This window comes from Paroedura picta, chromosome 2 (assembly GCF_049243985.1).
Source record: "Paroedura picta isolate Pp20150507F chromosome 2, Ppicta_v3.0, whole genome shotgun sequence".
Classification (NCBI taxonomy): domain Eukaryota; kingdom Metazoa; phylum Chordata; class Lepidosauria; order Squamata; family Gekkonidae; genus Paroedura; species Paroedura picta.
In genome coordinates, this window is record NC_135370.1 from 78,197,348 (window position 1) to 78,339,279 (window position 141,932).

The 141,932-nt window shown below is 43.9% G+C and overlaps 7 protein-coding genes across 12 annotated transcripts in view; 4 read left to right on the forward strand and 3 right to left on the reverse strand.

Moving 5' to 3' along the window:
* Positions 1-7,695: 7,695 nt before the first annotated feature.
* LOC143828912 (olfactory receptor 10V1-like) lies at positions 7,696-8,643 on the forward strand. Its single transcript, XM_077319074.1, has one exon. It carries the CDS (start codon positions 7,696-7,698, stop codon positions 8,641-8,643), a length of 948 nt encoding a protein of 315 aa, XP_077175189.1.
* A 7,730-nt stretch (positions 8,644-16,373) lies between these two features.
* On the forward strand, positions 16,374-71,650 carry STX3 (syntaxin 3). 5 transcript variants are annotated; one of them, XM_077321053.1, is made up of 11 exons: positions 16,374-16,681; positions 51,141-51,221; positions 52,225-52,324; positions 52,816-52,890; positions 54,360-54,427; positions 55,646-55,754; positions 58,656-58,729; positions 58,996-59,130; positions 61,419-61,529; positions 69,777-69,889; positions 70,366-71,650. In XM_077321053.1, the coding sequence occupies exons 1-10, from the start codon at positions 16,652-16,654 to the stop codon at positions 69,852-69,854; spliced, it is 861 nt and encodes a 286-aa protein (XP_077177168.1). In that variant the 5' UTR covers positions 16,374-16,651; the 3' UTR covers positions 69,855-69,889; positions 70,366-71,650. The 5 variants fall into 5 exon arrangements, with proteins under 5 accessions (XP_077177168.1, XP_077177167.1, XP_077177170.1 ...); XM_077321050.1 differs by lacking the exon at positions 61,419-61,529 and adding exons at positions 61,198-61,308; positions 63,853-63,967 and having other exon boundaries at positions 16,379-16,681; positions 66,616-71,163; XM_077321054.1 differs by lacking the exons at positions 16,374-16,681; positions 61,419-61,529 and adding exons at positions 51,039-51,061; positions 61,198-61,308; positions 63,853-63,967 and having other exon boundaries at positions 66,616-71,163.
* A 431-nt stretch (positions 71,651-72,081) lies between these two features.
* On the reverse strand, positions 72,082-76,791 carry MRPL16 (mitochondrial ribosomal protein L16). Its single transcript, XM_077321057.1, has 4 exons — positions 76,617-76,791; positions 75,743-75,802; positions 72,921-73,069; positions 72,082-72,763 (listed from the first exon to the last, which is right to left on the reverse strand). The coding sequence occupies exons 1-4, from the start codon at positions 76,669-76,671 to the stop codon at positions 72,278-72,280; spliced, it is 750 nt and encodes a 249-aa protein (XP_077177172.1). The 5' UTR covers positions 76,672-76,791; the 3' UTR covers positions 72,082-72,277.
* A 3,592-nt stretch (positions 76,792-80,383) lies between these two features.
* On the reverse strand, positions 80,384-104,455 carry CBLIF (cobalamin binding intrinsic factor). The gene is made up of 9 exons (XM_077321056.1): positions 104,276-104,455; positions 100,090-100,278; positions 98,473-98,616; positions 94,886-95,041; positions 92,814-92,995; positions 88,441-88,612; positions 83,820-83,964; positions 82,066-82,184; positions 80,384-80,632 (listed from the first exon to the last, which is right to left on the reverse strand). Exons 1-9 carry the CDS (start codon positions 104,352-104,354, stop codon positions 80,571-80,573), a joined length of 1,248 nt encoding a protein of 415 aa, XP_077177171.1. The 5' UTR covers positions 104,355-104,455; the 3' UTR covers positions 80,384-80,570.
* A 3,881-nt stretch (positions 104,456-108,336) lies between these two features.
* On the reverse strand, positions 108,337-119,895 carry LOC143829727 (transcobalamin-1-like). The gene is made up of 9 exons (XM_077321061.1): positions 119,692-119,895; positions 118,328-118,519; positions 116,701-116,850; positions 116,290-116,442; positions 114,586-114,764; positions 113,198-113,384; positions 111,793-111,991; positions 110,758-110,876; positions 108,337-110,025 (listed from the first exon to the last, which is right to left on the reverse strand). The coding sequence occupies exons 1-9, from the start codon at positions 119,756-119,758 to the stop codon at positions 109,964-109,966; spliced, it is 1,308 nt and encodes a 435-aa protein (XP_077177176.1). The 5' UTR covers positions 119,759-119,895; the 3' UTR covers positions 108,337-109,963.
* Positions 119,896-124,106: 4,211 nt separating this feature from the next.
* Positions 124,107-134,283, forward strand: OOSP3 (oocyte secreted protein family member 3). 2 transcript variants are annotated; one of them, XM_077321059.1, is made up of 9 exons: positions 124,107-124,254; positions 125,343-125,521; positions 127,399-127,511; positions 128,830-128,933; positions 130,046-130,217; positions 130,897-131,005; positions 132,577-132,760; positions 133,072-133,281; positions 133,996-134,283. In XM_077321059.1, exons 1-9 carry the CDS (start codon positions 124,185-124,187, stop codon positions 134,238-134,240), a joined length of 1,386 nt encoding a protein of 461 aa, XP_077177174.1. In that variant the 5' UTR covers positions 124,107-124,184; the 3' UTR covers positions 134,241-134,283. The 2 variants fall into 2 exon arrangements, with proteins under 2 accessions (XP_077177174.1, XP_077177173.1); XM_077321058.1 differs by lacking the exon at positions 124,107-124,254 and adding an exon at positions 124,613-124,809.
* A 2,725-nt stretch (positions 134,284-137,008) lies between these two features.
* Positions 137,009-141,932, forward strand: part of LOC143828732 (membrane-spanning 4-domains subfamily A member 4A-like) — a 5,973-nt gene continuing 1,049 nt past the window's right edge. The window contains exons 1-5 of the mRNA XM_077318982.1: positions 137,009-137,112; positions 137,987-138,097; positions 138,883-138,939; positions 139,026-139,175; positions 140,891-141,013. Of these exons, the coding sequence (XP_077175097.1) occupies positions 137,053-137,112; positions 137,987-138,097; positions 138,883-138,939; positions 139,026-139,175; positions 140,891-141,013 (501 nt within the window). The 5' untranslated portion in view covers positions 137,009-137,052. The remainder of the gene's footprint in view (positions 137,113-137,986; positions 138,098-138,882; positions 138,940-139,025; positions 139,176-140,890; positions 141,014-141,932) is intronic.

Below are 141,932 nucleotides of genomic sequence, written 5' to 3' on the forward strand. Positions count from 1 at the left end.
GTTTTATACTTTCTTTAAAAGATAATTGTAAGAAGCCATTTCATTTCATTCTTTAAATTTTAAAAGAAATATTGGTGAACCTTCTGAATAGGATCCACAGGTTAGATGTACCTTTCCTAGAAGTATTAATGGAAATATATTAAGAAAAGTCATAAATAATTCCAGATATTATATTATGGTAACAGTACCTTTTAAAATGCATTTATGGTTTTGCCTCCCTTTCATACAGTATTGCTGTCCACACAGTATGTTTTTTTCATCACTTTTTCATGAGTGCAATTTATTGTTGCAGACAGGGTAAGAATGAAATGCATTTTGGCTAATACTATGTACAATAGTATATATGTGTGTATATACTTCACACACAGAACTGAATGTAGAGGCCTGTTAAAAACATCTTCAAATGTCTTTGAAATTAAAAGGAAATTATATTAACACATAACATATGTTAACTTCAACACAGCTGAGGTGGTTCAGGAACAGATGCAAACAGGATGTTGATTAAAGAAATACTGCTTCAATTCAATAAGAATTGAAATTAAACTGTGAATTCAGAAAGCACCTAAGATACTTTTATGGACTCCTGTATTTACTCTCCTTTAAACATCTATGCAACAGTAATTGATGGTACAATTTTATTTTGAGTTAATCAGTGTTAAAGATACATACAGTTGAGTTGTAATAGAAAGGTAAAAAAGATGCCAAGATTCTCTAATAGGATTACCTGTGTGCTATACTCATAATGAACCAGAAAGGTTGCCAGGAATTAAATGACCTATGAAAGCTAAGTAGATGCCTAGGCTTTCTTCAGTGGAAGTCTTTTATTATGAAATTGTAGAGAATTTAAACCAAAGCAAAGGGGATCATTAATGCTGTTGATAATCATTTTGACATATAAAACAACATATTTTATGAAACGTGAGATGGGCCAACTTATAAATCAGATGGATAGATTAATTAATAACATTATAATGGAAAATTCTCTGCAATTTTTTGAAAGTGAAATACAAACAAATGTTTACAATTTTTATTAATAAGTAACAAAGTATTATAGTAAAGTAATAGCTGTAATAGCTTGTAATAGCTGGCCGGCAGGCAGGACTGCAGAGACTTGGGGAAAGGAATACAGACACTGGTTTGACTTTGCCTGTTCTATGATAGACAGCTTCATTTGTCTTATGGACATGAGAGAGGTATAGCAATACAGACAGTAAAAACACACACATCAGGTGAGATGTGAGAGATTAGTGATGAGATGTGAGAGATTAGTGATGAGGAAGGATCAGAACATTTTTTTGTTCAAAAGAACTTCAGATTCAGAATCTGTGATCTCTCAAAATATTTAATTTCATATAAAATCACTGTGCAGTGAGCTACCACACCTTTCCTCTGTTAAAATATTCCTCCTATTCACATAAAGTAGAGTATGGTTGGGGTCTTTTTAAAAACAAAGCTGGAATATACATGTTAAGGGAATTAAACCATAAGCCCTGCTATAAAGGTAAAGGTATCCCCTGTGCAAGCACCGAGTCATGTCTGACCCTTGGGGTGACACCCTCTAGCGTTTTATTGGCAGACTCAATACAAGGTGGTTTGCCATTCCCTTCCCCAGTCATTACCGTTTACCCCCCAGCAAGCTGGATACTCATTTTACCAACCTCGAAAGGATGGAAGACTGATTTGACTTTGAGCCAGCTGCTGAGATCAAACTCCCAGCCTCATGGTTAGAGCTTCAGACAGCATGTTGACTGCCTTACCACCCTGCGCCACAAGAGGCTCATGCCCTGGTATATCTAAGGCTAAATCAGCCATGATTGTTTCTTTTAAAAAGCAAATATAAAGGACACCGATTCATTCCAGGACCATGGTACTTAAAGGGAAATGTTTAAGCCTTTCTTCTCACATAATTTTCAAATGGTCCTGCAGAACTGCTCTTTGTCCCACTGGGGAAATGCAAAGGTCCTTATATGTTGCTACGGTTCTAGATAGCATCTTTCAGTACTATTCTAGCTGCCTAGGAGACTTGGGACTGGGATGGGAGACAACAAACTATCATAGGGGATAATAAACCCTTCTGTTTCTGTAGCTCAGTGATTATTGAAATGTTATCTGGTGTGGGAGATTTGTTGTCTGTTCCTCCTGCAACCATCCTTTTCCTGCTAAGGGTATTGGTGGTAGGAGACTAAAAATGGTTTTGCCTGGTAGAATTGATCTTGAACCCACTTCTCCTGTTTTCATTGCAGCCCTCTTCCTCACTGAAGGACTAACCATCATGGCATGTAAGCTAATTGCTTGCAGTTGCAAAGCTCATTCTTCTTTCTTCAGAACTGTCGGCGTTCTGCAGGGCTTGCAAGACAGAGCTCTTCCTCTAGGTCTACAGTTAAGGCCGGGAACTGGAAGACCAGATGGGCACTCTAGAAGAGATCAGCACTGTGCCAGATTATCGCCGTTGGTGAACCACCAGCATGCGTAGTCCCCTATGGCGCACCGAGAGGCAGCCCATAATGGCTTTGGGAGCGGGAGATAGTTCTGCCGCTGAGGTATATATTTTAATGAGGGTATTATATTGTGTTTTATATGGGGTTTTATTCTGTAACTCACCATGAGACGGCTTGCCAAGAGCGGTGGAAAATAAATCAAATAATAATAATGATAATGACGATGAAGATAGATTCAAATGAGTAGCTGTGTTGGTCTGAAGTAGCACAATAAAATCAGAGTCCAGTAGCACCTTTAAGACCAACAAAGATTTATTCAAGACGTGAGCTTTCGAGTGCAAGCACCTTTCATCAGACTATGATCTTCTTACATGACAGGATATTTCCTGATATCTAGCCTATATCGTGGTACTTGTAGTTTAAACCCATTACTGCCTGTCCTTTCCCCTGCAGCCAACGGAAACAGCATCCTGCCCTCCTCCAAGTGACAAACTTTCAAATACTTAAAGAGGGCTATCATGTCCCCTCTCAACCTCCTTTTCTCCAGGCTGAACATTCCCAAGTCCCTCAACCTATCTTCATAGGGCTTGGTCCCTTGGCCCCAGATCATCCTCGTCACTCTCCTCTGTACCCTTTCAATTTTATCTACATCCTTCTTGAAGTGAGGCCTCCAGAACTGCACACAGTACTCCAGGTGTGGTCTGACAAGTGCCGTAAACAATGGGACTATGACATCTTGTGATTTTGATGTGATACCCCTGTTGATACAGCCCAAAATGGCATTTGCCTTTTTTACCACTGTATCACACTGCCTGCTCATGTTTAGCTAACAATACACAAGTACCCCAAGGTCTCGTTCACACACAGTGTTACTTAGAAGCGTATCCCACATCCAGTAGGCATGCTTTTCATTTTTCTGACCCAGATGCAGAACTTTACACTTATCTTTATTAAACTGCATCATGTTCTCATTTGCCCATTTTTCCATTGTGTTCAGATCTCGTTGAACTCTGTCTCTATCTTCTGGAGTATTTGCCAGTCCTCCCAATTTGGTGTCATCTGCAAACTTGATGAGTAGTCCCTCCACCCCCTCATCTAGATCATTAATAAATACGTTAAAAAGTACCGGACCGAGCCCCGAGCCCTGAGGTACCTCGCTACTCACCTCCCTCTAATCTGATGAAACACCATTGACAACAACTCTTTAAGTGTGGTTCTCTAACCAATTCCATATCCACCTAACTATCTGAAAATCCAGATTGCAGTCCTTCATTTTATCCATCAGAACATCATGGGGAACCTTATAAAAAGCTTTACTAAAATCCAAGTAAACGACATCAACCGAATTTCCACGATCCAGCAAACCTGTTACTTGGTCAAAAAAGGAAACCAGGTTGGTCTGACAGGACCTGTTGGAGACAAATCCATGCTGACTTCCTTGGATCACCAAATTGTCCTCCAGATGTTTGCAGATAGCTCCCTTTAATATCTGCTCCATTATCTTCCCCACAACAGAGGTCTGATTCACTGGTCTGTAGTTTCCTGGGTCATCCTTCCTCCCTTTTTTGAAGATCGGAATAACGTTTGCTCTCTTCCAGTCCTCTGGGACATCTCCAGTCCTTAAAGATGTCCTGAAGATGATGAACAAGGGTTCTGCAAGTTCTCCGGAAAGTTCTTTGAGCACTCTCAGGTGCATTTCATCCAGCCCAGGGGATTTGAACTCATCCAGTGCAGCTAAACAGCTCTCGACAACCTCTCTATTCATGTCAACCTGCCATCCAGACACTATCCCTTGGCTACTGCCATCTCTAGATGTGCCTAAACCCTTTGACCTGTGGGGAAAAAACAGATGTAAAATAGGCGCTGAGCTTTTCTGCTTTCTCTGCATCCTCCGTTAGAGTTTGTCCATCTGCACCCAACAGTGGGCCTATTGCCTCCTTTACTTTACATTTGCTCCTCACATAACTGAAAAATCTTTTCTTGTTACAATGGGCTTCCATGGCCAATCTTAGCTCACTCTCAGCTTTGGCCTTTCTGATGATTGATCTACAGTGCCTAGTAATCTGTAGGTACTCTTTACAGCTCTGTCCTTCCCTCCATTTCCTGAACATTTCCCTTTTCTTTCTTAGTTCCTCTTGAAGTTTTCTGTTCATCCAAATAGGCTTCTTAGAGTTCCTGCAATGTTTTCGTCTTTCTGGGATAGTCATGGATTGAGCATGCAATAGCTCTTGTTTGAGTAGCGCCCAACCTTCACATGCTCCCTTCCCTTCCAGCATTCTCATCCATGGTATAACACTCATCATGTCTCTGAGTTTATTAAAGTTTGCCATACGAAAATCCAACATCCGCGTCTGGCTACAAGCTTCCTTGGCTCCCCATCTGAAAAGGAATTCTATGAGGACATCGTCACTTCACCCTAGGGTCCCCACCTCCTTCACCTCATCCACCAACTTTTGTCTGTTGGTCAGTATTAAGTCCAGTATGGCTGAACCTCTTGTGGGTTCATCTACCATTTGATAAATGAAATTGTCAGCCAGGTAGGTCAGAAAGTTGCATGACTGAGGATGCTTTGCAGAGTTTGTTTCCCAGCACACATCTGGGAAATTGAAGTCACCCATGATGACAATGTCCTGCCGCTTGGATATTCTCCCAAGATGCTCACAAAGTGCAGCATCCACATCCTCTCATTGGTCAGGCGGTCGGTAACAGACACCAACCACCACACTGTTTGTTTGATAATGATGTTGTTGTTGTTGACAGAATTCTTGTTCCCACCACAGGAACATCAATAGAAATGTGTTGCATAGACTTTTATTAGCTGTGGAATTACCAAAGCAGAACTCAAACCATTATCCTAGCAACCCTGTCACCTATATGTTCTACATGGAAGCCTACTAACCACTGAGCTATGGAGGTCTGTAGTATAGGAGGCACTGTGGTCTTTTCTTGGTCAGCTGCTCAAGCATCAAATGTGAGAAAGAGTTTGAGATGGGTATCATGAGATCATATAAATATTTCTATCATCACTCTTAGGGGTGTTTTATATATATTGATAAAAGCACCATGGTCCATGAGTGACATGATCAGTAGGCATGACATGATCAGTTACAAGGTTGCTAGGGATGTCCTGGGAATAGCTCTTTTTCCAGCTGAATTTTTTGTGCTGCTGATCTGGGTTAGAGAACATATGATCTGATATAGTGATGGTTGGTTCTGAAGGAACAAAAATTTGACCAGCTAAAAGACATATTACGTAGGATAATTGTACAAATACAAACCTAAGGACAACTTGATAGCAACCAAGACATATTTATATTTTTAAAATCATAACTTGATTTTACTATCACTGCATTTCTATTCCAGAACAAAGCACACTTGTTAAATACCTGTTCAATTATAGCGATGGCCATAGTCTTTCTTCTATGCCTACTCAACATGCATGAGCAACTAATGTTTGATACCTTTCTGAATGAGGCATTGGGAATAGCTCACTCCCTACGGACCCTGCAAGATATTTAAAGTCTTCACAGCTACAGCTCTGACATTTATTTTTGCCCACAGCTAAGGAGGATTGCCTCAGCTCTATTTAGGTAAAAATACCATTGGCCCAAACTAATGTTTGTTGCATGGTAGATATTTGAACATGGATCAGAATTTTGATATTTGTGTTTTGAGCTTTGACAATGTAGCAACTACTGTCAGTGAATTTGCTGTAGTTAAGAAAAAAGTCCACAAACTTGAAAAATGTTCAGAATAAATACCTTAACCTGGTTGATGAGGGCTGGGAGGAGGTGATATTTTTTAGGAGTGGTGAACAGGAACATCAGTAATACCTTTCTACATAAATTCTTAGATGTCCATCATAGAACTGAATCTCTGGGTAACAAGAGGCATAGACATACATTTAATTGATTTTTGTCACTTGAATTAGAATATCTGTAGAACATAAATAAATGTAGCATAATGTAATAGTACTTCTGTGTTCATGCAACTGTTACTATCATTTTCATTGTTTCCAACTGCAGAAAAGGGACAACACTGAAATTATGGATAATGCTCTATCATGAGTTTTTCATGTCATTATAAAGAATAGGCTGACAGCTTCAAACTATTAAATATATGGTGATTCTGTGGGAAGTTTTATTAATTTACATTTTAATATTCTAACAATGACTTAAATATAACAAGAATAGGCACAATGCAGGAAAAGTTAGTCTCTACTAAAGCCCAATGAAAACAGTGGAATGAAACTGGTTGAAATGCCCGATGGATAGGATGCTGACAGGTGACAAAAGCTTCCTTGCATGAATACTGATAGCCTTTCATTGATGGTATACATCAAAATATAGTTTTTATAACTGGTCTGCATTTTAATGAAAAAATGGGACTGTTTAGTCATATAAAAAGAGTGTTATAGATTGTGCATATATGTATGAATGTATATGTATTTATGTGTATATATATATAATGTCAGGATGATCTTTATAAACTTAAGTCTACTCTGGGAATTCTGCAACTTTAATGCTTGCATTTAAAATAATAATAATAATAATAATAATAATAATAATAATAATAATAATAATAATAATAATAATAATAATAATAATGAAAACTGAAACGCAGTCCTTAATTCAGTCTAATATACTGTGCTAGTATTATGTACTGTGCTAATATTATGACTATTTAACATTTACTTCATATCACTGGGGCACTAGATGCTGTACAGAACACAAAAGTGACACAGCTTAGAAACTGATCTCTCACACACAGTTTTGTAGAAGTAACCCCCTTTGATCTTAATGGAGCTTTATTCCAAACAATTGTGGTCTCAGGGTGGACTGGTCAAAGATGTAGGAAGAGTCTTTGGTCCAGTAAAGGGACTAGTAAGGCTAATATTAGTAAAGTTAAACTGGCAACAGAAAGGAGTTAGGGAAAGTAATGACAGAGTGAAATGAATGATTTAGCACAAGAAATCCTTCTAGGAATAATTTGCTGACATATATGTTCGGTCTGAGAAGCATGAACTGAAATTTATGGATTATAGTTGTACAGTTCAATTCCATGTTTGTTAGAAATAGGAATACCTTTTTAGGAGAGCAAGATTTTCATTTGCAAACAGGGTGAATTCTGCCCTCCTGTGGCCTTGAGTCATTTTATAAATTTGTCTACTTAACTGGTTCAGGGAGTGACATCGGCTTCTCTATGACTAATCTTCTCTTTCTTTTTATCCTGTGCCAGATCACATATCCCAGTTTACATGGCACTGAGGAATGAAAACCAAACTGGAATGACCCTGTTTCACTTCCATCCTTTCTCAACTGTGCCAGAGATGCAGCTGCTGCTTTTCTGGACTTTTTTGATTTTATTCCTCCTCAGCCTCCTTGGGAACTCTGCTGTTGTGTTCATTGTCCATACTGAAAAGTCTCTCCATACCCCCATGTATTTCTTCTTAGCTAATTTAGCAGTTCTGGAAATTGCATACTCTTTTGTCATCGCTCCGCTCACTCTAGCCAGTCTTGCCTCTGTGAAAAAAGCCTCCATCTCTTTGGTTGGATGTGGCATACAGATGTTCTTCTTTATCTTCTTGGGAGGTGCTGACTGTGTCCTGTTGTCAGTTATGGCATATGACAGATACGTGGCAATCTGTTACCCACTGCGCTACACTGTCATTATGAACTGGACAGTTTGTGTGAGTCTTGTATCTGGGACATTGACACTGAGTTTCTTGTTCGGCATTCAGCTCTCCATCTTGATATTGCAACTTCCATTCTGCGGCAACAATGAGATCAATCATTTTTTCTGTGACTTTCCTGCTGTCTTGAGGCTAGTCTGTAGTGATACCCAAACCTATCAGGTTACCCTCTTTATTATCAGTGTTGTAATACTGACCATCCCTTTCCTCCTAATCTGCATATCGTATGCCTTCATAGTGGCAGCCATCTTGCACATCCGCTCTGTTGCAGGCCGGAAACAAGCCTTTTCCACTTGTTCTTCGCACTTAATGGTTGTCCTTTTACAGTATGGCTGTGGCAGTTTAATATACTTACGCCCCAGCTCTAGCTACTCACCAGTGGAAGGTCGGGTGGTTTCTGTGGTCTACACTTTTATCACTCCTGTATTGAACCCCCTGATCTATAGCATGAGAAATAAGGAGTTAAAAAATGCGTTGATGAGAACCTTGAGGAGAAAAGTGTTTTTCCAATGATAGCTCTGGACAAATCAACTAGTGTTACAGCATGGTGGGAGCACAATAGGACACGTCGAGCACTGATCAGTTTTTGTCTGATTACTGACTCATTCACACACATGCAAAAATTGTTTTGGAGTATGAACATATCAAGCTGTGCTACACTATCAAGACATTGGTCCAGTTAGATCAGTGTTATCTCCCGGTCTGCAACAGCTCTTCACAGATAGAGAAAGATATTTTTCAACACCTTCTAAATAAGATCCTTTATCTGGACCAGGGATTGAATTTTGGGCTTTCTACACATAGGATATGTGCTCTTCCACTGAGCCACAGTCTTCCATGATTTGAATGTCAGGATTACCTTGGATGAAAATATGAATTTGAGATTATATGAAAGCTCTGCCAGTAATGGTTGATGTCTGATCGGCACAAACAAATATAAATTAGCATTTTATGCTGTAGTCATCAAATGAGGAATACAGTTTGCATATTAGCAAACTTAATCCTGATAAAACAGAGGTTCTTAGGATTACTAGTGAAGTTGACCAAATACTTTGATAGGGTTGCCAGATCTGTCAGACCATCCAGCAGGGGATGTGGAGCAACTTAGTGACACTGGGGAGGGATAAAGCCTGGGAAAAAAAGGAACATTTCTACGTCTCCCATAAGTGACATAGGGATGTTGGTTAGGATACTCTGGTTTGGGGGCAAAATTCTATGGTAGAATTAGCTTCTTACCATAGAGTTTTGCTCAAAAACCAGAACATTGCCCCCTGATGTCACCAAAGTCCCCATATAACTTCCAGGTGATGTAGAAACATCATTTTGTTAAAGGCTTCTTGCCTGCTGGGAGGTATTTTCCCTAGTTTCTTAAACCCCTGATATAGGAGGAAAGGTGCCAAACTAGAGGATCTCCCATCCCCATTCCTCTAATCTTGGATAGGATTACCAGGTATGCAGCTTGGGAATGTTGCTTGATACAGCAGTCACATCAGAAAATCAAGTGGTTGTTGTAATTTTTTTCCCCAACCAGTTTAGGTTGGTGCACTATCTGTGCCCCTTCCTGGTACAGTCAGATCTAGCCAGAGCGATCCATCCCTGTTCAAATCTCAACTGAACTGCAATGTACTCTACTTATGACTACTCTTGAAGAGTGTTCAGAAGCTGCAGCTAGTACTGTTTTAGATAGACTACTGGTTTAGGCCAGTTACAATGTGCACATGACCCCAACACTACAACAATTACACTGGCTACTGATCCACTCCTGATCAGTATTCAAGATATTGACTTTGCCCTTTAAAGTCTTACATGGCTTGGGACCTAGGTATATGAACCATGGCTTGGGACCTAGGTATCTTCTCCCATATGTGCCTGCCTGGAGATCACAGGAAAAAGCCCTCCTGGCTGTCCCATCAGTTTGGAGGGTACATGGGAGAGGGGATTTTGAGTAGCAGGTAGGTGTTTCTGGTCTCCTCAGTTCCAGTCTTTAGGAAGATTGTTTTTGAGGACCACATTTGATTAAGTCACTAGCAGTCCTAAATTGTGATTTTAATTTCCAGTTTTTATATATTTTCTCTGATCTATTTTCTGTATTTGATTTATATAGTAAGCTACTTTGAGTAATAAACATTTAAATAAATAAATAAAATTAGCAGACATTGGATCAACTTGTCTACCATGTCTGTCCCATTTATGGAACTGAAACACAAATACTGATAAAGAAATGGACCTAATGCTTGAAGATCGCCCATCTGAGAGTGGAAGAGATGATGTGACATATTGATGGACATGAGGAACGATGCACATCTCCATTCACTGACGTATACTGTATGCAGCAATCAGTGGAGTTTAAGAGCATATATTGTCTTTTTGGTTTCAATGGTCTTAAGGCTAATTTATATTGTTTCTGCTGTCATTTAAACTCAGGTTTCTATGCTTTTCAAGTACAGAATAAAAAAATGGTACATATTTATTTTTCTATGTGCTATTTACTGCTGGAGAACAGTCTCCTTTCAGAGAAATTTTGGAGCTAGTGAACCAGGGGTCCACAACATCCTCACTGCGAAGGAAATCATACCAGCCAGAAATCTAATTCACTGTTTATTTATCCTCATAAGCTCTATCTACAAAATACTAGTGGAACACAGCAAAACCACATGAAACTGTCTGTGCATCTTTAAGAGCGCTATTAGAATTCCCCCTACCCTTCCCAAGTACAGTAAAGGAACACTAATTAGTTCCTGGATGAGATCAATTGTTACCCAAATAGGCAGTCTGCTAATTAGTTGGGGGAATTAGCTTTAATGGAGGCAAAGTGAGAGGAGTGACTTGGGGTCTCCACCAATGTATATGGGGACTGTTCCCTTAGAACAGGGGTAGTCAACCTGTGGTCCTCCAGATGTTCATGGACTATGCTGGCAGGGGCAAACACTGGCAGGGGCTCATGGGAATTGTAGTCCATGAACATCTGGAGGGCCACAGGTTGACTACCCCTGCATTAGAACATTAGTTCCCAAACATTTTGGGGCTGCTGCCTCCTTGGCTCCCACGTCACATCTCTAGTGTCCTACCCAAAAATACAAACATCCACCACTTTCCTGGTTAGGTCTACTGAAAATTCAAAGCACACCATGTTGCTTATACTTCTTTTTTTGTTTGTGGTGCAGCAGCCATATTTCAGTCTGGAAACAATATATATGTTCTTTCTAAAAGTAATTATGTCATGAAAATCAGTTTTGCATCACAAACACTTGGGGCCATTTCGCACGGCTTCAAAATAGCACAATGGTTACTAATTGGAAACGCTACTAATTTGCCATAACCCACGACGTCGTAGACAATCTGCAACAATCCTGAAACCGACCCGCAAAAAGCGCTTCGTTGTAGCGCTTTCAGGGGAATCCAGAAAAGTGGATTCACCCTCCGGATAGCGATACACTCCTGCAACCAATCTGCAACAGTAGCGCTAAAGACCTGTGCGTTACCATTGTTGCTGGTTCTTCGAAGTCCCTCCTCCTGAGCCTGTCCTCCAAACTTCCGGCGAAGCGATCGCCATTTTTTTTTCTCCGAGCGAGCGGGGATAAACGCACCAGCGAGCCTCTTTCTGTTTAGAGGCTTCCCTGGCTTCAGTCCTTCACCTTTAGTCACTAAGCACAAACCACATAAAAGCCCGTTTGCTGAAATAAAGTCCCTTTATTTTTTACACATAAATTCAGCCGAAAATCGGGCCCGTGAGAGGGGGGGGGATTTTTTTTTATCACTCGAGGCAGCGTGCCAACGATCATACAATCAAACGACGGCTCACATTAGGCAGCTGGATGGGTCTCTCCGTTGCAACGAATCTACCTAGATTCGTTGCTATGGGTCTGTTTTTTTTTTTTTAAACCTTTCTTAAAGGGAAAGGGGCTGTTTGGGAGCATGCTAACGGCTGCCCATTGGCTGCTTGACGGCCAGGGGCGGGACGAGCTTGGCAATAGCGCTTCCTTTCTAGTGATTTCTGCCGAGACCGGAAGCCTGTGGGAAACGCTAAAAAACGCAACTGATTCCACTACAAAGGCAGGTATGCATAACGACGAATTCCACTATTTTAAATGGCGATTTTTCATTCCGCAAACAATTTGCAACAAAGATCCCCGTGCGAAAAGGCCCTTGGTTTAAGCATCATAAACATTGCCTTTACACTTGTACTACACAGCAACCAAATCGACTCTATGCAAACCAAGAAGCCATTGTACATACCATTTGGTGATACTGACTGGTTCAAAATAGAGAAAGTGGTGCACCAAGGTTCTATTCTTTTCCCTTTCTATTTAACGTCTATGCTGAGATCATTATGAGAGAGGCTGAACTCAAAGAATCAAACACTGGAATTAAGATTGAAGGAATATAAATAATTTTCAGTATGCTGATGACACTACCCTCTGGTCAGAAACTAAGGAAGGCCTAGAACAGCTGAACCCATACGTTAGAGAAACTCAGAATAAACCAATCAGATGTTAGACTGGAAAGGCTTTTATTAAAGGGCATTAGGGGAACAGCAAATACACTGAAAAACACACAAGGCTTACTAGGAAAAGGGGGGGGGGAAAGGGGAGAGGGTATTTTTGGAAAAGGCAATATTACCAGTCATGACATGCTAGCCCTTAAAACAGTGACCTGATAGAACCTCTGGAGTTGGACAATGATCCGTGAGAAACAAAATGGGTTTCCCAGGACTGGTACTATAGGCACTAATGGTTCTTGATGTCCTTGAGAACATTAGAATATTCTCACTTGGCTAATTCCATTAAAAATGTTCTCTATAAACATTGGATCTAGTACAACATTTACAAGACTGTCAAAAAGTTTGCAGGTGGCATGGTGGCATGCCGCATCTTGCTGTTCTTATTGATCTATTTTTGTCTGTGGTTTTAAGGGGTATTTTATTGGGGATTTTATATAGACATTTGTAACCCGCCACGAGCCATCAGGGAGCAGTGGGTAAGAAGTCCAATTAATAAATAATAAATAATAAATAAATAAATGGAGGTGAAGTCACAATATAGGGGAATTAACAAGTTGTAGCTGGTTATTGGAGGAGGTTCCTTTAAGATTGTTGCCAAAAGGTAATCACAGTTGCTGCTCATGCCTATGTGCTAACCTGTTACCAATCAAGGACTTTACACATCCTATCAACAGCTTTATTATCAAAGTAACTAGTTATATTAATTGTTCCACAAAAAATTGTGTGTACTGTCCCTGTGACAAATGTTACATTGGAATCAGCTCTAGATCTATAAAAATTAGATTCCAGGAACATCAATCCAAAGTAAGACATTCAAACCTTGAAGCTCCAATCCTCAGCCACTCTGTAGAATTTTAGCATACAGCAAATTAATTACGATTCTTTGGCATTGAACACCTTACCACCTACAGATATCAGAAGACTGATGTACAGAAGAAACTTTTACAACAGGAATCCTTCTACATTTTTTCCATGGATGCCCTGCAGCCACTGGGCTTAAATACATCACTAGAACTGTCATGTTTCTTATAGTACTTGCAGGATGATTGCCCAATAGATTTGCGGTTATTATGACCCACACCTGGGATAATTTAGTCTATATAAATCATGGTAGGAACTTAGTTAGTTGGGAACATGTCAACACAGACTGGGATCTCCATATTTACGTGACCCTGTGGCCATTATTATACTTTTACTATGTAAAAGGTAAAGTATTACAGGGATTAACATGATAAAATATTTTATGCTTTAGGGTAGTAATGATTAACATACAATTTATATTATGTTTGCAGGTTAACATACAATTTATATTATGTTTGCAGGTTTATATTTCTGATACCTTTAAAAGTGTTACAAATATTGAAGAATCAGAGGTAGGGGGCTTTCTTTACTTATCAGACTTATTGTAATAATTTATTTGATATTGTAACAATAATTTTTACTTAATGTACAGCTCTTACCACTGAGCAAAGAATTTCACTGAAAACAGACATTACCTGGATGCCGTTTTAACAGAAGTCCCACAAAATAAAGATAAGGAAAACTACAAAAAGGACACTTTTCTTTCTCTTTTGATATTTTATTGTATTGCCATTTGATAGGTCTTTCTGTTTTGGTTCTGTAATTAGACCGTCCTTCATTACTCTTGTATTGTCCTTGAGAACCAGACAGAAAAGCTATCAAATTTGAGAAAGGTGTTAAATATTGCTTAATTATGGTAAACTAGATTTAAAGCCCATTTTATTCCATCAATAAAATGGGCGTTAGACGTCCCCCCCCCCCCCCGGCGAGAGGGAAAGTCTGCAGAGTGGGTGGGGATGGCTTGGAGCGGCTGAGAGAGGCAGGCCAGGGCGTGGATGGGGCCGCAGAAGAATGTTGGGCTCCCGATGCCGGTAGGCTTCAGCGGGGCCGGGGTTGAGGCAGGGTCTTACCTCGCGGCTCCAGAAGGGGCAGTTTAAAGATAGACGCCATAAACACCCTTTCTATAATACCATGTTAAAGATTAATTTGCAGCACACTGCCTGGCCAAAAATGACACTAAAATAAATGTCAACCAGATCACGTGTGAAAATGCTGTCTGTCCAAAATGGGACACAAACATGGATGCCAGTCTTCAAGGCAAGCTTGTACTTATGATTTACAGCTTATGGCGACAGAGTGTCAGGCCCACTGGCGACCTTCTCCACCTCAGGGAGGTGCATAATTTAGGAAAATAAGTCTCCTAAGACATTACCAATCTTTTTTCTCCTGCAGAATGTTTTCTGGGATGGTGTCTGAGCATGCAGCCTCCTTCCCTCTCCCCTTGAGATCAGTCTTGAGAACAGGATGCCTGGCCTTCTTTGCTCTCAAAAGCCACCTTCACAAGACACAAAAAGCCAGTGATGGCTAGCTTCCAGGCAGGGGCTGCAGAAGCCACACAACCAAGGCATCAGTTCCTGCCCAGCCAAAGAAAACTCCCCTCACCTGGGCAGGTCCTTCATAAAGCTCAGAAGGATCATTTCAAAGTTGACCCTGCTCAACCTGGTCCAAATCCAGGAGAGCATCCTTAAAACAGGGGTGGGGTGGGGTCTCAGACCCAAACACCGGAACTTTTATCCAGGGAATTCCAGGCTGCTCACCTTGTTTGCCTGTTAAATATTAGGAAACGATATTTCCTTCCTCTCCAGAGCGACACTGCTTAGCTTTTCAGATGTCTCCTCCTCTCCCCCAGGGCGGAGTGCTCAGGCCTTGGAGAAGTGCCCGTGTCTCAGCTCTGCTTTCTCTCCAAGAGAGAGAAACACCTATTTGTTGCTCCAGGCTGTTGGCTTAAAAAAAATCATCCCCAAGAGAAGGGAAATGGACCAGAGGGTGGGAAGTGGAGGCAGAGATAGCGGTTCTTCAGCTCCACACATTTCCTTACCGTGTGGCTTGCTGTTTGCTCTCCTCTAGCTGGTGCTTTTTAGCTGCGGGAATCCACTTTATGTGATTCCCCAGCTAGTGCTTTAAAATGGAGACTGTAGCTACCAGTTTGCTGCTTGGATACTGGATGTTGGCAACGTCATGAAAAACACCAAAAAAAATGGCATCTGTAGAAGGTAAGCATTTTGCTATATTTATCAGGTGCAGAATAGCCCTAAGCCACTTTAAGACTTCTTCGGGTAGAGAAAGGAGCATATAAGAACCAACTCTTCTTCGTTGTCTGGAGCTCAGCTCAAATTCTGGGAAATCTCCAGGTACCACCTGGAAGTTGGCAGCCCTTCCCCAAAACCCAGACTTTGCTCCTTGAGAAGGGCTGTTCCCTCTCTGTGTCTTCCCCACTTGAGAGGCCAAAGGGATTCCCGAGATTTTCTGCCTGCAGTAGAGGTCGCCCTTCCCTCCATCAGTTTCCTATCCCCACTTCGAGCTAGAGCATGGCAGCTGCAGTGGCCTTGGCAGAAAACTCCAGCTACGCCTGGCCACGTGCCGTCATGACGTTCCCACATAGATTATATGCGAGAACGAGGTCCTCGCAACTTTTATTTGTTTCAAGCAACTACCTCCACCAAAAGGCCCCTTTCGCAGTGCTCTCCGGGTCCCAACGTCCGCTGTTTCCCGTAAGGTGAAACGCGGGTTATGTTGAAGCGCTCGCTAACAGGCAGGACCGACACCCGCCCCACGTCGCGGCCAGGCGATATCCCTTTAAGCTCGCTCTGTGCTCAGGTAAAGGAGGCGGCGCCTGCTGTTCCCCCTCCTCCCCTCCTCGTATGTCACTGTGGATTAGCGGCTGTGGGCGGCTCAGCGCTGGAGGATCAGACACACGCCGAGCGAGACAGATTTAGCTTTAGCAGGCGGGGGCGGGATGTATGGGGAGTTTTTTCCTCCCGTCCTGATGAAACTCAAGCGCTCCTCCTAGCGAGCGCCAAAAGGAGGAGGAGGAGGGACCTTCCTATTTTTGCTCTGCGTTGGGACTCCACTTCCTGGAGGAGCCCTCCCCTTGGGGAGTTTCTCCTGGGATCCCTGGTCCCCTGCAGACAGGAAGAACAATAGCCACACCTGCCCGAAATGAAGGACCGGCTGGAGCAGCTGAAAGCGGTGAGTGCCGCTGGCCCCATTCATTCCCCCGGCTTGGGTGGGATCGTCCCCTCAGCACGCCCTGTTCGCGGGGGAGAAGCAGGACCGGGCACTGTAAAGCTTTCGTGCTCAACATTGTTACTTGTAAGGGGGGGCAGAAGAGAGCCTTCACTTCTGATCTGTTATGCCATAAGGCAGGGCTTCTGGACGGATCCGATTGGGAATTATGAGTGGTATAATAATATCAGAAAAAGGGAAACGTGAAGTCTTGCCATGATGGCTTTAACAGCCTCGTGCAGGGGTTCTCGTCTGTGGGAGGGGTCATATTCAGTAAGGGGTCATTCGGTTCATGCTTAATTTCCCCTTATTGGAGAAGGTGGGGTGGACATTTTGCCTATGGTAGAGATCGGAGTGGTTAAATTAGTGAAAAGAATGGAAGAAGGGAGTACTGGGACAGCCATAGTCCACTGGGATTCAAAGTTTCTGTGCCACAAGGGCTGGAGAAATGTAGATCTGCATTATCTAATTGTTTCAAAGAAGGGGAATCTGAGAGTCTTTCTCAAGCTTACACAATGGCAAATGTATATCTGTGATAATGTGCCCTTCTGGGAACTAATGTCAGCTAAGCATCAAATGGGGTGGTTAATGTACATTCAGATTGTGCACACACCAATGTATGTGTTAGAACAGCACAGATCTAGTGTGGAAGCAGAGGAGAAAGACGGTGGCTGTAGGCTTGGGGAGGAAGTTTGGCAAGGCTTAGGTGAGGAGTGGGTTTTATAGGATGTTCTTGGAAGAGGCTAATTGGTCTCTTTTCTGTTTTCACCCACTTCCCACCAAATGTTTTATGAAGATCAGTAGGCTTGTAACTTCCTCCTTCTGGTTTCTTTCCTTGTGACACTCCTCTCCTTCCCCACCCCTATTGCTTACTAAAACATATGCCCCAGGATACAGTTATGTAAAATGTCTTTGAAAGAGTTTAGCTAATCACTACTTTTTTGATATAGAACTCCAGTTTAATGGTTTTTGTTTTACTTCATGCCCTGGAATAGTATAGTACCTGTAGGTAATCCTTGTTGGAAAGTTCTGTTCCTTATTTCAAGCTCTTTGTGTCACTGACAAGCATGATAGATATCCCTTGTCTTAGGACTTGACAGTCTGAGATGTAGCATTTCAATTCTGCATATGTTCTTAGTTTTCAAATATAGTCTTGACAGATTAGTATAAACTATGCGAGCAGGTAAAGCAAGTTTGCCTGCAGGTCTCCCAAGGAATATTGTTACTGTGGAGCTGTTTGTACATATATTCTTATAGTGCCACAAAGTTGGTCATTCTTTGTCGGTCTACTGCATGTCTCAGGTTTTGTTGCCAGAAAGTGCTACTTATTCAACATGTGTTAGTCTAAGCTTCTCCACTGTAGCTTCTTCATTTTTTTGCTCATCTTAAACTTTTCAGAGGACTGTCTTCTACTTAAACAGATAGGCTGTCATTATGTTCACAAGTTAGTTAGTTCTATTTCATCTTCCATGTTCTGTCACAATGAGCCCCCCCACCCCCAGTTGGCACTAGTCTGTTGCCTAATAGTAAGGAAGGATGCTGTGGAAACTGACTTGGCTGTGCCATCATGAAATGAGGGTCTGTCTTTTGTTCTTGCAGATCAAACGTAACATCTGGGTTTGCCAAAGTGACAAATGGGAAAATACAGGAAGTGGCCTAAAGCCACAGGAATAACTTAACTTAATTTATGAAGGGAGATGTGTTTAATTGTGTCTGAAAACACTGCCTCACTAAGGCAGCATGATAGTGGTGGGCATACCCAGGTGCCCCCTTCAAATTTAGGTTATTTTTTCCAAATGTTGCTGAAATAGGTCATTAGTTTATGTACCTTCTAAACAGAGGATGAGCTTGACTTTAAGAGAAAATTTAGATAGGATGTATTTGTCCTAAATTATGCAACATTTATTTATTTGTTTAGTTGCCAATACCTGAAAGGTCTTGTGGAATCTTAAAACATTGAAATCAAAAATGTAAAAACAACATAAGGTAAAAGGTAAAGGTTTCCCCTGTGCAAGCACCGGGTCATGTCTGACCCTTGGGGTGACGCCCTCCAGCGTTTTCATGGCTGACTCAATACGGGGTGGTTTGCCAGTGCCTTCCCCAGTCATTACCGTTTACCCCCCAGCAAGCTGGGTACTCATTTTAGCGACCTCGGAAGGATGGAAGGCTGAGTCAACCTTGAGCCGGCTGCTGGGATCGAACTCCCATCCTCATGGGCAGAGCTTTCAGACTGCATATAAAATATTAATACTGAAATATTTAAAAACTTGGTTATCACCATACTACTATTAAAACAGCCCAAACATATGGTTACCCCCAAAAGCCAACCTAATTAATTCAGCTTTGCATGCCCTGAAGAAGAGTTGCTTTTGTACCCTGCTTTTTACTACCTGAAGGAAGTGGCTCACAATCACCTTCCCTTCCTTTCCCCTCAACAGATACCATGTGTGACAGGGTGGGGTGTAAGAGAGCTTTGAGAGAACTGTGAGTGGCCCAAGGTCACCCAGTGGGGAATCAAACCTGGGCTGAAGCTGCACGGAGCTTTTATTCCAATCCCAGGTTGATTCAGTCCTTGCCTTCCACACTAAGTGCAATTTCCATTTTGATTTTGGGCAATTTAAATTTTCCCTCTGCAGCAAGCAGGACTGATCCAGAGTGACCCTACCTTTTCCCTGCAATGTCCTTGAGTGGATATAACCCTCAGTATTTGAAAAACTGGCATTAGTAAAGCTGCAGCTCACTGCTTGTCCCAAACCAACTAGCTGCCTCAAGCCTCTACCGCTGTAGAAAAGCCCTGATTGGCTAGGGCATCAGTTCAAAAGGCTTCCTCGTTCCCAGGTTGCAAGGTTTCCCTCAAAGGGAAGCCCTAACTTTTCTCGGCAGAGATTTTCCTCTTGGATTTACTCCCCTTCCTCTGCGTTCTCCAGTCATCCCCCCTTCAAGAAAAGAAAGAGGTTCCTGCTGAGCTTGGCTCCCCCCTCCCTTCTGAGCTTCCTTAATCATGTGCAGCACACTTTTCTGTTTCAATGGGGAAGGGGGGACTAGATGAAGACTCAAGTTCAAATCGATCTGAATTCAGCAGGAACCACAACGGCATAAATAAAGTAGGTGCAGAATCAGCCCTGGTTCTCCAGATTAGAGGCCACCACTCTTAACCACTACATCAAGTCCATCAGGGCACAGGTGTTATCCAAGAATGCATTCCACAGGCTAGGGGCCATAACTGAGAAGGCCCCTGGTAACAGGTACCTGAGCCATCCTGGAGTAAGGTACCTGCAAGAGGGCCTAGACGATGACTCAGTGGCTAAGAAGGCAAATGGGATTTTGGGCTATATCAAACGGAGTATCGTGTCCAGATCACGGGAGGTGATGCTACTGTTGTACTCTGCTCTGGTTTGGCCTCACTTGGAGTACTGTGTTCAGTTTTGGGCACCCCAGTTGAAGAGGGATGTTGACAAACTGGAACGTGTCCAGAGGAGGGCAATAAAGATGGTGAGGGGTTTGGAGACCAAGACATATGAAGAAAGGTTGGGGGAGTTTGGAGCAGAATTGTTCTCTCTAGCCCCAGAGGGACAGACCAGAATGACTGGAATTAAATTAATTCAAAAGAAATTCCATCTAAACATCTGGAAGAATTTCTTGACAGCGGTTTCTCACTGGAACACGCTTCCTCGGGAGGTGGTGGGTTCTTCATCTTTGGAAATTTTTAAACAGAGGCTAGATAGCCATCTGACGGAGAGGCTGATTCTGTGAAGGCAAAGGGGTGGCAGATTACAGTAGGTGAGCAATTGGGATGTGAGTGTCCTGCATAGTACAGGGGATTGGACTAAATGACCCATGAGGTCCCATCCAACTGTACTATTCTATGATTCTATGATCTGTGATTCTATGACTGAAGGGAATGAAGGCCCTGAAGGGAGAGGCATTCCTATAGGTTTGAGGGTTCCAGACTTTGTTGAAGGCTTTGAAGATTAACACCAACACCTTGAATTGGTTATGGAAACTAACTGAAACATGTAGTGCAGGTAAAGAGCACTTCAGCAGATACCATCAACATTAATACACAAATAATCATCCAGTTCATATGATATTTATCATTTATTTATTAATTGGATTTATAGCCCACCCCTCTTGAAAATCAGCTTGTGATGGGTTACATCAAAGGAAAATCCAGACAATAAAATCCCATTAAAACCCAATTACTACAACAAAATCTAACAACACAATCTAACATAGTCTTAACAGATGGCAAAATAAAACAAAACCCATGGCCCTCCTTAAAGCAGGAAGGCCCTTACAAGGGCAGCATGGGAGGGAAACAGATGTTTGTCACTGAATTTATCAGGTGCCATTGCCAAGGGGGACCACAGAACTGTTGCCATCACCATTGCAAGTTGTTTGCAGCAGAAAAAAAAGAGAAAGATGCTTGACAAGCTAGTAACAGGCCAGAGTACTACTGAGCCTGCTTTCTCGTTGAAACTTCCTTGATAAGAGCTCTGTATTCTCTTGTATCTGGCTTTATTTTTCCAGTTCAACTGATATGAGCTAAACAGAAGTGTCAAACAGTTGAGGTCAAACTTCAGGTTTCCCAGGCGTATCTTGCTCCTCACCGCCACCTCCCAACACTTCTGTGGTAGAGCACTTGCACGTCCTGTTGATCTAAAACAACTGAGCTAGACTGAAACTTAAGTAGAAGTTGTGTGATACTAAACCTTATGCCAGACTTCAGCTGGGTGGATGGAAGAGGCTATGGTCCAAAGCAGGACTCTGTAATGTTTCAAGTAAGTCTTTTTTTCCCCTTTGTCATTCCAGGGAAGCTTCCGTGTTACCAGTTGCAAAAAAATCACCAGCATACAACTGGCAATTTGAAGATTAACAAATTTATTTTGACTCAGAGTTCAAAAGATTTCAGTCTCACATTGTCAGATGTGTGAATTATTAGCCCCAGATACGTACATACACACATGTGTACAGAGACAGTTGTAAATTGTAGAGGTCCAAAGAGCATGAAATGAGAGAGGTACAAAAAGCCTGTGACATTCCTGTAGAAAGCTCAGATGTATGTAATGTGAGCACAAGTTACTGTTCATTACAGGATGAGGCCATTGCTGGGAGTAGATCAATTGGGCCACCCATAAGGAAGACATGCCACCTGATTTTGGAATGCCATTGGTGGTGGCTGACTGATGTAGTCTCTTTGATGCCCCTTCCAGCAGGCATGCTACTGTAGGGGGATTTATTTTTACTGCCATGTGATGATTTTTAATGTCAATTTTAATGGGTCTTATAGGGTTTTAGAGCCTCTTGTGGCACAGAGTGGTAAGCGGCAGAAATGCTGTCTGAAGCTGTCTGCCCATGAGGTTGGGAGTTCGATCCCAGCAGCTGGCTCAAGGTTGACTCAGCCGTCCATCCTTCCGAGGTTGGTAAAATGAGTACCCAGCTTGCTGGGGGGTAAGCGGTAATGACTGGGGAAGGCACTGGCAAACCACCCCGTACTGAGTCTGCCATGAAAATGCTAGAGCAGTGGTCCCCAACCCGTGGGTTGCGGCCCTGGCGTCGGGCCGCGGCTCCTTCTTCCCTCCCTCCCCGAAGCGAGAAGCTCGCCAGGCCGCGAGCAAATCGGCTGCCAAAGCGGCCGATTAGCTCGCAGCCCGGCAAGTTTCTCGCTTCGGGAGGGGAGGGAAGAGAAGCTTGCCGAACTGCAAGCTAATCGGCCGCTTTAGTGGCCGATTTGCTCGCGGCCGGGAGGGGGAGCTGCGGCCGCCGGGATGGCGGTGGCGCAAACGGACTGCCGCGCACGCGCATTTGCGCCCCTGCTGGGCGCAAACGCGTGGCTGTCCGCACATGCACGTTTGCACTGGGGCTGCCGCTCGTGTGCGGCCCCCGGGCCGCCCTCTCCACCCACTATGCCGCAGCGGTCTGCAGCAAGCGAAAGCTTGCGGACCGCTGCGCTAGAGGGCATCACCCCAAGGGTCAGATATGACTCGGTGCTTGCACAGCGGGATACCTTTACCTTTATGGGGTTTTATTGTGTTTTGGGCTTTTCTTGTGTAACCCCCCACGAGCCAGGTTGCAGAGAGAAGCGGAGAATAAGTCTAGTAAACAAATAAATAATTTCTCACTGCTTTGATTCTGTTGATTCTCGCATATCAAACTTTTGTTCATTTATTTTTTGGACATAGACTTTTTATGGTTTACACACTGAAGAAACACTGTTGGCAGGTGCTACCGTATGAGCGCTACAAATGCCCTGCTGCTGTCTATGGATTAAGGAAAGTCAGTCTTTATGGAAAGGATAAATAGAGCACAAATCAAATGTTGGATGTATAAATATTCAGAAAATTGGCTCTAGTCCACAAAAAGCTTATGCTACAATAAATGTGTTGGTCTTTAAAGGAGATAGTAATCTGTATTAGGAATAATTTGGGCAATGTGTATAAAGCCTTTTTGCTTTCAGAATAGCCCAAATTCAGTGCCCAGGGAAGTTGAGTTCTGCAACTCTTGTATCAACGATGCAAATTCACACTGTGCATCCTTTGTTCTGCTTCTGGCATTTGTGGAAAGGGTAAACGAGCCATGTGGAGCCCTGAGCACTGGGAACTGAAGCATTCTCAGGACACTGCAAAACTTACCCCTGCACTTACTTCAGTGCCTGTGTCCTGCCAAAGGGACAGGTCCTTAAAAAAATGAAAACTATTAATTTCTCAGTTGCTATGTTATTCTGTTTTATGAGCCTCTTGTGGCGCAGGGTGGTAAGGCAGTCAACATGCTGTCTGAAGTGATGTCCATGAGGCTGGGAGTTCGATCCCAGCAGCCGGCTCAAGGTTGACTCAGCCTTCCATCCTTCCGAGGTCGCTAAAATGAGTACCCAGCTTGCTGGGGGGTAAACGGTAATGACTGGGGAAGGCACTGGCAAACCACCCCGTATTGAGTCTGCGATGAAAACGCTAGAGGGCGTCACCCCAAGGGTCAGACATGACTCAGTGCTTGCACAGGGGATACCTTTACCTTTACCTTTATCATAGAGAACACACAACCATAACAGTGACTGGTTCAATTTAGAGCAAGTTGGATTGCTTATCTCAGTTTGAAGACTATGCCTTCCCCCTCAAGTAGCAGATTGGGAAATGGCAACAGTCTGCACCATGGAAGACTAGGAGGGGGAGATTACTTTTTCCCATGGGTACTCCTTGCTGCAGCTGAGACATACATAATAATAATGAGCTTTAAGGTTTTCTGTTTAATTTCTTGGGGAAACAAAATTGATTCTACAAGTCACGTAGAGGAGGATACAAGTTTCTCTAAGGTGAACTTAATTTAAGGGCATTTTCTCCTGGGCATACGAAAGAGATATGGCAGGAACCAAAGCTATGTTAAAGAAAAGCTAAGTATCCAGTAAACCAGATTCTAAGGCAGAAATTCCTTGGACATTGATGATGTTATAGCTTCTTGAAAAAAATGTAGACTGGCTGGAAAATTGCTCCAGAATGATATTTCTGATAAGAATAGTATCAAGTCTGTATTATTATTCCCTTTCCCATTGTAAATGTATATATTGGAAATCCAGATCTTTTAAAAAAGGTCTTCAGTTCTGTAGATGGTGACAAATGTGGGAGATTATTAGGCTGTTGAAGCAAAATCAGGTTTCATTTACATGATTCAGTTGAGGTTCCTGAAGTGATCAAAGTGACATAAGGCTTCTCAACATATATGTTTAACTTTTCAGGTGCCTGTTGACGCCTGGCAAATTTGACATATATTAGTAATAATGTAAGAGAAGCAAGATTTCGGACCACAGAACTTGCAGGATCACCCTAGTGCCTTTCCAGAACAGAGTAGGGATTTGAATCTGGTTGTTCTAGTCTGACCCCCTAGCTTCACCATGCTTGTTCTTAAGATCTTCCTTTCCCTTGAAGAATGTTATGTGACTATGCCATATTTTTCAGCTGTACTGTGACCGGAAACATAAATTAGTTTTGTTTTTTGCTTTGTTCAAGAGAGGAGGCTTGCTTTATATGGGTCTTGACTTTGCAAAGTCTGGAGCTGCCTATCTGTCCTGCCCTATTCTCTGGAAATGACCACTCTACTCAGGAAAATGTTGTAAGAGCTGGTTGGTTTTTCTGTCTGTACTGAAAAATCACTGGGGGCAGGGCAAAGAGAAGGAAGGAGTGACAGGGGTTTAGTCAGGATTATAAAGCCATCAGGCCAGAGAAGAGGAGATAAAACGCTTGGGAGAGAGAAGGGGATTAATTTTATTTTTATTCCTCTGTGGACTCAAGTCCCAAACAGACAGGAAAAGTGGAAGGATATGCAAGCAGGAGAGATCTTAAAGGGAAGGATGAGAGGGGGAGCTTTCTGAAGAGCAGTTCCTGGACACACTTCCTGAGCTCTGGCCAAGATATAATAGGTTTGCGGGGAGGGGCCGTATCCTGTTTTGGATATAGATCGCTTTCATTCTGATCTTTGAATGAAACAACTGCCTTTGGAACAGATGCCCATTAACTGTATGGGTGCCACATGCAAACCGCCCCCCCCTTCACATTCTTTAGTACTATAGCCAAGTAACAGTTATACCAACTTCTGTTTGTATAGACCAGGCTTATTCTGAGGATTCCTGGCAAATAGATGGGGAAGAAATGGAGATAGTGACAGATAGTGACAGACAGACAAATACATTTCCTGGGCTCCAAGATCACTGCAGATGGGGACTGCAGCAAAGAAATTAAAAGACGCTTGTTCCTGGGGTGGAAAGCTGTGGCAAATCTAGACAGCATCCTAAAAAGCAGAGACATCACCCTGCCAACAAAAGTGCATTTAGTCAAGGCTATGGTCTTCCCAGTTGCAATGTATGGCTGCGAAAGTTGGACCATAAGGAAGGCCGAGCATCAAAGAATTGAGGCTTTTGAACTCTGGTGCTGGAGAAGACTCTTGCGAGTCCCTTGGACCTCAAGGCAAACAAACCGGTCAGTCCTAGAGGAGATCAGCCCTGCCTGCTCCTTAGAAGGCCAGATCCTGAAGATGAAACTCAAATACTTTGGCCACCTCATGAGAAGGAAGGACTCCCTGGAGAAGAGCCTAATGCTGGGAGCGATCGAGGGCAAAAGAAGAAGGGGACGACAGAGCATGAGGTGGCTGGATGGAGTCACTGAAGCAGTAGGTGCAAACTTAAATGGACTCCGGGGAATGGTAGAGGACAGGAAGGCTTGGAGGATCATTGTCCATGGGGTCGCGATGGGTCGGACACGATTTTGCACCTAACAACAACAAATTGTGAAGATTTCACCAGAAAACTCTTGACTATCCCCACTTATTTCCTGGATTTTCATTTTATTTCAGAACTTTCAGCTAACCAACTCCATAAGTGGTCAGAATTACTGCAAAGGGAAATTTATATGGTTAACCCTCTAAATATTGCAGGATTCCCCCCCCCCCGCCATGAAGAGTCAGTGTCCTTTAAAATAAAAAGCTCTCTAAAGGTAAAGGTATCCCCTGTGCAAGCACCGAGTCATGTCTGACCCTTGGGGTGACGCCCTCCAGCGTTTTCATGGCAGACTCAGTATGGGGTTGTTTGCCAGTGCCTTCCCCAGTCATTACCGTTTACCCCCCCAGCAAGCTGGGTACTCATTTTACCAACCTCAGAAAGATGGAAGGCTGAGTCAACCTTGAGCCGGCTGCTGGGATTGAACTCCCAGCCTCATGGTCAAAGCTTTCAGACTGCATGTCTGCTGCCTTACCACTCTGCGCCACAAGGGGCTCTTCAAAAAGCTCTCTACCTTTAAAATATTTGATTGGTCTTAATACTTCTTCTTTAGAAGTGTTCTAAATCTCAGTAAAATAAAGTAAAATCCTCAGTCCATATGTTAGATGCAGGAAACAGTAAGCGGCAATCATGTGTGCTGTGTCAAGATGTGGTTAGGCCCTGTGTGAGAGTTGACTGTTTTTGTTCTCTGATAGCAACCCAAACGCATCCAAATGGCTGGCTGTGCCTTGTTGCATTCACTGTCAGTTTGCGCACGTGGAGGTAGGGAGTGTCCCAAAAGGTCATGGGACCACAGAGTCAAAAGGTCGAGGTATATATTTAGGATTGCCAACCTCCAGGTAGCAACTGGAGATCTGCTATTATGATTGATTTTCAAATAATCAAGATCACTTCCCCTGGAAGAAATAACTGTTTTGGGGAGTGGACTCTTGTGGCATTATCCCCTGCTGTTGTTAATGAATGAATTCTGGAGAAGGATATATATAAATTGCCCACCATTGCTGACTTTGCTCAGTCATTAGGAAAAAAGCTTGGATACATTTTGAGAAATATAAACAGAAAGATTGCCAGCAATAAAGCATAAAAGTAAACTAGTATGCCACCTATTGACATATTGCTTAGAAAAATAAAGGCTAAATAGATCCTAATACAACAGAACAGTAATTACATCACACTGCATATAATATCCTAAATTACTTCTTTGGGCAAGTTTCAGTTATGTCTTCCCTCTAAAAAACCATTGAGCTGCCTAATCAAGATGCACAGTTGTTGCTATGAATAAGTTACACAGTTAAACAGGCTCCAAAGTGTGCAACATTTTTAAAATACTTGATGAAACAATATTTTAGACCATTTATCTTCTGACTTTGTGGCACCAGTGTAGGAGTTGGAGACAAAGATGTTTCTGATGACACAAACTAAAGATGATATAGAGGCAGTGAGGAAGGGAACAGAACAGAAGCCACTGGTGATATTGGTGGCTCACGGCATTCTTCATGAGATATAAACCCAAACCCCAAAGGAGGTGGAAGCAGAGATACTCAGCTGGACAGTGAAAGTAAAGGGCAGAGGAACTGTCTGGACCCCTCAGGAGAAACAAATACCAGGCTACATAGGACAGGTTGGAACAGTTTTCCGGAAGCTGATTTTTGTTGATATAGTTTCTCCCCATCCCTGATAAAGCTAGTATAACCTAAAAGCATAATATGAACATATCAAGGCCACAATGCCTGGCTAAAAATCTGCCATGGTGCTCCCCACATTGGAATCAAATAGAGAGAATTTCCAAGAGCTATCAACTCCACAGATTTAAGAGTTGTGAGCTGTCATGTATGCCTATAAATGTTACAGCAAAAAGCAAGCACCCCCTCATCTCTTTTGCGCTAATTATAATCTGTCTGTTAGGGTTTCTAGCCTCCATATTTCCTGGAATTACAACTGATCTCCAGGCTATAGAGATCAGTTCCCCAGAAAGGAAATGCTGCTTTGGAAGGTGGACTCAATGGCATTATACTCTGAGGTCCCTCTCCTCCCCAAATGCCGCCTTCCCTGGGAACTACCCCTAAAATCTCAAAGAATTTCCCAGCCAAACGTCAGCAATTCTGCTGGTTCCTCCGAGGGAAAGTGTTTTTTTTCAGTTTATTTAAAACTAGCAAGAAAGCCTATTGCAAGCAGGAATAAAATGGGCGCTAGGACCCAGGGGACACCGGGAGGTGCATATCTCTCTGTGTCTCTCTCCCTCTTCCTGTGTGTCTCTTGGTGTGCCTCACAGTAGAGGGCATAGCAGGTAATTAGTAGGGAAGGAGGGCTGGTGTCCTGTTTAGGGCAGCTCTCTCTGTCTGTCTCTCACTCCGGCGCAGCAGGGGCGGCTCTCTCTGTGTTTCTGTCAGCAGCTTGGGGCAGCTCTCTCTGCCTCCCTCGCAGCAGGAGTGATAGGAGAGAATGAGGGCATGTGTTCGGTCTGGCAGAGCTCTGTGTGTCTCTGTCTGTGGTGTGACTGAGAAGAATGTGGCTAGCATCCAGGGAGGGAGGGTGGGAGCTGTAGGGGCAGGGCCAATCAGGGTTCAGCATTGCTGGCTGCACTCTGATTGGGCCTATTCCAACTTGGACAGCCGGACACATTTTTCTTTAAAACAATTTTATTCACATATAGGTTTAACAAAGTCAGGTAACACAAAATTATGTGACTAAGGCTTTTTAAAAATCGAGTAATACCCCTAAGTTTACCAGATGTACATGGATAATGTTTTTATTTTGCAAGCTGCTTTAAAAGCAAAGGGTAGAACTGCATATTGTCGGTGGTTCCAGGGTTTGTTTTCCTGGAACTGTTTCTTTTAAAAGAATGCATCTGTGGGGGCTGCGATTTAAACGGGGTGCTTGATATGATCAGTAATGACATCAAGTTGCTTCTCGTTTATGACAACCCTAGGAATTAATGTTCTCCAAAACGTCCTATTGTTAACTGTCATGTTCAAATCTTGCAAACTGAAGGCCGTGGCATCCTTTATAAAGCCAACCCATCTCTTTTCCTGCTTTTCCTTCAACTTTCCCTAGATTATCTTCTTTTCCAGTTTGTCTTCCCACAATGTAACCAAAATATGATAGTCTCAGTTTAGTCATTTTAGCTTCTAGAGAGAATTCAGACTTTATTTGATCTAGAACCCACTTATTTGTTTTTATGGTATCTGTAAAACTGTCCACCAAAACTGCATTTCAAATGAATCAACTTCCTATCAGCTTTCTTCATTGTTCAACTTTCACAGTCATACATACTAATGAGAAATACTATAGCCTAAATTACCTTGATCTCGATCATGACACATATTTACACTTAAGAATCTTTTCAAGGTTCTTCATTGCTGCCCTTCCCAAGTCTCAATTTCCTTTGGATTTCTTGGTTGCAGGGTCCCTTTTGGTTGATGATGGAGCTAAGGAATGGAAAGTCTTTAACAATTTCAATTTGTTCATTGTCAGCTTCAACGTTTTATAATTCCCCAGTACTCATTACTTTTGCCTTCTTAATTTTCAGTTGTAACACTGCTTTGGCATTTTCTGCCTCATTCTTCAACAATAGTCATCTCAAGTCCTCACTAGCTTCCACCAATAAAGTGGTGACATCTGTAAATCTCAGACTGTTAACATTCCTTACACCAATTTTTACTCCACTTAAATCTAATCCAGTTTTCCATATGTTATGTTCTGCTTTCAGACTAAATAGACAGGAAGATAAGATGCATCCTTATCCATCATCTTTTCCAACTGGAAACTATTCTGTTTCTCGATATTATGTCCTAACAGTAGCCTCTTGTTGAAAGTACAGGTTACAGGTTGCATATCAAAACTATCAGATGGTGTGGCACACCCCTTATTTTAAAATGAATCATAGCTTTTCATGATCCATATTGCAACCTATGAAACACAAGCTGCATTTCTTCTGAAATTCTCTCATGTGCATTAGTAACCAACAGAAATTTGCAGTATGATCTCTAGTGCCTATTTATACATACATACATACATACATACATACATACATACATACATACATACATACATACAATTTCTATGCCGCCCTTCCCCGTCAGCTTAGGGCAGCTTACATTTGTAATAGAACAAGGTAAACATTTCACATCCTTATCCATGGTTCCTCTATACATTTGTGAAACAGTCTGGGGGGTGGAATATGTCCAGCTGTCCAAGTTGGAATAGGGCCAGTCAGGGTGCAACCAGCATTGCTAGCTGCACCCTGATTGGACCTGCCCCTACAGTTCCCGCTCTCCCACCCTGGATGCTAGCCACGTCCCTTTCAGATGCACCAGAGACAGAGAGAGAGACACAGAGCCCTCCCTCCCTCCTATCGCTCCTGCTGAGGGAGGCAGAGAGAGAGCTTCCCCAAGCTGCTGACAGAGACAGAGAGCTGTCCCTGCTATGACGGAGGGAGAGACAGACAGAGAGAGCTGCCCCAAACTGCACACCAGCCCTCCTTCACATATTCCTATGTTTCTTTGTTTTATTTTGTAGGGAAGCAAGCAGGTGCGAAGGTCCCAGAACATGTCATCAAGTGCTGGTACTGGCCTCAACCATATGCCTGGTGGAAGAGTACAGGCCTTTTGGAACTTAGATAGCTCCATAAGGGCCGGATCTGTTGGTAGCTCATTTCCCCAGGCTGGAGCCAGGGCCAAAAAAGTCCTGGATCTGGTTGAGGCCAGCTGTATTTCTTTGGGCCTGGGGACCAGTCACTATTTGCTGAGTGGAGAGCTCTTTGTGGGACATCCTCGGAGATGCAGTCCCTTAGATATATGGGTCCCAGGCCATGTAAAGTCTTAAAAGTTAAAACCAGTTTCTTAAATCTGATCTGGAAGCCCACTGGCAACCAATACAGCCGCTGGAGGACTGATTGAATTTGATCTGCATTTTGCATTACCTGTAATTTCTGGATCAATAGGGGAAGGCCTGTGTAGAGTTACAGTAGCTTAGCCTGGAGGTGACCATTGACAGTTGAAGCTGTGACAGACAGGTTAGGTTCTCACTCTCCCACAGAATGACCAATGAGAACTGTTAGAATGTTGGGTGAGTCAGTTGAGAGTCAGTTGAAAAAACGACAGTTAAGAATAACAGAAGTGGGCAACTTGGGAGCAAGGGAGGGGAGGATGTCTAACAGAATGGAACTATACAGAAGACCTGTTTACAGCAGGCTGAAAATAGTCAATTTGTAACTGAAGAAGCCCAGATCTTAGTGCAAGAGTTCAAGGAAAGCGAAACGTTGTTACTCGTACCTTACTTTCCTGTGCGTTGTGTTCATGACATAAATAAAAGTTAACTTCTTGTTTTGGTCTAACCTTGCGTGCCGTGTGCCTAAAGGTAAAAAGCACACACAAACAAAATTTAATATCTTGGTCTATACCTATATTACAGGATATGAATAAGTTACCGACGTGAGTGACTAGAACAGTGTTTGAGCCCCAGTAACTCTGTAACCTCTTGTGGCGCACAGTGGTAAGGCAGCAGATATGCAGTTTGAAAGCTCTGCCCATGAGGCTGGGAGTTCGATCCCAGCAGCCGGCTCAAGGTTGACTCAGGTCGGTAAAATGAGTACCCAGCTTGCTGGGGGGTAAACGGTAATGACTGGGGAAGGCACTGGCAAACCACCCCGTACTGAGTCTGCCATGAAAACGCTGGAGGGCGTCACCCCAAGGGTCAGACATGACCCAGTGCTTGCACAGGGGATACCTTTGCCTAACTCTGTGTGTATGCAGGCTAGGTTTAAAGATTTGTGGGGCCGGTAGCACCAGAACAGGGCCCTTGTTAACGGTTGTTGTTAGGTTCCATCAAGTCATTTCTGAATGGTGATTTTATGAACAAAGGCCCACCATCCAGCTCTGTCAGCAATTTTTTAATTTTTTTGTAAGGTCAATCCACTTATGTCTTTAATACCAGCCACTCTATTGATGGGGTGGTGATAACAAGTTTCTGAAATGATTGAGTATCAGTTGCTTATTGGAAATTGACTATGATTTTGCATATTAGTTTGCTTTTAACTCTTCCTTAGATATTCTGTTATTCACTGAAGAATAAAGATGCATCTATATGCCTGATTGTGACCTTTAGCCACCAGTCCATGGGAAGAACAGCCAGTACTAGATTGTTCCTCTAGAACAGTCGTCTCCAACCTTTTTATTACCGGGGACTGGTCAACGCTTGACAATTTTACTGAGGCCTGGGGTGGGGTAGTCTTTTGCCAAGGGACGTCGCCACTGCCTGAGCCCCTGCTCTGTTTGCTTTCCCACCGGTGCCCCTGACTTCCCACCACCCACTGGGGGGTGCTGCCAACAGCAGCTGCACAGTGCCACTCCGAGGGGGAGCCCCAGCCATGGCAGCCGCTGGAGAGCGCCAAAGGTGAGCCGGTGGCAGAGTGGCAGGGCAGCCCCCGAGGCAGCAGCCAGGGAGGAGGACGAAGAGGAGCCGCGGCCCAGTACCAACTGATCCACGGACCAGTACAAGTCCTCGGTCCGGGGGTTGGGAACAACTGCTCTAGAATGTGGTTCAGATAAGTTTTAACATCGAACCAAAGAAACCATGTAGATAACGTGAAATGTAGGGGTTGCCCTGACAAAACATTCTGGATACCTTCAGTGCCTTGGGAAGGAGGGAGGTGGAAGAATGTGCTCTGTATAATGTAAACCGGGGGGGGGGTGCTCACCCAGTGACCCCATCAGGGGCTCCAAGGCAAGCCTGGAGACTTTGGGGGTAGTCCTGGAGATGACAGTGAAGGAGTTGAATTATTGTATTTGTCCAGATATCTGAGCCAGCTCTATGAGGTAAATGTATAAAACCTATGTAACCCTTTATTCTTCACACAGGAGGTTTGGACACTTAGTCACCCAGTGACTTTTTCTTTTTGCTGTAGCTAAAATAAAAACTCAGAAAATGTTTTTCAGTCTGGTGTGTTTTTGGATAATATGCTAGGCATAAATGGACCCTGTCTGAGCCGCAGGGCCATCACTTTCCTCAGGACCATCACACTAACTTGGCTGGTAAACATGCTTAGGATCAAAGTGCATCCTTCAACAAAGAGCCATGGAGCAGAACAGGCTAGGTCAAAGGAACACTCAGTCCACTAACACCTTTAAGTCCAAAATGTTTTTATTTAGGGTAGAAGCTTTCATGTGCATGCACATTTATCAGATACAGAAAAAAAATATTCACTTTGAAATTTGCCAACAAAGGGCATTTCTCTCAAAGCCAAATAACTAAAGTCCTTTCAACCCAAGAGAAGCTATACCTTTCCATTCTTTGGCTGAATCAAATGGAAACAATGGACAAAAACACCCTTGAACGAAATTCTTCAACACAAACAGTGGTCCTTCAAACAGATGTCTGGGGGGAGGACATTTGTCCTGCCCCTCAACCCCCAGCACTTGAGCATGCCATTTTTGTTCAGTTCCTACTCCCTAGATGCAACGTAGCCATTAGTTACTGCTGGAATAAAGAGCAGAGCCCTGAGGGAAGCAAGATGAGACAGTAGCACCCCAAGGAAGATGCTTGCTCATGAGGAGACCTCTGGACCTGCTTGCTTCTCAAGCCAGAACAGAGGCTTCTAACAGCAAGGAAGGCATCTGGCATGTGGATGGCCAACTTGTAGCTCATGTTATTGCTCCTCAGTACAGTGCAAATCATAAATGTGTGTGTGTGCATGCTGTACTGTCTCCAAGCAGGCAGGAGTAAGGGAGGCAAAGGGTGTGCTTTGGAGGAGAGTGCTGATGCCAGTCTGAAATCTCCCCCACACAGCAACAAGGAAACCAAGAATCCCCACCCTCCACCTATCACATCCAGTCAGAAGCCAACAGTAGTAAGGCAGAGCAGGCTGTCTGTATTGTTGCCTATCGGCCATCAGAGAAATTAGGTTGTTGAGGGCTGCAGCCCAGCTGGCTTCTTTTATCTTCCTTGCCCTTACCATTGGGAAGTAAATGTCCCTGGTGGGCAGAGGCACCATGCAGGAGCCCTGAAAGTGTAGGACCCATAGTATGTGCTACATGTGCTATGTTGTTAAACTGGCTGTGTGTGTGTGAAGGCTTGCTATTAAAGGGGTCTGGGCTATCCTGTGTCTGTGAATGTCTCTGAGCATGAGAGAGAGGACCTGAAGTGTGAAGTGGTTATGGCTTTCTGTATATTTTAAAAGAGACAAAGGGAGTGGTGGATGTGACATCCTGCCCCTGAACCTGAGAGAGAGGGAAGTTGCTGAGAGTGGTAGGCATTCTGTGTGAGTAGAAAGGGACATCACAGAAGCTTTTCATGGTATGGAGCTAAATAATTTTTTATTCATTTTATTTAGTGTTTGGACTTTTATTCTGCCCTGTCTTAACCTTTCTAAGAAACTTTCAGTCTACTTTCAATGCACTTCACTGATCGTTTGCAAGTGGATTTTGTCATTTCTCATGGTATAATCCAGTTTTTAAGTGCATTATTAAGCCAGCATGAATTCACAGGCCTCTATTTAAACAGACAGGGCATTTTTTTCCCAGGCTGCTAGCAACCTACATATGAAAGTGATCTACAAATTGCTTTCCATGTACCAAGTGTGTTGTAAGTATTTCTTCTATCTGTCTAGTGGTTACTTGCCCTAGGCTTTACAGTGTGGTTCAAGGATTTTAAATCTTGGTGTTTCACTTGAAATGTTGTTCTTGGTTTAGTACAGTCTCTTTCTCTGTGATACAAATATAAAACTGGTTGTCTGACTGTCAAGATCACATCAGAGCTGTTTCGCCTATTCTGTCAAAATATCAGTGAAGGGTATTGGCTAACAATCAATACACAAATCAAAACTTTGTCTAAAAGAATAAGATCTACATTTATTTGTTTGGCTTATGAATCCCTACCAGGTGACCAATGAGCATTTTGTTCTCAGGTGGTTTTTGCGTGCTGAGTAATAGTCAGACAGAAAAATCTGGACTGTGTCTGTTAGTAAACATCTGGAAGTAGGAGCCAGAAGGCAGTTGTTACAGTGGCTGCTTGGCTGATGAGAACATGTGAAGTTCAGCTGTTTGCCAAGGAGGATGGAATGCAGTTGTAGAAGCCCCCCCCCCCCCCCCCGCTTCCAACTTCTGACTTCATCTCAGTTGATGGGTGGAAGTATCCGCTGTGTCATGCAGTTCATGCCATCATATTGACAGGTTATGAGTTATCCCTATTTTCTTGCATTTTATTGACAATCAGTTATCTTTTCTCATTATGGAGCCCCTTTGGTTTCTGTTGATATCTTTGTTATTAAAAATGATTATTAGGTTTGTTTGGATTGTGGCATAAACATTCATCTTCTGCAATGTCCCAGGTATCATTAAAGACACATGAACTATCATCTTTGGGCTCTCCATTATCTTTCTAAGTGAGTTAAAACTTCTCTCTTGTCCGAGAGTTACCAAAAAGCCACTAGGTAGAGCAGGGCATCGCCTAGGGAAAGCAGGGGTGTAGTCACTTGTCGGTCAGGCTTACATAAGGGTTGTGGCTTGGGGTGTCTGTTCAAAACAGCAGTTTTGGGCAGCTACTTCAGCTCTGTGTATGACTGTGTTGTGGAAAGTTAACTAATGATTGACTGGCTTGGGCGGATTTGCTGTCTTTTGCACACCAACTCTCTTATAAGTTGGAGGATGTGCAGTAGGAAGATTGATCATAGAAATATAAAGCTCAGGTACAAACTGTCTTGGTGTACAGTACATTAACAATATTTTATAATTATGCTGATGTCGTATTGAAGGAGAAATCCTATGTGTAACCCAGGTGTGCACGCAGTATTTTCAAGTATTTTTTCAAGTGTTTTTATGCCATCTCCCAACCAAAGAAAAGCTCTTCCCTAGCTCTACTTTCTCCTGATTTTTTCTACATTTCTCCTGGGAAGAGACCATGGTACCACACTCCTCAGTGGTGGAGTCAGAGGTATGGACAATCCCCCCCCCCAATGTTTAATTTCCTCTTATTCATTGTTTAAAGGGGACAGGAAAAACCTATACACATAACATCTTTCAGTAAACTAAAACAATATTCTGGTCAGAGCTCTTCTTATTAGTCATGATACTGTTGGTTTGTCAAAATAGCAGGTATGTACCTGTGTCTTGGGACGTTGCCTTCTTAGCAGTCAGCTATTCATTCTGGAGACTTCTGATGAGGAATTTTAGGCTGGGTTCCCTAGGGCAGCCTTTCTCAGCTTTTCGACCACTGTGAAACCTCTGAAACATTCTTCAGGCTTTGAGAAACCCCAGAAGTGATATCAGCAGGCCACAGCTCCCTACCATGCCCCCGGAAGTCACATGTCACCAGATGTGACATCACCAGAAGTGACATCACAAGAGACTCCCACTGGATGTGGCATCACAGTCTGTTGCAACCATCTCCAAAGCCAAAAACAACCCAGTGGCCTCCTCCTCTGGGCCAGAAACAGGGCTGGTGATGGCATCTGCCGCTCTGTCACCCTCCCACATACACAGTTAAAATGAAAGTACTTACCTCTCTGGACCACTACTACATGTGACGAGCCTTGGCCCACAAGGCTTTGTATGATCAGGGCCCCTCCCTTTTCCACCACCCTGGCCCATCACTGGCTATTTTAGGAGGGGCAGGTTGACATAACCATATGTGGTCACATCACCCAATAATAATAAAAAAACTCCCGCCCAGTTGGCAAAACCCTTCTGGGTTTCACAAATCCCCTACTGAGAAAGCCTGCCATAGAGTCTACCCTTCTAAGGTGCCGTTTTCTCTAGGGAAACTGATCTATGTAGTCTGGAGATCAATTCTAACTCTGGGAGAACTCTAGCCCCAGGGGTGCTCTTTTACGTGTGGAACTCAGTCTGGCTGTGCAACCTGAGTGCTGGAAGGAACCTACAGCCTTTTCATGGTATCTCAGCTGCTGCTTACCTTAACCCAGGAGGCAAAGTTAATATTCGAACAATAACATAAAATGAAATTTAAAATGCTGCAATCCTTGCCTCTCCTCATCACAAATATCACAGAGAGTAAAACTAGGGTTGCCAGCTCTGGGTTTTGCAATACCTGGAGAGTTTGGGTGTGAAGCCGAGGGATGTGGGATTTGGGGTGGAAGGGACCTCACTGGAGTCTAATGCTATGGAGTCCACCCTCCAAATCAGCCATCTTTTCCAGGGGAACTGATCAACTGAAGATGAACCGTAAAACTGGGAGATCCCCAGGTCCCACCTGGGGATTGGCATCCCTAGGTCGAACACTCTGTTTTGACAGGCTGTTCCACTGAATACAAGTTTTCTCTTAATTTTAAGTGGTACTTTTTGAGTATTTGTGGTTAGATATTCCTCACAGAATGAATGGCAACCATTTGATGGTGAACTGCAGCAACCTCAGCAAAAGGTAGCAAACGACACAGAGTCAGGGCCAACAAGTCTGAACAACATTTTGTTTAGTGTGGGAGGCTGTAACTGCCAATCCAGGGCCAAAATGTAGTGTATTAACAATGCCAATCTTCTGTGGAAGCAGAGAAATGCACATATACACAGAGAAACCTAGGAATGCTTGTAATAACAAAGCTCTCCTTGTTACCCAGGTTTCCCAGATGCCAGGAGTAAATGACAAGGGATTGGTAAGGTCCTTAAGCACAACAGTGGATTTTCATATTCTTCACAAATAAAAAAATGCTTGTGACACCTCAGTGTCATGGGATGGGTCATCACTGCCTCCCCATCATTTCATATGCCTGAAGGCTCTGCACTACCTGCTGTCTTCATCTAACTTGGAGTCTAGTAGCACCTTTAAGACCAACAAAGATTTATTTGTGAACTTTTGAGTGCTTGCACTCGAAAGCTCCTGCCTTGAATAAATCTTTGTTGGTCTTAAAGGTGCTACTGGACTCTGGTTTTATTGGGCTACTATAGACCAACACGGCTACTGATTTGAATCTAACTTTGAATAGACTGTCTACCTTGATTGAAAAGTTATGTGGCTGTTCTCTAGGTTAAGGCTACACTAGAAAGATATTATTGCCCCTCAGCGTTATCAAAATAAATCTTGGCTGGCAGTTACAGTGCTTGAAATAGCTGACTGTTGCTGTTCATGGTGTCCCAGCATACATGCACAATTTGTTGTTGTTGTTGTTGGAGGAGGAGAATGAGACATTCAAAGGTGATTTACCTTTGCCTGTCTCCACATCACAATCCTGGTATTCCTTGGAGGTCTCCCATCCAAATTCTAGCCAAGGTTGGCCCTGCTTGCCTCCTGAGATCTGATGATGTTGGGCTAGCTTGGGCTATCCTGGTCATGGCATTTTTACACGGAGAGTAGAAATACAGTATGGTCTGCTCTCCCACATTGGAGATTTGAGTCTAGAGATTCTGTGGGAGGAGATGAGCCTTAAAGAGTTGAAGGAGCAGTACCTCACACTAGAAAAATGCCTAGTTTTTAAGGTGAAACGAAGGATGGCGAGTTGCTTGGGGCAGTGACAAAAATAAGAACTTTCTTGGCAAGTAGGGATGGTAGAATCATGTGGAGCCTGGCATATCATAGAGATTCTGCAGCACTGGAGGAGGAGGAAGTGGGTTACACTGATTTTGTGTGCCATGGGAATGGTGGGTAGGAGGGCTAGAGATACTAGAGCTAGTTTTGGGAAATTAGTATCTGGACCTCCTTTGGCTCCTAATTATTGTTAGGAAACACAGGAGAAGCTGAGCGCATCTTCTGGCAATTCTACTACAGAGCATTACAGGCTGTTGTGAGGCTGCATCAAACCCTCAAAGGTACCCAAGACAGACCATCCAATCTCATGGTTAGAAAGCCATGAATTAATTGTTACACTAGGTGAGTAGTTTTATTGCTTTTAATTACCTATAGACTACTGCACTGTGGCCTTTGTATATGTGGGGCATGTCTTCTGCCTCTTGGCATTTTATCAGGTCATACATAGCATTTTTGCAATCACTTCTGTTTATTCACTTCTTTGTTATTGACTGGGATGTTGCTGCCTGAGAGTTTAGCAGCAAGCTGTGATGCTAGCATATGGAGACATCTCTCTCTATGCTTACAGCAACTGCACTCTTGTTCAAACACACAAGTATGCCCAGGAAACAACAGTACAATATAAACAATGTAGAGTTTTTAAAAACTTACCCTAAAATTGGCTGTAAGAAGTACAATAGGTGTGCAAAGAATTAGTGGGTTTTAGTAGCCTTTTATTTTTCAGTAATAGAATGTAACACTTTAAATGTCATTCTCCTATATTGACCTTCCCTTCCTCCAGTGAGAGCATCAACTTGGAGCCTCCTCCCTACTTTGGGGGCGTTTGTGGTCTAGTGAAGCCAGAGAGGGGGTGAACAAGAAGTAGGACATTTGGGTGCCATCTACCACACTGTTGGATGGTAGCTTACCCTGCAACCTCTTGTCTTGTGTTTATTTCAAGAAGCATTGGATAAATTGCAGTTTTAATCCCACTGTAATTTTTTATTGTGTTGGATTGACTTAATCTATTATAACTATGTAAGTTGCAAGCCACTTTTTCATTTGCTAACAAATGTGGAGTGAAAATGAATTAAAACTTCCTTTAGTCTGTAAAGTGGAGATGTCATGTTGTAAGGTTAAATCATTTGATTTTATGGCATCTTATCTTTGTAAACAAAGTAACCTCTAATAAATTCATCTGCTATTAGAGAACATTATCTATTTTTATTTGGGGCAGGTATGCACATTTAAATATCTTGGGATAACTTTCCATCATTCCCTTAACTGGATGTCTCATCTGAAACAAATTTCCAATACTTCCGGAAGCAAGGCTGGAGCTGTCGCTAAACTTTTCTACAGTTGAGGTGGACAGTATATCCCTCTGGCTATCCAGTTATACCATGCATGACTCCTTCCTCTTCTATGCTGTGGCATCGCCATCTGGGGTCCAGACAGTATTGTCAAGATAGAAAAGCTCTCATCATCATTTCTGCGCCATCTTCCCGGAGGTTCCAGCTGTGTTTCTGACTCAGTGCTGTGTCTTGAAACCAGGCTCCCTTGGTTATCCACCACGAAAAAAGGAGGGTTTGAAATGAGTATAATAACAGAAGAAAGAACCAACCCTAGGCTATAATAAACAATTTCACAATAAATGTAACTAAAAATGTCTTATCTCTTCTTTTAATAGAACAACCAAAACGGCCTCCAGATTAAAACCATTTTCAAGTGAGTTTTCATCAGTGGTTGTTTTTCAACTTAATGTTTGCTAGTGAAGTCCTTCAATAGGATCAATTCTTCTTGGCAGAATTTAAATAATATATATATGGCCTTTGGCTCACAGGTACGGGGAAGTTTAGTCGAAAGACTGTTCGAAGTTTAGTTGAACAGTCTTTCGACTAAACTTCCCCGTACCTGCTCACCATCTTTTTACAACATGTCACCTACTTATAAATCAGTGCCATTGTATTTCTCCACACTCACTGATCCTTTTCTGAGACACTGCTTTATGCTGGCTCAGTTAAATCTACTCCCAACAGCCTGGTCAAGAGGCAGATATAGTCACATTCCTTATAATGAACATTGTTCTTGCCATGCCAACTCAGTTGAGTCAATGACCCATGTCCTCCTTTATTGCCCTAAACATTCATCCACTCCCTTGAAATATCTGCTGAAAATAAAACCTTGGTACTCTGATGAGTTATTAACCCATTATCTGCTGGATGATAAAGATCCCCAAATTTCAGCAGCTGTAGTTGCTTTCTATGTAAAGCTTTTTATCCTTATCATATGGATTAACTATATGTATCTGATTTGTGCTGAGCCAACTTTCTTAATCTTGTTTTTATGATAGATTCAAGTGGGTAGCCATGTTGATCTGAAGTAGCACAACAAAAATGGAGTCAAATAGCACCTTTAAGCCCAACAAAGATGTGAGCTTTTGATTGTCTGAGGAATGCAGGCAATTGTCTGAGGGTGCCATTAAAGATATTTTGATTTGATTTTATTACAACTTTCTCAGTTGCATTGCAAGGCATCGTCTGGAAATGGACAGCTCAATGTTCCTTGGCAGAGTTCATCTAGCACAGCACTAGGCTAAGCAGCCTTGTGCTTGCCCAGCTACCATTTGGGTCACTGTCATTTTATCCAGTTTAAGAATTAAATCACCTCAGCTACAAAGAAGAAGCTCACAGTTATACCTGTTGCAAGACAAGCCCAAAAGAGACAATAACAGGCCACCACTAGTGGTCACATACAGCTCTCAACACAAAACAGTTCAATGCATTATCAGTGTCTTACAACCTGTACTGGGTAATGTCAGTTCCCTTTCACAAGCACCTGGGGCCAAACCTTTTCTTGCATATGGGCAGCCCCCCTGCCCCCTCCCCCAATATCAAGCAACTCATCACCCACAATAGTGCACCATCTATACTGAATGTGGACAGCTTACGATAAACCCAAATGTCAACTTGGTTGCCACATAAACCCAGTTTACGATAAACCCAACTGAAAAAACCCACAACACAGTTTCTGGATCTAACAAAATCACCTACAACATCTCAGGCTTATTCACATGGTCCTCTTCTAACATTGTATATGCCATTAAATGCCAACAATGGCCTTCCATTCTCCACATAGGGCAAACAGGTCAAACTCTCCACCAAAAGATAAATTGACACAATTCTGACATCAAGAATTACAAGACTGAGAAATCTGCCGGAGAACACTTCTGCTTTATTGCAGAGAAACTTCAATAATAGACTGGAAATTAAGAGAAAAACAGTAAATCTCAAAGCACCTCCAAAACCTACCCCACCCACAGAAACTAAAAGAATAGTTTGGAAGAAGTGATTAAGAAGAGGAAGAAGTGAAGGCAAAAAGAAAAAATAGATCAGTCTCTCAGTCAAACTGTTGATGTCCTACAAGCTCAGCTTGCTGCACACATTTGCAAAAGACAATGCAATGATTAGCCGGCTGGAGCAGGCTTTTATTTCAATTACCATATATACCTGTGTATAAGCCAAGGAGGGCCTTTTCAGTGTGAAAAAGGTGCTGAAAAACTAGGCTATACACGAGTATATAGGATATCTGTCCATTAGTCTCCTGTCTTCTTGACATTTTACTTCACTATATTTTCCCCCAAGAGTTGAACCCAAATAAATGACAATTTTATAAATTTGGTTTGTTATTCCTGTATGGTCCTTCAATCTGTTCAACATCTTCATTATGCTGTGTACTGATTAACTGCTCACCCTCTCTCTGTATGTGTGGGCTGGTAATTCCCATTCAGTTGTGTCTGACAAAGTGTATGTGCCCACGAAAGCTTGTACCTTCAGTAAAACCTGGTTGAACGTAAAGTTGCCACTGGATTCAGATGTCGTTGTATAGAATACAGTTGCTTAACAACTGTAAAGGAAATAAATCCCTTCCAGGGCAACACTGAATAACACTATTTTTTCTTTCTATACTGCTTAGTGACTCTGTTGAGTCAAATTGAATCTGACATGGAAGAAATTGATTAAATTCGGTTTTCAATTGTTCCATTCTACACATGGTCCTCAGCTTTAATGAGATTTGTTGTCCTCTAGGGGTTTTGTACTCCTTCCCTGACATTTTAAATAAACTACCATGTATATTCTAATAGAATAGGAGTCATTTTTCCTGCAATAGCACTGAGCTGAAATCTGAAATGAAGCCGACAAGATTATGGCTGTTTTTTTTGTTTCCTGATTTTTTTGCCAATCTATTTCTGTACTGCCAAAAGGAAATGCTTAGTGTAGATCTGCTTTCTTTGCAGCTGGCGTGCTGCTCACAATGCCAATCCCTAAGACTTTTTTATGACTGACCTTGGCATCCAACTGCTCCATGCACAAGATTAATCAGCTGTTCTGTTGAATCAAAATAAGCTAGTAGCCTATATGTTCCAGAAACCAACTGAAGGCAGGAAACTTCCTATAATATTAGTCATTCACATTTACTTAATGTGTGAAATTTTATGCCCAGGGTTTCTTTTCAACAGGGACCAAAAGTGGATTACAACATTCTCCTCACCTCCATTTTATCTTCACAACCCTGTAAGGTAGGCTAGGTGGAGAGGGAGAGAAACTGGCCCAGTAAGCTTCTGTGGTGAAATGGGGATGTGAATCTGGGCCTCCCAGATTGTAATACAACAATTGCTGCTTTTTCATTTATTATTACACTATTCAAGCCCTCAACTTTCTCTGAAGCCTGAGTACATGAAACAGTCTTATATGGAGTCAGACAACTGGTCCAGCACGGTGACAGACAACAAGGACTTAAGCAGTACTTTGTCACAGTGCTACCTGATCCTTTAAATAGGAGATGCCAAAGGTTGAATCTGGGACGTTTCTCATGCAAAGTAAATGCTCTGCCACTGAACCACAGTCCTACCCTTAAAAAATCATTGAAGGCCCTTCAAGTTCTTTCCCTCAGTGTGCCAAGATCTTAAACATGCCCATGTTTTCTTTGATTCTCCATACATTCCAAACTGGTGGCCAGTTGCAATCAAAATATCCTAGGCACCTGCTAGAAAGATGTTGACAGCAATTATACATTTTCTGACACTTCTAGCACAGGATGGAGTACATGAACATTGGGACATTTAATATTTCCAGCCTTGGTGCTTCCATAGAAAAAACTGATGTCTGTTTTAAAAACAGATATAATGAACTGGTGTGCACTTGTTTTGTATTTTTTCTTCCAAAATTGGGGCTTTCAAATACCTTAAACTTTGTTGTGATTCGAGAGTGGGATAAGAAGAGGTGATGTGGGTTGGATGGGCTTAGAAGTAGTAGCCATGAACAGTTTATTTAAGATGACTACTTCATGCACTGCAAGCATCTACATTACTCTTCTACCGGGAGAATCTTCCACCAGTTTGCTGAAGTTGACCAATCCTGATTTATTATCCTTGTGTGAGTTTAAGAGAATTAACCCAAATGGAAAAGAAAATTACCGTATGTCCTGCCTAGGACTTTGCTTGTGTTAGGATGCAGCCCAGTAATTTACTTTCAGTGCAGATAATGTCCAGGGATATTTGAAGGAAAGTACTCAGAGTATGCAGATTCATTTACCTTCGTAGCTGCAGTTTGTTGCTATTCCAAGTAAGAGCAGAAACATATTGGTACCAGTTGTTGTGAAATGTATGCTGGTACTTCAGGAGCCAATAGTTTCACTGCTGAGAAGGTGACTGTTAGAATTAATGAAAAGTGGTTGGGAATTCACTGTTCTTGTTAAGAAGTAGCAAATGTAAGAAATGATTTATCTCAAAGTACAGTTTGGGGTTCTATTGTGTACTAGTCAGTGTATAGAAATGAAGAAAATCTGAGCAATTTACTGTTTTATTCACAGCTCCTCTCATTATTGTACTGGAACAAAAACAAACAAATAAAACCCATAGCTGTGCTAACTTTTGCCTTTTTAAAAGCAGGGCCACTGCATTCCAAATCACCTTCCTTTTGCGGAATGCACCCTCTCTTCCTTTACACCTCCCTTCCTTTGTCCTCTGTCTGCTTGTCATTTTTCCTGAGCCACTCAAGATGTGCTGGGCCAGAGGACAGGGGATTTTGCGGAGTACACTGTGCAGGTGTAATGCAATTAAACAAGGATGCCAGCCATCTGGCCTGGCTTTCAGCAAGCCAAGGAATAAATCGTGCGTGAAGAGAAAGGCAGATTCAGTGTGCTCTTTCTCTCCATATCTGTATAAAATGTGAGTCTCTGCAAGCGACTAGAGAAACTTTTAGCCTTTCTGAGGGAGTTGAATTAGAGGCGAATCATGGCAAGGAGGTATGTAAAATAATACAGAGAATCCTGTTGTGTATGCAGATGTGGAAATAGCTGCGTGTTGATATCAAGAGAGGATCATGCAATAATAGTATGCACAAAGATATATTGTTGCAACTGATAGGGAGTTTGCTGGGGGAGTGATTCAGATGGAAATTCAAATGAGAAATGATGAAAGGGAACATGGATTTATCTATGTGCAGGTTGGATGGTGTCTGGGTGTGGGATAGCAGGCCATCCTTCTCCCTTTTGCAGCCAGCCAGCAGTTAATATCTTTTTGCTGTGCATATTTTGGACCAGATGTGAGATTAGCTCTGCTCTTCTGAACACAGAAGGCTCAGTGACCTTTCAACTAAAGTGACCTCTGATCTCCATATTGTGAGACTTTGGAACACTTTACAGCCTTGGTTGCTGCACTGGATACTTAGAATTTAAGATGGTTTTGCTGGCTGGACTGTCTCATTTAAAAACAACAACTTTTCCCACTATTAGGCAAGGGACACTATCAGCACAGCCTGGGGTAGCCTGGGGCTTCTGTAGATCCCCTGGTTGCTGCCCCCATCTGCATGCCTACCTTGTGCATCCTTCTTCCCTTCCCACCTGCTTATGAGTCCCCCTGCTGCCCACTGGGAGGGTCAAGTGTTGGACAGCACAGATTGTGGGAGGACTCTGAGTGGGCAAGCAGATGCACAGGTGGGTGGTGGGCAGGAAGAAGTTGCAAGAGTGAGTAGGGTTGCCAGCTGTGAGTTGGGAAATACCTGGAAATTTGGGAGGGTGGAATTTGGGAAACAGAGGGAATTCAGTGGTATATAATGCCACAGAGACCATTTTCTCCAGGTGAACTCAGTTGCCTGGAGATCAGTTGTAATAGCAGCACTCCGATTTTGCTTGTTCTTTCCCTGTTTGAGCACTTAAAAGTAGAGTGAGATACTGGGACTTCAGTCCCCATGCTCTGTCTCCCTCTCCTAATTTCCTGCTGAATATTATCTCAGTAGTCCTTTTGAGGAAATTGCAGTTGCAGACAACTCCTTGAGAAGTGTCACAACCATCAACATGCTTTTACATTCTTCACAAGTCTGACTGACTTCTTGTGTGAACAAGGCTCTCCAATTCCAGAATTGTTCTTTACCTAAGAGGGTAATTTGGTGGCCACTCTACTTGGCTTTAAATCCTGTATTAGCAGGTGCAGTGGGTGACAACTTGGTTGAAGGAGGGAGGGGTTGGGGAAATAAATCTTTAAATTCTAGGTCACAAAAAATGTTTCTTTTCTTTTTTGCAGTGGCATTAACTTGCTTCTCCAACAATGATGTCAGACTATAAACGCTAGACTCTTAACTGACTCAGCAGAATCCCATCAGATGTGGGGAGCCCAAATGTCTGTCCTGTCAGGATTCAGTTTCAGCTTGTTTATGCCATGTAGCTCCAGCAATCAGACAATGGCTCAAGACTTCTACCGCATATTGTGGACCTGCTTTATAACTGTCAGCTTCTAATCATATTCTCCTTCCCCCCACTCCAACTGTTGTTGGAGTTGTCAGTGGAAGGGGCTGGAGAATGTGGATCTTTTGCCACATTCTCTTCCCCCCAGCTGTTCCATCCATACTTGGGAAGTTGTCCTTGAGGTTAGAGGGAAGGGCTGCTTTGAAAATTGCCCCTCCTCCTTCATTGGATAGTTAAGCTTTTTTGTACCATACTTTTTACTACCAAAGAAGTCTCAAGGCAGCCTTCAATTGCCTTCCCTTCCTCTTCCCACAACAGGCGCCTTGTGAGGTAAGTGGGGCTGAGATAGTCCCAAGGGAGCCATGACTAGCCCAAGGTCACCCAGATGGCTGCATGTGGAGGAGGAGTAGATATCAAACCTGGCTCTCCAGAGTAGTGGAGTAGCTGTTCTTAACCATTACACCAAACTAGCTCTCAAAGCGTAGTGCTTTCATCAATGCAATTCCCAGCCCAGGGAATCAACTTTCCTTGAATCAGCAAGGGCTGCTTGGTGTAGGGGAAAGTGGCAAAGATAAAATTGCCTCATCCAGCTCATTATCTCTTTCAGGACTGTACCATGTCAGCCGCATCAGTGTGAAGGACTTTCCTCCCCACTCCTTTATGGGTTCCTTGCCAACAGTTGAGATCCATCTGTTATAAGAAATGTAACTATGTTTAAAGTAAAGGGACAAGAAATCTTTCTTAAGAAGAATAATTGTTCTCAGTTGTATAACAAAAGGTTTCTCTTTTGGGTGTCTCTGTTCTTCCCATACTTGAAAAAATTTAACTGTGAAATATGATTTCCTAGTCAGCATTCCTTATAGTATGGGTGAGCTGTTAGTTGACTCGAGGCCAGACCCTCTTTTGTAACCTTTCTCTCTCAGGCAGGATGAGTTTTCTGAGGGTTCAGTTTGTTTAATTTATGTTGCTCAGCTAGCAGTGATTAATGAAGTGCTATTTTAAGACCAGGCACTGAGGCCTGGAGGCAGCACTGTAAAGGGTATGGAATTATTTGGACCACAAAGAAATCCAAAGCAAAAGAGGAATTTGAGAAAAATCCACCTTGGTTGAGAAGAAGAGGCTATGGACAGCCCTCTTCTCATTTCCCTGCAAGGATATCTTGGTTAAAGAACTGCCAATTCTGTTTCTTGGAGTAGGAGAGTACAAATATTTAGATGGACTTGCTTCCCTACTACTTCTCCATTTTTATGTACTGTTACTGTCCCTTCACTGTTGCCCTGCATTCCCCTTGAGTGTATTTTCTTCTTCTGCATGCCAACTCACTTTCACTTTGCAGGTGGGTCAGGCTTTCGTTTTGCTTCTGCATGGCTTTAGCTCCATTCAGGGCTCAGTTTGTTTCTTATTGCTATACTAGGAAAAGAGCCCATTGTAAACCAAATACAATGGGCACTAGAATGTGGGGGCAGAGGGAGGGACAGGGCAGCACGCGGGAAGGAAGGGCACCTTATTCAGGAGGCGTCATCGAGGGCGGGCGGGCGAGCGGGCGGCGGCGGCGGCGGGGTGTCCTCGGCGGGTCCTCGGTGGCCATATTGGGTTGCGGGCGGGTCTTTCACAGCTCTGTTGTGGCTAGGCACGGGAGTCCCCGACAGCCGCGCTGCGCGCGGCTAGCAGGGGCTCCCTGGCCGGCGGCCTGATGCGGTGGGAGGCGCTTCGCGGGGAATCAGAGGGGAATGCTTTGGAGGGTGGACTTTGTGGCATTGTCCTCAGTCATGCAAGTTTCTGACCTGCCTGGCTGACAATTTCATTTATCAAATGGTAGATGAACCCACAAGAGGTTCAGCCATACTGGAATTAATACTGACCAACAGGCAAGAGTTGGTGGATGAGGTGAAGGAGGTGGGGACCCTAGGGGGAAGTGACCATGTCCTCATAGAATTCCTTTTGAGATGGGGAGCCAAGGAAGCTTGTAGCCAGATGCGGATGTTGGATTTTCGTAGGGCAAACTTTAATAAACTCAGAGACATGATGAGTGTCATACCATGGACGAGAATGCTGGAAGGGAAGGGAGCATGTGAAGGGTGGGCACTACTCAAACAAGAGCTATTGCATGCTCAATCAATGACTATTCCAGAAATACGAAAACACTGCAGGAGCTCTAAGAAGCCTATTTGGATGAACAGAGAACTTCAAGAGGAACTAAGAAAGAAAAGGAAAATGTTCAGGAAATGGAAGGAAGGACAGAGCTCTAAAGAAGAGTACCTACAGGTTACTAGGCACTGTAGATCAATCATCAGAAAGGCCAAAGCTGAGAGTGATCTAAGATTGGCCAGGGAAGCCCATTGTAACAAGAAAAGATTTTTCAGTTATGTGAGGAGCAAACGTAAAGTCAAGGAGGCAATAGGCCCACTGTTGGGTGCAGATGGACAAACTCTAATGAAAGATGCAGAGAAAGCAGAAAGGCTTAGTGCCTATTTTACATCAGTTTTTTCCCACAGGTCAAAGTGTTTAGGCACATCTAGAGATGGCTGTAGCCAAAGGATAGTGTCTGGGTGGCAGGTTAACATGGATAGAGAGGTTGTCGAGAGGCATTTAGCTGCACTGGATGAGTTCAAATCCCCTGGTCCAGATGAAATGCACCCGAGAGTACTCAAAGAACTTTCCAGAGAACTTGCACAGCCCTTGTCCATCATCTTTGGAACCTCTTTAAGGACTGGAGATGTCCCGGAGGACTGGAAAAGAGCAAACGTTATTCCGATCTACAAAAAAGGGAGGAAGGATGACCCAGGAAACTACAGACCAGTGAGTCTGACCTCTGTTGTGGGGAAGATAATGGAGCAGATATTAAAGGGAGCGATCTGCAAACATCTGGAGGACAATTTGGTGATCCAAGGAAGTCAGCATGGATTTGTCTCCAACAGGTCTTGCCAGACCAACCTAGTTTCTTTTTTTGACCAAGTAACAGGTTTGCTGGATCGGGGAAATTCGGTTGATGTCATTTACTTGGATTTTAGTAAAGCTTTTGACAAGGTTCCCCATGATGTTCTGATGGATAAGTTGAAGGACTGCAATCTGGATTTTCAGATAGTCAGGTGGATAGGGAATTGATTAGAGAACCGCACTCAAAGAGTTGTTGTCAATGGTGTTTCATCAGACTGGAGAGAGTAGCGGGGTACTTCAGGGCTCGGTGCTCGGCCTGGTACTTTTTAACATATTTATTAATGATCTAGATGAGGGGGTGGAGGGACTACTCATCATGTTTGCAGATGACACCAAATTGGGAGGACTGGCAAATACTCCGGAAGATAGCGACAGAGTTCAACGAGATCTGAATGGAAAAATGGGCAAATGAGAACAAGATGCAATTCAATAAAGATAAGTGTAAAGTTCTGCATCTGGGTCAGAAAAATGAAAAGCATGCCTACTGGATGGGGGATACTCTTCTAGGTAGCACTGTGTGTGAACGAGACCTTGGGGTACTTGTGGATTGTAAACTAAACATGAGCAGGCAGTGTGATGCAGCGGTAAAAAAGGCAAATGCCATTTTGGGCTGTATCAACAGAGGCATCACATCAAAATCACAAGATGTCATAGTCCCATTGTATACGGCACTAGTCAGACCACACCTGGAGTACTGTGTGCAGTTCTGGAGGCCTCACTTCAAGAAGGACGTAGATAAAATTGAAAGGGTACAGAGGAGAGCGACGAAGATGATCTGGGGCCAAGGGACCAAGCCCTATGAAGATAGGTTGAGGGACTTGGGAATGTTCAGCCTGGAGAAAAGGAGGTTGAGAGGGGACATGATAGCCCTCTTTAAGTATTTGAAAGGTTGTCACTTGGAGGAGGGCAGGATGCTGTTTCTGCTGGTTGCAGAGGAGAGGACACGCAGTAATGGGTTTAAACTTCAAGTACAACGATATAGGCTAGATATCAGGAAAAAGTTTTTCACAGTCAGAGTAGTTCAGCAGTGGAATAGGCTGCCTAAGGAGGTGGTGAGCTCCCCCTCACTGGAAGTCTTCAAGCAAAGGTTGGATACACACTTTTCTTGGATGCTTTAGGATGCTTAGGGCTAATCCTGCGTTGAGCAGGGGGTTGGACTAGATGGCCTGTATGGACCCTTCCAACTCTATGATTCTATGATTCTATGATTCTATACCCTACTGAGGTCCTTGCCCTCGCCAGGCTCCTATTGCAAATCTCCAGGAGTTTCCTCAGCCTGGATCTGGCAATCCTAGCCTTCTCCATCAGTGGCCAGGAGGATCTTGGCAACCCTAAGTCAATGGGTAACCAGGCTTGCAACATATTGATGGCTAGAAGAGTGGATTCTTGTATCTCTATCTTTGCCAATGAAATGGTTGTCATGCACCCTGTTTTTTTTTTTTTTTTGCTTCCTTACCTTTCAGTCATTTGTTTACTTCCATGCAGTGAATGCCAAAGTGTAAATGGGGTGGGGGTGAGAACATGGGTCTGATCAGCCCACTGGAAAATTCCCTGTTGGCTTCTCCTAGGAAGAAGAGAGTAAATCTGCTTCTGTCAATTGAGATATGAGAGTGTGTAATCTTTGAACCCTGCTCTACATAAGGCTGCCTTTCCTTAACTGGTGAAAAGGCTGTTCCACTGGTTCCTTATATTTGCTTCCTGCTCAGCTATGATAGTTCCTTGCAAACTGAGCCTAGGTCTCCACTGACCTGCTGGGTTCAGTCTTGCAAATAGTGTTTAGGTCAAAGATTATAGATGTTCTGGCATAGAGAGCTTGCTAAGTACCATGCATCAACCTTCTTCCAAGTAGTGTTTGGTGTCTGGCTTTCATCTAGATCCAGTGACTTACTCTTGGTACAGGTGCGGTAATTTAAGACTTGTGAATCCATCCTACAGGAATTGAATGTTTCCTTCACTAACTGGTAAGCCAAAAAAGGATGCATCTTGGTAAAAGGTATGTGCATGTGATTCTTCATCTAATGTCATCTTGTCTCTTTACAGAAACAGAACCAGGATGATACTGATGATGATCTGGAAATTGCCATCGACAACACAGCTTTTATGGATGAGTTCTTTGCAGAGGTGAGAGAGGGCAATGAGAGAGCAGCCTTCAAGTTACAGTGAAGTACCAGAGATGCAGGCCTGAATTCAGCTTCTATCACACTATAGGCACTTCCAACTGTCAAGTGGAGAAACAAATGCTTTCTTCTTTCACTTAATCTTAGTGATGGTTATTTGGATGTCACAAAATGATGGTAGCATGTGTTGAGAGCTGTTGTGATTCAGTAGGCACAGCTCGGAGCTCACATTCTGCTTTAGAAACTGGACAGTCAGGTGTAAATATCCATGCAAAATCCTCAGGATTGTTTGTTTAGTGGCTTTTGTTTCTCTGTGGTTGAAAGATCTGCATTCCATTTATTTACACTGGTGTGTAAGTAATGCCTGTTCTCTAAACAAAGCTTGGGATGTGGTTCTGCTGCAAAGAGATCACCCCAGTGCATATATCAAAGGTGAATGTATAGGAAGTGATCAGCTACTGATATTTTTGATCAAAGTTTGAGTTCAGTAGTGCTTTTAAGACCAACAAAGTTTATTCAAGGCATGAGCATGCATGAGTGTGCATGCAGACATTTTTGAAAATATTTTACAGAATACTAGTACCAGAATACTTTAAACATCTCTAGTTTTATGTATGTAGGAAAACATTCTTAGCAGTGGCATGACTGGAGTTGGGAATACGTGAAAGAGGTGGACACTTAAACATCTTTGTTTGGGGGAGGGTCACCTGCTGCCATCTTTCCTTGCAGTAAAATGTACAGAGATACTATGCATTGTGCTATCAAATTTGTGTTTTTCACTGGCATCTCATTTTTCCTGTTTTCTGGAAGATGGTTACATATTATGTCTTCTCTGCTGGAGCACGTACTGTTTATGAAAGATGCCTTTGCTTTAGAGTGATGCGGCTGTTGTCTGCTAACCTGAACACATATGTTGGCTTAATTTTTTTAATGAGATCTTCAGGTTCCAGCCTCCCTATGTGTCCACATCAATGTGTTCATCATTTCACCTTTTCATCTCTTTACAGATTGAAGAAACACGGCTAAATATTGATAAGATTGCTGAGAATGTAGAAGAAGCAAAGAGACTGTACAGCATTATCTTGTCTGCCCCCATCCCCGAACAAAGTGAGTAAGACACTGGCTCCTTAGCAGTCTCGGAAGACCTGGCCCCAAGCCTCTGTCTGAAGCAACATATTAATAGTAATCTCTTCCTCCTCTTTCCCTTGTTCTCAGGTGCCAGTGTTAGGAGGGATGGAGAGGAGAGAGACTGTCATTGGGAGAAGAGAAGAGTAGTCTTTGTGAAGAGGCTAGGGCCCTGAGGTCTGCCCCTGCTATTGTGGTTAGAGTATCAGACGAGGAGACCCAGGTTCAAATCTCTCACCAGAGAAGACAGCTTGCCAGTTTAAAATGCCACTCATGGTTGTTGTGAGGCTACTGCGAAGGAGGGGGGACCCCTGTATGCTTCCCTGAGCCCCTTGGAGGAAAGCGTGGGAATGACTGAATAGACCTTCCCTGCCCTTTCATATCTTCCTGACCAGCTGGGAGGTGCTGGCTTAAGGATGTTTACAACTGTTCTTGTACCTCCCAAAGCTAATGCTTTTTCTTGTGTTCCGCAGAAACAAAAGATGATCTGGATCAGCTCACAGCAGAAATCAAGAAAATGGCTAACAGTGTCCGAAACAAACTTAAAAGTAAGAGACTGTCTCCAGGGGTCTTCACTGTATGACTCGGCTCTTACTGTGGGTATCTCTTTACTGTGCACAGGCATGCCAATTTTACAGCAAACAGCCAAAGTTGGGTGACATCCTCAGTTCTTCAAATACCTTCAGATGCATCTTGGGGAGCCCTGACCCACTATGGTTTTCAGTATGCAGGAATACAGATGCTTACGGATATAAATAGTATCACCTGTATTTTGTACTTGCTGCATGGTCTACCAAAGGAACCCTGCAATAACCCCAGGAATTTGGGTCTGCCCTATAAAAGGTGGATCTATCCTTAGTGCCAGCTCCTTCTTATAAGTTGTATTCCAGCTGTCTTTGTGAGACAAACTATTCTTACCTTCTTTCTGCTGCTTAAAGGTTGACCCATCTCCAGTGACCAAGGACGTTGGCCCTGATAGTCCAGGGAATGGAGATAATGTCTAATCCAATGTCTAATCTTCTCAGTGGCAACACTGAGATTGTGCAGATCTCCTCTGCAAAATATTTTTGTTTCATTTCTCTCAAAGTAATCTAGTTCTAGGGTGCTTACTGCTGATATTCTGTTCTTATTTAGTATTCTTGGCTCATCCTTTCTGTGTTTTGGATTATGTTGTTTTTATTGTATTAGATTTTAATTAGTCCTTTTTATAACCTGCTCTGTGGATGTTTCTAATTGAAAAAATATGTTCTATTATGGTAAAATAAAGAATACCAGCTTTATATTTTCCTTTAGGAATTTTCTAGATGGTGTTTTGGGTCCACTTTCCAGTTTGCCTTCCTTTAGTTTTTGTTTCCAACAATGGATGGGTTATTTGTTTAATTTATACCCTGCCTTTCTCATTGAGACAAGGTGTAAAACAATGCAATCAAATAACTTAAAATATTTTATGAGCAAGGCAACTACAAAATTAGACAGGGCTAGGACTATAAAAAGCAAATCTCAGCATGTTGGCTGCTTGATAGGGATCTGGGTGGTGGCAGCAAGACTTTCTGCAGGTGAAGCCATGGAGTAGAGTCGGCTATATCTATTCCACAGGACACCAGGCAAATATCATTAACTGCAGATTTCCACGTTATTGGTTCCCCCTCCCACTAGACTTTTCTAGCAAACTTCTGGACTGAGGCTTTGCATGTGACTTTTCTTCACTCACATCTTAAAAGGCTAATATTCTTCTGCAGTTTTCTTTACTCTACTAGTTTGCGGGTTATGTTCAGATGTGCTTTTTAAAGCTCTTGGTAAGTGGTGCACTGTGCTTTGGCAAGTGCATTTAATCCTGTATGCTCTTAACTTGGACCCTATATGCTAACAGGCCCTTAGCCACACTGGACTTCACATGCCAGTACTTACATGCCACTCAGTGCAAATCTTAATGTATTCACTATGCAGATAGAGTTGTCACATCCTCTCAGATACACTTGCAGTTGGTAACATTAAATTCAGCTCCCTGTGTTTACAGGCATGGAGCGGAACATTGAGGAAGACGAAGTTCGGTCATCAGCAGACCTGCGGATACGGAAATCCCAGGTAAGCAGAGGGAGAAGTGTGAACAGATAGTTTTGGGGATTGGCTGTGTTGGTCTGCACTAAAATAGTTAGATTCAGCATTTAGTGTCTGATGAAGGGAGCTTTGGCCCTTGAACACTTCTGCCCTGAAACTCTTTTTGAACTACCTATCGGTTGCAAGATGCCTTTGCTTGCAGATACACGATGCAAGAACTGAAGACGGAAACATCTATTTCTTGGACAGTACAAGTAGTTAACTGTAGGGAATAGGGGAAAATGCTGAGGCTGCCTTGGAGGTCAACATCCCAGACCTGAGTTGTGGTTCTTAGTGAGAGAAGTTCTCTCCACATATGCAGAAGCATTCGTTTTACTTATGTAAGAACTCTGGCATCTTAAATACTAGTTCCAAGTTGCAGTGTTCTCATATCAAGCCTTGGAAGCAGGTATGTTTAAAAAGAGACGTAAGGTTGGGGAGGAAGAGATGGAGAGAGAGGGTAATGGTTCTACCCAGTATGTGGAGTGCCCATTAATGCCTATGTGCCTTTCAGCCTGGGAGACATGGAGACATACACCTGAAGATACTCTGGACATTCCACGACTTCCTTCTGTCTTTAATATTTCTTAATTTAAAATGTTCAGAACTCGATTTCCCCCCCCTCTTGAAATACATATCAGTAGATGACTTTCAGTTCCTCAGAGGTAAAAGGCTCATATTACACTAGTAAAAGCTAAGGGGGAGGGAGCTGTATCATTCTTAGTGTAAGCACTGAGGGCAGAGCTACATGTTATATGTAGATTTTTGATTAAAAGTGCAGTTTTTGTTAGTATAAAATGCAAATGCAGTAGTTGGGAAGAAGAGACTGAAGGGGGCTTTTAACCTTTTACCCTTTCCTACAAAAAAGAGCTGCATTTACCATTGTAGATACTGCACAACTGGAGTAAAAATAGCTTAGGAGACAATTTCAGGTGGAAAAAAGACTGGAGTAAAAATTAAGTGCCTCTTTCCCCAAGCCTGCTTTCCTCATTGCATTACTGCCTCCATGAGTGTAAACACAAACTGTAGCTTTAAAGCACCATGGAACAACATGTAGTAACACATCCACCCTAAAATGTCTGCATGTTCCAAGGAAAAGGCCTTCTATTAAGTTTACAGTTACTGCAAGATGAAGCCAGTGAAAATTAGACTGTCAGAATGAAAGTGTGAGAGGGGCTCTAGTGACATCATTTCTTCTGTCACCAGCATTCAGTTCTGTCTCGAAAGTTTGTTGAAGTGATGACGAAGTACAATGAGGCCCAAGTCGACTTCCGGGAACGGAGCAAAGGGAGGATCCAGAGGCAGCTAGAGATTAGTACGTATATTGTGCTTGCTGGCTGAATCAGAGTGCTGCTTTGCCCCCAAATTCTTCACCATTTCCCTGGATCCCCCCCCCAGGGGTGTGTGTATTGCCTAGGGTCTGTGTACTGCCCACTACACTAGAGACTGCAGTCGGTGCTCACAAGCTGGGTGCTCCCTGGTCAGTTCTAGAGGCAGTTCAGTCGCTCATGAGCAAGTCTCCTCACCATAAAGACTTCACTGCAGAGCCTAACTCCAGTAGCTGTCACCGTCCCATCCTTCTGCCATTAAGGCAACATTTCTTACATAATTCCAAGGCTATTTTGTCAGTGCTAAAAGCTGAAAAGTAGGATACATGCCATCATTATTATGGACTTTTCCAATAAGGCTTTTCTCATACAGTATTTTAGCTGTACACAGAGCAGTCCTGTTAGTTAGTACAGGATAATTTCCAGTGGCAGGTACTCATTTTTGTGCAGGAATGGTGCCATCATGAAATGCATAGAGCAATGGTTATAGACTCGCATCTCACTGATTTCATTGCTTGCATAAACCATGCCAAGGTAAACAGTGTTAACTAATTAAAGCCATTGCCCAATTCCTAGAATGATGTATCTTATAGCTCATATTGAGTCATAGAATCATAGAGTGGGGAGGGACCTCCAGGGCCATCTAGTCCAACCCCCCACACTGTGCAGGAACTCACACTACCTGCCCACCCATTCATAATCTGCCTAAGTTCATAAAATCAGTATTTCTGTCAGATGACTATCTAGCCTCTGCTTTAAAACTTCCAATGAAAGAGAACCTACCACCTCCCGAGGAAGTCTGTTCCACTGTGGAACCGGTCTGTCAGGAACTTCTGAATGTTTAGTTGAAAATTCTTTTGAATTAACTATAATCCATTGGTTCTGGTACGACCCTCTGGGGTAACAGAAAACAACTCTGCTCCATCCTCTATATGGCAGCCTTTTAAATACTTGAAGATGGTTATCAGATCCCCTCTCAGTCATCTCCTTTCCAGGCTAAACAGAACAAGCTCCCTTAACCTTTCCTCATACGTCTTGGTCTCCAAACGCCTCACCATCTTTGTAGCCCTCCTCTGGTCATGCTCCAGTCTGTCTACATCTTTCTTCAGTTGTGTTGCCCAAAACTGAACACAGTATTCCATGTGAGGTCTAATCGGAGCAGAGTAAAGTGGTAACATCACCTATGCTTCTTATAATACAGCCCAAAATCCCATGCCTTTTTAGCTACTGAGTCACACTGCTGACTCATGTTCAGTGTATGGTCTACTAAGACCCCCAGATCATATTCACATGTAATACTGCCAAGACAAGTCTCACCCATCCTATAGTGATACATTTGATTTTTCCTACCTAAATGCAGAACTTTACATTTTTCACTATTAAAATTCATTTTATTCATTTTAGCCCAGTTTTCCTGGCTTCAAGATCATCCTGCATCCTGTCTTCTGTTGTGTTTGCTACCCCTCCCAGTTTAGTGTCATCCGCAAATTTAATAAGCACCCTCTCTGTTCCTTCATCCAAATCATGTATGAATATGTTGAATAACACAGGGCCCAGGACAGATCCCTGAGGCACTCCTCTCCAAAAAGATGATGAACCATTTACAAGCACCCTTTGGGTGTGATCTGTCAACCAGTGCTCGATTCACCTAACAGTAACAGCATCCACACTGCACTTTACCAACGTGTCAATAAGACTATCTAGCTGCTCAAGAACCAACTGTTTGATGATTTGCTCTAAAATTTTGCAAGCTATAGACGTCAGGCTGATGGGACGGTTGTTCCCTATATCCTCCTTTTCCCCCTTCTTGAAGATGGGGACAACATTTGCCCGCCTCCAGTATTCTTGCACTTCAGCTGTTCCTGTGGTCCAGAGTCACTATCTACAGGCAGATCCTGGAAATGATTTCTGAGTGTCAGATAGGCAGAATATCTCCTTATCTTTCGACACCTCTGGGTAACCTTCTTCAATCTGCTGTCCTCTTATATTGGGTTCTCTAACTGGTGAGATATCTTTCCTTCCTCTCCCAGTTGCCCTCCAAAAAGGGCTCCATGAGTTCTTTTTAAGAACTCTTCACCCTTCTTTTTAGAATAAAGTGTGGACAGGCGTTCTAGCTTCTGTACCTTCTCCTCCAGGAGTACTACTAACTTGCCCTTGGTGCATATGTATTTAAAGTTACTCTGAGATAAAAATACAAACATGCCACAGAGCATTCCACCTTGATCCACAAGCCAAGAGTCCGTTAGCTTTTGTAGTTTGGTGTGTGCCTCTGGTGAGCAAAAGCTTTTTATAGCACAAAGGCCCGCCCAGCAGAGGATGGAGCTAGCAGTCAACCCCAGGCAAAACTGCCAACTAATGCACATTAGTGAATGCAATTAGCTGTAGTCCCCCACCACCCAGGCAAGGAACAGGCAAAAAACAACACTCAAAACAGCCTCCACTCTCCTGCAACCATCACACACTGTAAGAAAGAAAGCAGCATTCACCAGTAGCTCCTGAGCTGGCACTTTCTCGCTTATTTTTTATTTTTATTTATTATATACTGCCCTAAGCTCAGGGCAGTTTACCTAGAACGTGAGAGAACATAGAACAAGTACTGCATAACATAATAACAGCATTGAATAAACAACAGTGGTAGCAGTAGTTTCAGTAATAATAGTGGTTCCAATAGGTTCAGTAACTCATTGAACAATATTAACTTGTTAACTATCCCATGGTTGGTCAGTTCAGAATTCACGGGGAAGGGTTCTGGGGGGCCTACTAGATGTTGTCAGTTCGGTCAACCTCAACCAAATGCCTGGTGGAAGAGCTTTATTTTGCAGGCCCTGTGGAACTGTGCATTCTAATGCCACTCATATTCCTTTTTGTTCCCCCCCCCCCGGATACAGCTGGGAAGAATACAACAGATGAGGAGCTGGAGGAAATGCTAGAGAGTGGGAATCCTGCAATATTTACATCTGGGGTGAGTGCCAGTGAACAGAGCTGCTTGATACTTTGAGGGGAGAAGGGACTAGATGATCCTGAGTTCAAGGCATGTGTCTATGGCTTACAAGTTTCATAGGCTGGAGATATATGCAGATTTTGGGTAGAAAGCAGGAAGAGAAAGGTGTAGAGGCTGGGATGGAGCATATGACAACTACAGTGCTGAAAGTTTCTCAGTATTCACTTAGAAGGCCATGGTTTTGTGGACTAATTTACAAATTACAGCATTTTTTTGGTTTCTTCTAGATCATGGATTCTCAGATTTCAAAGCAGGCACTGAGTGAGATTGAAGGGCGGCATAAGGACATTTTGCGGCTTGAAAGTAGTATCAAGGAGCTTCATGACATGTTTGTAGACATTGCCATGCTGGTGGAAAACCAGGTAATAGAGATATTCACTAATGATAGATGGGCAAGAATGCGTAAGCAGCTTGGGGAACCCGAGCACACAGCAAAAGTGACAATCCAAAGAATCCAGTGGGCTGTTTAGTTTAACTGATAGGAAGCAATGCTGATACTTTGAAAGGGTAATGCACAAATGGAGAGTATTTCAATCTGCAAGATACTGCCAGATTAGAAGACAACAAGTATACTTTCAGGTTTGAGGCCACAGATTTGACTGTTTCATCTGAGTCCCCGTGACTTGCCTAGACAGGGATTTGAGCAAGGCCACATTCATCATCCCATCTACCCTGCCATGCTAGTTGTCTTAGGCCAGGTGCTGAGGGGCATGAGGCTGGAAAACCACTCGCTAAAAAGGGTAGGTAGGCAAGGACAAAGGATGTTATCACTAGAATTTAGATTTGTGACTTCTGTATATTTGCTTATTTTTCATAAATTATTCTGCTTCTGCTAGCGATGGGAAAGGAACACACTTTGGGGGCTTCTAAGCTATTAGATATCTTGACTTTTTAGATTTTTCATAGACTATTTCAAGCCTATTTTCATAGCCATGAGAACTAGAAATCTGATTCCTTGCTAAGAAAAATGGAAGCTGAGATTTCTGGGAATTGGAATTCTGCACTTGACAATAAATAGCACCTCTGAATGATGCAATAGTAGAGCAGTTGCATTCCTGGGCATAGAGTGGTCCTGCAGAGAACATTACTGAATATTTACTGGCTCTTAGGGAAATGCCTTTTCCCACCGTTGGACCGTTTATGCACTGGGAACTTCACTGCCCCACCCCCTTATCAGGAGCACAGATAGGGAGTGGATGAGGTGCACCAGGCCAAATGCTCCCCCATGTGGGTGCAGGAAGAGGTGGAGCAACCTGCCATGACTAAAACTCCAGTCTGGAGCCCAGCTTGAAACCTCCAGTGCATAAACGGTCTTGGTGACTCTCTTCCCCACCACATTGTGAGAACACCTGCAGCCAACATGGTCAGGGAAAATGCCTATGGGTCTCTTTCCTTTCCTGGATTCAGATGCCTCTGTTGAGGAGTTGGCATCCACTTCTCTAGTTGGTATGCAGCCAGCCAGTCATGCTGCATGGCCCACCTGCATCAAAGGTTCCCCACAGTGTATGAATTCAACTGGGCTCTTCCAATATTCTTACATTCAGGGGAACTGAGAATGGAAATAAAAGAACCATGTATATGTGTATAGTTGAAATGTGGAATGGCAGAGAAAAGAGAGCATGTTATGAAGTGCAGAAAAAAATAGCAGGCTAAAAGAATAGGTTCAAGGTGGAACAAAACTACTCTTCTGTGATCAATGGCACAGTGTGACTCTTCTGAATTAAAAAAGGCAAGTGTTTATCAGTGGTTTCAACATCATTCCCCTGGCCCAGGGCTGGTTTACTAACAGGGGTGAATAGCCTGGCTGAACCTGGATAATTGCAAACTAAATGATCAGCTTTGATTTGCCAGTCTGAGGGTGGGTCAGTAGCCTGTGAAGTTCTTGACTGATCCTGATTTCTTGGGCTACAAGCCATGCTGTGTTCTTAACTGATGATCTTTTCCTTATGTCATAACCAGGCCTTTAGAGATGCCTGTCAGTTATGGGTCAGAAATACTCTGCTTAGTTGTACTTAGGCTTCAGTTCCAAACTCTAAGGCCCCATTTCTTGTTTTCTGCTCACAATGCAATGCCGAGGAGATGGTGTTCAAGTCAAATCACGGTGAGTGTTTGTTTCTAGAACCTGAAAAGGGTGTGTGGGAAGGGTACATGGGTGAATTAGTGCTGTAACAACATGACTATGGAGACAAAATACCTATGGAAAAGAAGCCATTCAAGGGAGGGTGACAGCAGTTGGAAATGAACCCTGATGAAGAGGTGGCGTAGAACTGTCCTATATAACTTAATGAAAGTGTGGCTTGCTTGGGAGAAGATATTGGTACTATGGGGAAGGGAACTAAAGAGATTTCCTAGAACCCTTATCCGTCAGTAGGTGTTTTCTAAGATAACATGCTTTCATCCTCCCTGTTTTTCTTTTCCTGCTTTCACAGGGAGAGATTGTAGATAATATAGAACTCAACATGATGCACACCATAGATCACGTAGAGAAAGCTCGTGAAGAGACCAAAAAAGCCTTGAAATATCAGAGTAAGGCACGCAAGGTGAGCCTCTCCCGTGGACTACCAGCTTTGCACCATCAGCCACCTAGCTGTCTTACACTTTCTGCTTCTGCCTCTTTGTTTTGCTTCCACCACTTCACTTCTTCTGCAAGGGAGCTATGATTGACCGCATTGAGAGCAACATGGACCAGTCGGTAGGCTTTGTAGAACGGGCTGTTGCTGACACCAAAAAGGCTGTCAAATTTCAGAGTGAAGCACGAAGGGTGAGATTAACTGTTCAGAACCCACCTGCCTCTTCTCCTTTTTTAGATCCCCTCCCAGTGCTTTTAGAGCTGTATTGTGTAACCCATATTCTGCCAACTGTTGGGATCCCTATGTGGCCCTTTCCCAAGTTCCTCAGCTATTCATCCACTTTCTGTTTTCCGACCCACTCTGTGACCCATTATAAGCTCTTTTCCATTTCTGCAAGCAACCGTGGGACTAGCTAGCACTGTGAAATACTGTTTCCTCATTGTGCTTGACACCACCCTTGATTCCACTCTCTTCCGCCTGTGTCAGGAAGGTCTCTTCTTTCACAGTTCCCTAATTCTTTTCAAAGTCTTCTAAGAACTTGAGCATCAAAATCCTTTAGTGGGCTAGGCTGGGTTATGACTTGTGCTGCTTTGGGTTATACTTTCATTTTTTTGTCACTGTTTGTGTGCCAAGCTTCATCCTCATTTAAATTTTGATACCTTGCATGCAAGTTCTGGTATAGCAAAATGTACGGAGGAGCAAGGGTTGCCAGTTCCGTGGTCTCTTGCACCTCTGTGAGCTGCGTGACAGGCTGAAATTAAAGTGGAAAAACTTTGTCCAGGCAAGGGATATGGCAACAAGAAAGCTGGTTGTATTTTGTAGGTGCTAAAGGCATAGGTGCTCTGCTGGAAGACAAGGGGCAATGTGGAATGGGTTGTCCTTTCAGTGCTTCCACTTCTCCTCTGCCTCCATTGAGAGCTGAGGAATTCAGTTGCTGAGAGCACCCTTCACCCAGTACCCATCTGTTTTCCTTGCCCTTCCTCCAAGGAATTCAGGGCAGCAAATATAGTTTCTTCCCCCTGTGAGGAAGGTATATTTGCACTCCCTACAATTCTTTTGATGCTAAAAAGTGATTCATTTGAGGAACTTGAGGAAAGGCAACTGAATCATTGTGATTTGGGGAGGTCAATAATGAAATGGTGCAACTTTGATTATACTCATATTTTTAATGATAAAATCTCCCCAACAGCTGCTGTTTTATGGCAGGTGGAGATCTTGGGCCATTCCGCACCAGGATCTATGTAGCAAATTGGTTTGGGAACAAAAAAATGCAATTTTAAATAGTGGAATTCATCGTTATGCATACCTGCCTTTGTAGTGGAATCCAGTTGCGTTTCTATCGTTTCCCACAGGTTTCAGGTCTCGGCAAAAATCGCTAGCCAGGAAGCGATATTGCCGAGCTTTGTCCCGCCCCTGGCCGTCAATCAAACGAGCAGCAATGGGAGGCCGTTATCATGCTCCCGAAAAGCCCCTTTCCCTTTAAGGAAGGTTAAAAAAAAAAACATGTTGCAACGAATCTGCGTTGATTCGTTGCAACGGAGAGACCCATCCAGCTAGCAGGTGGTGTTTGAGCTGCCGTTTCATCGTTGCCACGCTCCCCCTGAGTGAAAAAAAAATACCCCCCCCCCACGGGTGCGATTTTCGGCTGAAAATAGAGTGAAAAATAAAGGGAAAATAAACCAGCAAACGGGGCTGTGTCGTGCTTGGTGCTTGGTGACTTAAAACAGCTCTGGGGAGGGACTGCAGCCGGGGAAGCCTCGCTGGGTAAACGAAGGTTCGCCGGTGCGTTGATCTCCGCTCGCTCTGAGAAAAAAAAATGGCGATCGCTTCGCCGGAAGATCAGAGGAGAGAGCCAGGGGGAGGGACTTTGCAGAAACTGCAGCAATGGTAACGCACAGAACTTTCCTGCTAGTGTTACAGATTGGTTGCAAGAGTGTAGCACTTTCCGGAGGGTGAATCCACTTTTTGGGATTTCCCTGAAAGTGCTACAATAAAGTGCTTTTTGCGGATCGGTTTCAGGAGTGTTGCAGATTGTCAACGAAGTTGTGCATAACAGCAAATTAGTAACGATTTCAATTAGCAACCATTGTGCAATTTTGAACGAGTGCGGAATGGCCCCTTGTTTTTCAATATTCAAGACAAACTTAGAACACCAAACCTAGTTAATTTGTATCTTGTAACCACAGTCAGTTTGTATTCAATCTCCTTTAGCCAATGACAGCAAAGCATCATTTACACATGTGCATTTTTTGCTCTGTATTCATTATGTAATGGCTTACAACTAAGCATGCATTAAATGTATTTGAGTTTGTCTGGGAATATGTGTTCGGTCCTTGAGGGCTGCTCTAGCTCTCATGCTTGACATTTCAGTTCATCACATGGCAAACACACTAATGTGAATTGGCCTTAACTGGACTGCGAATCAAGCTCCACAAGTGTGCAGACTCCATTTTCCTAATTTCTTATGTTATTACTTATAGCAGATTTTTTCTCTTCTTTTTTTACCTTTTCTAGAAAACAATAATTATCATTGTGGTAGTGATTGTCTTGCTGGGAATTGTAGCTTTGATTATTGGACTTGCTGTAGGGCTGAATCCAAAGTAGCCCACCAGGCTGCTGGCTCTGAACCGTAAGTAGCTTGGGGGAGCAGAGGGATACTTGGTCTCTCACACTGTTTCGATAGCCTCTTCTGCCACTTCTGTCTCTTGAAAGAGTTCTTCATATCTCTGACCACTGTTGAATACTGTCATACTAACCGTTGGGACTATGATTGACTTGCCTGACCTCAGTGCCCAAGTTCACTTTACACTGAATTTGTTTTTAAAGAGAGAATGAGCAATTCACTTGTGTTTGCCCACCGGTGCTTTCCCAGCAATGTGTGGGTTAGAACAGAAGCAGATAATATTTTGCCCTGAGTCTCCCAGATACTGTGACCTAGGGCAGTGATGTTCAGCCTGCAGATCAGGATCTTCAGATAGGTCACAGCCCGCAACACAATTGCCACTGTTGCTTTATGGAAATAGTGGCTGCTAGCATGCATATGGAGAGTGCCATGTATCATGCCTCTTTTCATGCAAGCTGATGGTAAAGTGAGGAAACTCAGTGGTGGAAAGGATTCCCTTTTTAGCACAGGCATGTTCAAAGGCCCTGGCTTCTCCTTTTTTATGTCACATGACTTTGTCATTTGGCAGTCTGTCTCATGCTTTTGCAGCTAACTGGGGCTTCTGCTTCTGCCTATGTATGGTTAAAATGGGTCCCACATATGGAGACTTCTGTGAAAAATAATGCCTTGATTATCTGCTTCATATCATTGCTCCTTTGTTCATTTGACTTGACATATTTTATTTGGTGGTTCTGCAAAAATGTGGGGCTTTTTTTGAAAAATCTGGTTCATGCAGTTTATTTTTGGTTCTGGAGGTTTAAGCCAATACCAGTCCGAGTACTAACATTGTGAAAACTTTTTCATCAACCATGAATACTAGCAATATTGTAAGAAATCCAGCTTCTTCAGATGAGAACGACTTGGGCGTAGGCATGCTTGCACTGGGGATTCAGCTTACGCACTCTAAAATGCACTGGTACATTTTAACTTTGCATGTTGCTTCTTGAGTTTTTGATTTTGACCAATTTCTTATAATTGGGGATGGGATTTGACATTCTGAAAGCTTTTTCATCAACCATGAATACTAGCAATATTGTAAGAAATCCAGCTTCTTCAGATGAGAACAACTTGGTGTAGGAATGCTTGCATTGTGGCTTCAGCTTATACAATCTACAATGCACTAGTACATTTGAACTTTGCATGCTGCTTCTTGAGTTTTTGATTCTGAGCAATTTCTTACAATTAGGGATGGGATGTAAGGGAGAGCATTGGATCAGCGAGATAGAGGCTTACTAGAGCTGCATTTGATTCCTACATTTTTTCCAGCAACCTTGGCTAGAAGTCACTGAAGGGATGACTGAAGTTTTAACAGCAGTCTTTGCCAGAAGTGGATTTTTGTTCTGCTTCCTTTGAGGCTCATATACCCCTCCTGCTTTAGCATCCTGCTTTAATTACCTCACTAATTATCTTACTTGGGGTCAGAATAGTGCAGTGGTACCCAACCCCTGGTCCGGGGACTGGTACCGGTCCGTGAATCAGTCGGTACCGGGCTGTGGCTCATCCTCCTCCCCAGCTGATGCCTCGGGGGCTGCCCTGCCACTCTGCCGCTAGCTCACTTATGGTGCTCTCCAGCGGCCGCCATGGCTTGGGTTCTTCCTCGGCGTGGCACTGCGCAGCTGCTGCTGGCAGCGCCCCCCAGCAGGCAGCGGGAAGTCAGGGGCGCCAGCGGGAAAGCAAGTGGAGCAGGGGCTCAAGCAGCGGCGACGTCCCTCGGCAAAAGACTACCCCCCCCGGGCCTCAGTAAAATTGTCAAGCGTTGACCGGTCCCTGGTGATAAAAAGGTTGGGGACCACTGGTCTAGAGCAGTGGTCCCCAACCTTTTTGAGGCTGGGGACCGGCAGGGCAACTGCCCGCCCGCGCATGCCGCACATGTGCGGTTGCGCATTGCGCATGTGTGCACCATGCGCAGTTGAAATTGCGCATGTGCTGCGCTTTTGCGCATTCGCGCATGCACAAAAGTGCCGCGCATGCACGATTTCAGGCGCGCATGGCACATGGTGCATGCGCGGGCGCAGCCCTGATTCCCTCTCCCCCCCATCCCGCAGTAAGAAGCTTCCCGGGTTGCAAGCTTGCGGCCTGGGAAGTTTTTTACTGCGGGGGGTGGGGTGGGGAGAGGGAGCCACGGCCCATGGCCTTCGCGGCCCGGCACTGGGCCGCGGCCCGCGGGTTGGGGACCACTGGTCTAGAGCATGGAGAAACAGGTTTGATTCCTCATTCCTTCTCCACATGAAGCCTGCTGGGTGACCTTGGGCCTGTCACAGTTCTTTCAAAACTCTTTCAGCCTCACCTGCCCTTACAAGGTATTGTGGGGAGAGAAAGGAAAGGTGATTCTAAATCACTTTGAGACTCCTTGAGTTAGAGAAAAGTAGGGGGAAATAAAAACCAACTCTTCTTCTCCACTCAGATTAAACATCTACTATTCCATGACCACTTTCTCTATTCCCTTCCATTGAACTGGCCATGGTGGTTGAACTAATGGGAGACATGGAGGAGAAAGAGAAGTGATGCTGTCCTGTTCTGTCTCTATTTAAGGCATTCCCATGACAAAGAAGAACTGGCTGCTCATTCCAAGATGAGAATTAATTTTTCCTACTTGGTTCTCTTCCTTCCTGTAGATACTCCTGAACATTTCCTGGCTGGTAGCAAGACCTTCCCTCCTGATCTGCATCACCGTGCTGTGACCTTCCCTTCCCTACCCTACAGCCTTGTCTCCTTGGATTTAGTATGAATTGTTACTTGCAGGAAGGATCTTCATGCACCAGCACTATTTGCTCTAGTTCACTCCTTGATTGAAGCTCCACAACCAGAAGATTCTATATAATATATGCAAACAAAAACTAATGAGATATTGTGACATTCTGGAGGGAACCTCTCATAAAATCTGCTCCTTGCTCATCCCTTCCAGTTATACTTCCTAGCCCATCCCTTCAAGATACACCTGCTGCCTCCAGTTCAAGTTCTTCCTGATGTCATTTCCTGTTTTTTAAGCTTCCATCGTTCCAGAATTTTTTCCAGTTACAAAGAAACAGACCTTTGTTTGGAGCTTCTATTGCCTACCTCGTCAACTTTTGTTCTAGCTTCGGATTCAACACTTTTAGCAGGTCTAGCATCTTTACTGAGTATACCAGAGATTATTACCTTTTAAAATTTGCCAATATTAGAGGCTAAGGATGAAACTGGCGCCTGCCACATACTTGCTAAATACCACTCCCATGTACACTGAGACGGGCTTTCTACTGCCTTTTGAATGATGGCCCAAATCTTGCAATACTTACCGAGTTCAAAAGCCTGCCAGAGGCACAACACACCCTGCCCTACCAATACCAAAGAGTAGCCAAGTACAAGAAGTAGTGCAAACTATGATATTTGTAGAGCTTTGCATCAAAGCTGTCACGAGGAGATACAGGTTAGGTTAAGAAGCTGGCCCAGAATAACTCCAGGCATGAAAGCATCAGGGTCTTCAAGTCATGTTCTCAAATCAGGCTAGGAATTGTATACCGCCTTTGTAATGTAGCCATGAGAATGTGTTGCCAATGGGTAACTTGCTGATTTTCTAGATCTGAGCTAAAAGTATTGTTTCTCCTCAGATCAGATAAATGAGCATCTGTGCTTTACAGAATCAGTAATTGTTGCTTGTATGGGAACAAAGCTGTCCTTGGGGGCAGACTAGTTCATTATGGTTTGGAATTTAGTCATGTCTCTGAATGGGGTGCAAATCATTCCCATGTGTGTGTGAATGCCTGGGTGGCACTATAGGTGTCATTTATGTTTGGTTTCCCACCATCTGTCTATTTTTTTCGGCTGGAGAATGTGAAGAAACAAACTGCCCGCTTGGCTTTGTAGTACAGTATTTCCTATCAAGGGTTTCTACCAACAGCCACATTTTATCCCTTTGCGCAAATCATTGATCAGTAAATAGCTTACTTAGTTCACAGGCTAGCTACAGACAGAAATATCTGATTAGCTACTTAGTTTTATCTTCTAAGAATATAGTTTTAGACTTTGATCTTTCATGATAAAATTCCTCTCCAGGGGTTGCCATATATGGCTTTTATGTTGCTTTGTGCAAAAAAGCACACCCTGCTATATTTATGTTCATCAGGCCTGTGCCCACACAGCCATGCTTGTGTTAGGCTTCTGCAGGTGTCAGTCACAGAAATGGGATTGCATATTTGCAAGTAATGTCTTCATTTCCTTTGGAACATTAACAGAGTGGGGGAGCTGGTTTCAAATAACAATGTAGTCATGGTTGAGAAGTTAAGCCCCGTTCCTTCCCTGCATGGGCCGGTGCAAATTACTGCTACCCACAGTGGAGATATCATTTCTTTGTTTCTTGTTGACTTTCTTCAAGTATGATTTTACCTGAAGAGGCATCTTCTATATTGCAGTTATCCTTTCTTTCAGCATTGGTATTTTTATTGTTTGGAGTTATTCCTTTTTTAGATTGGGAAGGTGGAAGTTTCGGGGGATATGAGATTCCCAAGGCAGAGAGAGGGCTTCAGTTTCTGTTCATGTTTGTGGCAGTGGCACCCAAACTGTAAAGCTTATTTGTCAGTCCTGTGGGAGATTCGAATTCAGAATTTGTCTCCTGGAGATACCCTGCTCATGACGATCAGCAAAATCTATCTTCTGCCCTAGCAGCAGCTGTCACATTTACCCAGCAGGTTAATTTGTGATACTTTTCATGATGGATCTTGTGATATCCCCCCCCCCGCCCCCACACACATACAGTAGAATAGAACACTCCTGGCCAATGCACTTCTAGCCATGAATACAGACGGAGCTAAGAGAGGGGAGTTTCTCCAGCCTTCCTTTTCTCTTGGTCTTGATGTCTTAATAGGGAGGTGGCAGCACTATTGTGTGATCAACGAGATGAGATCTCACAGTATTGGTAGTGGTGGTGGTTGGGGGGGGGTGCGCTTTAGAAAAATGCCAAGAAGGAACATGGAATTTCAAAATACTGTGCTGCCTATGGACAGCAGCATCCTATGAATTTGAACTTCTATAAACTTTTTTTTTTAATGAAAAGTGTGTATTTTATAATTTAAAAATAAATTTATTTCAACATTACTAGCTGTAAGTGAATAAATTTCAGGACATACAGGGTTGGATCCAGACTGTATTTTTAGTAGTGGAGCTGAATTTTCCTCCTTCTCTGCTCCCCCTGCACTCCATGAAATGGGATGGGGGATCCTGAGAAATGACATTGTGTGTGTGTGTGTGTAGAGATTGTCTGCAGTGAGAACAGGAAATTGTCAGTTTAGCTTGGATCCAGTCCACAAGCCTTTGCATTGTGAGGGTGGTATGCATTTGGCTTTGTAATGCAGGGGTGGAGGGATTGCTGTTAGGCACACACACATTTGAGGAGTTGGCTCTAGGGCCAAGTAGAAGCCTTTTTTAGTTCTGCTTGCCCGTAATGTTCATACCAAGTTCTTTAGGGAAATTCACAGTAATGGTGGTGTTCTTCTAGTTTTAGAACCTGCACATTTCTTCCTCCTAGACCAGTTTAGTGGTGGACTTAAAATGGAAGAGGTGCTTCTGCATGGTTCAAAAGTGGAGACCTAGGGAGACAACTGCATTAACACCTGCAGCACCACCTAAACCTGTGAAAGAATAGCCCTCGTAGCCCTTTAACTCCCCCACTTTTCCTGAACTTTCCTGTCTTCTGGTCCATACCTTTACTCCTACAGCTTACAAAGGTTTCCCCTCTTTGCCATTCTGATCTGATTACATCTGTCTGAGTATACTATTATTAATTTTTCCTCTTGCTGAGCAGAAGAAGATTATGATCATGATATGCTGTATCATTCTCGTCATCATCCTGGCCTCCACTATTGCAGGTTTTGTTGCCTGAGCACCCAGGCCCTATTCCCTCACTGCTTGCCTCAGGTAAGTGACATGGAGGTGTATGAGCACCATCCATATGTATTCGTTTCTATGTCACCTCTTGGCAGTCATTTACACTAAGGGCTGATGTTGTATGCTGTGTTATGTCTCTCCTTTTGGTCTTGCTTTTCCAACTAGCCTAGGAGACTCCAGACATGGTGTTCTGGAATGCCTTATCAGATAATACAAAACGTATGCCTGATTTGGAAGAGAAGGAGAAGCAGTGTCACCTCTCTGTGCAAACTAGTTGAGTTTGCGGAAGACAAAAAACCCATAGCCATCTGCATGTAAAAACTGATTTAAATGGTGTGTGTGGATTGAAAGCATCCTGTTTAACTCTTGGAAGAATGCATGACCTGTGTCATTCAAGGTTCCATAGTCCTAGTTGCACTAGAGTACTACTAGTTCAAATTGTGCTAGAGTACCAGCAGCTCTGCATCTGTTTGCCTGCTAAATTCCATGCCTTTTCTTTTCTCCAGGGTGGTTGTGTGAGATGGCTTCTCTTCTTTCACTTTCTCTGGGCCCTACAATCCACTTCCTCTTCATGGAGAGGTTGCAGCCAATCATTAACCCTTCAAAATGTTTTAACCAGACATGAAAATGGGGCAGGAGGAGCCAGAACCAGGGACTCAAAATTAGAACACAAGTATGGAGTTCAATGAGATGAGAATGCGTGAAAGCGGTTACCTCAAAAGGGGGACACATTCGGCATTTCTTGCTCCAATCAAGCTGTTTTTTTCCCCCATTTTTTTGACTGTGTCTCACAATTCTTATTGGAACACCCAATCTGTTTATGCTGGAGCCTTCTGCCCAATGGATTACCCTTAAAGCGCTCATGTATTTAGTGGATGATTTACCATTTGAATGGTAAAAAGTGTCACTGGACTCTAAATTTGTTTTGCTGCTTCAGACTAACATGGCTACCCACTTGTATTTACCATTTGCTTTATGGCCTGTATAAATTACTCTTAAGATAGGGATGGAAAACCTCAGGTACCTGGTTGCCTATGACTTGGAGACATTTTCCCAGCTGTACATTTTCTATGCTCAGACTATGTTGAAAGAAAACTGCATTTTACTGTAGTCCCACCCAGATGTCCTGAAGATGTAGACTTGAGCCTCTTAATTAAAGCTATTCCAGCTCCATACATGCAAGATCCTGTCATGCTTGTGACACTATACCCATAGCTATATGCCCATAGGCGGTTCCTTCTTCTGTATGAGAGTCAACATTCATGAGGCTCAAACTGCAGGCATCTATAGGTGGAGTCATAATACAGATACCCCTAGGTAAAAAAACTAATAGGTAACTGAACACCAGTTGCATTAAGATGTATAACTTGTACATAGGTATGTATTGCACTTCCTGAATATATTTCTCATGTGCTAGAAAAATGTTTGTCACTTTATATACCTTTAAAATATATTTATGAATGATGTTGTGGTTTTCTTCTTTTAGTCACTTCCTGATAAGGGAGTGGCTGGAACATTCATTCCTTTCCCCTGGGCAATATTTTATGGGGTCCCTTGGAAGCTGGGAAAGACCCTCTGGTTTTCCCTTTCATGTTGTGGACTGGCTACTAAGTAAATAAAGCAAGACCTTCACAACTGCACAATCTTTCATTCTTCTTTGTGAAGATTCAAAGGAAAGGTGCTTAATCAAAGCTTCTCTCAACCCTGGCTTATATACCATCACTTGATGCTGTACAAAACCCAGGGGTGGTTAACAAAGTAGACTCCTGAATAAAAACGTTTTTTTTTTCACTGACCTGGTGTGATGATTGTGACAGAGTACATGAAATAAACTGTTAACAATTTACCTTAGATTTCCCCCCCTCAGGCCTTCTTCCTGCTTCAATTTAGGGGGGGGGGAATGAGCTGTTTTTTAAGTTTATAAGAACCTTCCAGAAAGATAAAACTGTCCAACTGTGAACCACCCTCTTTAGTGTCTTGTAATTGGTAGCCTACTGCTGTTTAGTCAATGGGCAAGCAGTTGGGCTGTCAGGTAGAGGCTATATATTATCCCTCTGACACTTCTAAAAAGAGCAACAACTCACAAAGAACTAGTGAGGCCTATTTTTACAACAAGCACCTAAACCCCATGCCTGAATATCCCATCTCAACTCTCATTCCTCTTAAGTAGTCAAAAATTCTGCACACATTGTGATCTTGCATAAAATAACTAAACAGGCATCCACACTAGGACAGATTTATTCATCCAAAACCTATTAGCATAACCCAAAATATTTTCTTTATTTGTACAGTCATTTGCTTTTCAAGGAAGCCCGTTGTTTAATCCATAAAGAACTTTTGGTTTCCTTTGATTAAGGCTATACAGCAGCCCATCTGTTGGTATCACAGTCAAAAGCCCCACCAAGCATTTCAAGCTTCTTATATTCGGTCTGGTAAAAAGAACTTTCCCCAATAGCGGCCCTTTAATTTCAAGTCATAGGGGCTCAGGTATTTCCTCATCCCTAGCATGTTGGATGTGATGATGCGTTCAAAAGTCCAAGGATTCTGGTTGTTTTGCCTCCTCTCTTCTTCCTTGTCCCGCATCTCCTGTAAGGACTCTCGGCTGACTGCTATGGCTGGGAAAGGTAGCTTCTGGGCTACTTGGGTTAAGAAGTGCTCTACCTCACCAAATTGAACATACCCACCCACTTCTACTATGAGACGGCCTGCCTTCACCGCTGTCACATAATGGTCAATTGCACCTTTACCACCACCCATCCGCTGTCCCAGGCCTTTGCGAGTGATGGGCTTGTAAGGCGCAGGCACCCTCCAAACAGCAAACATCTTCCTGGGATTGAGATTACGGTTGATAGTCAAGCGTATCATTTCAAAGTGACCCCAGCGGAGGTAGCCACCACCCATAGCCTGTGGGCAAGGAAGAAAAACAACATGAGGCATGCAGTTCAGGGACAGGCAAAGATATTGTGCTCAAGAGCTCTGAAAGCAGCCCAAGGTAGAGATTCACTCCCCTTTCCCCAAATACAGAAGAAGTCACGACAGGAAGACTCAATGTCACACTCACCAGAATCCCGTACTGTCCTTCAGTGAATTCTGTTGCTTCTGTAGAGAAACCACGGATATCTCTTAAATTCTTGGGCTCACGCCTGACTATGGGTAAATTTGGAGCTCTCTCTACAAACTTTAGTTTGGGTTTTTCAGGAATTTTAATGCCTAGAAGAAAACAAGAAATTGCACATTCACCCTATATATATATTCAACCTATATATATGCTATGTATATGCATAAGTTCATTCGAGAGAAAGTGGTTTTTCTGGCATCTAGGCACAAGCCATATAAACTTTATAGACCTGAACTAATTGTACATAAAAACGAACTGGAAGCCAGTGTACCTTTTGTACCACTAGTGTAAGATGTTCATGGTAAACTCCCATCAATAACCTCATTACTGCACTTTGAACTACCTGAAATTTCTGAGTGGTTTTCAAAGGTAGCACAGCATACAATGCATTACCATAATCTAGCCTTGCTGTGACCAGACCAGAGTTCATACTCACTCCTTTCTTCAAGAGACTGACATTGGTAAAACTAGGATCATGGAGATTGGGGTACCTTGTTAAGGTAATGTGTATCCTGATCCTCATCTGGAAGTAAATCCCACAGGATTTTTACATAGGCTAGTTGAGGACTGCAGCAACAGTAGGGATTCCTCTTCTCTTTGGTCCCTGGGATTCATTTGAGCTATTACTTATGTTAAAACGGCATTCTGAGATTGTTTTATCTCTTTCTAGTGAAAATGTAGCTCAGATAGTAGCTAAATACTGTTTGTATTAAATACAAGTACAGTAGCAAAAATAACAATGTGGAATGCTGCTCCAAGTTTTCTGACATTTCTCTCCAGGTGTCAAATTGTATTTTCTCATGATATGGGCAAATCAGGGTCAGGGATGGAGAAAACTCAAATCTAGACCTGGTAAGATCACCAGTATACTGATATGGGGTGATCTTGCTTTGGCAAAAATGTTCAAAAAATTCCTTTTAAAAAGCCATGTATATTAATGCATTTGCTACCAAAGACAGCTGGCCATCCTTGCATCTCTTCTGACATGACTGTATATTCATACAACACTATAGCATAGCATCACCAGCAAATGTTCCATTTACTATAGTGGGCAGCATGTTTAGCACATTTCATGTAACTTACATGCTGCGGTCACTTCCAGATTAGACTTCTGTAACTTTCCCTACGTGGGCCTACCCTTGTATCGGAAATTTCAGCTGGTACAAAATGCAGCAGCACGGGTCCTCACTGGGTCATCTTAGAGGGCCCATGCCTAGCTGAGGCAGCTGCACTGGTTACCAGTCTGCTTCCGAATCAAGTTCAGGGTACTTTAAGTCTATACGCAGTCTTGGTCTTACCTATCTGCCCGACCACTTATCTCCTTATGCTGCCCCCCCCCCCCCGCAGGGACCTTCACTCTGTATGATTTGTTGAGGATCCCAGGCCCTGGGAAGCACACCTGGCCTCAAACAGAGCCAGGACCTTTTTGGTCATGCCCCCTACCTGGTGGAATGAGCTCCCTGAAGAGCTGAGAGCCCTGTCAGAGCTCTCTGGCTTCCGCAGGGCCTGAAAGACAGAGCTCTTCCACCAGCCTTTTGGTTAAGGCTGGGCTGAATACCGGCTCCTTTCCTATCCTTGTACAATCTGGACCCCCCAAGAGGGGGCCTACCATCACCCCCAGATTTACATCTGGTTGTCATAGCTGGGAATAGATGATTTGAAGAATAAGGGCCTAATTAGAGATTGCTGTGATTGCCATCTGTGTTGTTCTTATTTGTTCTATATTGTTATTTTTATGGGGTTTTATGTTTTTATTATGTTGTGAACTGCCATGAGCCAGCTTGTCTGGAAGCGGTGGGATAAAAATCCAACAAACAAACAAATAAAAAGAATAACAACTCAGTAAGGCTCAATGCAAAAGCTGCATATCTCTAATACCAGTTACCCTCCATAGAGCAATGTCTGCATATACCTAGCCAGATCAAATGAATAAGGCTTTCAGATTTGATAGTTCGCATCACATGTTTAAAGAATAAAAACCTTCAGCCAGTCTCCGACTTCCTCCGAACAGGTCACATTGTGATCAAAACTTGCAGAATGGTCTCCTCTTTTTAGTATTATGTGTAATTCTGAAGCAGAACTCTTGTGTCAGAAAGTTCACAGTCTTTGCGCTAGGTCAAGAAATCCAGCTATGGGGATTTCATTCGCCTATGGTCCTTTGTTTAGTACAGTCTTTTTCAATGTTTTTCCCCATTGAGATATCCCTGAAACAAGTCTTCAGGTTTCAAGAAATCCAAGAAGTAGCACAATCATGCAGAATATGGTTGGGAAGCATAGTCTACCTGGGCTCCTCCCCTTCCCATCCGCTCCAGGCCTATCATTGGCCATTTTGGGAGGGGAAAGCAGGTTGACATGACCATATATAGTCATATCACTCCATAAATGTTTAACAAACAAACACACACACACACAATTAACTCCCACAAAATCCTGGTTGAGAAAGCCTGGTTTAGTAGAAGGCTACATCTCTATGCACAAGGGCTTTATTGAGAAGGGGGAAGGGAAAAATAGGCTCAACATAATTAGCTTTGTTTGATTCAACAGTAAATGTGTCTTGTGGAAACCACTCTACCTCATCTGTCCCTTCATGAAATTTTAAGATAATAGTTAATTCCTGATTTACCTGATTTATTTTTGCATTGTCTGTAGAACTATTTTGAGTTAATACCATTTTTGCTTACCAACCTCATCCTGATACCAATTAAAGAGAGGAACACAAACCCATTTCAAGCTTTGAAAGTAATCTCCCTTATCCAACAACATACCACTATAATCCAGGGGAAGCGCATACTTCTCCAGGAGAGACTTAAAATTTTTCCTGGGGCCTGAAAGAAACAAAGAGCATCTAAAGTTAGTGCTAAGCAGAAATTTATAAGAATATCAATCAAACATTCTACCTCTAAAATGCTAATAAAACTCTGTTAAAATCACAGTACTGGTAGTGCCAGGAAACCAAAATAAAGGGATGAAAATCAGTCATTTGCCTTAATGGAATGAAAGGATCTCTCTTGGAAAATATCATACTTTGTAAATAAATCAAGAACTCATATGCAAGCAGAATATACCCAGCCACATTCCCCAGCAGATCAAATCACTTTATTCAGATGACAAGACCAACAAACAAAAAGTGATTGTGCTCCGTTCCTGGGGCATTTACATAAAATGTTGTGGTTTCCATCAGAATCATAGTAACGGTAATCATAACAGTGGTTCCAAAATTGAACAGATTATAGCAACAATTTTTAACATGAACCTGTAGAGAGGTCAGTTGGGCTCAGGTCATGGGGGCGGGGCGTCGTCAACCAGTCCCAACCAAATGCCTGGTGGAGGAGCTCCCTTTAACAGGCCCAGAATTGTGGAAATTCAGGAAGGGCCCTGATCTCTTCGGGGAGCTCGTTGCGCCAGGTGGAGACTAGGACAGAGAAGGCTCTGGCCCTGGTTGAGGTCAGGACCTTCCTCCTTTGGAGAGTTTCACAGCAAAGAGGGAAAGGCTGATCCGCCTCCCACCTCCACCGCCTTACTCCCGAACCAGTTCGCACCCCCGCCGGCGGCGGCTGCTGTTGCTACTTCTATTGGGAACGGCGAGCTTCTGCTCATGACCTGCAACGCCTCGTTTGGCAAGGCGGAACGGACCCTCACCTACTGGCTTCCTGGAGACACGGAATCTGGGGGGTTTGAGCTGTCCCCAAATCATAACGGGAGGTCAGAAACCGGCAGGCGAGCGCCTTAAAGCCGGAACGAAGCTCGTCGAAAAGAAACCCTCGCAAGAGGGAAAGAAGCCAGCGGAAACGGAAATCAAGACGGGACTGCGCTCCCCCTAATTCGGCTCTGACTGCAACACTCCCAGCGAGAGAGAGAGAGCGCGCGAGCGAGGGCGCGCGCGGAAACGGGGACGAAACAGTCCCGGCCCTGAAAGCGCCCCGAGTCCAGGTCGGGGAAGGAGCGCGCCGCCTGGGCGGATCGCAGAGCCACCGGGCAAGATCCCGCTTTCTCCAAGAGCTCCTGGAAGAGCTATTAGTCCCGCACGACGGCAACAGCTCTCCGCTCCCGTCCGCTCCCCGCGCCGTTTGGCAAACGGCTTCTGAACCTGGAGGTTCACGCTTGTTACCGTGGCTAGGACTTCTCGAGATCTCCATGATATAGGCCTGTTTCTTCCTAAGTGTGGACATTACACCCACGATGGTTAGCCGTGTGGGACCATAGGAAATAGGCTTGCTAAAATCCTTTCGATAAGCTTTAGCAACCCATAACTTGACCAAAGTTGCCACCAATGTTTTACAGACCTTGGGAGAACTGGGACCGCCATTGCCTGCAAGTGAGAAAGTCGCTCTGTTGCCTGAATTCCATACGTGAGACAGGAGAAGAAAGGGAGCCCATTGCCGTTTGAAGAGGGGGCCCCAACGGAGCCTTCAAGTATGAAATGTTGCAGGCTTAAGAATCAGCACGTGGGGGCACTCTCAAAGGAGGTGGCTCTGATAGCAAACTCAACCATGCTGCAACAATATCCTCTTCCAAAAAAGGTACCCCTGGCACTAGGCTGGGCCAGAACAAACGTCCTTAGAACTTGGCCAGTCAAGCAGTATTAAATTTATTTAATGATGATGCATGAACCAATGGAAATGTGTGAATTATAAATAGACAAGTTTGAAAACATTAAAGATTCCTGCCAGCTTTGTTGGGATGGAGATCTGTATTGCAGCCCTGTTGCTCTGATCTCTCTCTCATTTTTTGCTTCATCTGGGATTCTGATTTTGGATTTTCAGGGGAGACTTTTAAAATTCAGAGTAAAATTTTGTTACTTTCAAACCTCCAAAACAAAAAATTGCATTTCTTTACACACATCTGAGGTTCTTTTGGAACTTCTTGTCTGGTGCCACATTAGGGCCTAACTTATACTGGAGTGGATCCCATTCCTCCTGAAATTTCCGCAGCTTAGACTATGGTGCATTAAATCACAATACTATCAATTTGATCAATTGCCACAGGCTAAATTAACAGTATGGAGTATCCACAACTAAAGGGAAGGCATCTTTTTACAGAAGGCTTGGATAGTAGAATTGATGGTGAGGGGTTTGGAGACCAAGACGTATGAGGAAAGGTTGGGGGAGCTTTGTCTGTTTAGCCTGGAGAGGAGACAACTGAGTGGGGATCTGATAACCATCTTCAAGTATTTAAAAGGCTGCCATGTAGAAAATGGAGCAGAGTTGTTCTCTCTTAGCCTGGAGGAATGACCAGAACTAGTGGGATGAAATTAATTCAAAAGAAATTCCATCTAAACATCTGGAAGAAGTTCCTGACAGAGTGGTTTAGCCATCTGGATAGCCATCTGATGGACAGGCTGATTCTGTGAAGGCAGAGGCGTGGCAGGTTACAGTGGATGAGCAATAGGGTTGTGAGTGTCCTGCATAGTGCAGGGGGTTGGACTAGAGAACCCTTCCAACTCTATTATTCCATAACTAGTAAAAAAGCCCATTGTATACCAAATACAATGGGCGCTAGCAGGCGGTGGCAGAGTGAGGGACTGGCGAGGGTAGGGTGAGGAAAGGTGGTTTACCCGTAAGAGGGCTGCAGCGATGGCGGGCGGCTCCTTGGTGGTGTCTTGTGGCCAGCGGCCATGTTTTTTTGCTGTCGGTGGCTTCGTCGAGGCTTGCGGCGGCTGTCAGAGGTGGCGGCCTGGGAGCCACTGGCAGCTGCGCTCTGCGCGACTGCCGGGGGTTCCCTCGGGTGGCGGCCTGATGCGGCGAGAGGCGCAAAGCGCCTCTCACCGCATCAGGCCGGGAGCAACTGCAAGCTGCGCTGTGCGCAGCTCGCAGTTGCTGGGGCTGGGAATCAGAGGGACCAATGGGCAGGCGCGAAGCGCCTGCCGATTGGTCCCTCTGATTGTCCGTCATGAGGAAGGGTCCAATCCGTACCCTTTCTCATCCCAGACACATCCCGCCTCAGAACGCCTTACTCTTTTATTTAGTCCGTGGCGCCCACGGCGCCACGGGCGGTGTACAGATTCTATCTGACTGATAGTATGGCAGAGTCAGAGGATGATGAATTTGTGTCATTTTCTCAGCTGAGGTCTAAAAATAATTTCTAAACTTGTGTTGAATGGTAGTATTTGGCCCTGTACCTTTAGTGTCTCAGAGTCCCCTTTGTTCATGGAAACTAACTCAATGGAAACTAATCCAGATGCTGCTGGCAGAGATTGCTCTGCAGATTGGAATGCAGAGGCATCAATAAGCTGCTGTTACTCACTTTAAAACAAAATTGATCCAAACACAGTATTCAGTTCAAATGAAACTTGGCTGCTGGAGAGAGCTTTGTTTTTAATTGTTTTGTCCTTAGATAGCTGCTGCTACTGTATTATGATGCATTTATTTTGTACTGGAGTTTTATTTAGTGATATAATTCTGAATGGAAAGGAATTTAATACATTTTAAACTATTTTTTTCTAAACTCTTCTGTAACATGGTTGGGAAACTGTGACACTGTGTGGAGTTGTACTTTAAGCAACACAGAAACCTCAACTTGTTCAGAATTTTAATTTTTGTAAAACTGCTGCCTGTGGTCTGGGATTTGCTAGTGAGTATATATCACACCTGGTTTGAAGGAAGTTCACTAGACGCCTGTTTGCTTCCAAGCTCAAGTTTCTCTATATTGTTCTGTTATAGTGTTTCATGTAAACCGCCCTGAGTCTCAGGGGACAGCGGTATATAAATATAATTAGTTAATTAAATGGACTGGTTCCTATCTACAATGCTTTTATGATCTGGGGCCACATATCAGAAGGACCATCTCTCTCTCTATTTCTCCCCCTCTGTGTGAACCCAGCCCTAAGAGCCAGGATAGGCTTCTCCTCTGTCCTTACCTGTGCCTTCTTGGTCACAGTACCAATGGTCTGGAATGCTCCAACAGAAAGTAAGGAGGGCATCATCATTGCTGATGGTTCAAAAGAAGTGTAGAGCAGTGGCGTTTGTAGAGTTTTGAAGTATGGCTTTGGGTTGCTAACTGGAGAATGGAAGTGTGTGGTATAAGAATGGGGTCTTATGAATTTTCAAAAGAGTATTAAGTAGCATGGTTCTGCTACCAAATTCTTTAGTTATTTTTTTATTGTCGTTATAGATATGGATACTGCCAGCTATTCCTTTGCAAGCTGTCTTGAACCATTCATAGAATATCAATATTTATAGTGAAAGAAATAAAAACAACAAAATCCCACTTGGGAATTTCCCCTTAGGAAACTTTGCAGTCTTCTTCAAGATTTACTAGTACCTATATACTATTGGATAGAATATAAGCCACTAAAAGAAATAAATATTACTGACTCTGATTCTGACTGTTACAGTTTGATGACTCTCAAGGTGATAAGTGTCTGAAGTTGTCACTGAATTAAACAATCTGAAAAATAATGTAAATGATTAATTGCGGTCCAACTACACTTTATTCTCAACTTGACAGCACTGTAGTTGTGATAAAACATGCAATAAGGTTGAGTGTTGTATGTCTGAGTGGCAACATCTGTTGATGGTTAGCTTGAGGGGGGGGAGGCTATCCTGAGGCAATGTGGTTTTAAGCCTTAGTTGTCTGCCTCAGAAAGCTGGCCACTCAGTATCGGCTAAAGATAGCCGCAATGTGCTCACCATTCACCGGCTTGTAGCTGCCAACCCCTGAAACACAAGGACATGAGTTAGAAAAATGAGTGCTATATGCTGTGCCAACGCAAGTTTTATATCAGATGTATAGGTAAAGGTAAAGGTATCCCCTGTGCAAGCACCAGGTCATGTCTGACCCTTGGGGTGACGCCCTCTAGCGTTTTCATGGCAGACTCAATACGGCAGGGGTAGTCAAACTGCGGCCCTCCAGATGTCCATGGACTACAATTCCCAGGAGCCCCCTGCCAGCAAATGCTGGCAGGGGGCTCCTGGGAATTGTAGTCCATGGACATCTGGAGGGCCGCAGTTTGACTACCCCTGCAATACGGGGTGGTTTGCCAGTGCCTTCCCCAGTCATTACTGTTTACCCCCCAGCAAGCTGGGTACTCATTTTACCGACCTCGGAAGGATGGAAGGCTGAGTCAAACTTGAGCCGGCTGCTGAATGTATGCCTATGCTCAACTGATTCATATGCTCAGCACTATGCCACATGCTGAAGCTGTGCCAATATGTCACTGAAGAACAAACCTATCACTGTAGTGAATGTCATGAAGGACCCCACCCCAAATACATTTATTAATCCTTAAAAATCAGATGTTCAGACATAATATCCATGATTCACAAAGTTGTGATATGGGTTTCAATATGAATTTTAAAAAATGTAAAAATTCCCCTTCATTCTGTCTCTTATCTTCTTTGTATCTCTCAATTGTCCCCCCTAGGCCCCTTCAGTATCATACCTGACCTTGATATTTGACTTAAGTTCTTTCTCTCAGAAGATATTCCAGTCTGCTCAGACCCCTGACCCTGCTGCCTCTCCAACATCACTACAGTTTACTTCTTTGACTTGCATTTTAGGCTGCTTCTGCCACTCAGTACAGTGGCATATCCCTTGATCCAGTAGCCTTGGGCAACACTTTGCTGTGGTTAGTTGCGAAGTCGTATCTGACCCATCGTATCTGACCCATGTACACTACTCTCCACTCAATAGGCAAAATCTGTGCATTAATAGTTTTTCTGGCAGCCTGACACATTGGAGGCAAGAGTCTGAATAATGTAGGTGTTCTGCTCTTTTGTGCCTAGTTGTTACTTTCACTAACAAGCCAAGCAGAAGTGAAGATACTTGCAATGGTTGCTACTGTCATCTGGAGGACGGGATTCCTTTTATCTATGACTTTAAAAATCTTGCCCTTCCTCCTAGGATCTCAAGGCAAAACATATTGTTCTCTCTTCCTCCATTTAAACTTCACAATATCCTAGTAAGACAAACTGAGAGGCCTAAGATCACACAGTTAGCTTCATCATATCTGCATGTGGCTTTGAACCCTTCACCCCTTGGGCTTTTTAGTTTGATACACTACCATTAACCTGTAAACTTTATTGAATTTATTGCTGATATTTTCCATTTCCTCCAGCACAGAGATACTGTTCTTTCCAAGATACTTTACCTTGATCAAGGGGTGTTTTGCCACTTAAAAATTGCCAGTAGGTCTTCTCGTTGGTGCTGGCTTGAATGTTATGAATAGAAACAACCATTGGTCCCCATGAGGTCTGCTCTGTTTCAAAGCTTCAAGGGAAACAACAACAGGCAAGCTTTGTATAAATGGTAGTGATGCAGATGGTCAATGAAAAGAAACAGGATAAAGAAAAAGCAGCTGAAGAAATACAGGGAGATAGATCAAGGAAAAAACTAGCAAAAATAAAGGAAGGGGAAAATGATGATATAAAAGCAAAACACTAAATAGAAGAAGAGTTGGTTCTTATATGCCGCTTTTCTCTACCCGAAGGAGTCTTAAAGCAGCTTACAGTCGCCTTCCCTTTCCTCTCCCCCCAACAGACACCCTGTGAGGTAGATGAGCCTGAGAGAGCCCTGACAAGACTGCTCAGTCAGAACTAGGGTTGTGCGCTTCGGCCATCAAAGCGGCCATTCATGCCCAAAGCAGCCAGGGGGGAGGGGTGGTGCTGGTGGTGTTGCGTGACCCAGCACCTGCACTCAGGTGCAGAGCTCTGTGCCTGCGTGCAGGTGCCGGGTTGTGCTGGTGCCACCCCTCCCCATGCACAGTGGCACTTGCCACTTTGGGCATGAACGGCTGCTTCGGCAGCTGAAGCGCACAATCCTGGTCAGGACAGCATAATCGGCTATAACAAGCCCAAGGTTACCCAGCTGGCTGCATGTGAAGGAGCGGGTAATCAGACCTGGCTCGCCGGATTGGAGGCCGCAACTCTTAACCACTACACCAAGCTGGCTCTAGGTATAAAAGCTGGAGTTTATTGGTGTATCCATCTTGAGTAGAATGGCTGCATAGACATTAACTAAAGGAATCTGTAACATAAATAAAGCGTGACTTGGGTAGTGGGAGGGCTACTGACAGACTCATCGCCTTCCTGATTGGCCATCTGTTGAATGAACAGCCAATCAGATGGGCTGTACTGTCCACAGCTGCATTGCCCTCCACCAGGAAGAAGCACCACCCTGCTCTACTAGCCCAACCACGGAAGGTGAGGCTATCAGCCAGCGGGAGATGGGAGGGGGAGGGGCTGGGACTGCAGTAAGTAGTGGCAATGCTGCTGCCTGTGGGGGGGGGAGAGAATGGGAGAGCCCCACCAACGTCAGCCCTGAAGCCTTGCTGCCACCTGGCTGGCCTCCCTCCAGCACATGGCCTGTGCCTGCCTCTGAGCTCCATGCTGGAAGTGGCTGCATGGCCCAGCCGGGCCCTGGCTGGCCTCCAGGAGGTCGGTCAGCTGGCACGTGTCAGTTTGCAGAGAGGGGGAGTAGGGGTGTAAGGGTTCTGGCCTCCCCCGCAGGAGGGTAGGGGGCCATTACGGGGGGAGGGCAGGGCCCCCTCAGAGCCATGCCACAAAGCCCTCTAGCACATGGCCGATGCTCATCTCTGAGCTGCACCCTCAGAGCGGCTGTGCAGGCTGCCCAGACCCTGGCTGGCCTCCAGCAGGTAGACCAGCCAGCTCGTGGGAGGGAGAGCACCGGCCTCAGTGCTGTTGGGAGACAGGCTCCATGAGGGGGGAGGAAGGGGGCCTCCTTGGCGCAGCACCCTAAAGGCTCCCAGACACTTATTTGGGGTGGCTGTGTTGGCCGCAAGGCCCCTTCCCCACGCCCTTCTGATCTCCCATGATGCTGGGACTGCTGGAGGCCTCCCTGGATCCTGATAGAGTTGTTGTTTGACTGTGTGAAAGCTTAACTTACCTGAATTCATTTGGTTTAGCACACTGAGCTGCATTCAAGACAGTGAGCAGCACTGAGCCCTCTGGTACATTCACAGTGATGGAATAGCTGAAACTGGGTCCTACTATGGCATTGGATATGGAGTAATGTACTGTGATGCTGGAATCTAAGCAAAGGAAAAGAAGGTAGGTAACTTGTCATGCTCCTTACACCTACAGTTAATCTTGAACCCCCTCACCTATTGAGAAGCCCAAGGAATGAGGCACGAGTCATGATTTGATGACAAAATAAACAGTGGCTTTTGATCTTCTGTAAGTGAAGGATGCATTTTTGTATAGAACTTGAATTCTTTGCTCAGGATTAGGAATTGTTTAACGTTACTTATTTATTTAAAATATTTTAATGCCATGTTTCCATGGTCCCCAGTGAAACAAATATTAAAACACTTGAGCAATTAAAAAGATAAATTGAATTGAATTAAATAAAGTAAGTTGAATTAAAATAATTCAACAATTAATCCATTAGATAAATTCAAGAAATCTGACACATCCCTAATTAAACTGAAATTGCCTCAACTTAGGGTGTCACTTGAAGACTTTAAAATAAGGGACACAGTTATGTCTGAGAGGGAAATAAAATGATAACATGACATATGGTAGAACATTAGCACAGTTTTCTTAGTTTGAGTCCAATGGTACCTTTAAGATCAACAAAGTTTTATTCAAGATGTAAGCTTTTGTATGCACAGTACGCTTTGTCAGACAATGAAATGAAAGTGACAAGACTACATATATAAACAGTGAGTGGGTCATGGGTTGGTACCAGTACACCGCATAATGAAGATGTTTACCATATAAAAAGGCTCGACAGAAATATATTGTTTGGGTTCAACCCTGGGAAAAAATAATAAAGGAAATAAAAATGCCCAAATTGAGGATTGATGGACAGATGCATGCATAATTGGGAAACCTCAGAATAATTAAAAGAGAACTTATCATTAAACTCCACTAGTCTCCACCCAAGCTTGGCAACCTCCCCACAAGTGACTGGCAGTGTAGAGTTCTGTCCTCAGACTTGAGAATTAAATATCAATCTCCCATTCTAAATTATATTACATTATACTATTCATCTTTAACCCGCTCCTAGCGGAGCGGATTAAATAATCGGTTAAGGGCTCCGAGGGTGGGCCCTGTCCGTGATGAGGAAGGGTGCACATAGGCCCCTTCCTCCGGACTGACACTCGGAGGGCCCAATTGGCAGGCGCAAAGTGTGAGTGCTATTGAGTGCTATTCTCCATGCTATTCCCCTCCGAGTGTCAGTCCGCCGGCAACGGACCAATCGCGAGCCACGCACAGCGCAGCTCGCAATTGGTCCCTTGCCGGAGGACTGACCAATTGGGAGGCGCTTTGCGCCTCCCGCCCGGTCCCCCTTCCAGCTGTCCTATCTGCCGCTGCTCGCCGCCATTCCGTCACTCCGATGCAGCCCGGATGGCTGCTGCCTCCTGATGCGCTCTGCTGCCGCAAACTGGCTTCTGACCCACGTCCTCTGCGACGCCTGGCCCTCCACAGCACCAATGGCAGTGCACCGCCACCCCACCCGCCATGCCAGCTGCCGCCCGCTGCCGCACCAGCGGCTCCGGCGCCGGACCCTGCCCCGTGCCCGTGCAGCCTGCCCGCCCTCCCACCCTCCACTGCCGACACCAACCGCCTCGCCGCTGACCCAGCTGCCCACACCCAGCCAGAGCTACACAAGGTAGCCTGCGCCGCTGGACTGCGCCGCCCAGCCTGAGCCGCCCCAGCGCGCCCGCAGCGGGCTTATTTCCCCAGCCCCGCTAGCGCCCGCAGCGGGCTTATTTCCTAGTTACGTTATATTACAATCCACTATTCAATTCTATTATCCCAAATAAGAAAGAAAATAAAATGAAGAGAACATAGGACCCTTATGGGGGATTGTTGGGAATGCAGATGTAAAAGCTGGAAGAAGTTAGCATATATTGTGGAAAAAGAAACCAATATCCTTAATTGAGTCCTGGGAATTCCATTGTTTTTAGTATTGTAATAACTAGCAACTCAGCAATTTCCCCTTCTAGTCTGTTCTTATAAAATAAGTTATAAATAACTTATAAAGCGTTTTGCCTTTGTGCAATTGTTATTTTCCATGAATATTTCTATTGAAGCTAAATAACAAACATTTTGTTGAAATGATGAAAATTATTATTATTATTATATTTATATATATACCCCGCCTCCCCCCGAAGGCTCGAGGCGGCTTACATAACCCATAAAATGACAATAAAATCCGATAATTTACAGTAATGGCAACAGCGATGGCGTAATCTACTCATTGCTCTCCGCATCCTCAACTACAGGAGGGGGGTGATGCTCTCTACTGCCAGTTTGTGAGGGGGGGGCTGATCTTCTTTCCGCCCGGCCTCAGTTATAAGCCTGGCGGAAGAGCTCCGTCTTACAGGCCCTGCGGAATGCTGTTAATTCCTGCAGGGCCCTCAGCTGTTCCGGGAGCTCATTCCACCAGGTTGGGGCCAGGACCGAAAAGGCCCTGGCCCTAGTCGAGGCCAGGTGGGCTTCCTTGGGGCCGGGAACGACCAGTAGGTTAGCCCCCGCAGAGCGTAAAGCCCCCGCAGAGCGTAAAGCCCTGCGGGGGATATAGGGCAAAAGGCGGTCCCTCATATATGCTGGGCCTAGACCACGGATGGCCTTGAAGGTCAAAACCAAAACCTTGAACCTGATCCGGAAGGCGACCGGTAACCAATGCAGCTGCTTCAGAACTGGCTGGATGTGAGCCCTCCATGGTGTAGCTGTGAGGACTCTAGCAGCTGCATTTTGGACGAGTTGCAGTTTCTGGATCAAGCCCAGAGGCAGGCCGGTGTAGAGCGAGTTACTGAAATCTAGTCTAGAGGTGACCATCGCATGGATCACTGTGGCCAGGTGTTCGGAGGACAGATAGGGCGCTAGTAGCTGAGCCTGGCGAAGATGGAAAAATGCCCGGCTAGCTACCTGTTTAACCTGTGCCTCGAGTGTTAGTGAGGCATCAATGGTCACCCCTAAATTCCTGGCCTGAGACGCGATATTAAGTTGCGTCCTGGCCAGAAGGGGTAAGCGCGCTTCCTGATCTGCCCCCCTACGGCCCAACCACAGAACCTCTGTCTTGGAGGGGTTGAGTTTCAGGCGACTCTGCTCGAGCCATCCAGCTACGGCTTCCAAACATCTGGCAAATGGATCTGGGGGGGAGTCCGGGTGGCCATCCATGAGGAGAAAGAGCTGGGTGTCATCAGCGTACTGGTGGCAACCCAACCCATAGCTCCGTACCAGTTGATCCAGAGGGCGCATAAAGATGTTAAATAATGTAGGAGAGAGCACCGAGCCCTGTGGGACCCCACAAGGAAGCCAGTAAGGGCCCGATACTTCCTCTCCCATGGCTACCCTCTGAGTCCGGTTTTGGAGGAAGGAGCGTATCCAGCGTAACGCTGTACCCCTTATCCCCGTACCGGCGAGGCGGCTCGCTAGCAGCTCGTGATCGACCACGTCAAACGCGGCTGACAGATCTAAAAGAACTAGCACAGCAGAGCCACCTCGGTCAAGCTGGCGACGGAGGTCATCCAACAAGGAGACCAACACAGTCTCCACCCCATGACCAGGGTGGAAGCCAGACTGGTATGGATCGAGCGCCGAAGTATCTTCCAGGAACGGTATTAGCTGGTCCGCCGCAGCCCTTTCCACCACCTTATCCAGGAATGCTAAATGTGCTAGTGGGCGGTAGCTTGCAGGGTCATGTGGGTCCAGGGATGGCTTCTTGAGGAGAGGGCACACCATCGCCTCCTTCAGCACCTCAGGAAACTCCCCCAACTGGAGAGAGCAGTTAACAATATCCCTGAGCTGCTCAAATGTGGCAAATATACCTCAACTAGCCATCAATTAGATAGAATGAGTCCGTAAGAAAGCGTCAACAGGCATCTAGTGACCTAGTATTTCATCCATCCAGAAAAATCCATATTTATTTATATTTATAAACTACCACTCCCAGTATTTATTTAATTTATTTATTTATTTAATTTACTTACTTACTTACTTACTTACTTACTTACTTACTTACTTACTTACTTACTTACTTACTTACTTACTTACTTACTTACTTACTTACTTACTTACTTACTTATATACCGCCCTCCCCGGAGGCTCAGGGCGGTTTACATAATAACAAGGAACAATACATAAAACGGTCTATAAAAACATGTGAATAACCTTATCATAATAACTAATAATTGTAACCAGATAACAGTGCAACAGCACAATATAACAATATAACAATACAGCAGTACAAACAGGAATAGCTGGAATTGGGTCAGCTGCCTCATGCTGCTTTATGTAAAAACATAAAACCGTATGAAACCCCAATACAATCAATGGCAGTAGCAGTCACTGTTGTGCTGATAGATGACCACAGGTGAAGGTTGGCCTGGAGGGACTACAGATACAAAGGGGCACAAGCAGTATGTTTGACTAACCCCACTGGTTATAACCCCATGGAAATAATTCCAAAAACACCATCATCATTATCATTATCATTATTTCTCCTTTCCCCCACAGGCCATGTTATTTTAATAGGCAGTTGGGTGAGGCCTTACCACTTATGTTCATCACATCCAGATATGTTTTGCCCACTAGGGAAGGCAGGATTTGAGCAGCAGCTGCAGGATTGTTAAAGGTTCCAAGGGAGATCTGATGTAATACTTCCTCTGTAGTCTTCACACAGCTCCATGACCCAGGGTTGTAAAATTCAGAAGTAACACTGAGCGCCTGGAAAAGGGAAGTAGTTTTTGATTAGCTCCTTTCCTCCGTATGATTCTTCCATATATGGAAGGGTGCTTCTGGACCTGCACTGTGAATGTGCCTCTGAACACGGGAGACACATCCAGACCTGTGCAGGGCCTATTGAAGGAAGAGAAAGATTCTACACATACTCTGTTCCCTACTACAATATCACAAACGTCTTGTTTTGTTTAACCCTATGGGCTGCTTGTCTCAGGGGAAAAACACACACAAGTCAATCTCAGTCTATATATGTATAAATATATAGACTGTTGTGAATGGAACAATGTTTGAGCCCCAGCCTCAATAAATAGATGAGTGAGGGCCTGATAGTAAAGAGGGTGGGTTACCCTGTCTTCAGATGTCCCTGTGAGTTAGAGAAAGGATATGAGAAGGGAAATTGCCAGGGTTCTCTATATTTTAAGAGATGAGAAAGTTAGCTTGTGACATCCTGACCTACTTGTTACCATGAACATGAGAGAGAGAGAGAGAGAGAGAGAGAGAGAGAGAGAGGTTACAGTAGGTGTTAGACGCAGTGTGTGTGGAGAAAAGGCAACACACTATTTTTGTTTTCATTATATATAACAGATTTATAGGGGGAAACGTAATGGTTATTACGTTAATCTAGTAACTATTGGTATAGAGAGGTTAGGAAATCACTGAGAAGGACTTTCAAGTTGAGAATAGGATTTCAGTTCAAAGGAATGATTTGAGGGGGATTTGAAACTGCAGGCTACAGAGACCAGTCAGAACAAGACCTGACAACTATCAGCAGTTGATTGTATAGATCAGTGGTCCCCAACGTTTTTATCACCGGGGACCGGTCAACGCTTGACAATTTTACTGAGGCCCGGGGGGGGGGTAGTCTTTTGCCGAGGGATGTTGTAACTGCTGCCTGAGCCCCTGCTCCGCTTGCTTTCCCGCCGGCACCCCTGACTTCCCGCCGCCCGCTGTGGGGCACTGCCAGCAGCAGTTGCGCAGTGTCACGCTGAGGGGGAGCCCCAGCCATGGCGGCTGCCGGAGAGCACCAAAGGTGAGCTGGTGGCAGAGTGGCAGGGCAGCCCCTGAGGAAGCAGCTGGGGAGGCGGAACTGCGGCCTGGTACTGACTGATCCACGGACCAGTACCAGGGGTTGGGGACCGCTGGTATAGATACTTCCTGTGCATGTATATAAGGAACTGGCAGGAAAGGCAGAAGGTCTACAGAACTGCCTGTCAAGGGCCTCTAAGAACTGGTAGTAGAAAGGCAGACCAGGGACTTCAGCTCTCTCTCCAGTCTTGGACAGTACCTTGAAAAGCCAGGTTCGCAGCTTGAGAGTACTACTTCCATCAGTCACTTTAGAAAACCAGATGGCTGCAGTGGTTCAGAGTCCTTTTGCTCAGCTTCATCGGATGCATCACCTGTGCCTACTACTGGATCAGCGTGATTTCCTCACATGTAGCTCCTCTGTAAACCAAGGGGCCCATTTGAGGGGGGGGCTGAAAGGACATCAGGGAGCGATCTCATCAACAGTGGTCAACATTTGGCTATGCCAGCCATTGACCAAGTCCTCCAATTAGTCGCTAGAGGGCATTGGATCCTGCATTCAGGAATCCTTCCAGGTCCATAAGTCTCTGGGTGAACTAAAATGCATCTCCCACACCCAAACGGTGGAGGTGGCATGCTGAGCCAGGCCTTCAGGGAGTAGTGGTCCAACCATGCTATGGCATTAGCTTCAATCAGGTTTACTTCCAGTCTAGCACCAAAGTTCAAATCCAGGATGGGATGGGACCAGCAACAAACTGTGAGAGCCCTAGTGTCACCATGGATGAAACCAGGTCCGGGCCATTTCCAGAAGGCAGAACTTCTGCATGGACATTGAAGTGAGCCACCACCTCCAGTAGACCTGACAAGGTATCCGGTGGCACATTGGGTGGCTGGAATACCACCCAGATAGCTAAGCTCTCAACCATGGCCCACCCGAGGCCAACATATTCAAGGCCTGGGATCATGGGTGCTGGGAGTGCCTTGAAGGAGTAAGCCTCCTGGAACAGGACTGGCACCCCCACGCACCTGGACCTAAGTCCAAGACTGATGAAAGATCAAGATCCCAGATAGGACAAGCTTTTTTAATGCAACAATTTTGCCTTCTTTTGCCCATGTCTCAGTCATGCACACTGGTCTACCTCATGCTCCACAAAGTACGCTTGCAGAGTAGGGGCTTTGTTGTTAATTGAGAAGGCATTACACATGAGTGTTGGAGCTGGAGCTTTGCCACCCTCCTTGCATATTGACAGATGGGGTGGAGATTAGAAGGGGTGCAAGGATAATGCATCTCACCCTCCTTCTGTTATCCAATCTCCTCCCACTGCCATAGCTATTCAGTTATCCATATCCCTGACCCGCTTCCCCCCCCCCCATTGATTATCCCTCATTTCAGTAGTGGGGAACAGGATTAGATTCCAAAATAGAACTGACTTTAGGGTAGCTAAAAACTTCTCTTATTCCACGATGGTGAAGTTTTACAGCCAAACCAGAGGTAATTCACTGTTGCTGTCTTGGCTGAGTTAAAGTTGTTAAGCCCACTTTGATCAGCAGGTGGTGCTGCAGTCTTGTTTTCAAGCCTTGTAGGTCGTTGGCCAAGACAATGGAGGTCTGCTTGTTGTTTTCAAGGAAGAAGGTGGACCAGCCCAGTGAGTAGAAAAATAGTGGTCAAGTTTCCAAAATTCCTTCTTCAGTGGAGTGAGCCCCCACTTCCTGGGGCTTCAGTTCAGTTCCGAGGAGCAGGTTGTAAACTATCTAGGAACAGCTCAGTCCACAGTAATAAAGTGAGCCGTCGCTGATGAGCCAAGCTGCACCACCAGCTGGCAACAAGGGAACCCCCTCTGCACTCAGCAGAGCTTTTGACTGCTGGGATTTTTGCACTCACTGCTGGACTCTCTATTACCACTGGGCTCTCCAGTGCAGACCGATGTACCTTATTGCTTCCCCATCCTGGGTCACCTGGTTGACATACCCCAGCCTTTCTCAACTTTTTTACTGTTGAGAAACCCCTGAAATATTCTTCAGGCTTTCACAAACCCCAGAAGTGGCACAATCATGCAGAATATGATTGGAGAGCATAGTTGTTACATGCCCACCTGGGGGCCCATCCCAACCTCTCCAGGCCCATCATTGGCCATTTTTTTTGGGGGGGGGGGGGTCAGCATGACCATATATCCCCTTGTATATGTTTAACAAATTTTAAAAATATATTAAATATTAACTCCCACTTATTTGGGAAACCCTTCCACCACTGCCAAGAAACTCCAGGGCTGTCAAGAAACCCCAGGGTTTCACAAAACCCTGGTTGAGAAAGCCTGATCTACCCGGAAAAGCTTTACAATCTATTTGCTTTAATGGAAGGGTGGGGGCCGTGGTGGTTGGCATCTCTTACTTCCCCACTTCTTCAACTCGGCCCTTCGTGTTCCACAAGGATCTTGGTATTGCCAGGTTTACCACAGCGGGATTCCCAGGGGAGGGGGGCTTCAGTAGTTTTGCCTCCCCCATCAGAGTTTAAGGCCTTTATATCAGTAAAACAGCACATCACCAAGTTCTCCTCAGGCACAGTCCCTGGCAAGAAGCAGGTAGAGAAGATTTAGGATGTTTGTAGCCTTCCAGAATCCCCAAGGTGGTTGATATTGTTAGTACTTAATTCCAGAATTTTCAGGTGGTGGTGAATGAAATCGGCTGGAAATTTCCAGATTTGAAGGCACTTGCTACTGCGAGTCCATCTTATCTTGCTGCTCTCAATACCAAAAACTGTTATTTATATTGTATATTGACTGTTATTTAGATTGTAATCTGCCTTAAATTCAAAGTGGAAATAAATATTTTATATAATAAATAATAAATAAATTCCACATCGTTCATAGCAGTTCTCTTCAGCTGTAACTTATACCTGGTCTAACTTCTTGTCATTTCTCAACTGTCATTCTTTTACTGGCTTTCGTGCTTCCTTTCCTTGGGATTCTCAAATGGGTTACTCTACTTGATTGCAAGGCTCCCCTTTTAGCCAATAATATCCCAGTGATTTTTAAACCAATACATTTATGTTATATAGTTTCAATTAACAAGGCTCAATATTCACTTTAAATATACAAATGACCATGCATTTAGAAATCTGAAACATAAAAGTTGGGAAACCAAAGTATTTTGTCACCACAAGTACCTGCATTGCTAGGCCAGTGCTGTAGATATTTCCAATGATGCCATTGCTCTGTTGTTCACCCAGAATTTGCTTTGTCATTTCTGTCAGTGCTAGCGCAATAACTTTCACAAGTAGTTGACTTTGCTGTACGATGCTCATTTCACTTGCACATGCCAATGCCAAGCATGCTACTGCCCCAGTATCTGCAAATAACATCTTGCTATTATCATATATCTGTTACCAAATGGAAGACTTATCATCACTAGAACAATGAGGACTATAAAATCAATATCTTTATGATGTTCCTAGGAGACATCCCAGTGAAGGGAAGATTACCATGAATCACAGTGGTAATGCAGTGGTTCTTAACCTTTTTTGAGCTCATGGACAAGGAAGTTCATGGTGTCTACATTTTATATATTTAGCTAGATTTAAAGCCCATTGTATATTGCAATACAATGGGCGCTAGCATGTTGTCTCCCTTGGAGCCCTTCCGGCGGTGAACGGCCCCCTGGCGCCCTCGCCCCCCCCCCCGGAAGCTCGGTGTTCTGTGAGGGGAAAGGTGGTGGCCCTGTCCCCGCTGCGAAGGTTTCTCCCCCTGGCCCCTCCCAGGTGGTGGCTTCTGTTCCCGGACCCTTCCCACCGCGGTACCTGGGCCCGTCTCGTCACAGGAGCACAGGCGGCCCTCACAGGGGTGTTCTGGAGGTGAGTGTGTGGGTGGGCCTGCAGGAGTCCAGGGGTGTGGCCCCATCCTCGTTCTCCACAGCAGCGGGGCGGGCTGGAGCGCTGGCGGTGGCTCACTGGGGAGCGGAGCAGGTCTGTGGAGGCGGGAAGCGGCTGTGGGGTGACCTTGGCGGCACAGTGTTTTCAGGCAGTGGGCTGTGGGCACCAGGGTGGAGTGTAAACTGGGCTGTTGGTTGGGGGGGGGGGCTCCAGCCAGTCAAGCTTTGCGCCTGCCAATTGGTCCCGCACTCGACTGGCTGGCTGGCTGGCTGGCTGGACTGGTTGTCAGTCTGGGTGAGGGGCCAATCGGCGTTGCCCCGAATCCTGGACAGGTACGGCCTCCAGTGGCCTTACTGTTTTATTTAAGAGGAACGGATAATAACATGTGGCCCCCATATGTGGATATCTAAATTTGTGGACTGGGAACACACTAACACTAAAAAGATTTTCTTCCAAATTTGGGAAATCCCTTAAGTTTGCAGAAAAATCTGAAATCTTTAAAAATAAATTACATTGGGATGTTTAAATTCTCCAAATAAAAGAGTATTGTCTGCACATGGGCAGATACATTTATGTTGATTCTACAGAGCTGGCAGTGGATGGTGGGAGGTGTTCTGGGCCGGGTGGCTGCAGCTGTTAAGAATTGCTCCAGGCTTAGATTGCCTCCCAGACACTGGAGCTGCATCCAGATTAGTGTCCCCCCATGAATTTCATAGGCCACCCACTTGTTCTAACCAGCAAATAGAACCCAGCAGAAACTCTACTCAATGAGACTAAGCCAATCCATAGAGAATTAGAGGAGGGAAGCAGAAAAGTTCCACTGTAACCTATATAATAAACATACCACAGCCAGGACTCAGTGGATGTCCTTGGCCAGTCACTCAGCCTAATTTACCACAGATATTTGTCATGAAGATAAATTGAGGAGGAGGAGTACACAGTCAGGTTGAAAATAGCATGTTTAGCTGTCTAGACAAGGTATGGATTGTGGGTTTTGAACAAGAAGGTTGTAAAAATTGGATACCAGAGAAATGGAACATGTAAGCATGATGTATCTAATTGCAGTGTACAACTGGGTAGAGACAGTGTGGTAAAAGGTTTTATTTAGAACATGGAGACTTGGGTTCAAAACATTCGCCATACAGTTCACTGACCTCAACCTGGTCACAGTCTCTCAGCCTAAACAACCTCCAAGGGATGCTGTGAAAATTTATTCACATATTTATTTATATTTTGACTTCTATGCTGCCACTCCCAACTTCAAGACTGCTGGGAGAGAACAAATAAACCACCATCGCTTATTTGGAGGAAGGCTAAAACAAAAATGCAATTTAAAATTAGCCAATATAAACAAAAGATTATTTTCTTACCTACAGAGAAATAACCCCCAAACTCTAACTCATTAGCCATGGCTGCCTTGGCAAGGATGATGCTTGCTTCCTCAGCATACGGGCTTTTCTCCACACACAGTGCCAGGGTGTCCAGGGCCAATTGGTAGTAGGTTGTCTTGGGAGTCCCATGGTCATCTGCAATGCAGCAAGGTGTTAGCCATTGCTCTGTCTTTCCAATCACAGATTCCTTCCACCCTCAACCTGGTACTTCTTGGAAAATGGTCCATCCCAATAATCAACTTGGTTGCCCTCGTTTGTATTTTTTCCCAGCTGTGTGGTGTCCTTTTCGAGATATGGTAACTAGAACTGCATGCAGTTTTCCAAGTGAACCTGTGCCATAGATCTGTACAGGGGCATTGTAATTTTGACAGTTTTCTTTTCACTCATTTTCCTAATAATCCCCAGTGTGAAGTTTGCTGTTGTCATGTCTGTGGCACACTGGTTGGGATGTTTTTGTTCCAGTGTGCGTCACCTTCACATTTACCAACTTTCAGCTTCATTTGTCACAGTGTTGCCCACTCACCTGAAAACCAGTCCTCCTTGGTTTTCACCACTCTGAATAATGTTTCATCATCTGCAAACCTAGCCACTGCACCTCTAACCCTTAGTTTGGGATCATTTATGAATACATCAACTAGTACTGGCCTCAATACAATCCTTGTAGTGCCTCATTGCTTACTTCCCTCCATTGTGAGTACTGTTCTACTCTTTACTTCCTGGCATTTAACCAATTTTAAATTCATAAGACAGGCTTTCTCAGGCAGGATTTTGTGAAACCGTGGGGTTTCTTGATGGCTCTGGAAGGGTTTCCTAAATGGGTGGGAGTTAATTTTTATACATTTGTTTAAATTGGTTAAATATTTATCAGGTGATATGATCATATATGATCCCCCCTCAAATGACCAATGGTGGGCCTTGAGGGGGGTGGGAAGGGGAGGAGGCCTGAGTAGGTGTGTACACAACTATGCTTCCAAACTATATTCTGCTTGATCATGCCACTTCTGCAGGTTCTCGAAGCCTGAAGAATGTTTAAGGGGGTTCTCAGTGGTAAAAAACTTGAGAAAGGCTGCTATGCTGCCCTATCTGGCCACACCCAGTGGCAGCTGGGATGAAGGTGCCTGGGCTGCAGAGCCTAGCCGGAGTCCACACCAGAGAAAGGTCAAAGTTCAGTCCCAGTTGTTAGGTATCAAAACAAGCAGAGTTAGGGGCAAGGCAAAGAGTAGTCAAGGGAAGGCCAAGGTCAGAGTCCAGACAAACATATAGTCAACAAAGCCAGTCTAATCACCAAGTGTATAGTCAAAAGCCATTTGCTAAAAGTCAGGGGAGCCGATAGAAGTTCAGGAGTTCGCAGAGCCAAGGAATCCAAGCTGGATGGGAGGGTTTCTGCATAGATTGCACCCACGCCGAAGAGCTGCTGCTGTCTTGCCTAAAAGCAGCCCAGCTAATTGGCTGCACCTGGGGGAGGACTCACTCATCCTCCCCAGAAGCTATCCCAGTTGGGCCCCATCTACTCTGACAGTGTGCCTGCAGTTTTTGGCTCCTTCGGCATTCAGCAAATATCACTCTTCTGCACCCTCTGCGTCTTTCAGGCAAGCTGTCAGGGCTGGAGTGCATTTGCAGCTGCTCCAAAGTTGCCTCTTGGGAAGAGCCTGGCTGACTTGTTCTGTTTTCCCCTGCAGCACATTCAGAGGCCCCTCTCTCTTCTGCCAAAGCTGGCTTAGCAGCAGGCTCTGGTTGCTGTGGCAACTCCTCAGCGGGAGGTGGCAGCGGGGGCATGACAGCTGCCATAAGAGAACCCATCATATCCTATCACTGCTAGGTTTACTTAAAAGTCTTTGGTGTGGCACCTTGTCAAAAGCTTTTTGAAAGTTCATAATGTCTATTGGATTCCTGTTATCAATGTGCTTGTTCACTTTCTCAAATAACTTCAAAAGAAGTGAGCAGTGGCTCATGACAGCTTATTTCCTGCCAAACATTTTGTCAGTCTTTAAGATGTTACTGGTCTCTTGCTCTTTCCTACTGCTGCAGACAGACTAACATGGCTGTCCATATCAATCTGTCTCTAAAAGGTTGGTGAGGCAAGACTTCCCTTTGCAGAAGGAAGGTCTCCAGTGTGGAAGTTTCAACTTCCACAATTTTCTCTGTTTCACTCACACAAATACCATGTTGTGCATACAGAAATAGTCATAGTGATTCTGGGGCTCTGGTCAAAAGTCCAGGATGGGCCCCCAGAAACACAGGAACCCAACTGCCAGCCCTCTTTCCTGCCAGGACCAAGCAAGAGATGGCCCTTACCCTGTACAAGGTGGGTGAGAGCCACCAGAGCTGCCAGGCCATGGTCAGGGCATAGAGTCTCCTGCTCTCATTGCTTACTGGCTGAGTGGTAGTGGGTAAAGGAGAACTCAAGCAAAACAAAAACAAAAAAAACCATGGTGCTGAATGAGATACCACATCAGTGCCAGTAAAAAATGGAAACGACAAAGGCAAATTGTCAGTTCTGGGTAGCTCTAGGAATCATCTGTGTCACCTCCCTTTTTTAAGCAGAAGTGACATGATACTGCAATCAGGTATGTACCCCCCATATCCCCACCACAGCCTCCCCCCTTTGTTGCCAGGCACTACCTGATGTTCTAGAGTCACTACTGCCACTAGAAGTCACTTGCACAAGCCTGAAAAAAGGCAGGTGCAAGTGGCAGTGAGAACCTGCCCCCCAAGTGTGGGTCCCAGGACAGCTGTTCTTAAGGTTTCCCCTGCACATAGCTTCGCTCCCATCTCACCTACAGAGCCCCTAATCCCCAGTCATAGGAAACCCCTTTCCACCCAGCCCCTTGGACTGAAATTCTATGTTACAGCAGCTGCTAGCACCACCAGGGGTCCTGTCTCTCCCCCCGCCCCCCATTCCCAGCAATGATGTGTTGTGTGTCAGTGAAAATGACAAACAAGCTTGGAGCTGGGTCTTGTTCTCCCCACTGCTTGGTAACTCACTCCCCTTTGTCTGATCAACGTGGAGCTCTCTGTGTAGCACTCGGCACATCAAAGAAGGAAAAATGGAATTTGAATAGCTAAACATTCTACTGTAAGAAAAGGGGACCCCCCATGACTGCAGGTGCTTTTGTTTTTAATGGTGGGCACTGTTGAGGAAAACAATAGCATCTTGGGGTGGCTCGGAAGCAGGGTGTTTAAATAGCTGGATGTGAGCAGGACATTTAAATGTGCAGTAAACTATACAGACTACAAAAAGTGTTTCAGGTATATTCTGTCTAGAAACATAGATACAAATGCGGGGGGGGGTCTGAAGAAACACAGGGAACAGTTGGGAGGAAATGGCAGCTCTGAAGGGCTGACTGTATGGAATTACTTCCCCCACTGATCTCTTTCCCTCTCCCAAATTCCCCCCCCCACCCCAAATCTCCTGGGAATTTTCTAGCCTGTATCAGCGCTCCTGCCCTAATGGATATGGGTTTCTTAATACTTAGATGAGAACCACCTGAGGTAAGTAGCTGAGAGAGAATGATCTTCCTTAAAACTGAATGGATTAAAAAAGAACAGTGCTTATTTTATCTTACGGAAATAGTTAATCTCTTCTTTAGTTTTTTCCTCTAAGACATTGACCAAGTTCACAGTATTTTGTGGTGTAGTGACAGCTTTGGGATTCTCACAGGATGACCGGAGGGCTAGAACATAAAGGGCCACTTTGCCAGAAGTCATCTCTGCAGGAAGAGATGGAAAAAAGAGAAGAAAATGATTGAAAGACCAACAGACATTGTGAGAGTCAAATAAACTGCTTTTTTGACCACCAAAGAACAGTAGACCAGTTGGATTTCTAGGAAAATAACTGACCGTAGCTGGGACAGAACCACTACATGGTCCTGTCATTCCCTTTGAAGCAGGAGAGCTTGCTTTTTGTCTGTACCACGGTGACAGCACATTAACTTTGCTGAACTGCTAATCTAACTCGCTGAGACTTTCATTCCACATTAAGGTGTGTGCGCATGCAATAATGTTTGCAATACCTCCAGATGCCTGGAAAATGTCTGGCATCGTGCAGAATGCTGTACACAGGACCCATACTGAAAGCTGCTTGGTATGGAAAGTCACTGGATTCACTTCTTGGTCACTTCTTCCATCTTGTCTGAGATTGCTAGAACAGGGTGAACAATTCCTTTCTCAATTTTCCTCTAGGCTAGTCCCAAGACAGGTGCAGCCTCTAGGCTAGTCCCAAGACAGGTGCAGCACCCAAGACAGGTGCAGTATTTCCCTATTTAGCTAACCTTTTCCCCTAGTAGAACTTAATGTATGTTTTTGCTTGTGTGTAAATTTTGAATGTATCCCAATATTTACCCCAAATAAAACTCTTTGAGTGTAAGCTTAATTGTCATCTTTATTTGAGAAGGGTTTCTCCCAGGGAACAGACCCCATAAAAATGGTGGGAAAGATCTAAAAATACTATATTCCTAGCAAGGGGGGAAATGACTATACCTGAAGAAAGGCCTGGAATCTTCTGAAATTTTATAGAGAAAAAAATATGAACAGGAGGTCAATTTCTTTGGCCTGTTTACTTGGGGGTTAAATACATTTTATTAAGAGACTACTTTCTGGCACAGCAGAATTACATTGCTACTGAAGAATTAAGTTAACACAAGACTTGATGGATTCAAGTGGGTAGCCGTGTTGGTCTGAAGCAGCACAACAAAACACAATCATAGTCCCGTGGCACCTTTATGATCAACAAAGATTTATTCAAGGCGTGAGCTTTCGAGTGCAAGCGCTCTTCCTCGGACTAGTCTGATTTTGTTTTGTTGTGCTTGATGAAAAGTGTAAAGAGTCTTGCCTTTCTAGCTCTCCTGCCCCCTCTGAAGTCTGTTTGTGCTTGTACTGAGAGACATTGTACTGTTCACTCCTTCTAATGCATTTTCAGTGTGATGTGTACAACAGACAAAAAAAAAAGTGCAGAAGTAACTACTAAATCAGCCCTTCTTCAAAAAACAACTAAAGGACCTAAGGAGCCTAATAATGCAATCCTAAAATCACTATCTTGGGACTAAGCCCCACTGAACAGATTCTAGGATGATTCGGAGTAGTTTAGGATGGCCCTGTCAGTCTGTTATTCCTATTCATTTAGTATGCATACACCCAGAGGAACAGTATAAGAACCGAACAAATAAAGAAATAAAATATCCTACCTTCTGTGTTTTTCTCACCAACTCCTTCCTGTATCTTCTCGACCAGCTGTGTTTTGATGCATACGTCTAGTGCCTCAGCCAGATTCAAAGCAATTAGGGCACTGGGATCTGGTGAGGTCTGCAGGATGACTGAGTTTGCCAGCTGTGCCTCAAGTCCTGTAACCAATGACTGATGACCATCAGGAATAGCTGGAACCAATGAAAACCAGAGGTTAATCTCAAAACAGCACTTGCCATAAGAACTCCCACCTAGCTTGGCAATGGACTGCTATGTACGGCAGGATGTGTTTTTAGAATATGGTAACCCAGTCATCTTTTATGGTGTCTTTGCTCATTTTGCTGTAGCTTCTGCTTCAGTTTGAGATATGAGAGTGGAGTTCTGTGGCCGAAACCAGATCTATGTAATTTGAATCAGAAGCAGCAGCCATAGTGGATGGGATTGTGAAGAAGAGAAGGAGGAGAAGAGATCATAAATCCTCGTGCAAGTTGCTTTAAGCTCCCTCAGGCATCCAATATTCTTACCCTCATCCCCTGTGTCTGCACAGATTGAATTATACAGGCAGGGTGGGCAGGCAATGTTTTCTTCTGTATCTGCCTCTCTGAATTAGACCTCCTCTGTAGAGGAGTCCACCAAATGTACATCTAGAGAAGCAAGACCAAAATGGGCAGCCTGTACTGACAAATGTTCTTACACTTGAAGTTGCTACTGGACTCCTGCTCTTTTTTAAAGAAGCTGTTACAGATGTTACAGATTTGGACTATAGTCTTTTGCACAAGTTAACAGCTTTCTTACACAAATCTTTTCATATCTGATAACTGTACATATCTGCATTTTATTCCATGTGCATACACAGCAGGACATTTACTTGGGTGTGGCTGCACAATAAATGTATACTATGTATACACTGAGAGAAAGTCAAGAATCTACCACTGCATGATTGTTAACATCTGGAATGTTTGCTTGCTCTAGCTGGAAGAATGTGTTAATCATAGTATAGAATCATAGAATCATAGAGTTGGAAGGGGCCATAAAGCCCCAGTGACCGTCTCTCTCCACATTCCACATGGGCTCCTACAATGCTCTGACAAAGATACACAGAAGGGACCTTGTGGGTCAGCTTGGTGGAGCGGTTAAGAGCTGGGTTTGATTCCCTGCTCCTCCACATGCAGCCAGCTGGGTGACCTTGGGCTCGTCACAGTCTTGATAAAGCTTTTTTGACTGAGTAGTAATATCAGGGCTCTCTCAGCCTCACCCACCTCACAGGGTGTCTGTCGTGGGGAGAGGAAAGGGAAGGCGACTGTAAGCTGCTTTGAGCCTCTTTCGGGTAGAGAAAAGCGGCATAGAAGATCCAACTCTTCTTCACTAATCTCAGGGCTCTCTCAGCCTCTCCTCCCTCACAGGGTGTTGTTGTGGGGAGAGGAAAGGGAAGGTGAATGTAAGCTGCTTTGAGACTCCTTCAGGTAGAGAAAAGCGGCATATAAGAACCAACTCTTCTTCTTCAGTAATATCAGGGCTCTCTCAACCTCACCTCCCACAGAGGGTGTCTGTTGTGGGGAGAGAATCATAGAATCATAGAATCATAGAGTTGGAAGGGGCCATACAGGCCATCTAGTCCAACCCCCTGCTCAACACAGGATCAGCCCAAAGCATCCTAAAGCATCCAAGAAAAGTGTGTATCCAACCTTTGCTTGAAGACTGCCAGTGACGGGGAGCTCACCAACTCCTTAGGCAGCCTATTCCACTGCTGAACTACTCCGACTGTGGAAAATTTTTTCCTGATATCTAGCCTATATCGTTGTACTTGTAGTTTAAACCCATTACTGCGTGTCCTTTCCTCTGCAGCCAATGGGAACAGCATCCTGCCCTCCTCCAAGTGACAACCTTTCAAATACTTAAAGAGGGCTATCATGTCCCCTCTCAACCTCCTTTTCTCCAGGCTGAACATTCCCAAGTCCCTCAACCTATCTTCATAGGGCTTGGTCCCTTGGCCCCAGATCATCCTCGTCGCTCTCCACTGTACCCTTTCAATTTTATCTACGTCCTTCTTGAAGTGAGGCCTCCAGAACTACACACAGTACTCCAGGTGTGGTCTGACCAGTTCCGTGTATAATGGGACTATGACGTGATTTTGATGTGATGCCTCTGTTGATACAGCCCAAAATGGCATTCGCCTTTTTTACTGCTGCATCACACTGCCTGCTCATGTTTAGTTTACAATCCACAAGTACCCCAAGGTCTCGTTCACACACAGTGTTAACTAGAAGCGTATCCCCCATCCAGAAGGCATGCTTTTCATTTTTCTGACCCAGATGCAGAACTCTACACTTATCTTTATTAAATTGCATCTTGTTCTCATTTGCCCATTTTTCCATTGTGTTCAGATCTCGTTTAACTCTGTCTCTATCTTCCGGAGTATTTGCCAGTCCTTCCAATTTGGTGTCATCTGCAAACTTGATGAGTAGTCCTTCCACCCTTTCATCTAGATCATTAATAAATATGTTAAAAAGTACCGGACCGAGCACCGAGCCCTGAGGTACTCCACTACTCACCTCCCTCCAGTCTGATGAAACACCATTGACAACACCTCTTTGAGTGCGGTTCTCTAACCAATTCCCTATCCACCTATCTGAAAATCCAGATTGCAGTCCTTCAATTTATCCATCAGAACATCATGGGGAACCTTATCAGGTGTAGTGTAGTGTAGTTTGGTGAAGTGGTTAGGAGTGCGGACTTCTAATCTGGCATGCCGGGTTCGATTCTGCGCTCCCCCACATGCAACCAGCTGGGTGACCTTGGGCTCGCCACAGCACTGATAAAACTGTTCTGACCGAGCAGTGATATCAGCGCTCTCTCAGCCTCACCCACCCCACAGGGTGTCTGTTGTGGGGAGAGGAATGGGAAGGCGACTGTAAGCCGCTTTGAGCCTCCTTCGGGTAGGGAAAAGCGGCATATAAGAACCAACTCCTCCTCCTCCTCCTCCTCCTCCTCCTCCTCTTCTTCCTCTTCTTCTTCTTCTTCTTCTTCTTCTTCTTCTTCTTCTTCTTCTTCTTCTTCTTCTTCTTCTTCTTCTTCTTCTTCTTCTTCTTCTTCTTCTTCTTCTTCTTCTTCTTCTTCTTCTTCTTCTTCTTCTTCTTCTTCTTCTCAAAAGCTTTACTAAAATCCAAGTAAACGACATCAACCAAATTTCCACAATCCAGCAAACCTGTCACTTGGTCAAAAAAGGAAACCAGGGTGTAAACTGCATGGAGCTTTTATTCCAACCCCAGATCGATTCAGTCCCTGCCCTCTACACAGAATGCGATTTCCGTTTGGATTTGGGGCGATTAAAAATTTCCTTCTGCAGTAAGAAGGATTGATTCGGACTGGCCCTATTGTGCGATATCTCAGACTGCTTTTAATCCTCAATATCCATTTGGGAAAGAAAGCTCCGTGGTAGAGAACCTCTGATAGGCTACACCTGGTCATGTGACACGCTTGCCTTAAAGGAACACTTAATTCCCCTAATTTCTCTCAACTTCTGTCGGTCCTGGATTTTTCCTCCCTCCTCTGCCTTTTTTGATCCTCTCTCCCTCCCCTCCAAGAAAAGAAAGAGACTCCCTGCCTGGCTCCTCTCCCCCCCCCTTCAAAAAAAGAAAGAAAGAGGCTTGCCTCCCCCCCCCACCTTCTGAGCCTCCCTAACCACATGCAGAAGACTTTCCTGTTTCAATGGGGGGGGGGGGGGAGGAGAAGACCTGAGTTCAAAGTGATCTGAATTCAACAGGATTGACAATGGAATAAAGAAAGTAAGTGCAGACTCTGCCCAGGTTGGTCTGACAGGACCTGTTGGAGACAAATCCATGCTGACTTCCTTGGATCACCAAATTGTCCTCCAGATGTTTGCAGATTGCTCCCTTTAATATCTGCTCCATTATCTTACCCACAACAGAGGTCAGACTCACTGGTCTGTAGTTTCCCGGGTCATCCTTCCTCCCTTTTTTGAAGATTGGAATACCGTTTGCTCTCTTCCAGTCCTCCGGGACATCTCCAGTCCTTAAAGAGGACTGTTACATTATTCTATCTTAGCTGGTCAGCCTGTGACAGCATGGCACTGCAAGAGATGTTGGGATGCCTTTGAAACCCCATGCATATTTCATGGGGCTGGGAGAGATGGAGGCTACTACAGTAGAGGAGGATTTTAATACTCACTGCACGTCCCAGGAGAGAATGAAGCAGCACTGATCACTGTAAAGAGCAGGCATAGGTGGGTAACAGCAGCAAAGAACATTTTGGATTGGAATGAATGCAACTTTCACTGAGCTAATCCTTCTGGATCGAAGGACAAACCCTCAGTTCCCTTTTATATAACCTTCCAACTCTAGTGCCTCCTTGTCCTTACCAATTCTTTGTTTCACAGGTGCCACCTCATATCTGGCACTATTGACTTTAAGGTACTTATCGCAGTTTCCACAACACAGCCTCTCAAAGCGTGTTGCTAAAGTAACTGCTAGTTCCATCAACATCACCGAAGATAGAGTAAGTAGATAGTTGCTGTGTAAAGGGACTGGATCCTGCTTGAGCCATAAATTAACCCATACAAAATTACAATTTCTTAACATGGCACCTGCTGCCCAGCAATTTCCAGTTTTATGACAAGTACTAGAGGCAAAGCCCATTGTATCCAGGAATACAAGAGGCGCTAGAGCTTGGCAGTGGGAAGAGGAAGGGGAGGAGTTGTCCAGGCTGTAAGGGCATGGGGCTGAATGGGTATGTTGTGCGGGAGATTGTGGTGGTGTGGAGACAAATGAGGGCATAGGTGTGGAGATATGGGTGTCAAGAATCTGTGGTTTGGAATGTTCATTGAGTGTGGGAGAGGACTGACCTTTGAGAATTATGGCATAGTGGTTACAGATGAGCTTTCCAGAGCCATGTCTTCAGATATGTGAAGGGGAAATCAGACTGGAAACTCTTCTTAGGGGAAGATTACATGGCAACCAATTCCCCCCAGTCCTGCATTCAACATCATTTCCCTTCTTGTCCCCCTGCCCTAATACACATGGGGTAGTCACAGTACACAGGTGTCCACCCTGCTTCTTCTGTCTTCATTTTTTTATTGTTGATAAAATGTTATGTGCCCAAATGCTTCTTTCACGGTTGCTCCTTAGAAGAAGAGATAGATTTTTGTACCCTGCTGTTTACTACCCAAAGGAGTCTCAAAGTGGTTTACAAACACCTTTTCCCTTCATCTCCCCACAATAGACAACCTGTGAGGGATATGGGGCTGTGAGAAGTCTGAGAGAACTGGGAATGGGCTGCAGTGACCCAGCAGGCTTCAGGTGTCTCAGTTTCCAATCGCCTTCCCTTTCTTTCCCCATAGCAGACTCTCCGTGAGGGAGGTGGGGTAGAGAGCCTCACTTGGAAGATGGCAACCCTAAGAGGAGGTCCCTCTGTGCACAGCAGTCTTGACCTTAGTCAGGTTTATGCACACCTAGGTAGTGTGGAATTCCAGAAGATGAATCTACACCAATCTGGCAACCTTACCTCATCTCTGCAATGTTTTCTTGACCTAAAATAGGTGAGGGGGTGCTAGGTAGGTACACTCGAAATTCTGGGCCACTTATGTCTTTGAATTCATAGTTTTTATTTACCAGGCCAGGCTTGAGAAAAGTCTCTTCAGTTCCCATGTCTCTCCAGCCATTTACTTGCTCACTATTTACAGTTTCAGGCTGTAAATATTCTTTATTTAGATCTTCCTGAACTTTCCAGACTCACAGGATATTGGTTTGTCTGTCTGTCTCTCTGCACCCCAAAACACAAACAGTTGCTGGTAAGAGCTGGCCAAAGCCCATAGCCCAGGAGGGATACATACCTGCAACCACTCCACCCCAACCATAGTCTGTGAGCCTCTACCATCCTCTCTAGATTGCTGCTCATCTCTAGATTATAATGATCAGCTCTGCAGGCAAAAATGGCTACTTTGGATGCCGGACTCTGAGGCATTGTACAATTTTAAGGCCCTCCTCCAAACCTCCAGGAATATCTCCAACCCAGGGGTAGCCAACCTCCAGGTGGGGCTTGGAGAGCTCCTGGAATTACAGCTCATCTGCAAAGATCAGCTGCCCAGGCAGAAAGGGCTCCTATGGAGTTTGGACACGGTTGAGGAGAAGAAACATTTAAGGTCTCCCACGCAGGTTGTTTTGGAGTTGAAACACTTGAGGCCTTCTGCACAGGGTTGTTGTACAAATGAAACAGGATGGGAAAGAACCTCTGCAACAGCTTCCAGTTTCACCTGCACAGTAACCCTGTGTGGTAGGTCTCAAATCTGCAGAGAATTGCTTGGCTGTTTCTTCCCTTCAGCAGCATGGCCGGCCACAGCAGTATTTTAAGTGAGAAGGGGCTTTTCTGTGGCCTCCCTGTCAGCCAACTGTTTGGCAGAAGAGGAAATCCCCCCCTCAAAAGGAAGGCCCATACCCATGCCCTCAAACTCCTCTGCATTGCTTTCGGAAACGTCTCCCTCCCCTCAGTCAGGGGCTGTCACAGGCCTCTTCCCAGCAGGCCTGAAGGGAGGGGGAGGGAGCACACTCACCAGCCTCCTGCCAGCTCTGTCAGTGTTCTGAGGCAAAGAGAGGGAAGTTACAGTTGGATGCGACAGTTAAGACAGCCTTGGAGCGAAAAGGGCTGGCACACCCTGTCCAAGCCTCTGTTCTCATCCCCCTTGGCAGCCCTACTGACCTCCTCTCCCCGTGGTGGTTAGGAGCAGACTGGCAATGATGACTCCAGTTTGCCCCGGCTGGGCGTGCCCTGTCAGAACTTTGGCCCAATGATTGGGCCTGGGCCTTGCAACTGACTAGAACTCTGGTCTGTTCTGGTGACGGCTCAGTCGGAAGGCGCTTTGCGTCTTCCGATTGGGCCCTCACCTGGACCGGCCCCGCCCACTCTCTGCCCACTTAGCCCTTAACCAAATATGTATACCGCTCCCTGAGTGCTTTAAAGATTATTTTTACTGTTTACTACTAGGAGATGTTTGAGCTGGGTAAACAGCCAAGATCCCCAACCCACTTCTTTCTCTCAAACAGTAATATATTTTTGCCTTAAGGATAATGACAGTAAATCCAAAAAATATGTAAAGATTACTAGAACTGCATGACTACAGACTAGCGTAACCTCTGATTGTTTTGATGGGACTTTTTAAAACACATTCAGAGATGCAAAAACAAGGACAGCAGAGCAGTTTATCCTGTTTGCTCTCAAAGTTCATCCTCACCCCCAAAAAGTTTCTCAGTCCCAAACTACTGTGCATTGTAAGTAGGCTTATATTTTAACCTTCCTGCATGGATAATCAAGTAGGTTCAACATAGCAATTGTCTTAAATAATCAACCATTATAGACCTCTTACCCATCAGGTATTGAGGCCTTGAGTCTCGGAAACATAGGCAGACTATAAATCTTTTGGGGGAAATCACCATGGAAGCCATGTGGACAAGCGCTTTTAAAATCCCACCCCTGTAGACAGGCTTCACATGCGCATTTAAAGTTCCACCCACATCAGCACAATTTCCCCTGCACTTTTGTTGCCTCATGTCCCACCATCACTATTCTCTCTGATGGGCTTTGAGAAGGCTGTTTTTCAAATCAGCAAACACTAGAGTGTTATAATGTTATCACAAGGTATTATTGTCATAAACTAGGTTGCTTCTAAAAATGAAATCTGGAGGAATTTTAAAATCCCTAGTTGATAGTGGCAATAGAGTTTTACATTACAATGGCAGCCTGAAAACAGGTAAATCAAAGTTCCCCTTCAGTCACACAGTATATATATCCTTCTTTCCTTGTTATAGCTGTTCAGAAATGGATTACATACAAGATTTTTGAAGTACACAGTAGTCAGTTTCTAATAAACTTAAAATACCAATTTGCCTATCTGTGGCCTCTCCCATTCCATCTGTCCATTCATCTATCCCCAGACCAGACTGACCTATTTGGAATAACCTCAATAGCTGATGTGGAGAAACTGTTGCTATTAATTTTTTTTTTATCTATTTGTAATTTACTTTTAAACTCATTTTAAACTTAAATCTTATTTGTTGTAAGGTATTTATATACCACTTTTTACAATGCCCTGAGCTAGTTCGCCAGGAGGGTGGTCTACAAATCTAATAAACAAAAATATTATCCCATAATTTTCAGAAGTAGGGAATATTACAGGAAATCATTTATTTACATCTGGGACTCTCAATTTACTAATGAATTTCTCTAGCCAATACAGTTAGTTGTAGCATAAGTTTATTTTATTTATGAAGACAAAAGAAATAAACAACAAAGAGATGGAAAACAGCCATGCTGGTTAATTAGAAAAGTTGCATACAGGAATATCAATTGGTTCCACACAAGCTTTTAAATCACCTCGCCATATTTCATTCACTCTGTTTTCAAGGATATACAGACAATGCCTTGTCTGGCTGTTGCATTCCAGTAGCTTTCTCATTTCTGTGCCATGGCAATTTTTTAAAATTTAAAATCCACTTATCATACTAGGTGATCTGTTATGGAAAATGTTATTCAGGTTTTTCAGGATTACTGCTCATTTAAATTTTCCTTCCTTCTGCTTCCATATACTTCCTTCCTCTCTCACATATCATGTCTCCCATTTGACAAAGGGAAGCTGAAGTATTTTGTAGTTTGCCAAAGACACCTCTCCTGTTAGAAAAGGATGAAGAGTTTGCTTTTCACTACCAGAAGGAGTCTCAATGTGGCTTTCAATCTCCTTCCCTTCCTCATCTCTGTGAGGTAGGTGGGTTGAGAGAGCTCTGATAGGACCGCTCTGTGGGAACAACTCTAACAGGACTGTGACTGGCCCAAGGTCACCCAGCTGGCTGAATGTGGAGGAGCAGGGTATCAGGCCTAGATCACCAGATTAGAAGTCACTGCTGTTAACCACTACAACAAACTGGCTCTTGTTATTTTTAAATTGTTGGCATTTTAAAATAAGCTATTAATATATAGTCAGTAGTTTGTTTTGTTTTTTCAAACAATTTATAGATGTGAGAGAAAAGGGAAGTAATTAATTCAACTGAAAACAAAGGTGCAAAGGGGAAATTGCAGTGGGAAGCTGGACCTGTTGCTGAAGATAATTTTGCATCTGAGATATGCCATATACATCAAGTCACTTCCAACTTGTGGAAATTCTATGAATTAATTACCTTCAAGCAGAGTTGCCAAGTGTCCCATGCCCATTGGTGGGGGATGGGGGGTAAGGTTGCCAGATACTGGCTGGGAAACTCCTGGATATTTGGAGAGCACAGGGACCTAAGCGGGGGATAGTGCCACAAAGTCCACACTCCAAAGCATCTGCTTTCTCCAGTGGTACTAATCCTACTTCCAGGCCTTCCTATCATTAACAGCCTTGATCAGTTCTTGCAAGCTGAAGGCCAGGGCTTCCTTGGTTAAGTAGTCATAGGGTAGACTATTGTCTATGGGAACAGATTTTTGTGGGGAATACTGCTATGTTAAGAATTTGTAATATACAATCCTGCTGCTACCAAGTTGTGAATGAGTTAATCTCTCAATAGCAGAAAAAAATTCCTTTTATGAGTTCAGACACAATTAGGACCAACCAGAAGTCATAATACAACTTTCACATTCACCAGAACTTAGTTACAGAAGGAAGCCAAAGAAAAGCAAAATGGTAGGATTGAGAGTTGGGGGAAGGGAAGAAATGTTCTTAATGATATATAGAATTAGGACAATCATCACTTTGACATGAATGTTACTTCATTATATTGCAATAGGAAATATTACAGGATGTAAGGACTGTGGCTATATAAAATGGAAGAAACTAGTCTAAAAGTGCCAGACACAATAAATGCCCATATCTTAACCCAGGTTGCACTGTAGAGGTCAGTAAGTGGTGAATTTTACCACCAGGCTCTCTCCATCAGACACTACATATTCCCCAGCACCTGAAACAAGAGAACGGACAAGATGAGAAAACTTTAGTTACATGGACAATGACATGATCGATTCTAATTTCTTGTCTTTGTGCCAAGCCTTTTCTCGGCCAGGGATTAGCCTTTTCTCTAGGCCAGGGATTCCCAACCAGGAGTCTGTGGATGGCCAGTGATCCACAGGAGCTTTGGAGGGGTCTGGGGCCTTTCTCCTCTTGCCTTAATAGACTCAGCCACAAGCTAGGGAACTGGCCGCTTCCAGTGCCCGCCCCCCCCAAGCATGAGTTCTGTCGTGGCTTCTGCTCTTAGGAGAGGACAGAGCCCGTATGCTTACTCCCTGATTAACCCCCGTCCTGTCTCTCCCCCACTCAGTCCTCTTCAAGCCTGCCTGCTAACACGAGTGGTGATGTCACTTCCAGTGACAGGTCACTCTCGAACAGGGCGTGGCAGGGAAGTGTGGCCAGCTGACATAACTTCCAGGGCTCCTCAAATCCTGAGAAATTATTTCAGAATCTCCTCCATGGTCAAAAGGTTGAAAAAGGCTGGTCTAGGCTGTCAGTCTCCCCATCCCCACCTGCACATTTGTCAGTTTCTGACTGCTCTTCCTCTTCAGTTTAAATCTCCCATTCTGTACACTGCCATTATCCAGTCCACTTCTTATACCTTCTTCCACTCCAATCCAAACCTGCCCAGCTTCTACTTCCAGTCTTCTTCCACCCTCCCATTCCAAACCCCAGTCTCCCTTACCTTTGCTCAAAGGAGTATCCCCACTCAAGAGCTGCCAGTAGGTCCGCTCACTGTTGTCAGCCACCAGGCCTTGCACTGAGGTGATGTACGGGCCCCAGGTAGTATTCACATACGTAAATCTGGTGCAAGACAAATTTCCAGAAGGTCTCCATTACCCTTCAGGAAATAAGCAGCTACAATCCCCTTACACCCACACATCTGCACCCCCTCCTATGATGCAGGAAATCCACAATGGGCACTTATAATGCTCATGGATTTTTCATATCTTGGAAGCAAAAAACTTATTATGGAGAGTTTGCCTTTACTTGCCCATGAGAAACAAATTCAAGAACTACAACAGTGCATTGTTCAGAACATCTATTTATCACACTGACATAAATAATCTGTAGGGCGCGGTCTGTATAACAACTATCCTTGAATCACTTCAGTGGGCAGATCCCTTGAGAAATACAGAGCATTCTGTAGAAAAATGACCTCAAAGATAGCTAAATTCTCCAAGGAAATACTCCTCAGAACGTTTTGGGTTTATGAATGGGTGAGTATGGGGAATAAATCAGCTTCTAGGAATTGGACAGAAGATGTTGGCTTCCAATAATGGTGACTTGATGAAAGAGAGTTTTTCCAATCATCAGTTGGGAGAAACTGCTAAATCTTACTCTGGGATGGGACTGATGTAAAATGTGGACCACTTACAACTTCCTATTGAGCAGTTCCAGTGTTAACATCAACTCATTTCTGGTTTAATTCCATGATAGCAGAAGTATAAAAATGGCTAAATATCTTATAGCTAAAAGGACACTTTCTCTGCCACCAAGGTGAGTGAACTTTTAAACTAAAACAAGCAATTAACTCCCCTTTCTGCAGCCAATCAGGGTATCAGCTCCATGGGCAGTAAACTGGGAAGAGGGTTAATTTCCCTCCTGTAAATGGGAGAAGTATTCCCCAGATGCAACACTGTACAGTGCTATGCAAGGCTTATTCTCATATCCACATAGATGCTCAAAGGAATGCTGGCCTTGAAGACAAAGATGGTACCTGAATCTATTGTGGTCATTTTCTTGTGCAACCATCATAACCCTGAGTAAGACTGAGCCCTCTGGGACAGAGACTGCAGTGGACTCAGTGAAGGTGTTGCTCACACTGTCAGTGACCGTGTACATGACTGTGATAGGATTGTATTTTACTGAGTGACTGTTGGATTGGGTAGTTGATAGAATAGGTAGGATGAGATCCTCTGAAAGTAAGAGAGAATAAAAACAGGGAGATTATTTCAGGGTCAGGTTCATGCTTTCCCCCACAAAACCAGCCATTTTGTTTGTTTATTATATTTATATATATCTTGCCTTTCTCCCAACACAGGACCCAAGGCACCAACAATGGTCCCAATACAAAAATAACCAAATAATCAAGACAGATCAATGATGAGTCTGGTAATGAGTTACAGATAAGTCAGGGTCTGCTGAAGCTCCCTGTCATCTTTTTAAAATAGTTCTATTTTACAGTCATGCCAGGTGGCCCTAAGAGTAGTGGGAGATGGGAATCTCTTGGAATTACAGTTCATCTCCAGACTACACAGATCAGTTCTCCTTGGGAAAATAGATGTATTGGAGTGGGAACTCTGGCAAGAACTCTCCCAGGCTCCACCCCCAAATGGCCAGGAGTTTCCCAATATGGATCTAGTGACCTTACCCCCCATCTCCCACCTGGAAATCCTAGCCTGAATACTGCTCAGGAACCATTCTGCACCAGCTGGATTTTAGAAATGTCCCCATCAGCTGTCCCCTTCACTCATCATCCTCCACCAGTGGATGAAGATCCCTCACCCCAAATCTGGCATTCCCTCAGTCATACCTCTACACTATTTTAACTGTTTTATGTATGTATATTGTACTATAGTCCATGTATATTTTAACTTGGTTTTGTCTAGTGCATTTCTTTTTTGGTTTTTAATACTTTTAAAGATGCATTTTTATTATATATGTTTTAAATTTGTTATAGGGATGTGCCCCTCGGCTCGGCGACCTTGGCGATGACTGAAGCCTGAGGCGGCGCAAAGGAGGCCAGCGCCATGACACGGAGAGCAGAGGTGGAGGCAGTAGCCGCCACTGCCACCCCTCTTCTGTGCGCCATGGTGCTGGCCTCCTACGCTCCAACTTGGGCTTCGTTGATGGCTGAGGTGGCCGAGCTGGGGCACACATCCCTAATTTGTTAGCCATCTTGGCTGCCTTCATGAGGGCATAAGGATGAGATATAAATTTTATGAATAAATAAAAACAGTTCTTGTAAAGTCATATCCCAAACCCACAAGCCCTGTGATGATAAGCCTCAGTTTTGTTATAGAATTAAAAACCTCCTGTTGAATCCTTTAGACACAACTCTCCTCGTGAAGGTTCTTAGCCCATTAGAGTCCTTGAAGCCTAAGTGGGGATACTTTACTAACCTTTTTCTTTAGAGCAGTTCATTGTGCTCACATCCAAGTAGGTCCGATCCTCCAAGGAGGGAAGGAGTTGGGCTGCAGCCATGGGGTGATCAAAAGTGCCTTTGGATATCTCATTCATGACTTGGTCTAAAGTCTGGTGGCAATTCCATGATCCAGGTACAAGATAGCTGCTAGCCACAGATAATGCCTGCAGGGAACAGAGTGGGAGTTTACATAGAAAGAATCAGCTATGTGGAGGCTTAACACCAGACATGAAGAGTGCCAACCTCCAAGTGGAAGCCAAAATCCTCCCAGAATTACAACTGATCTCTAAACCACAAGAGACCAGATCCCCTGAAGGAAATGGAAGCTTCACAGGGTAGACTCTCTAGCGTCATATCTCTGCTGAGCTCTCGCCCCTGCCCAAACTGTGCTCTCCCGAGTCTCCAGGAATTTCCTAAGCTGGTGTTTGCAACATTAATGTACATGGACAAAAGCAGCAATAACAAAAGTAGAAAGAGAAAAAAGAGCAGGGAAAGAGACACAAAACAAAGAGGAAATTTATTCACACAGTAAGGTGAATTGCCATGTAAGGTGAAGCAATCTATGAACATTTTGATGGGAAAAAAATCAAAGAATCATAGAGCTGGAAAAGGCCATACAGGCCATCTACTCCTTGCTTGATGCAGAATCAGCCTAAAGCATCCATGAAAAGTATCTGTCCAGCTGCTGCTTAAAGACTGCCAGTGTGGGGGAATTTCCCACCTCCTTAGGCAGCCAGTTCCACTGCTGAACCACTCTGACTGTGAACATTTTTCTCCTGATATCTAGGGCCCATTACTGTGGTTCCTGTCCTCTACTGCCAACAGGAACTGATCCTTTCAAATACTTAAAGACTGAAATCCTATCCCCTCTCACTTAATAAATCAGCAAATGACATGTGTTATTGGCACATTCTATACAAGTCTGATTTTTGTGCTATCAATGGATGGGTTCACAATATTATCCCTCTGGATAGTCAGTGTCTGAAGAATAAAGAATCACAAAATAGAGGTATGAACAGTTGAGAGAAAGCAGCCAGAGTCTTATGATTTTATGCATTAGAAACAAGAACTTAATACACTGAAGTGAAGCTAAGACTGTGGTAACTTATGTGTAAGCAACACAGAGAAACTATTAACTAGGGAAGGCATTCGATCCTACAAAATATGAGGAATTTCTGTCTGTTGTCCTCCAATGTCCGAGCAGGGCCTTTATTTATCAACAAGGTGTACCCTAATAATGTGCTTTGATGCACTTTTTGTCTTTGTGCAGACTTGAAGAAACATTCAGTTATTTTGATGCAGCAATGCATGATGGAAGCTGCATAGAGTCTGATTGCCATTCTCCAGTTCCATCTCTGCTGTTACCTGCATGGCCTCCCCAGTGCTGTACATGTTCCCAATCACACCGTCACTTGTTTTCTGGTCCAGGATGTTGTTCAGCAGCCACTGTATATTTGCTGTTAGTGTCTCATTTGCCTCTGGGAGAAGGGATTTATCTGTGGTCTGTATGCAGACCTGAGCAAGGGTGGCTACTGATGCTATGTCTGAAGATGAAACAAACAAAAAACCAAAGCAGATGACATAAAGTAAGCTTTCATTCTCCTCCAGTATAGTGCGGGGCTTTCCGCGCTCCTTCAAAATCGCACAATGGTTGCCAATTGAAAATGCTACTGATTTGCCGTTATGCACAACGTCGTTGATAATGTGCCACACACCTGAAACCGATCCGCAAAAAGCGCTTCCTAGTAGCGCTTTCAGGGAAATCCCCAAAAGTGGATTCACCCGGAGCGAGCAGAGATCAACGCACCGGCGAGCCTCCGTTTAGCCAGTGAGGCTTCCCCGGCTGCAGTCCCTCCCCAGAGTTGTTTACAGTCACTAAGCACAAACAACAGAGAAGCCCGTTTGCTGATTTATTTCCCCTTTATTTTTCACACTGTTTTCGGCCGAAAATCGCGCCCGTGAGGAGGGGGGATTTTTTTTTCACTCGGGGGGAGCGTGGCCACGATGAAACGACAGCTCAAACACACCTGCCAGCTGGATGGGTCTCTCCGTTGCAACGAAGCAACGCATATTTGTTGCAACGGGTGTGTTTAAAAAAAAAAACCTTTCTTAAAGGGAAAGGGGCTGTTTGGGAGCATGCTAACGGCCGCCCATTGGCTGCTTGACGGCCAGGGGCAGGACGAGCTCGGCAATAGCGCTTCCTTTCTAGCGATTTTTGCCAAGACCGGAAGCCTGTGGGAAACAATAGAAACGCAACTGGATTCCACTACAAAGGCAAGTATGCACAACGACGAATTCCACTATTTTAAATGGCAATCTTTCGTTCAGCAAACAATTTGCTACAAGGATCCCGGTGCGGAAAGCCCCTGCATATCCCAGAGAAAGTGACAGTGGAACCCCAAACATTACTCTCAAAGGGAGAAGAACAGAAAAAGGTCACAGCTAGCTACACCCATCCCTGGACGTCTGTTAAGCATCTTACAATTGACAAAGAGGCCTTAATGCCATAGCCTGAAAGAAACATTTTTTCTTTCCCACCTTTTGGTATTAGCATCCAACCTGACAAAAAGTTCTGGAAAACATGAAAGTTTACACAATGTTTTGCATTTATTTTCTTTGTGTTTAGTAAGAGATACAGATTTTGGATTTTGCTGTGGACCAACATGGCTATCTTCTTTTTTGGTCTGCAACAGGAAGCATTCCTATGTTTCATTACAGACACTGACCATGTGTTCTTTTGTCCTTGTCCCTCATGACAAAGAAAGTCATTGACTGACTCAAGATAAAACATTCACATTAATATTCTGGGTCAAGCCACATAGTTCAGCATTTAGACTTCCAAGACAGATGTTTTAGGTACAATGGCAAGCAAGGGGAAAAGGTAATAACTCATCTACTGTAGTTAATTAACAGCATTATAATCAGAAATAATTGCTTCCAAAAATTGAGACTGCATTTCTGGACTGTATTCTTACTGATTCTTACCCAACCCGAGACCTTGGGAAAAGGCAGGTTAGATGTCTGATAACAAATAATTATCATGAATCATTGATCAAGGTCGTTACCTACCTACAGAGAAATGACCACCAAGGTAATATTTTTTTTGGTCTGGAATGAACAGGTCTGCTGTCGTACTGGCTGAGAGGCTACCTTGAAGTAGACAGAGGGTGAGAACACACAAGCCAAGCTGGTAGTAGTTGCTCAGGGGGTTGCCAGTGATCTCTGAGGAGAAACAGCCAAACAGAGAAGCCATCAGCTTCAGCAGTTTCCAGCCTGGATGGAATCAGGCAGTGGGAAGAGGTCTGTAGGAGAACAGATAGAACAAGGCTGATATGGAGAGACATTGGATTCATTCGGGGGGGGGGAGGGTAGATCAAAAGGGGAGAAGAGTATGAGCAGCACTACTAAAAACCAGATGAAGGAAGCAAAGTAAGCTGTAGGAAGAATCCTCTCCTAATACGGTATTTTCCCATTCCTCACTGATGTTCTCCAGTTCCATCTTGAACTTCTTTTCCAAGAGCTGCACCAGATCAAGAGTAGTTCCTTTGGCAAACACTTTTCTGGGATCAGAGCAAGAAGCCTGATGAGCCAGGGCATAGAGGGCGACCTGGCCTGAAGAGAAAATTTTTCCTGAAAAACAGTAGAGGAACAAGGTTTAATGGTACCTCTGATTGTCTGACTTCATGTCCTGTTTTTTCATTGTCTATCTTTCCATGTTTCCATTTGCCTGTAAGTCCAGAGGAATTAGTTAGCTCCTGTGTGAGACAGGATGCTGGACTAGATGGACTATTGATCTTTTATGCTCTCATTCGCTTTTCTTCCTTTTCAAAGCACATCCACAATATCTAGCAGCTCGGGCAATGCAGCAACGGCAACTTGGGCTTGCTGGGAGGAAGGGGCTGAGGGCCGGGTGGTCCCCTCCCCCCGCTGACCTTTCCATCTTCTGAGCAGAGGCAGTGGGCAGCTGGAGGCAGGCTGGCTGGGCTCTTTCTGCAGCAACTCCTCCCGGCCAGGATTGTATGTCAGAATGGACTGGCGGTGCAGCGGGGAAAGAGAGCAGTGCACAGAATGGGTGTCTGCGGACCAAAAATGGGAAGGCTGCATGGAGGTAGGAATGCCTAAGAAAATTATGCATTTTGCAGTGACCGGGGGGGGGGGCTGCCAGCTTCACTTGGCAGGTAAAGGATGGAGAAGGGTGGGGGCGGGGCATGGGCTAAAGTGTGTTTCACCCTCCAAACCTCCTTCCCGCTGTTTGTGGGTGGCTTGCTGGGGGACAGCACTTTTTAGGTTGGTGAATCCTCTTTTTGGGATTCACCAACTTGCACTTTAAAATGGCAGATGTAGCAAGCAGTTTGCTGGCCAGATGCAGGAGATTGGCGATGTCATGTGGAGTGGCTGGAATATAACGTCTTCAGATGGTAAGCATGACACTAAATTTAGGGTGTGTGGAACAGCCCTCAGTCTACTTAGTTATGTACTTGCATATGTTGAAGAGGAATTCACCTTGTAGCCAGTTTGGGGTTATCATCATTCACTAGAATCTGCAGATATTGGGGAAAGTGGGCTTATATATTTGTGTGTCCACAAGGCCAAGGGCAGACTGGGAGAACACAACAGCCATGGGCAAAGGACAGGCCTTGCCCTACCCCACAAAGAAGGGAGGGAGCAAGAAAGACCCAACCAGTCCCATACCTCACAAATGGGTGCCTCCTGCAGCTCTGCTGGGTCCAGGTCCAGCTCCCTGCGCACTGCAGCCAGCAATGTTGGGCTGCACACATCTGTGTATGGCTCACATGGACTGAGTGACACCTTCCCCTGGCTAGGCATAGCTCACATAGACCGGGAGGTTCCTCTTCTAGTGCAGCTCGTTTCAACCAGGAACCATCTTTCCTGAGCCACACTGATCACTTGTACCCTAGGGTGGGCAGACCCAAGTTGGGGTGGGGTCCCTAACCCACCAAGAAATGTTCCAGGGGCTATAATGGTCAATCCACCTTTGGCCAAGTATCTGGATGAGAGACCTGACATGAATCTTCCTTCCAAAGTTTGAATTTCAAGATGGAAAACAGAGGTGGGATTTAAGTACCTTAACACCATCACCACTTACCATTCTCCACCTTGTCTACTGCATCCTGGGCAAGCCTTTGAAGTAGCATGTGTTTAATGCTGTTGTTGTGGTCCTGAACCAGCTGGAGAGCCAACAAGACATTGGGGTTTGGCAGGGCTCCTGGAGCAGTAGCTGATTGGATCATCTGGTTGAGCAGGTAGGTCACCTGTGGGCGCTGTTCCTCACTCACAGCTAAACATAAAAGGGCAGTACTGAGAAATCACATGTGCCTAGCCCTAGGCTGTCCTACTTGAAAAGAAAATAGACAATTAATCCATAATGTAATTCATTATAAGCTGTTCACGACAACTAAACTAAGGAAATTGTTCAAACTTCCTGTTGATGCTTGAAGGGGGTGACTGCATATTTGCCAACACTAAAAAATCTGAAAAAGGTAGACTGAATCTTCATTCCACAATCTAAAGATCCCTGTCCTTGATCCATGTAGAAGTATGTCAGATATTTTATGTATTGTGATTCTATCTATCCCTAACCATTTGAATGTGACTGCATAAAAAGTTGACAAAGAGGAAAAAAGCCCTCTGTTCTGCTTTGTTTAAAACAGGATTAATGAATTCTCACTGCTACCTTACCAACCTACATTCATTTTATCATCAGAACCACATGAAAAAGGGGAATTCCCTCAACATGCAAACTGGATGGACTAGATTTCTGTGACCTACAACATTTATATAAGAGAGTATATAGGCTTACAGAGGAATTTAGCTTTTCATAAGGAATGGACAGCATTTGTTTAACCTTTTTGATGGAGGCTTTACATTATGCCTTTACTAGTCCAAAGCTAGCTAGTATTTCCCATTACTATGTAACAGTGTGCAAGCTGGCCAACAAATAAAGTTGACAGGAAGAAAGCTGATTCATTGGAGGACACTTCTATGAATACTGCAAAAAAGCAAATAAGTAGGTTCTAGGTTAAATCAAGCCTGAGCTCTTCAAATAAACTAAAATGACTGAGATGATTGTACTTTGCATAGCTGTGCTCTCCACACTCCACCCCCCAAACCTTCAAAAGTTCCCCAACATGGAATTGTCAACCCTACCCCATGTTCCCTACTGGTTGTCAGCAGGGCTGGGCAACCCTAGGTAGAATACAGAGGAGAGAGAAGCTGTTGAGGAGACCTTAAGGAAGAACAAAGACTAGAAGAACCTTGAAAACAAACATAACAAATGACAGGGAGCCTGGCATGTTGGCACATTCAGAGCAGACCTTTGGGGTGTCTGATGGGTTTCATAAGACACGTGAAAGGCAACTGCATCAGATAAAGAATATTTAGAAACTCTGCTCCATTACAACCTAAAGACTCTTGAATTCAAAGGATAGTGCCCAGGTTTTTGTTACTCACCACAAGCAAAGCAACATTGGCTTTGGATGAGAAGTGGAAAAAGGAATCCCAACACAGCCCTCATCATTGCTCAGAAGTAGCCTTTACTCCCTGGTTCCTCTGAGGCTCTCCCGGATTGTGAACGGGGCAGCCAAGCACTGAGTGAGAGAAAAAGATGTTTTGAAGTTCTGCCCTCTTCTTCCTCCTCCTCCTTCCCTGGCTTGTTCCTTCCTTGTAGTAAGAAACAGACATTGAGCAATACCAGTATTGTTGATGGCCTAGTGGTAAAGAAAATTATTGCTACCTTCTTTATACAGTTATTAGAAATTGACCGTAGCTCTGCATATTGGTTAGGCTGTTTTGACCTTTGGTTCTTATCAAGAGAACATTATGGCCCATTCCGCACAAGTTTAATGTAGCAGGAGTGTGGTAATCGCTACTAAAATGCAGTTATGCACAACGTTGTACACAATCTGCCACACTCCTGAAACAGTCCTGCTAGAAGCACTTTGTTGTAGTGCTTCCAGGGTAATCCCAAAAAGCACTACACTCTTGCAACCAATCTGCAACACTAGAGAAAAAGTTCTGTGCATTACCATTGCTGCGGTTTCAGCAAAGTCTCTCCTCTGATCTTCCGGCGAAGTGATCGCCATTTTTTTTCTCTGAGCAAGCAGAGAGCAACGAACTGGCAAGCCTTCATTCACCCAGCGAGGCTTCTCCATCTGCAGTCCCTCCACAGAGCTACTTTAAGTCACCAAGCACAACACAGCTCTGTTTGCAAGTTCCCTTTATTTTCGGCCAAAAATCGCACCTGTGCACGGGGGGGGGGGGGATTTTTTTTTCACTCGGGAGAGCGTGGCAACGATGAAACGGCAGCTCACACGCCAGCTGCCAGCTAGGTGGGTCTCTACGTTAGGAGGAAGCAAGGAATCAAGGAATCAAGGCATATTCGTTGCATCGTGTGTTTTTCTTTTTTTTAAAAAAAACATGTTCTTAAAGGCAAAGGGGCTTTTCCGGAGCATGGTAACAACCGCCCATTGGCTGCTCGTTTGATTGACAGCCAGGGGAGGGACAAAGCACGGCAAATATTGCTTCCTTTCTAGCTATTTTTGCCGAGACCGGAAACCTGTGGGAAACGATTGAAACGCAACTGGATTCCACTACAAAGGCAGGTATGCGTTACGCCAAATTCCACTATTTTAAATTCTGTTTTTTCTTTCCGCAATCAATTTGCCACATTGATCCTGGTGCAGAATGGGCCTATGTTTTTCTCCAGAATGTAGCTTCCCATGAGTTGGAAGAGGGAATATTTTGAGCAGGGTCAAGTTGGCCTTATCTTGTGCACCACGGCCAGAAGGCATGAGTAAGCCTTTGCAATGTGTAAACCTTGGGGGCTGGGATTGATGCCAGGCAAAGACCCATATCCCTGTCAGCAGTTCCTGGAAGGCTGGCGTAAGGGTTGTAGGGTGTTCCTGGGAGATGGGAGTGGGGAGGTAGAGACCCCAGGCTATTAGCTCATCCTGCAAGGGCATCATCTTTCCCCAACCTCCAAGAACAGGGTATTTAACACTATGTATTCCCATTGTTTTCTGCGCAGATTTGGGACTCCCCCTTGTGTCTATATTTTTTCTGCAGTAAAAATATTTAAAAGGTTTTTCTCTCAGTGTGATTAATTGGGGCTGGACAAAAGAACCCTAATTAGACCGTTTGGCTATCATTGTGGACATGACTCTCTGCCCAGAAGCAAAGGGCAGAATGATTAAAAGGTTTGGTAGGATGGCCAACTGGCCAGGAGAAAAATAGTCTGCCCCTTTAACAGAGGCTTAATGTTTGGTAATAGGCTACTGATGCTTTTCATGGCATGGGGGAAATAACATCACCTGGTAAATAAGCTTCTATTAAACAGTCCTTTTCTCTTCAGGCTGTTGGCAACCATATATCTTGCACTCAGAACAGTTGTGTCTCCCAGCTACTGCTTGTGTGATTCTGATCAAGGTATTCAGAAATCTTGTGGAATGGACCTTTGTCAGCCAATGGCAGTAGCATACATCTCTGCCATAATGGGGCAGCAACCATGAATAAACTTTTCATTTTAGCCATTTTTCCCAGTCCAAACTGCTTCCCACAGTGTGATGAAAAGATAGCGGCTCCATATCTCTTCTTCCCTTCAGGAAGTGGGAGGGGGGAGTTTGGAGGAAGCAATTTTGAGTAGGCAAATGACTGTGGACAGAAAGGGTTAAGTATCTTTGTTAATTCTGAAATCAAACTGATAGCATCCTCAACTGCAGTAAATTTGAGAAATAAAACAAAAACCCACCCAGGGATATTTCATGAGCCATGGCTTGTATTTCTCATGCCATGCCTTGTTCTGCACTTAGGGCTTGTTTTCTTGCAAATGTGTTTCAGCTGCAACTTTGTGTTTGCATAGCACTTCTTGGTAAGTGCTCAGTAGGTTAATACTGCTATTTTAGTCCAAGTTCTAACATACATCTTCCTAGGTAATTCCATTACCACCATAGAGTATGCTACTGTTGCACTCTTATTCTTTAGTCAAAGCCAAGGTCTTTTTGGAGCCTGTCATTTACTCAAGTGTTTACAATTTGCCACTGCTCCATTTGCAGCTTCTTACAATCTGTAGAGCTCAGCTTTATATCATACCCAACACATACATCCTTTTTGGGCCCTGTGGGTTGAGGGAGTGGAGGCTAACGAGGTGGGGGGAGGGAGGTTGTAAGATGAGTTTGATTTTTCATCTGACTGCCAGAACTGTTATTTTGTAATGTTAATGTTTGTAATGTTTTAATGTTATGTGGGGTTTTTATTCTGGAACCTGCTGTGAGACGTTTCATGAGAGTGGCAGGTAATAAATCTAATAAATAAATTACAAAGGTATGACTTGAAGAAGAGCTCCAGCAAACACAAAAAGTTGCTGCATTTTGTTATAAAGTTTTTGCTGGTTCGAATAAACGTGCTGCTTTACTGTTGCTTTTGGTGTTCGATATGAATAAGATTCTTCCTGAAATGCTTCGGTAAACTGCAAAGGATTCCATGTTAACATAGCAGGCTCAAAGGAAATCCACAATAAAATCTTGTAGTCTGAATGCTTCTGTAGTTCTTAGTGCTGCAACAGGCAATCCACATCCAATATAAACATTTCAAAGAGACATGGGAGTTTATTGCAACAAGAATGAAAAGGACTCTCATGGTGGCATCTTAAAGACTAACAAGGATATCATGGTATAAGTTTTTGTGGACTCCAGTTATCAAAGACATGCCACAACAAATCTGCTAGTATTTACAATTCTGCAAGGCTTCTTTTCACTGTGTAATACACAACTGTTGAGATGGCAGGCAATCTTTTCCCTCTCTGCATTGGGAAGGGGAGTCATGTCATTGCTTGACACTCATGTCCTGCGTAGTGCAGGGGGGTGGACTAGATGACCCATGAGGTACCTTCCAACTCTGATTCAATATGGAGCATGCCTGGGAATACTGCTATCACGCAATATTGCAAAAGTATGGTTTCCTATAGGAAAGATCTTGATTTACACAGAGGAAGATATTCCAAGAGATCTCTTTTGAGTCATTGCAGCAATGCAATGGCAAAAGACTTAGCTGGTGAGATTCTCCCTTCTGTGCAGCTCTTAAAGGTATGGGAACATCCTCTAGGTGAAGTCTCTAACCTTCACTACATTTCTTAGATCTACTTACTGTGGCCCTAGGGTGCAGCCGGAAATGAGCACACTGTCAAACTCCATGTGATCATTCCTTAGGAGCAGATATATCCAAGAGCAAGCCTTTGTACTTTTGGCCCCAATCCTTCCCTGAAATGACAGTCCTATGCTCAAGTAGAGCAGGAGAAGAGAAGTCTTGTCTGTTACTTGAGAGTAAATTCCATTAAGCAAAGTGGGGTTTATTTATTTAGAAGACACTAGAGATCCTGCCTAAGTCTGGGGTTTTTGTCTTCCATGGAGGGGTGTGCTGCATATGTGTAACAGCAGAATAAAATCCAAAACTTACTTGGATGTGCTGGGATCGATGGGGCTTATCAGTGTGGGGTTGGATGCTGCAGTTCTTGAATAACAGTAAACAGAATGTAAATATACCTTGAAAATATGTCATGATGTACACAAAAAGCTCCACCTCTTGAGCACACAAAATGTGTTGGAAAACATGAACATTAAAGACAGTAGAACTTTCTTATTGAAACATGTGTTATTGAACACAGCTGTTCAACTAGGTTTTTAATATGTAATTAATAATGCCACCAAGAAGTATATGTTAATTTATGTATAAATGTATGAATAAGACCACACAGTTTGGGTCCTGAGAACAGAAGGATCACAGGCAATGGTTTCTTTACTTAAGTGAGGAAATTGAACCAAGTGTGATTTTGTTTCATTGGAGGAGCCATGGCATGCTGAGCACAGCAGTGGCTATAAAGGAAGCTGAAGGGGAGACAAGGGCATTTTGTTCACACAGAGGCTGAATCCCTAGTCTCTGTGTTGTGTGTGATGGAGTGGTTCCTAAGGCTCTGGCTTTTGTTCCTTTTACTTGCTTGTACCTCTACACAAAATACTTCAGGTAAAATGGGAAGAGGAGTAGGGATTTTAAATAGTTGCCAATCATTTCTCTGTGATCGTTCTGTTGCTACCTTTCTCCTATTTCTACACCAACTCTAGAAAGGCTGGTTTAATTGGTGTTGGCTGTAAATATTTCCTTGTTCCTGCTCATGAGAGAGACTCCTTCCCCAAGAAAGTATTCAGAACATGAGGTGACCTCACAAACAATTCTAGCAGTGAATTTCTATTTGACCTTGGCTGAGAGACACAGAAGTCTTGCAATGCTTTAATAATTAACAAGCTGTAATTTTAATGTAAATTTTTGTGGACAAAAGCCTAGTCTACTACACTTGTGGCATTCATTTCTCTAAAGGATTGTTCTTCTCCACATGCAGCCCTTCTCTGTCATGTTCTCCAAGGCAGAGATAAATGCCACTGAGACGGGATCTGCAAGTTGTTGGGCTTTGTGCTACAGATATCTTTCACCTCCTGGATGTTCCTGCCCTGGAGACAAAAATCCTGGAGATGAGTGACTACAAAAATGCAGGACAGAATGATGTGTGGCTCCAATTTAAGTGTGTGTAGGATTGCACTGTTAGTGATCTAATAATCCTGTAAAGTAGTTCCTTCGCTACTCGGGGGGGGGGGGGGGTGAAGCTGATGATATGACTAAGATACACCATTAGCAAAAGCTCCTGACTTTCTCTGCTACTTAGCCACATTCATGTTGTAAGTGCTGTTTGAATATATAGGAATGGATGTTCAGTGGAGGTTCCACACTGGCTGTTTATTTTGGTGTTTCCATCTTTTATTGGTTCTTTTTATGGAAAAGTGCAACTGTGGTGTTGTCACATGGATTCTGTGCTTGTCTTTGCTCCCCCCCCCCAAAGTAGCCTAACATGTAGGAATGTTTTTAACTTCACATGCAAGTACAGTACAAGTGCCAGAGGAGTGTCTAAGTGCCAGAGAAGTTCCATGAAAGAAGAAGTAGTTAGAGGTTAGTTTAAAGCAAGGCTTTGTAAATGGTCCTGTCATCCCCCTAGGATCCTGTCACAGTGGTGCTAAACAAGCACATTGATAATGGCTGGCCTTGATTTGTGTCTTTGGCAGTGTCTGTGCTGTGTGGCAGCTCACACCTGGTGATCTCCGTTCCAGTAGATCTCTTTGGGACTGGTGTGCCTGTTCGTGCCCATGAATTGAGTCTGGGGTCAGGCTGTGCTGTGACTGGTGAACACCAGAATACACTATTGCTGGAATACCCTCTCTCTGCTTGTGGGGCCTCAAGAAAAGTAAGAAAATGGCATCACTATTCCTTTTTATTTAGGGCATAGAATGTTTTTGGGGACAGTAGGTGACACATGCTCCTCCTGTTAACTGTGGTAGCTTATCAGATCCATATTTGGAAACACCTGGAGGTTTTAGGGGTGAAGCCCAAGGATGGTACATTTGGGGGAGGGATTTCAATGGGGTGTAATGCCAGGGAGTCCACTTTCCACAGTGTCCATTTCCTCCTGGTGAATCATGGCCTTGAGATCAGTTGTAATAGTGGAATATCTCCAGCCACTGTCTGAAGGTTGGCAAACCTAAGTAATGGGCTAGAATGACTCCTTGTGTAACCAAGAATTTAATGAGCAAATTGTGATGCTTGTTGCTTCAGGGCATGACACCTGCCAAGGTTCCTATCCTGCTATTCTGGTCCTAAGCCTGCTGCTGTGTTCTACAAACTTTAGACGCAGAAAGATTATAGTTTTCCCGGTTTATAAGAAGCTCATTCTGTAGGTTTCACATTCCAGGTTTTCCTATCCTGGTTGATGGGACCAGGCCTATAGATTTCAGGTGCAGTGTAAATTTAAATCCGGCTTTGGTCTATTATATCCTTCCCTAAAGAATTCCAGACTCTTCATCACAAAATAATGCAATAGGATGAAGAGCTTGAGGTCGTGCCTAAGGAACAACTGAAATGGAATTAAATAAACAGGTGAGAGTGTAAGGACTATCTTGTATAGTTTTCCTGCTACTGTTGTGGTTGCCAATATAGCACAGTGTCCATGAGGCTTCCATATGGCACATTTCCCAACAGTTCCATATCCTACCATCTCCCCCCCCCCCCCCGCTGCAGCAGCTCCAGTGGGTTTGGGCCGCCAGGGTGTCTACATTATTATTATTATTTTTAAAAAACAGCATTTGGCTACTGTTATATCTTTATAAAAATCTGGATATCATGGTTCTTTCTTTCATTGCACATATGCCTTTTGCTCTTGTATCTCAGTGATGCAAGGGGGTGGAGAGTGACCTTTTAATATGTAAGCTGCTACATAGTTATAATGCTACTATGATATTCAGTTGCTGGAAAAGGACCCCAAGTGGCTGTTGTAAGGATAGAATTGGGAAAATGGCTTGCCACATGAGCCCAATGGCCATAATCCGATTTCTCCTTTCTACCTATGTGGCAGCCACATAGGTAGAAAGGGATAGAACCCTTCTATGGACCTTCACAAAACTTTACAGGAAAGCACCATTAGGAAAGATCCAAGAAAAGGCAAAGGAAACAGAGGTGCATAAATGATCCATGATGTTGTAGGCAAAAAGCTCATGTGAAAATGGTCTAGGACTGATTTTCCAGTCATGTAACCAAAAATGACATCGCATGTTGATGCAGTTCTCTAGAAACTTCTAAAAAGGAGTATGGTAAAATAGAGTTTTGGAGGCTTACTAGAGCATCACAGTATTGTGGGAGTGGTTTCACACAATACCCAGGCCTGCCCCCCCCCCCCAAATATAAAAGAGATGGTTGTAGCTTGGTGATGATGAAGCAGAGAAACTTCCATGTTGCTGCTACACTGTATTGGCAACCATGCCGGCAATGAGGGAACCACCCAAGCCTGTTCCCTTGTGGAAACTTCTATAGTCTTCCAGGAACATTGGTTGTAGCACAAAGTCTGGGGTTTGGGAAAGTATTGTTGCATGAGTAGACATCAGACCAAAGTGGATTGTAATGAAATGGCCTTATGGAAGTTCAGTTCTTCTGCAGCTTCTTTATCACCTCATTGTTTGACAGAAAAGCTAGAAGGTTGGAAGGGGTATGTTGTATGTAATTCGTTTTAGTTTGTTCTGAGATTTTTGCACCTCAAAGGCTTGAAAATGAGTGCTTTTATCTGCCTCTTAGCTTCATTCCAACAGAATCCATTATGGAAATGTTCTTCACTACAAACCTTTAGCCACAAATGGTGTGATCCGGACCAGTCACTTCTCCCATCCCATAGATTGTTCCTACCCCAGGTAAGTCCTGGTTTGGAAGGGTATGCTAGCTATATATGATATATATGATGAACTACCTCAGTGGTATCTGAAGAAGTGTGCTTGCACATAAAAACTTATACCTTGAATAAAACTTCATTGGTCTTAAAGGTGCCATTGGACTCAAACTTTGCTCTTATCCCAGTTCTGATAGTGTGTTATTCTTATTTGTTTAATGCAGATGCATTATTATTTATTTTGTTATTAGACTTTGTTAACCTTCTTGGGTACCTCATTGACCTTTAAAGCCCTAAATAGTTTGGGACCAATATACCTGAAGTCCCACCTGCTCTCTTATGGACCTACCTGATCACAACTGTCATCTTGCAAAGCCCTGTTTTGAGTCCCATGCGCTGCCTTCTGAGGCTGGCAACCTAGAAGAGGACCTTCTCAGTAGTAGCACCAAAACTTTAAGAAGCCTTTTCCAAGAGAGACTCATCTGTCCCTTGCTGTTGCCATATTCCAACAGTGGATAAAGGGTTTTTTTTTTCCTTTTGGCATTCCCTCAGTGATATCTCCTTCCTGCTCCATGTTTTAATTGTTCTTTTTAATATTTTTGTGTATATTTTAGCTTTGGTATTGTTTTAATGATGTGTTTGCTGGTTGTAATGGTTTTTAAATGTATATTTTAATTAGTTAACTGTCTTGGTGGTCCTTATGATGTAAAATAAAATAACCAGAGGCTTCATTACTGATATAGTTAATTTGCCTCTAATATTCTGGGAAATAATAAGGGTTACCAGACCTCCAGTGGAGGCCCTACCCTCAGTTCCCAATCAGCTGGCCATTAGAAGAGACTTTTATGGAAAAAAGAGAAGGCCTAGGCCTTGTTGCTAGCATTACACAGGAAGTGATGTCATCACATAAGCAACATGCAAAATATGGTAGAAGTCAGTATTACCATAGAGATTTTGCCCAAATACCAGAAAACCAGCCAGATCGCTGGTGTGATGACATCACTCCAGGTGCGATACTAAAGGTCTAGGTCTTCTCCTTTCTCCTGGTAAGTCGCCCCTCCCATCCCTGTTGGTTGCCAAAAGAGACCTGACAACCCTAGAAATAATTCCACATAATGTTTAATGGGTAAATCATGCTAAGAAGCCGAATAGTGTCCCTTACACCAGCAAAGACTGCACTATAATTTATTTGTTCATGATACCATATAACATGAACTGATATACCTAGAGCACAATCAATCTTAATGCTATGGAAAGTGAAAATGTATAATACAATGAGCTGCTTGTATAAGAACATAACATCTAGGCTACAGAAAATGCACCTTTGGCACTCTGTTTTTTAGGTCAGGATATGTCTCATCACTTGGAATTCAACCAACTTGGTTCCCCTTCAGTTCTACCGTGATGGACAGGCAGCTCCTGGATTTTGCCCTTGAAGTTTATGATAGTAAGTAGACCAGTCAGCTTGTAGTCACTCATTTTAAAAGCTAGCTATAATAGTAAGAGAACCTAGGAATCAACTTGTATACACCATTCCCTTGCTCAGATGCAGAGTTTCCCCTGTTTTTCCTTCCCTTCCTATATGGTTGAGCAGCCCTTTTATCTGTTTTTATTATTATTATTATTATTATTATTATTATTATTATTATTATTATTATTATTATTATTATTATTATTATTATTATTTAATTTTTAGGCCGCCCTTCTCCAAATAGGTCTCAGGGCGGTTTACAACATAAACAGTTAAAACACAATAAAATCCCCATAAAACTCCCACTTTACATCAACGTCACATATAACATTTTGTGAAGATTTATGGCTGTTCTACCCTGTCATGGTATTATATTTTGGTGCTAGGAACCTGAAGGAAAATACAAGATCATATTTTAAATTTAAATTTCTGAAAATGGCACACAAGAGGTTTTTTAAAGTCCAAAAACAAACAAAATATTTTATTCAATGTAGATGAGGAAAGGTGAAATAAGGACTAGAATGTATGAGGTAATTAAATTAGAACTCTGAGATAATTTAGTATAGGCACAAACTCCAGTTAATATATTTCCAGTAGTTGAGATGACAGGCTTTGGTTTCAGTGTATACCATTTTGAGTTTAACTGACTGTTGTAGTTTCCAGAAGGCCGGGATGTACTATGAAGTGCTCAAATTCCTTTTCCAAACAGATGCTTTTATTTCAGACTTCAGTTTATTACAGAGGTGGGTAGGAGTGTGCAATCCTATACTCCCTTCCCCCCACCCCCTGCACATAGTCACACACCCACAGGGGCTTTTCTCTCCAAATATTCTGATTAAAGCCTCTATTGTAGACCAAGTACAGTCTTGGAAAGGACCAACAAAATGAAGCTTGTCTATGTCAAGCAAAACAGAGCTCCAGAAATGGGTTCCTAAACTAGCATAAATGATCTTGTAGATCATCACTGTGGATACTATTCGAATATAGTCTGCTGACAGTTCTCAAATGCACAAGAATTTTCTTGCCTGTGTTCTGGATCACTAGTCTTAACCATAGCCCTCAGACTTTTTCCCTTGTCTGTCTTTCAGATACCTGGTCACTCCCCATCTCCAACCCTCTTTACCATCTTGGTGACCTAATCAACATCCAAGCATCTGTTAGAAAGGGTAGCCATGTACCTCTGAAGATATATGTGGATGAATGCGTTGCCCGGCCAACTGCTGAGTCCTCTGTGAAATACGAAGTCATCACAAATCATGGGTGAGGAGACATTAGGAGTGGGTGGGTGATGAGAGCAGGAGATGCAAGGTACCTGCCAGCTGCCCAGGGATTTGAACTGCCAGCCATTGTTTGGAAAATTCCTGGAGATTTGGAGGTAGAGCCTAGAGAGGCCAGGGCTTTGGGGAACAGAGGGACTTTAGCTGGATATAGTGCTATAGAGTCAGTCTTCCAAAGCAGTTCCTCTTCTACCTATGTTAAATATACATCTCCTTTGATGCCCTCTATAGGATTTCATATGCTTTTGAATCATTCACAGTAAATATCTTTCATATTCCAACAAAGAAAAACACTAGCAAGAGAGCCGTAGCTTGGCCCTAGACACCAATGTGACACTGACAGAATAATCATCATCTTTATTCTAGTAGTCTACCCTTCCCCGGTAACCTCAACATTAAAATATAGTTTTAAATAACATTAAAACATGTTTTAGACTAAATTAAAAACATTTCACACTCCATGCCTCTGCCAATTGATATAATCTATACTATTATCTCCTACCTCTCCTTTCAAAAACAATAGTAAATCTAAGGATAGGGGGCTATGTCCCAGATTGATGTGAGCTGCTTTGGGGGATAACTGCTTTCTTAGTGGCTTTATAGTGATAATGTGGAGAAGAAAACAACATACTACTCAAGTAATCTTTCTACCCATTCTGCAGGTGCCTTGTAGATGGGCAGTACAGTCGCTCCCGCTTCCTTGCCACTCAAGAAACGGAAATCCTCCGCTTGCAGCTGGACACCTTCACCTTCATTGGCACCTCCAACCAGGTAGATATAAGGGGTGGAGACAAACAGGAACTGAATCTCAAATGTGGGGCTTGTACCTCTCTCTCTCTCTCTTAGTAGTGTAAGGAAGGGCATCAGCCTCCAGGTAGGACTGGGAATCCCCAGGAATTACATCTCATTTCCAGGCAACAGAGATCAGTTCCCCTGGAGAAAATGGCTACTTAGGAGGTGGAGTGTATGGCATTATACCCCATTATACCCTTCACTCCCCAAACCCTGCTCTCTTCAGGCTCCATCCACAAAGTCTTCAGGTTTTCCCAACTCAGAGCTGGCAATCCTAAATCCAAGTCATGTATGACATTGCTAGAATATTGTTGGGAAGCTACATATACTGGAAGTGACATCACTAGTGGTATCGTGGCAATATCCCTTTTCAGTTGTTAACGTGTAGTCAATATCCCTTTTCAGTAGTCTTGCCACATGTATGCAGTCTTCTCAATGCACGCTGGAATCTTTCACCAAACATTTTAATTAGCCATAATGAATTGTAACAACCTGAATAGCCCTAACTACCCTGATCTCATCAGAGCTTAGAAGTTAAACAGCAATGGTTTATTACTTGGATGGAAGAACACTAAGGAAAACCTGCAGGGCCGTTGTGTAAAGGAGAGCAATGGCAAACCATCTCTGCTCATCTCTTGCCTGGAAAATAGGGTTGCTGTGAATCAGCCGTGACTTGAGAGCATGCAATTGTTATTTATAATGAAAATTTCTGAACACTCCCTGCTAATTCTCTTAACTGGCCTTTGTAAGGATCAGTTAAGCACATTTTTTAAAGAATGTGGAACAAGCTGCAGAGTATTTGTTCTCCTCTGAAGGGTACGCAAAGAACACCAGACTGTTTCTTAAACTAGGATACCTGACTTGTACATATTCCCAGATGGAGGAACTTGTATCATCATAGAGTTCATATTTATAATGTAAATTAGAATCCATATCAATTTTGGGGTCATGGTGCTCCTTTGTATTTCACTGTATATTCAAGAATTCAAGTTACCCATTCAAGGTACAGAATTCAAGGTTAACTGGTTTTGAAGACAGTTATTCTTTTGTGATTACATGGAGAGAACTGGGTATGACACATCGTCAGATAAACAATGCTGAGTAGGTAACTAAAAGAAGAAGAAGAATTGGTTCTTATATGCCGCTTTTCTCTACCCAAAGGAGTCTCAAAGCGGCTTACAAACACCTTCCTTCTCACCACAACAGACACCCTGTGAGGTGGGTGAGGCTGAGAGAGCCCTGATATTCTTGCTCAGTCAGAGCAATTTTCTCAGTGCTGTGTTGAGCCCAAGGTCACCCAGCTGGTTGCATGTGGGGGAGCGCAGATTCAAACCTGGCTCGTCAGAAGTCCGCACTCCTAACCACTACACCAAAATAAATGTTCAATCAGGCTATTGTACAGGAGCCCTATAAGTAGATCCTCTATCCCTCAAAGGCCTTGAATTTAGCAGATGATCTGTGCAGGGTGTGCTCATGTGCCTTATGTTGCATTAATATCAGACATATATGAATGGTGGATATTGAATATATGGTCTAATCTGCTTCTTTAGGTCTACCTCATATGTCATTTGAAGGCTGTGTCCATTGACTCCAGAGATAACCGTAATAAAGCGTGTTCCTATGACCATACCACTGCGGCTTGGAATTCTCATGAAGGCAGGGACTGTTCCTGCTGTTCTTTGCCTACTGGCTGTGGAAGCAAGAGGAGGAAGAGGGGATGGCAGCAGAGACAAGGTAACATTCTCGTCATAAAACATACCTTGTAGAGCAGCCTCTAGGCCTTTGGATAGAATTCTTTGTTGAATGAATTTTGGCACATGAACTAGGGTGACTACTAGCCTCATTGGCTCCTTGAGTTTTCACTTCCTATAAAAACAACAGGTGAACAATGCTGTATATTTGGAGAGGACTTTTCTTGATTATCATATCAGTGAATTATACAGCAAGTGAAAGTAGGGATAGGAATATTATGCAGAGAGCGGTATAATAACACATGCAGGAGTGTTGGAAGAGCACTGAATTAGCAAGCTGCCATTTCCTTGCAGGCCTGTTTGGAGAAGCAGACCTTAGGTTTGGCCCTATCACACTGGAAGCACAACAGGTGAACTCGTCTCTGATGTATACCGCCAGCACATTTGATCTGATGGATGTAGTAGGACTGCTTTCAACAGACAAGACTCATGTTACCAAGTTACCTCATAACCAGGTTGTGAAAACGATTGTGAGGGGGGAAATGAGTGAAGATGCTTCCTCAGGTGAGAGTTCCAAATTTTCACATGTGTGGCAATAAAGAACAATCTTGTTGATGTGGATTCTATGGTCAGGAGTGAGACCTATAAAGGACAACACCAACTGATAAGTTGTGGGCAACAATGTAAGATGTGTCCTTGACTGGGCTTCAAGGCTTGGTCCTTAGTGGGATAATAGTGGTCCCAAAGTTTGCATTACTACTTGCTAAGGACATATAAGCTCTTTGGGATGAACCACCAACAAGTTGTCAATTTTAGCTTCCTTTCTGTCAGTCTTGTAAAATTAAGGAATTTGGGACATTTTTAAAGGGCTATACATTGGTAGATTAACTATAAGATAGGTAAGTGACAGAATTAGTTTTAAGGACTAAATTTTATAAGCCAACCTGCATATAAGCCAAGGCACCTAATTTCACCACAAAATAGTGGAAAACCTTATTGACTCGCATATAAGCCAAGGCTGGTGTTTGAATAGTGACTTCCCTTCCCTTTTGGTCAGGATTTTTTCCCATTTTCTCCCCCTCCCCCCTCCCCCCTCCCCCCTCCCCCCTCCCCCGTCCCTTGGAGGTACCTTCCAAATCTATGACTCTATAAAATCTTGGGAAATGTAAGGAGTTCTGTGATGTTAGTCAGCTGGCTAGCTTAAAATCCATCCATCTTGCATCTGCTTCACTCAGTAGCTGCTGTGGACTATTTTATCTATTTATTTTTGTTCCACAGGTTTATACCTTCCCATCTCTACAACAACCCTGGTCATAGCAATTGCCTGCTCTTTCATTATATTTGTGTCCATGCTGGGCTGTTATTTCTCTAGCCGACGAGCCCATAGAGGATACCACATGGAAGTTGTTGGCGCAGCCCTGGGAGAGTCTGGCGCTGTAGCTATGGCACCCGCTGCTGTTCGAGCATCGAGAAAACCTGGTGTGATGGTAGCTACAGCTAGTAGGCAACCCGTTTCTGTCTGAATCTGTAATGTGTTAACAAATAAATACTGATGGCAGAGAAGAATGTTTGTGTGTGCCTTTTATTGGAAAGAGAGCTCTGTTTGTTTAAGGGCTTGAAGACTTTGTGGGGAAAGACACAGAGTCCTGGCCTGCAACAGAATTTTGGATATATGCTTATATATTCTGAAAATTGTAGCAATCCCTCATGTGTGCCTCTTTCTTTCCTGCCTTCACCAATGCAACATCTAGCTTGGTTGCTTCATTATTGCTGCTCTACAGCTCAGGTTTGCAAAAGAAAGACCTCCTTTTATGCAAGACTCCTTGTCCCTAAATGTTCAACTACTGCACTTGAGTCTTCCTTGCTGCTAAACTCCACACATGGCCCTTTTGGTTCACATCTTGGTCGTCAATTCCTATCATAGGATCATAAATTATTATTAATGTATATACCACCCTCCCCAGCAATTTATGGCAGTGTATAGCAACAATACAATAACTATAGTGATTCATTAAACATTATTACAATAAAATACCAAAAGCTTTAAAAACACTGCCCAGAATAGAATAATTAAATCTTTAAGACCTCTCAGAGCATCAGTGCAGTCCCATTCAAATGCAGATTGTTGGCAGTAGGGTTGTGTGCTTCAGCCGCCAAAGCAGCCAGCTCTACACCTGTATGCGGGCACCAGGTTGTGCGCCACCCCTGGTGCCGCCCCTCTGGCTGCTTTGGGCTCAAACGGCCACTGCACAACCCTAGTTGGCAGTGTTCTCTATGGATGGGTTCCCAAGGGGGGACTTTGATGTTGTTAGATTACTGGCCCCAACCCAAAGCTGTTTCTTGTGGGCCCTGTGGAACTGAGCCAGTTCTGACAGGGCCTGGATCTCCTCAGGGAGCTCATTTTACCAAGTTGTGGCTAAGACTGAGAATGTCCTGGCCCTGGTTGAGGCCAGATGCACTTCCTTGGGGCCAGGAACTACCAACTGCTTGGAATTTGCAGAGCACAGAGCTCTTTGGGGGACGTAGGCTGAGAAGCAGGCCCAGACTACAAATGGCCTTAAAGGTATGAACCAATACCTTAAGTTTGATCTGGGAGTCAACCAGAAACCAGTGCAACTGTTGAAGGATAGGTCAAATATATGCCCCCCAAGGATTTTCTGTGAGAACCTGAGAAGCTGTCTCCTGGACTAGTTGTAGTTTCTGGGTCAAGGATAAGAGTAGGCCTGCATAAAGTGAGTTACAGAAGTCTAACCTAGAGGTGACCATTTCATAGATCATGGTGGATAGGTGCTCCAAGACCAGGTAGGGCGGTAGTAGCTTGGCTTGGCGAAGGTGGAAGAACATTAGCTGTACTATTCTCATGACCTGCACCTCCATTGTAACAATAGCAGTTAATCAGGGGTTTCTGATGGGGAGGCCAGCTAATCAAACCAGATTAAGCCTCAGCCCTCATGTCTGGCTTCCATGTTCTTCAGTTCTTCATGCCACTAGTGAGTGAGCTGCATAAGAGCACTATGTTGAAAGCTTATCTCTATTGAAATCTGGTGTTGTGAGAGAGATTGAGACACTTCCTGCTGCTAGTAAAAGTGGTTTCAGCCACTGTTAATGGTATCAACTGGGGAAGAGCAGTTGATGGGGTGGGGAAGAGCAAATGCAAATAATAATGACTTAGAGGTGTGTCAACCAGCTAAGTAAAGCTCAAGTTGGAGCCCCAGACTCAACAATGCAATTGAGGCAGTGGCAGAGGTGAGTGTTTTGGCATGAAGGCAAATAAGGAAAAGGTGCAAGAGGAGCCAGCAGGAGCAGAAAGTTATCACCAGGTTGAGGATTGAGCCTGGTAGAGCTACCATTGCCTAACTAGAGCTACCATTGCCTTACTGGCTAGATTCTTGTCTCTTAGTTGGAGCCCAACAAGAAGAAATTGAAACAGCGAAATATTTTGTCCCTCCATACTAACCAAAGATGCATACATGAGGAACCTGAAAGTTAAGCGGCTATTACAGAGGTAGTAGCAGAGACAATTAAAAACATTAGCAAGCATAGCTAGGAGACTTAGCTGGCCGTATGTCACCTTAGGGCTGCTGAGCAAGCCTCTCTGGATTTATTGGGATTTTTCAGTAAGCATGCATAGGGTCAAGTAGTCAATCCATGGGTACCACATAGAGAACGGGATGGCAGCAAATAACTCTTGGGATGAGGTGATTCCTTCCAATTTTACATGGCCATATGCAGAATCATACTAGGAGACTACAATGTTATATTCTATATTGTGCTGAATAGTTATTTGTTGTGTATAACAGTGATTGATGTTGTATGTAGGAGATGAGAGTGCAACTTGAATTTTCATTAAGGTTCGCAATTTGGAGACAAAGATCGTCTCGAAAGCAACTAACCCTCTGTGTTTGAATGCTTTCCTGTAGTTATTTGGAAAATCAATTCATCCAAATATTTATTTACTTCATGTTAGCATCTCTCACCATCTTATACTGTGCTACTCAGACCTCTATTCTCTCTGTCTCATAATCCTGCACTTCTAATTGCCTACAGTAGCAGCCATTCACTAATACCACATTACTCCCCTCTGAATCCTGATGGATGTTTTGCTTTGGGGTGGCAACAATAGCACTGAGGTTTGGTGTTCATTGACTGGATAGCTGTGTTTGCTAAATCTATGGGGTTGCCTAAGATCGTCCACCTCTCAACTTGCTCCAGGCAGTTGGTGTGACAGTGTTGACACTGTCTATGCCAGAGGAATCAGTCAAGAGCAATCAGCTTCTCTTCATTGCTCCCTCACAGGTGTGGTACCCGTGAAAGGTGCTGCTTGTAGCGCAAACCATGTTGGAGACAGCCCCTCTACTGCAGAGGTTTCTTGGAGTGCAGCCCAGAGCTTTTGGGGTGAGTGCTGGCCCTGCACGTTTGCCAACTTTCTTGTTTGTGCTGCTGCAGTTATAGAAGTTGATTGGCTTCATTTGACTGTGGTCCCTTCATGAATCTCAAAGGAATGTGGAAATGCCCTATTTTGCAGTCACGTTTTCTTACCTGGAAACTCTTCCTCTGGCCTCACGTTTGTGAGAAGGGATTGAGCTACTCGCTAGTGGGAGAAAGCATATACTTCATTATTGTATGTCCTTGAACTCATGTATTGATCCTTTCTTTACATCAAAGCCTCACTGGTAACTGGTCCCTGACACCCATACTCTCTCCAGCTATTATAATCAGTGTCCAGTACTGAACAAGTAACTCTTGCCAGGCTTTCTCTAAAGGCCCATGGTTTCTTCAGTTCACAGTCCCTCAGTACTTGCCCATCTGCTTCTTTCCCTTCCTTCTCAACATTCCCAAGGGTGGAAATTCCTACTCTTAACTATGAGAAATACAGGAACCTTGTGTCCTTTTGTGCCAGCTAACTCCTGCCCCTCACCAAATATGTTCAATTTCACTGTAATCTCTAAGATTGTACCCAATAGAAACATTGCATCCCCCCCCCCCCTTTCAGGGTTCATAACTAAATGAGAAAATGAGTGAGAGTGGACTGTCTTGGGATGTTGAGTTCAATAAACTCTATGTTTTCACCCACATGTGGCTTCTCCAACCAGACTGAGTTCCTATTATGCTTACCTCTCCAGCCCATGAACTCTTTTGTGGGCCACAATAACTATTTGACACAAGGTTTTCATTTCCTCTCCTGTGACACTATGTCCCTAGCCCCAAAACTACTATTATGAACAGAAGGCTTCACGTTTTACTCCTTGGATTATTTTTTCTTTTACAGGCAGTGCTGGTGGTGCTGGGACTACTTCATGTAGCCTTTGGAATCCTCTTTATCCATTATGAATGTTCCTACACAGATGGTGTTGGCATCCACTATTTCTCTGGGATCCTGGTAAGGATATCAGTTTGGAAGCACTGGAAATGCCAAACTTAGTTTTTGTGCCATAAGGATATGGTTAATAGCTCTTGTTGCTTGTTTTATTTGGTTGCTTTGCTGCCCAAGAAGATGGATATGGTAGCTCCTTGTCTCAAGGTGAAGTCAGCAATGGCAGGAGTTTCAACCATCACTGTTTGGTGATGGGATTCCTTCTAGGGTACCACAAGCACCATGAAAGTAGTGTAGTTTACTGCTCCAAGGTACACAGTGGCCTTAGGCCTCTTCCTTAGACAAAGTGACCACTCTAGTTGGGCAAAGGCATCAAAAATGAAGGCCAGGTTACAGAACAAGACCATCCATCTTTTCTACTGTTCCTTTGTAACCGGAGGGGATACTCTAGAGATGAAACAAAAGGTAGCAGAAATCATATTTTTGACATGCAAAATCCACAGCTTAAGGCTTGGATTCTATGAACTAATTCTGTGTGTATTTTATAGAAGCAGCATGTTCCACAACAGAGATATTTGATCAAACATCTGTGGTTTTCTGAGGGCCCTTGCTCAGGTCAATATTTTAGTTGAAATATACTCCACAGAAGCAGAGTGTATCTAAGATGTACAGAACTCATTCATAGGAGCCAAGCCTTTAGTTTATTTACTTTTAGGGTCAATTAGACATATACCACTTTGGTAATTTAGTGCTACCACACTAAAGCCAGCAGAGAGGTTTTTTGTTTTTTTTAAATCAGGTTTATAGAATGATTGAAAATTCCTTCAGCTCTTTATTTTCCTTTTTGTTAGCTGTTCCTGGCAGGCATCATTGCCATTATTGCTGACAGGCATCCTAGCATTGGAATGGTAAGCGGTGAATTTCTCTCTCTTGTTAATATTGGACTGATGAGTCTGGGGTTTCTGAGCTGTCTAAATGTTTGTGTATCTGCCAGGTGAAAGCTTGCCTGGTCTTTCAGATTCAGGCAGCAGCAGTTGCAGTTGTGATCAACTTTCTCTTTGTGAGAGATATCCTTTATTATATGGAGGACTTCTGCACCCTTTCTGACCAGATCAATGGCTGCTCTGTGAGGGACAAGATTCTGGTAAGTCATGGGTGAAGCCCTTTCTTGCCTCTTCTTCATAGCTATAGCCCAGCCATTCCCAACCTTTTTTTGGTCATGGCCCTTTTAGGAGCTCTCAAGTTTGAGGCCTCCCTGCAGTAGGCCTGTGCTAAGAGTGAACTGACTATACTTGACGTACCTCATCTTATATATTCATGCGACATATCTCTAGAATGTACGACCAAGAGACGCATGTGTAGTCATTTTTTCCTTGAATGCATTAATTCAAGCATACACAAAGGAATGGATTATATGATTTTCTTTCCTTGACAAAAGTTGAACTTTCTGGTAATGATGTCATGCATGACGAAAAGGTTATTTCATCGGTTCGGTTGCCAGGGGCTGCCATATACCTTTTGGACTCCCATTTTCATATTTTTCAGTCTATGTCCCTGCTTCAAATGTGCCAGGCCCCTTTAGGGGGCCATATGGCCTCTGTTGAGAATGGCTGCTCTAGCAAATCATTCTGAAGCTTGGCGTTTTGCAGGGAGAGTGGGGAGAGTAGCAACGTGGCAACAAGAGTGTAAGTGTACTTCCTTCATAGAGGATTGGTTTAACTCTGTTTTAGGTTCAAACAAGAAAAAATGTAAAAAGGGATTTCTTAAATGTATTTATGCACAACTTCTATAAGCATGAGCCTACTTCGTCAAAGTTTCTAAATTAGACTGTCTCCTATAAAAATTACTTTTTTGTAAGCAGGAAAGCTAGGTAGTAGCTGGAGATCTGGGATTACAGCTGATCTCCAGGATCTCAATTTGAGACCCTGGAGAGCTGCTGACAGTCTGCATACTGACTCAGGACTGATGGTCTGATTCGGTAGAAGGCTGCTTCAGACGAAAGAGCCCATGTCACATGGAGGAAATGGCCACTTTAGAAGAAGAATTGGTTCTTATATGCCACTTTTCTCTACCCGAAGGAGTCTCCAAGCGGCTTACAGTCGCCTTCCCTTTCCTCTCCCCACAACAGACACCCTGTGATGGAGGTGGGGATGAGAGAGCTCCCTCCGATCAGCTTCATCAGTCCTGTGGCGAGCCCAAGGTCACCCAGCTGGCTGTTTGTGGGGGAGGTGCGGGGAATCAAGCTCGGCTCACCATATTAGAAGCTGTCACTCCTAACCACTACACCAAAATGCATTATATCCCTTTGAAGTCCCTTCCCACCCCAAACTATGCTCTCTTCAGGCTCCATCCCCAAATTCTCCAGTTAGTTTTCAACCTGGTGTTGGCAACCCTAAGAAAAGCACCTGGGTCATGAAACACTTCAGCGCTACTTATGTTGACAATGAGTGTTTTTATTCCCCACTGCCCATTTTAATGTATTAGGATTTTAAAGTCTAATGCAAAATTGATCTAGTGAAGCACTGAACAAAAGTGTTATAATTGTAGGTTGCCACAAGCAATTGGTTTTGTTGGAGAACGTTCATCCCACTACAGGCAGATTCATTCTTGGGCTAGAGAAATAATCCCATAATATTAATCAATACATTTACAGACTTCTGCTGCCCAAACTAGGATTTACTTTGGGTTACCTTTTACTACCCCAAGAAACTTTGGTATTTGGTATACACCCCCAACATCCATTGTTTTATTTATACTTGTGCCAAATAACTCCATTGATGTGGTTTGTTTTTACCAAGTAAAGCTTGAATGGATTTTATAAGGATGTCTCTCCAGTTTCTCTTCTGGCTTGTTCTCTAGCTCTACTGCACTGGGATGCGAGGGATTGCTTTCCTGACTGGGATTGTGGGCATCTGCCTCACTATTTCTCTAGCAGCGTTTGCATGCAGAACAGTCTGTTATCGAAGCTCTGAAGACACTGAGGTAACCACAGGAAACACAAACACACCCAGAGGGAGATTGTTCAATATCATGAAACCAGTAATTACCCAGCTATTATGACAGCCATAGTCTTACACCAGTTGCTGGTACAAAGGGGAGTGTAATAGGTCTGTGAAGACTGGGATGAGAACTCTGGTCGTGCAGCTTCTAGGGCAGCATCAGAACAACTCTTATTGTTGTGTGCATCCTCCTCTCTCCAAAGGATGCAGAGGCTCCCTCCACTCGTCCTGCATCCTCCATCACTATCACTACTGAAACTAATGGGAAATAGCCACCCAGTATAGTACATTAACACACATATTATCCTCAGGGGCAAGCCCAAAACTAAGTTCAAGGCAGCTGGATATAGGTCTAAGAGAATCATATGAGTTCTTTTCTAATTTGACGTTAGTAAATGAAGGGCTTTTTCCTCTCAATTTTATCTAGAGTGATGATGGTGGTTCCTCCCTCCCCCCCCCCCCTTCATCTTGGCCACACAATCAGGCCAAGGTGACGATCAATGTGCAGCCAGTTCAATTACCTTAGAGTTGATGGTGGGTGGGTTAGGAATGTGTTTTCCATCCAGTGGTCAAATGGACAGTGATCCTGAGTTTCCTGCCCACAAGCTTCTTTTTGTTACCTTCAGAAATTTGCTGTTCTCAGTGACACGCTGTGGTCCAAATTTATAGCACCATCTAGGCGAGGCTGTTACAAGCCTATGCAGCAGGAGGCTTGACCTTTGTTTTTTTCCATCAGTCCACTTCTATCAGTTTGATCTGTGAATCCTGTTTCTTAGACTTGCAAATGGTGAGCACAGTAAGGATAGCCTGAAGGCTGCCATTTGACACAATGTCAGCTGGGAATGAATCTCACAGTTACTGGGAATTTAATGTCATTTATGTTATGACCAAGTTAACCCAAA

What these genes read in the sequence shown, in the direction of transcription:
- MRPL16 (XM_077321057.1), bottom strand. Translation starts at nt 76,671, where the DNA reads ATGATTTGGGGACAGCTCAAACCCCCCAGATTCCGTGTCTCCAGGAAG. An exon ending in TGTCTCCAGGAAGCCAGTAG is followed by an intron (nt 75,803 to 76,616) that starts GTGAGGGTCCGT and finishes TGTTTCTTTCAG; the next exon opens with GCCCCAGGAAAAATTTTAAG. An exon ending in GCTTCCCCTGGATTATAGTG is followed by an intron (nt 73,070 to 75,742) that starts GTATGTTGTTGG and finishes GTTTTCTTCTAG; the next exon opens with GCATTAAAATTCCTGAAAAA.
- LOC143828912 (XM_077319074.1), top strand. Translation starts at nt 7,696, where the DNA reads ATGGCACTGAGGAATGAAAACCAAACTGGAATGACCCTGTTTCACTTC.
- STX3 (XM_077321050.1), top strand. Translation starts at nt 16,652, where the DNA reads ATGAAGGACCGGCTGGAGCAGCTGAAAGCG. An exon ending in CTGCAATATTTACATCTGGG is followed by an intron (nt 58,730 to 58,995) that starts GTGAGTGCCAGT and finishes GGTTTCTTCTAG; the next exon opens with ATCATGGATTCTCAGATTTC. An exon ending in ATCAGAGTAAGGCACGCAAG is followed by an intron (nt 61,309 to 63,852) that starts GTGAGCCTCTCC and finishes TACCTTTTCTAG; the next exon opens with AAAACAATAATTATCATTGT.
- LOC143829727 (XM_077321061.1), bottom strand. Translation starts at nt 119,758, where the DNA reads ATGATGAGGGCTGTGTTGGGATTCCTTTTTCCACTTCTCATCCAAAGC. An exon ending in GAACTGCTCTAAAGAAAAAG is followed by an intron (nt 111,992 to 113,197) that starts GTTAGTAAAGTA and finishes TCTTACTTTCAG; the next exon opens with AGGATCTCATCCTACCTATT. An exon ending in AATGACCACAATAGATTCAG is followed by an intron (nt 110,877 to 111,792) that starts GTACCATCTTTG and finishes GTCTTGCACCAG; the next exon opens with ATTTACGTATGTGAATACTA.
- CBLIF (XM_077321056.1), bottom strand. Translation starts at nt 104,354, where the DNA reads ATGTTCTTTGCTGCTGTTACCCACCTATGCCTGCTCTTTACAGTGATC. An exon ending in TGGGGGTTATTTCTCTGTAG is followed by an intron (nt 92,996 to 94,885) that starts GTAAGAAAATAA and finishes TGTTATTTGCAG; the next exon opens with ATACTGGGGCAGTAGCATGC. An exon ending in GGATGTGATGAACATAAGTG is followed by an intron (nt 83,965 to 88,440) that starts GTAAGGCCTCAC and finishes TCCTTTGCTTAG; the next exon opens with ATTCCAGCATCACAGTACAT.
- OOSP3 (XM_077321058.1), top strand. Translation starts at nt 124,662, where the DNA reads ATGCCACTGAGACGGGATCTGCAAGTTGTTGGGCTTTGTGCTACAGAT. An exon ending in TGTGTGGCTCCAATTTAAGT is followed by an intron (nt 124,810 to 125,342) that starts GTGTGTAGGATT and finishes TGTCTTTGGCAG; the next exon opens with TGTCTGTGCTGTGTGGCAGC. An exon ending in GGGATGGCAGCAGAGACAAG is followed by an intron (nt 132,761 to 133,071) that starts GTAACATTCTCG and finishes ATTTCCTTGCAG; the next exon opens with GCCTGTTTGGAGAAGCAGAC.